Genomic DNA, 144,179 nt, shown 5'->3' with positions numbered 1-144,179 from the left:
TTTTTGTGGACTTTTGTGAACTTTTCAAACATTGAAATGATACTAAATAAATAAAATGAAGAAGACCAGCGCCAACCAGTTTGGGGGGTGAACTGGTCAAACATTGACCGACCCAGGAGAAAACTAGTTTAAGGTCTTGGTCGAGACCATGTCAACACACGGTGCCTACGGGGCACACAAGTTAGCATGTGTTTTTAGTGTGCGCATGGGATGTGTGCAAATGTGTGTGCATGGGTGTGTTTCATGCATGCTTTGAGTTTTGTACATGCATGGGTGTGTGGTTGTGTGCATGAGTGTGTATGCATGTGCACGTATGTATGTGTGTGTGCAAGTGTTAGAATGTATGCATGAGCGAAAGTGTACACGTGTGAGTGTGTACATGCATGTGCATGTATGTAAGTGTTGGAATGTATGCATGAACGAAAGCGTACTTGTGTGAGTGTGTACATGCATATGCATGTATGTGTGTGTGTGTGTGTAAGTGTTTGAATGACTTAGAATATTTTTGGGATTTTTCTCATTTTTCTGGTTTTTTTTTTTTTTTGGTATTTTTCCTGAATTTTATGAGTTTTTTATGGATTATTTGAAGCTTAAAAGAAATTATCTAAAATAAAATGAAAGAAAAACCGGCAAGAACCAGTTTGGGGAGGGCTTGGACCGGTCCAAGAGTGGGCCAATCAAGGCCACAAAATGCTACATGGCGCTTTCCGAGCGGTTGGAAGCCCTTAAAGGAAGATCTGTGACGTGGCACGATCGAGGGCGTTAACGAGAGATGCCAATCGGTTGGCCTCAAAGAGGCCACATGAGGCGTTTGAATGAAAGGACGAAGAGGTGCCATGTGGGGGTCGCCGTATGGGGGAGCAGGAGTGTCAGGATCCGTGTCGAGAACTGATATTGACCGTCCATGGTACGGTGATCGAACGGCTCTGTCAGTGTCCACGGTCACGCGTCAGAGATCACGACTTTCGGTGCGGGGCTCCAGTGCGGCTTGATCACAGCCATCGCTGCGCAGGGGAGATCTGATGGTTGAGAGGTTGGCCACCTGGATCATTGCTAGGACTGAATCGAGGTCGTCCCGCAACAATGCAGATCATACGGTTGGGAAGCGATCACACGTGAATCGCTGACGCGGCTTCATCCTGATCGCAAGAAGGACTCTCGGATGGGACGGCCGTGCAACCTGGCAATCAAACAGTCAATAATGTACCACGTGTCTGAATCCAACAGTTCTAAAAGTAGTCGTATTTAAACCTAAATTTTTTCTTTTTCCTGTTTTCCACTTTCATTCGAGATCCTTTCTCTGACATTCTCTCCCGAACACACTTTCTCTCCTGCTCCTTCTCGGTTTGTAATCCTCAAAAGTTCATTCTCTCACTCCTTCTCTTCAATCCTTTCCCAGGAATTCTCGAACGATTGAAAACCCTAGAACTCCTGAACTTCCGTTTGAAATCCCCTCTCAAAACCTAATTCCCTCTCTGCTAATCTACAAACAGGAACGCAGGGTTCCTGTTTCTCCTTCGATCTACCCTCCCACCTTTCTCGATCGCTGAATCTTTCTTCACTAAACCTCCCAATTGGAACACCCACTACTCCCTCATGACCGAAAACTTTATTTTTTTTGTAAAAACGGTGTTCGGCGAGTTAGGACTCGGGGGATTTTCTATGGCTCTGTGCAGGTGCGTGAGTGGCTGACTAATGAACACCCAAGGACATTCAAGCTAAGTATCCTTATTTTCTTAAAAAAAAAAAAAAAAAATTGGACTTTTTGATGAACACGATTGTTTGAGTGTGATCTGTGTGTGAGGTTCTTCTAGTTGTGATGGCAATCTCTGGGTCATGCTTAGGTTTTCGAGTTGGGTTGTCAGGATTCAAAGGTTAGGGAATTAGGGTTAGTTGAAAGATGGGGATGAAGACGAGTCAGCTTGACTCAGCGAGTGGGTATCAATTGACTCGTGTGAGTAGTAGTGAGTTGACTTGTGTGAGTCAACTCGGCGGGTCACGCAAGAGGGGTGAGTCCGAGTGGGGTGAGGCATGTGTGGATGGACACATGTGAGGTCTTGTGGGCTCAGTTTGGCACGGGCTTGATGGGCTTTGGAGTCATTTAAAAATGGGCTTTGGGGGGTTTGTTTTTGAAAACAGGGCCTCGAGGGAATTTTGCGAACAGGTGGCTGGTTGGATCTTTTTTTTTGAAAAGGGTACTAGGCTAGCTTTCAAAATGGGGCTAGGATATTTTAAAAGGACACTGGGCCCAGGGCTCTGACTTAAGTTGGGCTTTGATTAAACAATTTTTTCAAAAACAGGTGGGCTGGTTGTTTAAAATGAGCTGGGTTAGAACTAGGCTCAAGGCTTAAAGTGGATAAGCTGGGCTTAGGATGGGTCGGTTTTAGATTCTGAATGGGCTGGTTCTAGGTTTTGAGATTGGGCTGGTTGGTTTTTATTTCAAAGGTGAGTTGGCCCAAGACCTGGGTTAACTTTCAAAATGGGCTGGCTCGGTGGGTTGATTTTAAAAGTCCATGGTTTTAAGTTGGCAAATGGGTTGTGGGTTGAACCCGAACCCGGGTTCGGATCCGGATGAGGAGTTACATTGTCGGGTCCAAGTCTGAATCCGAATTCAGATCCGGGTTTGGTGAAATGGATTTGGGGTCTGAGGTCAAGTTCGAAAACTTGAAAGAGAGTTGGGGGTACCTTATGCTTAATGGGATATCAGGTTCGAGTGTGAACCTAAATCCTGAGAAGGATCATACCTGCACTTAAACTCACACACAATTTATGTAAATTGAACAAACCAAAAGTGAGTGTTCTATATTTTACCTTTCTTTCTCACTCCTCCAGTCTTCTTTTCCAATCCCTGTGTCTATCTGTTGCTTGTCCGGCTACTTGCTTTGAGTATGAATTGCTACTCTGTTGCTGCTTCCTTCTCTGCTTCTCGGCTCTACAATTTGACAGAGCTTCTTTATCCCCTAAGTCTACCCCAATTTCTGCAGACTCAGCTTCTGCAGACACTCCCTCCTCTAACTTTCTGATTTTATGCTCTCAATTTCTCGCAGAGTTTTCTCTCTTTTCTTAATTGCTCTCTTTTTTTCTCTCAATTTTGCAAGGTTTCTACGCTCTCTTCTTTTTTCTATTCCAGCAGTATTTTGCTATGCTCTCCCCGTGTCTGCTACAGTGCGGGGACTCCCTATTTATAGGGAGTCTGGGATGGCCTTTAGCACCAATTCCCTTTCTAGCGAGACTTAACAGAATTTCCCTCACCCCTTTTGATTCTATCAGGGAATTATTCTTTTCTAACAAACTTGTGCACATGTGATTTTGTTATGAATTTCCATTTGCTATTCTGACATGCAATTTCCTTTTTTGTCGCAAGTGAATGGGGTAGTCTAGGTGGCATTCTGGAAATGGAGGGCTTTGGGACCTTTGACCAGGTGGCGAACCAAGAATGAAGGGCGGGGCATCAGTTACCTTATTTCTGTTTTTGTAATTTTTTATTTTTGCTCTGCTATGATGTACCCTCGGGTTTTATTTCCTGCAACAATAGTTTGTACAACTTATTTTCCCAGTATAATTTTCATTTTCTTGTATCTTTGTACTTTGCACTATTATTTTTGTGTTTTCTGTATTTTGAATGTAAGTCTGCCCTTTCGCTTTTATGCCCACCTGTTGTAATATTCTAGCGTGTACATCTATAGCACGTGCCCCCCCTTAATAAAGTGACTTTTCAATTTTGACCCAAAAATTTGACTAATTTTGACTTTCCTGCTTAAGAAGCAACAAAAGTGACTTTAAAGTTGACTAATTTTGACCAAACAAAACCAATAGTTAATAGAACCTGATTTTAATATCTGATCAAAAACCCCAATTTTAAAATTATTAGACCTAAAATAAAAGACTTGACTCGAGGAGTGCAAAACTTAGTTTAAAATTTAATGCTTTGATTTACAAGACTCGATTTAAAAATCCTAGACTCAAATTAGGAAAATTGGACCTCAAAATTGGCAAAAAGTTTGGAAGACATTAATTACAAGGTCCTAAATCGAGAAGGCTCAATTTAAAATTTTTGTCACCAATTCCTAGAAATTGAAAACTCTAAGGTGGCTTAAATTTATTTCCGAACCAACATGTAGAATTTTACACTCCGGGACTTCAAACTCAATACTAGACCTACTAAATGCTGCTGATTACAGGGTTCTAACTTAAGATTTTCGCACCCGAGAAACACTATATTGAAAAAAAAGACTCAACGACTAACTGAAGTTTTAGTGAACTTATTCAATTAAAATAAAACAACTCAACCATGGGGGTTCAGGGTCTTAATTTCAAAATGAGGGGTTTTGCTCAGGATTAAAAATCAAGTTTTATTTGGATGGGTTTCTTTGGGGTGGCCTGGTTAAAATTGAGATGTCGACATGAGGTATTAGTAAATCAGTCATTGCTGGGTTAATGAATCAAAAATACTCCATTAATTCACTATTACAATATCAATGACTATCATTTTGAATTTGACCTAGATAAAGCCTATAATCGATACCTAGGGAAGGTGAATGGTGGGTTCTAGGAGGAAGAGGAAGGGGGGGAAGAGTACAATATTATCAAAGATACGTAATGACTAGTGTTCGGCCTACAGGTAGAGAGTTTAGAGTATTTTGACTATTTTCAATCAAAAATAGGCATACATCAAGGGTTTGTTTTGAATATCAAAATGAGGTTCTACAATGTATGCTATTTGCAAATGATATTTTCTTGATTGATGAAACTAGAGATAAAGTAGAATCCAAATTAGAGTTATGGAGAGAGAAATCTCCATTTCTCCTACCCATTTATCCACCTGCTTAGCCCTTCCTCTAAGCGAGGGTTGAGTAAAAATTGTGTAATGACGGCCATAAAATACATATGCTTGTGACAGGAAGGATAAGTCACAAAAAATCTGTGAATTCTAATTACTAAGATTATAAAGTGATAGAATCTAGACTCAGTTTTAAGATGAGTAGAAATAAGATACATGAAATATAATTTTAGTCATTTTAAGAAGAATATTAGAGAAAACATTAAACTTAATGTTTAAGAAATTATTATCACTAGTACATTTTGATATTTGAGCTATTATGCAAGATAGAAGGAAAATTTGAAGAAGTAATACATATTCAGTAAAATAGAGAAGTGCTTCAAGTGTGTTGTGTGATCTTAAAATACTCTTAATGAAAAGGAAAGTTCTAAAGGATGACTATAAGACTAGTTACGCTATATGAATCAAAATGCTGGCAACTAAACAACATACCCAAAAAGAAAAAGCTTCTAAAATACTAACATGTAGAAGGAATAGAGCACATTCATGGTAAGCTAGGTATATAACATGTAGAAGAAAAAATACGGGAAGGGTAGTAAGACAGTTTTTGTGCACTTGCAACACAGGCTAAATAAAGCATCAATGCTGAGTGACCTAGTTAATGTTAGTAGTACTAGTAGTGTGAGGGTGAAGGGTAGAAATTTAATAAGTAATATTAACATTTATACATAAAATTTAATCATTTTAACCCACATGAAAAAAATTGTATGTAAAAATTTTCTTAGTAAGGAGAATTAAGTTATTTGAACAGTTTGCTTGAGATTATATTACTTTTGTGACAACTGGCAATTAAAAAATTATGTTTGTTTTCTTCTATGTAGGATAAAGAATAAATAAAATGCAAGTATTAGGATAAATGTTGCGTTGTTTAGCAGAGTCAACAATGTATATTCTATCAAATATCCAAAAAAGGATTTAATATTAATTTATGTGAAAACTATGTTGATATATTTTTTAAAAATTAAGTTTAGAAACATGAAAAGAGTTTTTTTATGATTCAACAACTTTTATTTCCACTTAATTTGGATGTGGATTAGATCAAATCGAAGGGCATTAAGTCTAATAAAAAAAGGATTACATTTAGAAAAAAAAATTTAAGATATTTTGATCCAAAAATAATTTAACCTATTCATTTTTATATGTAGAATAGATTATACTACAAGTTGTATGTGTACCTGAAGATATTTGATAACTAATATTAATATGCATGACATAAATATTTAATCATTTTAACACATGAAATTGTAGTAAGTAAATATTTTTAGTATAAGAATTAAATAATTTGGACAGTAGGATCACAATAAAGAGATTGATTGGGATTAAATTATTTTTTGTCTATTTGAAATTAAATTTATTTTATTTTTTCTCTTAGTGTGGATGTAGATTAGATAAAATTTAAGAGTTACAATGTATACTCATAACATAAATATATTAATTATCTAAAACAAAATCAACATTTTACATCCTATTTAAAAATGACTTAATATTGACGCAAATGAAATTTTATTGATTTGAATTGAATAAAAGAAACCAATTGAACATAACGTTAGAAACATGAAAATAATTCATCTATGAAGTTACTTTTATTTTCTCTGGACTTAATCAACGTGGTTTAGATAAAAAAAAAATGTTACATTCAACGCACATAGCTCCCACACCATTGGGGGTCTAAGAAGCGCATGATGTACATAAACTTACCCCATACTTGAAGAAATTATTTCCGTGATTGACCTTTGGGTTTGGATGTAAAACCCTTGCCATTGAGTCAAGGCTCACCCTCTAGATGTGGATTAGATGAAACCAAAAATACTAAGTCTACTAAATAAAAGGATACTAAGTCTACTAAATAAAAGGATGCACTGTTTATTGAGAAAGAGAGAGAGAGTTGCAACTTCCTACAAAATATTGAAATATACAACGCTGCTTTCTGAGGAAAAAGGTTTCAACGTCAATTTTTATACTATTAAGATTCTAGCACAAGCCATAATCTTTAAAACTCGGTAACATGTCCCAATAATGCTCGCACACACAGAGAAAAGATTCGAATAAACTGCAGCTTCAAATGGAATGGATCAGAAGTTCAATGAGTTAAAACTTCAGGGGAAAAACACTCAAAATAGAAAATAAAGCTAAAAAATTGCATAATCATGATTTTAAATAACCATAATAACAATGTAACTCACAAACAGTAACACAACCTATGAAATGAATTTTGTTCCAGGTATATGTTTCTAAGAAATTATATGGGATATTGAACTTATTGCTAGGAAACCAAGGTAGCAGAATTAGCTTTGCCTCAACAAAGCTTAAGCTAATGATCCTGACAAGAAGAGAATAAAATCAAGAGAATATTGTGACCTTAAGAATCTAGTAACACCTTTGAGAAGAATGGGTTTACCTTTGACAAAAGAGAGCATATTGAGGATGCCATTGTCTTCATTACATCAACTGCAGAGCCAACAGCTTCCTTCATACTTTGGATGTCAGCCTATCAGGATTAAAAGAAATGTTAAATTTTTCAAGGTCCATGAAGCCTACATGTCAATTAAAATTTTAAACATAAGGACTGGGGGCACATACTATTGCTCCTCCAACAATGGGAAGGCGGAGAGTACTAGCCTCCAAAGCTTCAATTGCTCCCATCAAATAAATGGAGTTTTCTCTATCTACAAGTGCCCATTCTTCCAGATAGGTCATCTAAATTCACCAAGTGCAACAGCATTAGGTACAGCAGAGAAAACTTGATTTTCTTGACACAAAAATAAACTTGATACACTAGATCCAGCCATTCATAAAAATTTCCTTTCCAGTTTTATTGAAAACATACACCCTACACATCATGGGAAACAAAATCATAGCAAAACAAAACAAGAAGTAATCATAGCAGAACAAAACAAGAAGTACTAGGTAAAGAGGAGCTCTCCTCCAAAAAAGCTCAAATATTAAGACGCATCGCTCAACAAAAAAGTCAGCTTCTACACCAAAAGAACATGAAAACTCAACCAAGCAAAGAAATACGATCAACACAGTCCACTAGCACTTTTACGAGACAAATGCATTCAAAGGGCATTGGATTTCCTCAGTCTACTTCAAAAGGGGGCTCCTCCAAAAATTATTTAACGAAAACTTAACAGTAGGACCAGATTAAAGAGGAATCCCACTTTCATAGCATTAAAGGTTGTTTCAGTGGTTGGGATTAGTTGGGTTTCCCCTTATCAAGTAGTTGATGCACATCTCTTCTGCTGGCTTTGGTTTAGGAGAATCTTGTGATCTTATGGCCAACTTTATGGGTGATTCAGCTTGAGAGCTATACTCGGATTTTTCAAGATACACATTCTCAGGTGAAGAGCTTTTAGAAAGAATATACTTTTTAGCCACTCTTTTGAAAATTAGACACAAATGAAATTCAAGAAATCCTAGTGTCACCACGTCAAACTGGATCTCGGTTTGTTCCTCCTTTCACCTGCCCACTATTATTGATTCTAGGAAACCACCTCCAGAAGGCAAAGTTAAGCTTAATTCCGACAGATGCTCACATTGGCATTCCAGATCACTTCAGTATAGGAAGTGTTTTACAGGCTTCAGAGGAAAACTATCCTTCTTTTCTCCAAACCTATTATTGGAGAAATGCAATCAAAAACAAAATCTCTCCAATTCTTGGGTGTGGATTGTTACTGGGCCTTTTATGGATGGATAAAGAAGCAAAAAGATTCACTAGAAGGTCATCAAGGGCGTGACAACTGGCCTAATCCATTTACCAGTTTAAAAAATTAATCAAGTCTAACATGGACATAAAATCCACATCACAATACCTAGAGAGCTAAAAGTATGAAGTGTTTAAGAAGAAGAAGAAGAAGAAGAACTCAACCTCAGCAAACAAAAACAGCAAATAATATTGGTTTACTGCAGTCAATAGCGGACATAGTGGGACCGTTGTTAATGATTATGATGCAATCCTTGATTTGTGTGAAACCCTTCAAGGTGCTTGATTTACTGTACCATGGGCTGGCATCCCCTTGATGGCTTTTCAATAAAGTTTCCTTTATCAAAAAAAAGAAGTATAGTAACACAACATATAGTGCAGTTTTATATATAAATAAAGAACTACAATGAAGTATAGTACAACAACAAGAAGCCTTAAGTCTCACTAGGTGGGGTCTGCTACATGAATCCTTTTTCTACCAATTCACCCAATCAAGAGTGTTTTCCTCTATTGGATTAAAGGTTGTTAAGTCCTTCCTCACTACCTCATTCGAAGTTATTTTGGGCCTACCCCTATCCCTTTTCATGCCAGAAAATAATAACGAACTCACTCCTCTTCACAGGTACTCTACTAGGCTTGCGTTTCAAATGTCCAAACCATCTAAGCTGCCCCTCACTTATCTTGTTTTCAACCGATGCTATGCCTAAATTATTACGTATATACTCACTTCTTACTCTATCTTTTAGTGTTAAACCACTCATCCACCTTAACATTCACATCTCAGCAACTTTTATCTTTTGTACATGTTGTTTCCTAATTGCCCAACATTCTGAACCATAAAGCATAGCTGGCCTTATAGCTGTCTTATAAAACTTTCCTTTTAATTTTAAGTGTATTCTATGATTACACAACACACCTGACGCACTCTTCCATTTTACCCAACCTGTTTTAATCCTATGCACCACATCCTCTTCAATTTCCCCTTCAACTTGCATAATAGATCCTAGATATCTAAAACTATCAATGCTATTAATCTTGATTATCAAGTTTAATTTTCTCTCTATTGCTACTCCTTACATTACGGAAACTACATTTCATATATTTTGTTGGATTCCTACTTATCCTAAACCCTTAAGACTCTAATGTGGCTGTCCAAAGTTCCAGCTTAGATTCCACTACACTCCTACTATCATCAATCAATTACAATGAAGTATAGTGTAACAAATAAACTTTTTCGCTCTCTTTTCTTTTCTTTTTTTTTTTTTTACATTTTTTCTTGAAAATAAACCCCTTTTTTTGGATAAGTATGAGAGAGAATTGTATTCAGTAGACACCAAAGGGGTGCCAAACTCATGTACAAAGAGCCAACAAAACGTAAAAATTCAAATACACACACACATATATTCAATGTTTTAAAAGACAAAGGTGTAAGGCGAGACGTAAGCCTCAAGGCATAAGCCTTATGGGAATTTAATTTTTGATTTTAAATATATAAAAATAAACTATATATATCAAATTAATATGAAATTTATTAAAATAGGTTTTAAATTTTACTGTCAAAATTTTAAAACTAAAAAATAGTACAAAAAAATTCTTAAGTCTAAAATACATTAACTAGCCACATACCCGTGGCATGGGATATATAATCAAAACGCCATGCGGCACTCACACCCAGTAGAAATGAAACAAGGACACAAAAAAGTGCGGGGAACAGGTCATCTACTCATCTATAGAGTACTAGACTGGAGACTGCAGTGGGAGACCACTTAACAAGAGACATAGGCCCGAGTTCGTGTGTGTGTGTGTGTGTGTGTGTGTGTGTGTGTGTGTGTGAGAGAGAGAGAGAGAGCAGAGAGGCCAATGCCTCATACCATGCGAGGCGAGGCGACCTACAAGAGGCGTAGTGAGGCGCGATGAGGCGCAGAGGGGCGCCTAGCGCCGTGAGGCACGCCTTGAAAATTTTGAGCCTGTTAAATGAAGAAATAGCCAGAGGCCAAAGCCCTCGCCCTCATTCGACTCTAACAAACAAGAGCCCTAGCCCACTTCAACCCTTCGAAGCCCCACCACCCTTCAAGAGTTAGTCTTGCACATTTTGAACCAGTAGGAGCCTTCGCGAGCCTTCGAACTAGCAGTGTTAGTTCGTCTGCGAGCCTTCGAACCAGTAAAAGCCTTCGCGAGCTCGTCTTCAAGCCTTTGAACCAGCTGCGTGAGTTCTTCTTCAACATTTCGAACCAACACGACCCTTCGCAACTTCGTCTTCCACATTTCGAACCAACAAAAGCCTTCGCAATTTCTTCTTCTTCTTTGTAGTTTAATCTTTAATGTAAGTTTATAACTAATACATAATATTCTTTTTACTGAATTTAGTTACTATTTTTCAATTTGTTTGGAAATGCATTATATAAGTCTTAAATCTTAAATAGATTATTGCTTGTATTAGGCTATTAGCTACAAATACAAAATGAGTATGTTGATGTTTTATTAGGTTATTGCTTTGAAATCTTATTAGGTTATTGCTTTGAAATCTTTTATTGTACTCTTTCATTTTGATGTTGAACTATGTTGAATTGATGATGCTTTTGGCCTTGGCAATTTCATTAAATTTCCAATTTTGCGATTGAATGTTTTGGCATTTTAAATTCCAATATTACTAGATATTCATATGTTCATATATCAATTACCCCAAATAGGCATTTTACAGCATTTTAATAGTTGTGTGCCTCACCTTCGTGAGGCGCGAGGCGACGCGCGCCTTCGCCTCGCGCCTCTGACTACTATGAGAGAGAGAGAGAAACTGTTGAGACAAGAGACGAGAAAGGGAATCGAAGACACCAATCAGCCGGTCAGAGAGAGAGAAGATTGGGAATTGTGGTCAGCAGAAGTAATGATTTGGAAGAGTCTTGCAGGAGAAAGATCGACACAGCTTTGTCAAAGAAAGGCTTTGTCGAGGGTGTTGCTTTGTCGAGAGGGATGCTTCGTTGAAGGAGATGCTTCATCAAGGAGGCCCAGAAGGGACTGGATCTTGAATGAATGAAGGGCATTCGTGCCCTAATCTGCCTTTTCTTTATTTCTTAAAATATTCTTTATATTTTCAGCAAACAGGTTGATGGGGGGCTCAATATGCATATGCCTTAAACTCTGAGGCATGAAAGGCACAATTTTTTGGCTGAGGCGTACGCGCAGCAGTAGAAGGCGTACGCATTTGGGGAGTGATGCATTTTAAATACTTCTTGGGCATTTTTGTGCGAACACATTAAGGGGCGCCTTGATTTTAAAACACTTATATCTATAAATAAAAAATAACCAATAAAGGAGGTCTGGCATAGGATATCTACAGATCCACAAAAACTGTGTGAAAAAAGCATTTCTTTAACCAGGAGTTAAATGTGCTACAAAAAGACTATAGATGTGACTATCCAAGTCTGTGGAGCTGAACAAGCATGTAACACCTTCAAGTGCTCAAACAATAGAGCTAAAACCATGATATTTTTTTTTAATAGAAAAATAGAAATTCATTAATAGGAAAATAATTTACAATTGGGAGAATGAAACATATGAAAAAGTCTGGAACAAACCAGAAATAAACTAAGAACAACAAAGAGAGAGAAGATCAAAAATCCAGCATGTTCCTCCAATCTCTTTGTATCTCTTGAAAACTAACCCCTCTGAAAAATCCAAAAACAATGCACCACAGTAAGGCCAAATATTGAATTTTATCCCAAAGCAGCACCCAATTTAGTTTTTTTCCCAGAAAAAAAATTCGTGCATTATTATGCTCCAGCCATAATCCCCATAAAATTGCAAATATTCCACCCTCTCATAAGTCGGGGTTTCATGATTATCCAGCTCCCACACTAGGGTTGCTATAATTGAAGTGTTTATGGAACACTCTGCAGCATTTCGTCAATATAGCAAATTTTTCTGATTACTTCAGCTACCAAGAAGACAGCCCCGGGGGGGAGGGGGGGCGGTTGTAGAGGAGAGGAGAACCTAGTCCAAACCAATTATTTATCTTAAACCTCAAATTTCGCAATTCATTATGTGTGTACCTTATGGGGATCAATCCCAAATTGTTCTCTTTTCTTACACATATAGCTAAGTAAAAGAAAAAACTCATTTATTCATTAAGGTCAAAAAAGCCTTGGACTAACCTTTATTTGCTTATCACGACTTCCTTAAATAGTACAAAATTATCTACTAGAACCCCCTTCACTTTCCGAACCATGAAATAGAAAAACGGTACTCAGCCTCTGTTGGGTTTGTGGTTCATATTTTGAGTGGAACGCATGCACCGTGAAAGCATTGTGAAGCGAGGAATGAAAGAGAAGTCTGCAGGATGAAAACCGGTGATGGTGTGCGCAAAGGTTTCAGAGTTAAGGGATAACCGTCGACAGTTTCAAGCAGTATGCAGAAGTATTCTTCTCGGCTTCAAACCGTCGACTGTTTCGTTCAGCGCAAGTTACGATTTTTGAATTTGGAGATCAGTAGATTGGGGGGATTGGAGGATTTTCCTCTGGGGATTGCTACATAGATGATTTAGATAGGATCTAAGGTTCCTGTACGTTTAGGGTTCGTATATAATCAATGTTTGTAACCCTAATTGTAAGCCTGACATTATTGATAGTGAGAACCAGAGTTGCTACTCCCGTGGACGTAGGCAAATTTCCGAACCACGTAAATCTTGTGTCTTTTTTTGTTGCTTTCGTTTTTCTCATTGTTGAGTGTTTGCTTATTCCGTATTGTTCATCATTGAGTGATTGCACTGCTTGATTGTTTAATTCATGAGTTTGTGTGAAGGCTTCCGCTGTGCGCATTCGCAAACAACAGCCTCTATGAGACTGAGAAAAGTTCACACAGCACAATTCTAGCTTTAATATCCAGTAGCGTATGTCTTTTCTATCCAAAAATAGATTTCAGGGGAGAGAGATGGAGAAATAGAGAGAGAGAAAAAGAGGGAGATAGATAAAATTACTCCCCCTTTTACATTATTGCTTCTCTAAACATCTTTTCTAAAAATAAATAAATAAATAAAAACCAATAGCATAAGTATTTAAGATGTTAAAGACGGCTTGGCAAACCACATTCCTAAAAAAATAATAAAAAGTCTTAAATAAAATGAATAAAGGGTTAGTAGCAACAAGTTTCTTAATTAGCTGTATCGTGAGTATTGTATCATATCATGCACCCAAGTAATGGGTGCATGCAAGTATTTTGTCACACAAGTTCAGCTAGAAGTATCATGCAAGTCTTTTGTCAATTAAGATATGTTGTATAATGTATCAATTTCCTCAAAATAAAATGTACTGCAAATTTTTGACAACTATGATCCTGACTATAAGAAGTGCTCCTAGACTGTAAAAGAAGATACCGCATAACCCAGTAGTAACAAACTAAAATCCATCACCATTACCACCCAAGCAATGGGCAATCCATAGCACCCTGGGCACTGGCACTGGAACTGATTGTGACAAAGCATGCTGAGATGCTGGAACCAAAAAAGGTTAAGAGCATGATGGGCTTATTCTGCGCTCAAATGGAATCTCAGATCAATAGAGGTCACAGGGTGAAAAACTGAGGGAATGAAGTGTGTAGATGAATTAACTTCTATCCCCAAAAAATAGAATCTCAGACCAATAGCTTGGAACACATGATTACAAACAGCTGGGTGGGATAGATCATAATTAGAATGGACATAAACTACACATGCATGGTGTATGGCTACCTGTGCCAAAAACTATACGGAGTAGAAGAGGCATAACAAATGAAGGAACCATTCACAAGTCCAACAAAGTTTCTTATAAGTTGCACTATAATGAGCAGATATTCCTTTTATAGGAATTGAACAGCAATGTGTTCCTACAGCTTAAACACATAGCGTATAGGAGATAAACAAGTAGATTGGCCCTCAAAGGGTTGAAAACTATGCACATGCCATCCACAAATCTCTTGTTCTGTGAAAGATGAAGGAAGGAGAGAACATACTCTTTTCATTCTTTTTTTTCATCAGAAAAGAGAGATTTCATAAATACGGAACCAAGGGGATGCCCCTCATTTACAAGCAAAGAAAAGAGAAACAAAAAGAGTTCAATCATTTGTGTGATAGGGTATCCAAGAATTTCAGAATTGTGTGGAGTCCAGCATGTACTGCCCGCTAAAACTTGAAAGAGTTGTAAGCCATCTATCCTTGAGGATTGTGGGAGAAGTAGTTTTCCCGGCAAAAGCTCTAGCATTTCTCTCCACCCACACTATCCAAAAAATTGTGAGTAGGATCAAGGACAAGGCTGTTTTCCTTTCTCTATACAAACATAAACCATCCAAGCCTAGAATTTCCTTTCCCACAGTTTCAGCAACCCAGTTCATAGCGAGAAAATACTGGTTCTTATCACTGCTGTAGTCCATAAATCATTAGTAGTAAATTCTTTAAAATGATTAAGGGCTCCCAAAGCTTTACAGTGGTTAATACATATTTTATATTATGAAACCCACTAAACTACACAAGTATAACAATAAAGAGTCCTAAACACTCTGGAAATCAGTTTCCAGACCTCATACAATTCTCTATAAAGCATTGCAATATCACATAATAGCAATAATTCTTTCAACACTTGAAAATCATGCTCAACATAATGGTCCTTGAGGATGGAAGTTATGAATCTTACTTGCCCCTTGAGGATGGAAGTTAGCTTTAATTTTTGTTTCAGCAATTGTAACTCAATTCTTTTGCCTCTGACAGACTTGCGCAGATCTGAGATAGTTATTGATGCATTCCACAAGCTTTTCTGGCACGTAGAAAACAAGTCAGATTATAAAATAGTTCAGACAACATAAGGCCTTTATTCTGACTGTTCCGCAACGAAGTAACTTATGTGTGGGTACAGCAGAAATAATGCATTTTTAGACAGCATTAGTAAATGCCAGTTTTAAGGTGAATGCACACCCAACATGTCTTTAAAGACAACGTCACAAGGCACACTCAACACGTCAAGACTATGCAAAACAAAGCTTTGTTATTAGAATCTATTCACATAAAATATTATAATCATGTATTTCACATAGAAAACTATACCTGTCACATTTTAATTGCATCTTACACTAAAATTATAAACTACATTTAAAATTGTAACTACAATATGAAATATGCTACATATAATGCAGAAATGTGAATGATCAACCAGGCCAGTGTCCTTGTGGACTAGTGCTGCATGCACCTCGAACAAATTTATAGACAGGCCCATAAGCAACCCGAACAAAGAATTTGAGTGATTGACATTTGAGCACAACACTGGCTGTTATATAAAACAAAGAAGGAAACATATTCAAAATACTTGGAGATTCACTATTTATGACTTGGTGTTCTGTAAGCACTAAAAATCCTAAAAATCAGACAAAAAATATGAAAAGCACGTGAGTTGTAGGTATGTATTGATTCACTGAATTCCCTGCAACATTGAAAGTGAGATGTTTGCTTCAAAAAAAGAAGTATTTGACATTTGAAGACAATAGAGTATGCACGACTAACATTATACATCATGAAAATTGAAGCGTAATTAAAATATCTGGAGATTCACTGATTTGATGTTGTCTGAGTCTGAGCACTAAAAATTATAAAATCAGACAATGAAACTTTGGTCAAAGGGAGATCAAGGGATGAGGAGTTCAATGGTGTTGGTGATGTGATGAAAAAAACACAGGCAGTTAGGGTTTTCAAAGAGCTGACGGCTGGAAAATTTTGACCTGCCTGTGGGGCTCCTCCAGTGATCAGACAACAAAGAAATTCTAGGGTCGGTCTATTTGGTATCATTTCTGTTTTCAGTTTTCTGTTTCCATTTCTATACAGTGAAGAAAGAGGTTATGAAAACGTGTTTGTTTCCATTCATGGTTTTTTGTTTCTATCACCGGTTTTCAGTTGTTCACGAACAATTGAAAACCAGATTTTATGGTTCCATTGTTTTGGCAACCTATTGTTAGAATATTTTAGTCTAGAATGATATTTTTTGGAATAAATCATTCATTTTATCTATATTTTTTAATTAAATTTAAACTAAAATGATCAGATGAATTTAAATATAATTAAAATAAAAATGCACATAAAATTTAAAAAAATTAAAAATAATTAAATACATTTACAAAATATTTTTACTATATTTCAATTGTCATATACAATAAGATTGTTCTTTTAAAGTGAATTTTGAAATATAATAATTAAGTGAAATAATTATAAAATAATTTTTATTTTTATTATAGTATTTTTAATGTATTACTTCATACTTTAATTATCTTAATCATATTTTTTAATTGTTATTTGATTTAATGACAAAAATGAACATTTGTTTAATCAAGCTCTGAATTTGTTTTAGTTTTAGAAATATTAACCAAACAGGTTGCTGGTTTTCAATTTTTAGTTTCTATTTCTGGTTTTTTGTTTTCATTTCTAATTTTCGTTTTCATAATTTTTGACAATGATACCAAACAGCCCTTTAGGGGCTAGGGTCTTGCAGAGTTCCGTTTTTTATGGAAGTGGAGGTGTCTCAAAAATCATCAAGAAAGAGGTGCTCAGGACACAACTGGAATTTTTGAAAAGTTCAGAACTGCTCCCCCTGTTTTTTTTTTAACTGAATTCAGAAATAGAGAGAACGAGAAAGAATTAAGATATAAGAAAAGAAAAGAGGAAGAAGATGATAGAAGATAGGAGGAATTGCTAGGCAGAAACTGCTGCAAGTAAAGGAGACCGCAACAAAATTCATAAATCAGAAAGAGAGTTAAGAGAATTATGGGAGAGAATTGAGAGAAGAAGAAGTGAGGAAGAAGAGAAACAGAGAAGAAGAAAGAAGGCAGAAAGCTGTTGGGCAGTAGGGGATCAGGGACAGAACAGGAGAACAGAACAGATAAGACAAGTGAAGGGAAAATGGGAGACTGAAATGGAAGAATGGGATCATGGTTGGACACTAATACCAAATGATGCAAGGGCAGCATCAAGGATCTGCAACCATGGGAGAAAGCCTCTAAAACATGGCTTTCACACACTATTTATAAGAAAGTCTCTTCACATCAAATTACACATATACCCCCAAAACAACATGAATTACAAACAAACCCCTACATTACACAAAAATTACAAACAACCCCCAAATACACATAATCATATACTGATTAATACTAAACACATAATAAACTACTAAGTAAACCCAACAATCATCGATCTAATTCTTCTAAAAGATTCTCCAACATGGATCTTCCCAAGGCCTTGCTTTTTGTCCTGTATCAGGTCCCTTCAACCAGCCTGGAATTCCAGCTAGAGATCATAACAATCCAATGGACCATTACAGCCTGAATAGGAGAGATGATTCCTTCAAAGGCTCTTCTGTTCCTTTCTCTCCACACCACCCAGAAAATAGCAAAGGGGAATGAGGGAGAAACTCCTTCTTTCTTTATTTGATCTGAGCCCTTTTCAAGCCCAGAGTTAACCCCCCCCCCCCAACTGTAGCTGCAGTGACCCACTTCTGCTTTACAATTGAGATGTCTAAGTTTCACAATTTCTTGGTCCATAAACAATGCAGAAAGACGTGATCAACCGATTACTCCTGCTCCAGACATAAAAAGCACCAATAGACGAGGGAACCTTTTTTCTGAAGATTGTCTACAGTAAGGACTTTTCCAAGAGTAGCCTCCCACGTGAAGAAGGCAACCTATGAAGGGGCAGTCGTTTTCCAAATCAGCTTCTAAGTTAGTGCTGCTCCCAGCCAGGGAACTAAGGTATTTGTAGAAAGAGCTGACAGTGAAGTTCCCATCTTTCCCCAAAACCCATTTGGGCTCATCGGAATTGGCCTGACAATGAGACTTACAGAGACTGCTGAAAAAAATCTGCAAGAGAATCAAGTTCCCAATTGAAAGCATTTCTATTCAAAGGAATATCCCAAACAATCCCTAGACTGGTGAACACCATGTGTTGGCTAATAAGGGCATCCCTGTTGCTTGCAAGTTCGAAGATCAAACAAAAAAGAAGCTGAGTTGGGAATTGTCGCACCAAGTATCATGCCAGAAGAACACATCATCTATGTTCCCCACAAAGTAGAAGAGTACTTTCCGTCCAGGGATGTGTTACACAAGGATCTTTGCATGAGAATTGGGATTCTGGTCTACAGCAAGAACCAAGATGAGTCAATGTGACATGGAGAAATGGATCGTAGGAGCTTGACTGTTCCAAGAATTCTTGCTTCAGGAATTTAGGAGCAGATATGTGCTTTTATCAATGAGGAATTGATAAGATGGAGTGGGGAAAAATGTACAGTGCTATGTTCTTGTATTCGTGACACATGCAAAACGGCTTGTTGGGCGACCTTGGAAGGGTACAGTGTTCATGTCAGGTGGATTGTGAAAGGAACCTTGGTTGACATGGACTCGGTTATGGAGATGTTATAGGATGCATTTTGAATGTCACTATGACATTGTGGTGGGTTGGATAATTATCATGAAGGCGTTCCCAGGCTATGGAGTATGATCATTAGACCCACAGCTGGTTACTCAAACTTGAACAAGAATGCAACAAAGAGATTACCTTGGGGGAACACTAGGTGAGAAACCTTAAACCACCAACCCCCAACCCCAATGTGCTCTTAGGCACTAAGTGAGCACCTTGAGGAGCGCTCAGGGTGGGCTCTTGACATCCTCAAGGGGTGTTTTAGGCTTTCGTTTGGATTGGAATCCCCATGGACAACTAATTGGAAAATGAAGTCATGCGTCACTCTCAACCCTCATGTTGGGAGTTACACTCATGTTGGCCCTTGGATACACTATTGGGTGGTGTCATCTCATACACAATTTGACTATCAAGGGACATTGATCCTTTGTATGTCTAACTCGATTAGTGTATGACGTTACTTTTCTTAGCTCCGCCTAGTGGGTAGGAAGTGCTCTTGCATGAGGATTATCTCGTGGGGATGAGAGTTACCCCTAGTGCTTGTGGAACACGAATTCAACTCCCTTACAGTTTGAATCATGGTTTCTCAATGTCAATCTTGGTTAGGACAAGGAGTCGTGCCATGAGACTTGAACATTGGAGTGTTTCCACGGATGAAGATGAGTACGGCTGGATAGGACTTGGCATAGTCTGGTCACTGCATGGGCATGACTACATTTTAGGCAAGTTACAGCTAAGGTGATTCCTTCTGACCTTGGAAATCTGCTGTCCCATGAAACTTCACTACCTCTTCAGTTTCCATCAAGTTTTAAGTTTAACAGCGTTTATGATCCACTAAAGAACCATTCTTATACAATATTATATTCTCTGTCTCTTCTGATCTAGGCATTCTTCCTTCATTCTTATTCTTTGGTAATATCCTCGTTACGTGACACTTCACTACCTCTTTTGTTTCCACCTAGTTTTAAGTTTAAGAGTGTTTATGATCCACCAAAGAACCATTCTTATTCAATATTGTATATGATGTCTCATCTGTTCCAGGCATTCTTCCATCATTCTTATTCTTTGATAATATCCCCATTACAAGCGCAAAGCTACTGTATAACAGAAAGCGCTTGCCCAAGTCATCTCCACCAGAAAATTCAAGTGCAGTGGAATCATTCAACAATGCATTCAATTCCAGTCTTAGTCATCTGCATAATAAGGTGTTAAGTTCTTTCTCCATTGTTGATCACTTACAGTATTCCTGGTTCAGTGCTTCATATCTCTCTGCTACATTTTCAAATTTGTTCCGATTGAGATGTACGGTATGACTAATAATTACCCATAATGTTCATATACCGCATTTTGAATATCCATATGTAACCCTTATTCATTTGGTGGCCTGGACTTGTGGATTTCATGGTAGTTTCTCAATGAAATCTTATTTTCAAGAGTTAGGAAATGCGGCAGAGACAACTATGTGAGTTTCCTCAACTTCATTAAAGGTTGTGTTCCTCATATGGCAATGATTAATAAAAATTGTGCAGATAAAGGTTCAATACTATGAGGTGTGTTTGTGTTGCATGAATGCAATGGAAAGAAATGGAGAGGGCTGAGAGGAGAATTGGACCATTCTCTGCATCTCAAGTGTCAGGTAGTAGGTAAGGGAACACCAGATGATGAAAGGATGAGAGAGTACAGCACTCACGGAGTCGAGAAGTCAAGAAATGTTTGCACAAAGTACAGGAATGTTGTAAGGTGGTTAAAATTTTCTAGATATGAAGTCTTCCTCCAGAGAGAGAGTATTAGAATGAAATGGGCTTAAAGCTTCCTAGAAGGAGAAATAAATGGTGCATTTATAATGGTCTGAAGATGTTCATCCTATAGAAAAGATGCCATGTATTGTTCTAACCAGTAGAAAGTGTGTATTTTCTTGATCCACTAGCATGTGGCATTTCAGGAAGAATAGGAAAAATTTGTGTAATAGATAACCTAGAACTCGAGCACTTTAAGCCATAGTTACCAGGATTGCTGAACACCCGTCCCCCCTGGGAACTACAATCAAGACTGTGTCAGAATTCGCAGGACATTTGCATCCCGGATGTGGTATCCAAATCATTAAAAAAGTGGCAACCCAAATGTATTAACCATCTGATCAAAATTCAAATGAAAATATTCAAAAAAATGAGAAAAAAAAAAATGGGACGACCATTCTGTAAAAAAAATCATAGATAAACGACACAAGTATGAAAAGAATTCAGCATAAATTACTTTCACAAGTATCCATTTGAATTCATACTATAAATTCAAAATCCAACTGAAATCTTGCGTTTTCAGGAATTCATTGAAATAAACAACTCCAGTGAAATAGTTACACGGTAGAGGGATGGTAGACACTTACCACACCAAGTCTCAAATTGAATCATCAAAGGTGCTTTTGTGTGTACATGTGTAAGAGAGGGGGAGAGGGAGGGGAGGGAGACACAGAGAGAGAACATCTCAAAGTATTTAGAGGTCTGCTTCAAAAAAAAATGCGGAGAGCTCTGAAGCTGCTCTCACAGTGGTTCGTGATCACAGCTTTGCTTCAAAGGACAAAGAGAGAGAGAAGGATAGAGAGAACTATACATATTTTAAGTCTACACCAAAGAGTATTTTTACTTTTTATTTAACCAAAGTAAAACAAAGGACAGCCAAGTGTCTTTCAGAGATGATATTTATCTTCTAAAAATATATTTTCGTTTGTAAATTGCTAGTATGGAGTTTTAGGCAGTAGTCATGGACTTAAGTTCCAAAAATATTAATTAACAGTTTAATTAAAAACCTCAACCACCTTGTTGACTTATTAGCTCAATATCATTATTGAAAAACTTATCCATCTATGTGCATTAAAACGTAAAGATTAAGGTTCTAGGAATAGAATCGGATAAGATGGGAATGCAATAATAATTTATATGAATATAATAATTTAGGAGAAAAAGCCATTCATGCAAAAGCTTGTGTTTTATTCCCTCCAATATGGAATAGGATAGGAATAGTTGTTGCCATGGTAAAATTTGGGAATAGTCATTCCTTATTTTTTTCATATTATGGGCTCATAGAAACTTTTGCACATCATTCTCTTAATAATTACAACACATCTTCTTTGTAAGTTATCAAATCCTTATGATATAATCCTTCTATTCCTTGAAATAGACATTGCATAAACCAAACATAACTCATGGATCTAAGCCTAAAAATGTCTTTCCTAATGCCACCTTCAATGCTTATTAAAAAAGATCATGTAAATAATTTAAAATGTATCATGATCCAAAATACAGCATACACACTAAGCAACCCAAATAGGTGGTTCAAGCATGCTTAGACTCGAAACGACGCACTGACTAAGACTACCCCCCATAGTGCTGTGTATCTCTTAGGTAGTCTTATCATGTTCTCATACCCATAGCATGACCTGAAACACACCATATTTAGGTACCTCCATGCTAAGCAAAGGCTAAGGGAATACCAAGGTTCCCTAACTGAACCAATTCAAACCAATCACCCCAAGCCTCTCCAAGTCATCCCAGAATCCCAAAATTAATTAGGGATCATGCCATGTAACCCATGAATATTCCAATATTCCTATGCCTATGAGTGTCTGATCCTAGTAAGACCGCACAAACCCATTGATTTCTCTTGTAATTGGCTTTAGTGGATGTATGAATGCTTGGATTTCCTTTAATTTCAACATAACTGAACCTTCTTTGAAATCCTTGCAGCAAACTTGTTCAGAGTTTCATTGCAGCTCTAATGCACCGACACTTCAACAAAATGGGAGTGTCTGCGTCCGAAAGACACCAACACTGCTCCAAGACAGCCTCCACATGCGTTGGACACCTCTCCGACATGTCAAGCTTATTACTAGTTATGGACATGCGTCTGACACTTGCATGGCACCGCGGGTATTGGAACAAGGGAAAAAATACAAATTTTAAGCCATGTAATATTATCAAATTTTTCTGATAAAAAAAAAAAAGTAATATTACCAAATTTTGAGAGATTTTTTATATTTAAAAAACAAAAAAAAAAAAAAGATATATTATCCAAATTAAGCAAGCTTGTAACTTGCATCAATCACATTACCCAAAAAAATCTTGCATCAGTCAATGAAGAGTGTGAAAATCAAAAGGACCATATTCATCAACATCATATGCAAATTCAATGACGCTTGATATCCTATTTATTTAAAGGATCATATTTGGATTTTTAAAAAAATGCGTTATTAACATAATCATATATTAAAATATACATGTTTTTTATCTCCATGTCCTTGCCGCATCTATCTTGAATTTTTAAGATTGTTTTTAAAAAGTGTCAACATGTTAGACACATACTATGTTGGACACTAGAGACCATGCTTCATGCGGTTGTAAGGATTCTTTGAATATTCCTTTAGATGCTAATCAAACTCATTAGGAGAAAAACTTCATTCATGCAAGGAAGAGAGATTTCTCCAACTAATGGGATTTCCTAGAGGGAGGGCATTCAAGGTAGAAGGAAGAACTCCACAAAATCAAGGCATTAAAGGCCCTTTATAGTAACAAGGTGTATCAACCATTCCAATTAGGAGCTGATACGGTGATGACGTCAATTCCAAAACTTCATTTTAGGGAGAAAGTGAATTGTAGAAAGGATGTGAGATCCACAACCCCGAGTACAAGCATTAAGCTTATTTAAGTAGATCCTAGAGCCAACATGTAAGTTACTATTCAATTTCAATCAGAGATTCAAGGCTGAGAGAGGAGACTTGGGAGAGCTTCCTTAGACTTGCTTAGGGTAGCCTAAGACTTTCACTCAACTTTGGGGAGGCAATGAAGTATAGGATATATATATATACACACGATATGAGGAGATTTATACACACCGTAGCACTTGAAAATGTATGCTTGACCTCTTGTTATTCATCATGATGATGATATGAGCATGTGGGGGGACATATAAGCTTGTGAAAGTAATTCTACCACACATTGGTGACTACACAAGGCGAGATAACATTCACTAGGGAAGAGGCTTACGTGTTATAGTTAAACTATTTTGGAGAGAGGAGTGTCAATATCTCTCTATCTCCACAAATGGAAAAAGTACACTTCCTCAAATGATCCATTAAAGAATCCAACAAGACATATCTAGCTAATTCTAAGAGCCCAAGTTTATACATTGGATAAAATTTTTCTTCAAGCAATGCAATAAGGAACAGCTGGGTGGGAGAGTGACACAGAACAAAAGCATAGAGTTTAAGGTATTAATGAGTGATTAATCATGTCTTAGATCAATTTTAGGGTTTCCTGCAAATAGGAATAGAAGGAAAACAAAATTTAATAATCAAGTGATGCACATGGCCAACAGCCTTATAACGCTATTTATAGCCATCAAAACCCTAAAATAAAGCCATCTCAATAACTCATGAAATCCTAAAATTAAGCCTTCCCCATTAAGTAAAATCCCTTCCAAATATTCCTAACATATATGCTAAGCTATTAGGACTTAAATTTGGCTGTTAAAACTCCTAAATTACCTAGAAACAAGAAAATAAAATCCTTATAAATAATAGATACGAATTAAATTAATAAAAATAAAATTCAGTTTGATTTCTCTGCTTATTGCGTCCTAGACAGACCCTCACTAGAAGAAAACTATTCCTTAAGTTTATTAGTTGAAGATGCAAGCTTCCATTCCACCAAAAAATAAATTTAGAATATTTGACAAGTGTTGTCTTTCTTTTCATTTTTGTTTTCCAATGCATTCGACTCAATCCTCAACTCGTCCAGCTTCTCTAAAGTGGCTCTACATTTTTTCAAAATCAAATACATCAACTACAACGAAATAAAAATATTTAATTGTTGCATATTTCAAGAGATTGTGGAATGTGTAGACTATCGGCTCATGTCCCCATGTGATCTCAGCTAAATCTTCCATTAGTTTCTCAATAATCATCTCATCTTGAGTTCCATAATTTTCTTCAGTGACTTGCACAATAACTTCTTTAGGAGAAACATCAAGATTGTCATTTCCCATGTTTGAGTTCTGAGGCTATGGAGAAACATGGTCATGCTAAAGAACTTCAACCTCTTGGACATTTGAATCTTTCTTAGAGACTCACTCCACATCCTCTATTGCAAAGTCAGTATGGCTCCTGCCACAACTGGATTAGTGTCCTCCTCGTCTGAATCTTGTATACCACACCCCTTTGCTGCAGAGGCTGAGGGTTTGGCTCCGTCCATCCTACTTGGCGTTTCTCCATTCCCACATGTTGCACAAGGCTTCTTGGCTGTTCAATAGCACCAATTGTGTGTCCTTCTATTGTAACTTGTAGATTCAATCAGTTGCACATACTGCATGGACTTAACTCCTCTTCTTCTTCAATCAGGCATGGGGTGTTTACAGTATCAATGCCAGAGCCATTAAATCCTGTCATATATCAATTATAGAGTTTCCTGCAAACAGGGATAGAGGGAAAACTGAATTTTATTAATCAAGTGATGTAGATGGTTAGTTGCCTTACAAGGCCATTAATAGCACTCGAAACCCTGAGTGAAGCCTTCTAGATAAGCCTCCCCATTAAGTAAAAATCCCTCCAAAATATTCCTAACTTATTAACCTACCAGGGCTTAATTTTGGAAATTAAAACCCCTAAAATACCTCAAAATAAGAAAATAGAATCCTCATAAATAATGGCAATGAAAATTATAAGAAAATAAGAATCAAGGTGTGAAATTGATTTGTCCCCCCCACCCTCCTTATTTGATAGAAGATTTGTCCCCTTATTGGTTCAACGGGAGTGAAGGTCTAAGCTTCATGAAACAGCATGGGTTGGAAGTGTTCTTGCTAGCTAACTCTCTCAACATATACAACCAAGTTGCTTGATGTGGGGAAAAGGGCAGGGATTCTCTCCATTGCTGTATGGATACCATAGGATCACCACTTCACACTTGGCCTAGTGTGCTCCTTTCTTCAAAAATTCTTTTGAGAGAGGTTCAAGGAATACGCCCCCACTCCTAGGGAATAGTCTAGTAGGGGCACATGAGGGTATCTCACATGGCCATAAGGAATATCCTTGAGCTTGAGCATGGACAGAAAATCCTCACAAGGAGAACTACTCCAATTCATTGACTATGAGGAGATGTTCACATTCCATCCCTACACCAATGATGTTACAGGCTTCACGCTATGCAAGCATTCATACCCACTCTAATCGAACCATACACTTAATCTAGCCAAATACAGAAGAGCCTTAAGGGATGAGGAGGGACTTAATTGCTTGGTCCTCCCCTGGAACACTTTTGGCCATGATTGAGTCCTCCGTGAGGGTGTCGATAAGAAGTAGAGATTGAATGAGCTTTGTGCTGTGCATAACATAGCTTGCCAATTTGACCATGATCAGGGCATGCTTTAGTAGACACGGCTTTGGCCAAGGACCAACAATCCTGCAACTAATTCCTATTGATGAGAATTGTTTGTACCAAACTTGAAAAGAGTGTTTGCTTTACAGAGAGTTTGATTTACTCAGCAGATTATATTAGCTCATTCTACGGGTATGCCCATTCGTTGACTAAAATGGGTCTCCCAAAGCTTCATATGTGTAGAAATGACTTGTTCTTGGGATTTCCTCATGAGGCAAAGGCCAAGCAGACCACAGATGATAAGAAGTAATAGAACAAAGAAGTGAAAGATCTTGCTTATGATCCAAAGAAGAAGAAAACTCCTTAACCATCACAAGGGGCGCCACATAAGAAAGGCAGAGGTCATGCTATTTGGTTAAATATACAGCATATGCCTATTAATTCTTTTTACATTTGTTTCATTGCTGGTAGGATGTCCCCAAGACTAGTACATGTGAGCTAGGAGTTCCATGGTATGACCTGGATGATATATATATATATATATATATAGCATTATTGACGCTGCTAAGGCCAAGAGAGAGATGCTTACTTAGGGATCCACTTGGCGTTCTATGTCTCTTGACCTCTGTCATCAAGATCGCACAATGTCCATATTTTACCCATAAGCTCAAAGGATCTTGACAGTGGTTTCAGTATTTGAGCCATGAATGCTTGTCTTCCGGTAACGTTTAACAGGGAAATTGCTGAACTGATTATGGTAGACTAAAAGTTAAAATAACCACCATAGGCTATCAAATGTTAAATGCAGGGAACAGAGCACCTACAAGTGATGACAGCTATTCTGAAAATTAAAAAGCATTGATCTTTGAATCTTTTTTACTAGAAATGAGTTTTACTGCGACAAGGACTACACTTACTTTTGCACTTCAAACCTTTCATGCTAAAAATGAATACATGGGTTTACATGTCTTCCCAATATAAGGCCAAAGATAGTACTTTAATGACAGTAATCAGGAAGAGTGTCCATGACCTTGTAGAATTGTTAATTGGTTCTAGAATTGTGTGCTATGTGTCACACCCAGAGGTGTGGGGGGCACCACACCACCAGCAACAACAATAGAAACTTAAATCTTGAAAAAGATGACATAAACCACATACACACTCCCTTATCAATACTAAAATTGCACATGGAAATTTCTAAGCCACTCTTCGTCCCATGAGAATTTGCTCGAATCATAGTTCCAATCAGAATAGCATTATTGCTTACTAAACCTGGCATAAGCTTTAAATGCTTTTGAGCAATCATCTCAGAATTCCATTTCTTCTAGATTGCTAAATTGGTTCAATGCACACAGCTGCTACAAAAAATGGTGGATCTGGCACATGCATGCCATTCGACTCAACTGATAAACAGCTTTTAATAGTCCAATATCCAGTTGAAGCCTATAATAATGGGCAAGAACTTTCCTCATCCCCGATTCTGTGCTTGAATCCAAAGATGTAGACATATTAAATAAAGTCAGAAATGGTAAACATTGACCAAAGGCAATAGCATACCTAAAAGAGAAAACAATACAACTGCCTCTCACACAGAATAACTGATGTCATGCAGAGTCATATAAAGCACTTGAAACATTTGACAGACAAAATGTGTCACGTTGAAAATTACTGGCATTCAACATGAAAAATGAAGCCCCGTCAGAGCAAAAAGTGAAACTGCTTGCGATCAAATCATTAAGGGAAAGCCCTCACATGAATTCTGTAGTACGGGTTGCAGGAAATGCACTCAGATTAGCATTCAAGAGAGAAACGAAAAAATAATTTAAAAATGAAAACAAATCCTACCAGGCATCAACCATAACTCGGCAACCAGGATGTCTCAAAAAACATACATTAAAATAATCACGAGAAACAAAATTCAATGAGCTCAATACAATGAAATAAAAATTCAAATTCACCATACCTCCATACTCAGTTTCTGCATAAATGTTGCAGCTTCCGCTCTTGCGTTCACAAAATGCCATTGCAAGTGCCGGTTATACAAGAGCCTCAACAGGTGTGCATCTATGATACGATTGTCGCCCATCTTCCCTCTCCGAACATCAACAGGAAAACTAAAAACGGAAGGTGCACTGCCAGAATTACTACTCAAAGCACTGGAAGCTGCATTTCTGGCCCTAGACGGACTGGGAATTCCTCTAGATGGTGACAATGCCAAAGATGAGATTTTGCTTGGTGATGCAGGCCTGGCGACTCCCTGCGCAGGAGACAACATTGCTCTGGGAGATGGCAATGCGCCATCACTTGGAAACTTCTTTGACAGCAAGAACCTTGGGGGAGCTGCCATTCTTGATGCAGGGCTTGTTGACAATGGAGAACCAGGGTCCTGCAGCCGCCGCAACCGGCTGTTTGTCTCCTGCCAAAATCTTGCTGAAACAACAATGCCCCGGGGCATACTTCGCCCTTGCCCAACCCCATTACATTCTTGCACACCTGATGTGCTGCCAGAGGAAACACTGTCACTATCCGAGGCAGTGATATCAGAAGGCACAGAGTTAGTATCCGATGCAGGGTGAAACCCCTTCAACAATTCAGCATTGCCCAAATCTAGGCCCATTCTACCATCAAAAGATGCCCTTCTAGTTTCATCAATCAATGATTGCTTCAATGCCCGAACCCCCACTCCGGATCCAATCAGTTTCTTTTTATCACCCGTGCAATCTAAACTCATAGACAATGGATTTGCAGGCCGAGTCTTACCTGGCCACCGATGATCATTCGGCTTTGAGTTCTCCACCTGATCTCCACCTCCACCGTCAACCTTCCCCCTCAACGGGATGATCCTCCGCCGTTCCGGGGTGCTCTTTCTACTCAAATTTGGGGGCGGAGCTGCCTTAGTTTTGCTAATCGGAAGCGAAAATGCTTCTCCTTGAAACGACACCGACAAACTCCTCGTTGAAGTGAACAGAAGCTTCGTAGCTGCCGATATCTCACTGCCATTGCAGATTCTTGACTCTGGCAGAGGTCTGGTGGGTCTAGAAGTCGCAGGCCGCCTCCGGTCAGCCGATTGGGAGCGCTTGAGAGCTGAAGAAGCCGATGTGGATGCCGGGAATGGCGTCGATACAAAAGTCGTGTTTGTCGTTCTAGAAACCAGCGGAGATGAACATCTTCTGGAAGATGAAGAAGATGACGAAGTTGAGGTAGATGGCGAAGGGGACAAGTACCTGGAGGGCACTTCTCTGGATTTGGGTTTTCTAGGACCAACCCCGTTATCTAAAAAAGGGGTTCTTCTTGGGTTTCGAAGGGTCTCGCCATGGGAGGGGGCTTTGGGGTTTTGTGGGTTGTTTGACGCTGCTTCAGAAATGGCAGCCACCATCATCGAACTGAGAAATCTCCTCACATTTCCTCGAACAGAACAGGATTACCCACAAAGGCCGCTCTTCTCAACAGCTCAAACCTGCAGCAGATCAAGAAATCCCACTGTTTTGTCACGAACACAACTTCGTAGCAGTACACACGGCATTGTAAGGTATCCAGAAACAGAGACAAAAACGCGCATCCAAGTACCAAATACTAAATGGTTTTCCCGGAGAGAAGAAGAGGGGTTACCGGTGAGGGTCAAGAAGATAAACTTTTTCCAGCTAAAAAAATACGCCGGAGAGACATACAGGGAAGCGACTTGGTTAACGGAGATTGGGAATTTAGGTGAAAGAATAGTGGGTTTTGGGCTTCTGGGGTTTTGTGAATCTTTGGAGATACGTTAAAACGTTGATCAGATTGACAGATTTTAATTTTAAATTTTTATTTTTCACTAGTATTTATTATGCGAAGGTAATTACATTTTTTAAGATGATTTTTTTATAAATTAAATTCAGCAAAACAACTCAAGCAGTTTTTAATGTTTATTTTTCAATTACACATGTATTTCAAAATTAATCATTAAATTTATTTTCTTATAAAAGTTCAAATAAAACATATTTATATCCCAAAAGTTTGCCGTACAAATATAAATTTCATATGACTTTAAAAATTTTTAAGAATTTTCATTGAAAAGGGTTGCATTCAATACAAGTTCAATCAACATAATGAAATATTCGAATTCAGCTTAATTCAAAAATATTAAATTACATCGAAACTCAACTCAAACTTTATCAATCTCAAATTTGTAAAATCAAACTTGACACAAATTCTTGAAACACGAGTTCAATTCGATTAAGTTTAACTTAGTTATAAATTAATATAAAACACATGTCTAAATTTTATATAATATCTGTAATATTATGTATATATATAATGTATAACTTATGCGATATAAAATAAAAATAAAAATAAAAGACTCGATAAAGGCCGCAAGTGGAGTTCTACAAAGTTTGAACTTGACTCGTTAAACTACTCAAGTAACTCAAATTCAAGTAGAATCGAATTAAGTCAAGTTTGACTAAATTGCAAATAAGTTTAACTCACATTTCACCCTTAAAATTTCAAAATCAAATACCTCCCTCCTAGTTTGCGTAGACACAAACTTCTTCTTATATTTAATAAAACCCAAGTTGATCGAGGAGTATAGGATTCTCAAAAATCAAATGTAAACAAAGATTTGTAAAAAATTTAATAAAATCTCTAAAACCTCAAAGAAAATCATTATTTATTTTCTCAAAATCTCTGGAGCGATCAGTGTCTTACGTACAAAAAATTATGCATCCAAAAAATAAGAGAATCCAAAAGATATAATTTGTTTAGCTAAATATCAAATTTTTAATAATTAAATTAGTAGTAATATTAGATTGTGTACCTAAAGATTATTAATTTTTTTAAGTATGTGGACTGGACAAAATTTTGCAACAAGAAAAATAGTATTTATTGACATTATTTGTTTCATTTATTGCTACATTGTTGTGATTTACTTTTTGTAAAAGTGCACTGAATGAACTTTTCTAATATAGAAAAGTCATGACTATCTTCTTTATTCCACACGGTTCTCTTACTACTCGTTTAACTTTTAACATGCAAATATTTTTTTTAAAGCTATTAATACTACTTTTATAGTAATAATGCGTTTGTATTTTGATGAAATGATGTTTTCATTATTGAACTGCTAAGTTTAGACAATTGTATAATTGAAGAGTCGGACTTTCAATTATTTTTCATTTAAATCGAGTAATAAAAGTGATTCAATATTTTCTTAATTTAAAAGAGTTACCCCCCGGCCCGGGGAATAATTAGCCGAGAGAGTGAATAATAATAACACCCCTATATTATTTCTCTACCTATTCATCCATAAATCTCATTCACTTAGTTTAAGAAGCTTTTTCTATGAACAATGTTTTTTAGTATTGTAGCAAGTGATTAAAAATAGTAATAATAAATTTGACGCGCGCGCGCGCGCACACACACACACACATATATATATATATATATACATGTATGAACATATTTAAGATCCAAAAGAATAAATTTGATAAATTATTATAATTCATTTTCCCTACATTGATAGTTTTTTGAAAAATGGTATTTAGAAATTTTGCACTTGATGAGAATATTTTCTTAAAAATAGAGTAAAAATTCAAATAGGCATTTTTCCAGCTATATAGGAAATAAAAATAAATACAACTGCTGGTAATCTGTAATCAGTGAGTTTATTTCTATATGCTCACTAAGATGCATAAATGCATATTCAAGAACAGAGAGACTAATTGAACCTATGGAATAGAAAAACAGAGCCGCCCAATAAATAAATTTATAGTTCTTTTGTTCAGAAAGAAATTCTTACAAACATTTACAAGAATTGAATTAATACCCAGATAGGACTAAACCGATTAACCCATATATATATATACATACATATATACGAGATAGACTGCTGCTCTGCAAAACTGGCCACCAATAATTACAGAGCAACCAAAAGCATTCTAATGGGAGAGAGAGAGAGAGAGAGAGATACCTGAAGGAAGAAAGAATGTGCATTTGAAAGAAAGAGGTGGAAGGCAGAACAGTGGGTGCGAGTGAAATGGAGTCAATGGAAGAAGATGAAGGAGATTTTGGAGAGGGCAACATTTTCAGCTTCTTGTGATTTTTGCAAGCTAAGCTATGGACCACCTTTTAATTTAATTTCATGTGTTTGTATCAAATAAAAGATGCACTGTCGACTTCCATCTTTTCCGTTTCTTATATTATAAAAGATCACTTGCTTTCAACGCATTTCTTAGCTGTTTCTTAATTGGTTTACTATGATTAATGAATTGAGAACTAAAAGATTTTGCTTGTGAGCTTAAGAACAATAATGGGCTGGCATTGGAGGTGTTAACGAACAGGTGTTGGGTCAATATCATACCTGTACTGTATGTATCTCCAAATGGAATTTTCCCTATTTACTCTCCCAAAATAAGAAATTCTCCAATTTCTGAAATAAAAATTAAAAAAATTGTTCGTCGTAGAAAATTTGTAGTGATGCATGTCGACAAGCACGCTTATATGCATTGATACCGCAGAAATTGTTCAAAACCCTTGTGCAAATTCAAATACAAACAAAATTATTACACGTGCACGTTGAATTCTTGTATTTGAGCTATGCAAAGTCAAAGTTTTTACTAGTAAAGGCAAATTTATTCTCGGAAAGATAGGTTTCGTTTTTCTTTTCTTCTTTTTTTCAGTCATTGAAACCCAATTTCTGTTGAAAGTTCATCCAAATTATTCAAAACATGTGTTCAAATTTTATTACTTTCATGGTCATGTTAATGAATGGACACTTGAAATCTTCAAAGATTTATTTCTTGTGTGTCGGTCAGCTCATTAGGTTTGTTGAAGCCTTCTTCAACCATCGATTGGAGAAAAAAAATGGTTGACCAAGACTCGACTTAGTTTTTCAAATATACTAAGATAGTGTTTTAGAGCTCGAACCTTGGGTTTGGATTTTAATGAATTTTGACGATTTTCAATACAATTTTATACTGCATCTTATGTATCTAAATCTAACACGACTTCGAATATAAGATCTATCTAAACATCGACCAATGGATGCCTCGAATTCAAATTGTGATACCATGATTTGGTTAATCTCTATGATTTGTTTGATAGATAAGAATATAATGAAATGCAATTAAGTTTTTAAATTTTTTACAAATTTCTCATATAAATTTTCGTTCATCTTCATTCACATCCCATTTCATTCTAGCATACTAAAGATTATGTTACAGTATGGTAAAACATATTGTTGGTGTATTTAAATATTACTATTTTATTTATTATCTTGGAAAAAAACATGTATCTTGGAATGAGTTATGTATCTACATTTAATTAGGTCATTCATTCATGTATTTCATAAATTCATACAATTAATTATGTAAGTGTATCTTAAAATTAGGTGTCTACTTATTTAATACATACACATCTTATTTATTAAATGTATGGAGAATGAAAGGTCATTTTGTGCCTATAAATAGACCCTTAAGGCATTGACACTATACACTAATCTCTTCACATCATTCTCATCATGTCATTCTTCTTTCAAGTTTAGAGAGTTTGACAAGCAAAAAAATGTGTTTTTTGTGGAACTTTGGACTAATCCATTTGTGCAGAATTGAAGAAAGTCATACGATTCAAATCGAGCTATTGTATCTCAGGGGAGACAAATCTTGAGGAGTTCTGTTGCAACTGTTCGTAGGCTAAGGCAAAAATTATAGAGGGCTTGAATGTGATACCCCATGGATGAAAGATTTAAAAGATTAAATGTTTCTACTCATACCAACAAGGTGCACCTTTCTTTTCGGGAGCTTTCTCATAAGAATTTCATAATTAAACGTACTTAACTTGGAGCAATCTTGGGATGAGTGACTACTTGGTAAGTTTTCTCAGGAAGTGTGTGAGTGAGGACAAAACACACTGAAAAGGATACGTGTTGGTTTGTGGGGCTAGTCATTAGTTTGATAAGGTCCGCCCCCTATTGTCTGGTCCAGGTGGTGGAGGAGAGATGCAATGCTCCCTGACAGACCCAGTTTGGGGCGTTACAAATGGTATCAAAGCTAACACCCAGCCGAAAGTGTGATGAGATTCACATCGCCTGAATTTGGAATTGTGGGTTCGCAACGAGGACGTTGCGTTCTATAAGTGGGGGAGAATGTGATACCCCATGGATGAAAAACTTAAAATATTAAATGTTACTACCCATATCAATAAGGTGCACCTTTCTTTTTGGGAGTTTTCCCATAGGAACTCCATAGTTAAGCGTGCTTGGATTAGAGCAATCTTGGGATGGCTGACCACCTAGGAAGTTTTCTCAAAAAGTGTGTGAGTGAGGACAAAACACACTAAAAATGACAAGTATTGGTTTATGGGACCAGTCATTAATCTGATAAGGCCCGCCCCCCTTGTTGTCTGGGCTAGGTAGAGGAGGAGAGACGCAGTGTTCCCTGACAGACCCAAGTTAGGCCGTTACCTTGAATCTCCTTAAAGAGAGTGAGATATCTGTGTCTCAGCCTATTTGTGAATCATGTTTATATTTGTATTTTTATTTATGTTTAAGCTTTATATTAATTTTATTTTATTTTATTTTATATTGAATTTCCTAACGTACATATGATACATGTCGTAAGCCTTCATGTTAGGACCCTGTGAGCAACCAGAAAGATATGACACCAGAATTTTAACGTGGTTCGGTCAAGATTGACCTACGTCCACGAAGCACACCACAAAATTTACTATTCGCCGAAAAATTACAACTCTCTTTTCCTCTCACTCTCTTCCTCCTCTATTTCTTCTCTCTGCTCTCTGAGCTTCTTTTGTGTCTATTACATTCCTCAACTCTCTATTTATAGGGCTGATATTTAAATCACAATTAAATACATTAAATTACAAATGGAAGTTTCATCCATCAAGATAAAATCAAGATAAATGGAGAGATAAATGGACTGTGTTTCCAACTCAACTCTAGCTTCTGGCTATCTCATGGCTCCAGTTACAACAATCTCCCACTTGGAGACGGAGACGCCTCCTCAACCAGTATCATGAATAAATGATGTGCTCAAAATATGTCTTCAGGTATGAAGACCAACTGAAGTTGCACACAACTTCAGCTTTTTTGTAGTCACCACCTTAGTTAACATATCTACCGGATTTCTACTACCTTAAATTTTTTCAAGTATCAACACATCGTCCTCTATCAGAGATCTGAGGAAGTGGTAACGCGATCCAATATGCTTAATTCTGGAATGAAATGCGGAGTTCTTTGCCAGATGTATCACACTCTGACTGTTAATGTATAAAACATTCATCTCCTACTTTAATCCAAGCTTCGTTAACAAATCCTGAAGCCAAATCATCTCTTTACTGGCTGCTATCACTGCTACATATTTAGTTTTTGTAATGGATAAAACAACAATCTTCTGTATCTGTGACATCCAACTAACAACTGTTAAGCTAATAGTGAATATGTACCCGGTGGTGCTTCTGCGATGATCAATCTCACATACAAAATCAGCATCTACAAATCTTTAGATTTGCATATCACTTTTGCCGAAACATAAACACTTATTAATAGTGCCACATAGATATCTCAAAATCCACTTCACTGTTTCCTAGTGTGTCTTCCTTGGATTTGACATATACCCACTTCCTCTCACTCTCTTCCTCCTCTCTTTCTTCTCTCTGCTCTCTGACCTTTTCTTGTGTCTATTACATTCCTCAGCTCTCTATTTATAAGGTTGTTATTTAAATCACAATTAAATACATTAAATTTCAAATGGAGGTTTCATCCATCAAGATAAAATCAAGATAAATTGAGAGATAAGTGGACCGCGTTTCCAACTTAGCTCTAGCTCCTGGCTGTCTCCTGGCTCCAGCTACAATACTTCACACGATAAATCATGGACAAGGGCAAGGGTTTTGCTAACACCTCCTTCATCTCTTGCTCAAACCTTTACAATTTATTTGTTTGGATATTTCGTTGAGAATAGAAGGATGATGTGCTAATTGGCCCTCCTCTACCTAATATTTTTCAGATTCTCCTATTCTCTTATTTATTTTGAGGGTTATAAAATAAATTTTCTATAATATCACACTTCATGAAAAAAAGAAATATTCTCACAAAAGATAGAAATTTCTTTATAATGCTCAACTATGGGTATCTTCCATTTCTATAGGCATCATATTTTTAGAAACTAAATTGTTCCCACCGTTTTAATTGGTTAGATATAAATGCTCTCTAATTTTAATATTATTGCACACTACTAATGTTATTCAACTTGAGTTCAAGTTACTTGAATATCTTAACCAATTAATATCGAGTTCTCTAATACTACTTGCGAACTTAATTGAACTTTAAAACTCTTATTATTTTATTGTAATACATAAGTCATATAATATGTATTCTATGTTGAGTTGTAATGGAAACGGAGCCGCCTTTGATGTGCTATAGTGTCGGTGCTAATCCCAGCTCACCTCATTGAACCTTATTATCATCTTCCATTTCAATCCATCCCCATCATCCATATAAATGGAGATGTGTGTGCGTGAAAAATATGTGAGTGTAATTGAGTTGAAGGTGAGAGAGAGAGAGAGATGTGAGAAAGAGTGAGCTGAGTTGAGTGGAGTGCAGTTGCCTCCTCCTCCTCTTGTATTTTCTTTCATTTTTAGTGAAGGTTGGAGTGCTCCATGGACGTAAGCCAGTTTAAGCCGAACCACGATAAATCTTAGTGTTCATTTTCCTTATTTATTTCTTATTTATGGTGTGATTGTTGTTACTAGATCCCTAACATTTCACGCATGTATTTAATATTATATACATCGGGCATTTTTAAACAAGTATTTAGTACCAATTTGTAATCAAATAGAATTTAATCAAATTGTGTCAGATTCAAGTTTAATCATTTTGAGATTAATCAATCTTAAATTTTTTGTTTTGTTATTTTCTTGTGCCTTTGATCTGGCTTAGCCTAAGCTGGCATGGGCTTGAATCAGCCAATTCAAATCCACGTGCACAAATTAAGAACCCCCAACCTTAAATTTACCTTTTTATTACCCCAAATGTTAAAAACTTTTTAACCAAGTTTACCTTTAGACCATAAAGCAAACACACCCTATAGAGGCATGCAACAAGGTCCAATATATCATTATTGCATTTCCATTTAACTCCAACCCTTCAAATTTTTGTGACACGTGTAAAAATCTTAACAAACATAATTGAATTTGGGATTATTAATGTAAAATTGTGTGAAGTAAAATTTTGAAATCAACAAATAATTTATAGTATGAAACTAGTGTGTTCAAACACAACGATAAATTAAAGTCAGCAAGTATCATGTAAAGTTACAAATACTAATTCGTGAAAAACATATGCTTACGCCTTGCGACAAAGGCATAAGATTTGTTATGTTTTAATAAAGTTTAGAAGTAAGGATGCTCTGTTCTGCAATTCTCAAAATATTTTATCCTAACTCGATATTATTTGACACGCCACGATGGAATAAATGTAGAATGATGTGATGAAAAGTTACAATCAAATATATAAAATTATAAAATTAATAAAATATCAAATAAAAGAAAAAAAAAATTATAAATCAATCACCACATATACATTAGTTTAATTTGCTTCTTACAACTAATGATGGGCTCTAATTTATTAAACTTTGGACCTCAAAGGAATGAAAGGTTAATAGTAATATAATATAAGATATGAATGTATATGTATATGCAATGATGAATGCTTGGTTAAGCTATAGCTATAGATTAGTGAATAGAAGGGGATATGAGACTTGATTTACAATCCACACAGGGTATGATGGCTGCCTATAAAAAGTAACACCCCCACTTTGTTTGTTAAAAGAGTCTTGTTAGTGTTAGCCCACTTTCAAAGTGATTACAATCTTATGAGAGTGATTTTTTTTCTTTTTAAAAGTGTGTGTGTGGAGTTGGGGACCCATTATGTTTATTATTATTATTATTATTATTATTATTATTATTGGTGTTTTGGGTCTTTTTTTATCGGATAATAATTAAACGGAAGATCAAAATGCAAAGAGCCTTTGTCGAGATTTGAAAGTGATAATTATTCCAAAATCCTTTTGAGTTTCAACAATTGCACTTCATGTTTGGGAGATTCTAATTCAATTTTGGATTTGAATTTAAATACAATGTAATGTAAAATTATACTAAAAATTTTATATTTGTAAATTGAAATTGATATGCATAAACGCAACTTTAAAACGAATTTTAGTTTGGATGAAATTTTAGAATAAGAATTTTAACTTGCCAAAGCATGGAACTTGAAGGATTAAACTTTACGATTTTAATGTTAAGCAGGGGAGCCCTTTTTCTATTTTTAAAATATTTAGAATTAACATGAAGTTATTTAAAATCTTACTTAGTGAGGCTCTAGAACTTTGGATGTTGATCGCAACAACAACAACTAAGTTTTCAACTCGCATTCAGTGAAGTCGTGTATCAATTACTTTCCATAATTTGCAACGTGTGAAGTTATAAACCAACAAGTCTTTTGAGAGAATCGATTTTTTTAGTAAGTTTCATGGGAGGTCTCTAATATTTTTGAAATTTCTGTGTCATTTTTGAAATTTAAGGGGAGAATTATATCTTTTTGACAAATCTCAGGAGAAGTCTGTATCCTTTGCCCAATCATTAATTAATGAGAGAAAAATATAAAATGATTTATGGAAAGAAAAGGAATTTTATGTTGTATGAAGAATGTATACAGCCCAAGGAGGTTGGTGTCATATACCATTCCACTTATTCATTAAATTTGGTTTGTTTATGGCTTTGTCTTGTCATAACACCTCTCTCTCTCTCTCTCTCTCTCTCTCTCTCTCTTCATATTTAAGCAACAATTTTATCACATGTGGAGAAAAGTCAGTGGTTAAAAGTATGTTAGGCAATGTGTTATGAGATGACAGTCCTGCTTCCACCCAGCCAAACCACCAATCTCTTCCAGCCTAGCATTCACTTTTGGAGTTAAAAAATTCATGTAAATGCCAAGAAGGCAAAGAAAACTAGGGAGATTTTTCTCTTAGATTTAATATGATATGATATTAAAAAATATATATACTCCCTCAATTTCTCTCAAATAACCAAATAAAATTTCAAAAATTGACTACTTTTCCTTTTTGCTTTTGACTCTCTTGGAATATCATAAAAAATGGTTAGAAAATCTTTTCCAATGTTGGAGTTTGTGCTTTCAAGGAGAGGGATGATTCTTAATTTTTGAATATTTGAAAAACATATATTTCTAATGATTGAGTTTGCGGTTTGAGAGGGCGATCACAAATTTTATCATTATTTTTTTAAATATTTGAATAATACCCATATGCCATTTCATGTCTATTGATGACAAAATTGTCAAATTTTAAAATTTTAAACCGTTAGTTGAAAGTAAATTAATGTTGTTTTGGGTATGAATGCGCCAAAATCAAATGTTAAGGTAGGTTTTATAAGATTTTTTAATTTCATGAGTCGCTTCTCTCTTTTTGTTGAACCTAGAGAAAAATTGGTGTCTTTTATCATATTTAATTTTTTTTTTTTTTTTGTAAATTAAACTGAACGAGATGGACGAAATTGAACAAGCGCACAGTGAGAGCGCACGGTGATGTGTTCATTAGTCCAAGATGCCCATGTTGGCCATGCTTCTTAACATTTGAATCTAACGATCCCAACATGAAAACCCTAAATTTTAACTAGTAGAATAGCCATTAAAGAGACAAGCTTTTTAGGATTCATATAGACGACCCCACTTAATGAGACTAAGACTTGTTTGTTGTTATTTTGAAATGTCAGAAAATCAATAAAATTTTTGAGACTTCAAGGATGGAATTACTAATTGTATACTTTTCTAAAAACAAATTATTTGAAAGTAGTTTTAAATTACTTATTATAACAATATTTTCCCAAAGGCATTTCTAAAAAAATATATGTTTTTCTAAAAAACAAAAGTTTGGGAGAAAAATAAAATATTTATTTAAATATAAATCAAACACTACTTATTGCAATAAATAATTAATTTAAATACTTTTCATTATAAATATTTAATTTTAAAACCTTCCAAATGAGGAGCTTAAATGTTTACTTTTCATTCTTAGTTTATTGACCAATTAGGTAAATGCTAACTTTCAATTTATCAAAACCCCAACCACAAGAGATAGGATATAGAGGATCTGTTTAATTGTAAAACATAAAGTCATTTCTTATTTCTCATTTTTAAATAATACAAATATTAACAGTTTTTGGATCTCTAAAAAATATATAAAAACAAAATTAATAATAAAGAAAACATCCGTCAAGTTTTTAACAAGATTTATAAAATAAAAACAAATATTAAAAATGAGTAAATGCACAAATAAAATCAAAACCCAAGTAAAATATTTCATTTTTCTTTAAAAAATTATAATGGTTTGAAAAAAGGTTCAAATCGGTTTTAGTTCACAGAAACACCAAATCAAAACCTTGGGTTTGGTTCAGTTTCTACAGGTTCGATTCGGGTAACTGAATGCCCTAGCCTAGGATGCCTTATGAAGAGGAACAGTAACAACCAGAAATGACAACAATTCAGATAAATGATTGCATTTAAGATAGATGATGCCACAAAATGCTCAGTTTCAACAATCAGTGATGAACACTAACCAAAATGAGGTAAAAAAAAAAAAGGTACAGAAGGAAAAGGTCCACAGCCCCCATCACGAAGGGAAGGGGAAGCCAAGAGCAACATCATAAACTTACTGCAGAAGAACTAACATCATCAATGCCTCATACTGTGGGAAATTTGTCTTGCGGAACATATAATAGATCTTTTAGCGGTACTGCAAAGACAGAAGTTTCAACCGTGAACATTCTTAACATTTAGTCAGCAAAGACTTAAAACCTCCAACCTTAAAATCAATAAACTGCTAAGGAAAGCATTTAGTTCACATTTTGTTGGCAGGATAGGATAGTCATATTACTATGAATAAGATGGACTAAAATGAGATACTTGAAAATGGAGATAATAGTTCTTCATCTATTCATTATTATTTCATCCAACATGAGGATATGCAATGAATCGACATGATAAAATTTAAAAATAATTAGTCATTGTCTATTGTTTGCTGCCTAATCATAAAAAGTCAGCTTGAGTTGAGGATTTTATTTGAAAAAATAAAAAGAAAGAAAAATAAAAAATAAATTCATTTTTCATTGTATATTCTTCCTATATCAAATATTGTTAAAATTAAAATTGTTAGAATATAGTAAAATTCATTTTTAGCTCATTGATTTGGTATCATTTTTTTATTTTCTCACTTTCCTTGACAACTAATTATAAAATAATAGATTCCTTTGTGTTTTCCTTTCCTTTCTTTTTAATTTCCAAATGGGGACAAAAAGTTATTAATTGTCTTTTCTTTTATGATAATAACATATTTTTTATACAAAGTAAAATTTTCTATTATCACTATGCTATTCCTAAGAATAGACACTCCATGAACCAAATATAACCTTAGTTTAAGTGATTTAAGTGAAACTATCTCACAGACAAAATTCAGGCCAGGGAAATGAGCAATAGACCAAGGAAACAGGGAAAATATAAGATGTTTTCAGAGAAAGATTCAAAGTCGGACCTTAATGAACCCAATTTCCTTGGCATTGCTACGGAAGCACTGTCTGCAACACATAAGTCCATACTTTCTGATCAACCCATGAGGGTTCCCACATACGCGGCTGTCAAAATAACAAACATACAAAATCAACACAACAGTTGTATTGACAATATCCATTAATGCTGCCTTTTAAAGGATAAAAAAGAATAATACTTTTTGCATTTTCTCTTCTTGTTTTACATCATGAAAAACATAAAATTGCGTTTTCTTTGCTCTTCTTTTTGCATCAGAAATAACACTATTTAATTTCCAAATACTCCTACTTGAGACATGTGCTTGTTAATCTATCCTACTCAAAAATCAGATGGTCTGACATAATCTTATGGAACACCTGAATACCCATTAATGTTTCTCTATATTCAAATAGGGTCAAAGTTCTCAGTCAGCTCATTCAACAGCACAATGATGCAGCCACATTTACCATCTCAGCTATCTTTTTCCACAAAATCCGTAAGGTATACATTTGACAAATAATTAAACTGATATTCCCAAGGACCTTACCCCAGAAATATCACCAAAAAGAAGCTCTAAGGTCATGGCATTGCAATTGAACAACCAACATAAAGCAGTGGTGAAGTAGCACTTGAAGAGGGATAAAATTAAAAGAAAAAGTATTGGACAACTTTAAAAATAACACCAAATCACCTTGGTCAACAGTTTCCCAAGATTCTATATAAGGGTAAGCACAGCCAACAGCCCGTAGGCATTATTGCCAAGGCATTTTCATATTCCCTCAAAATTATTACTAATAGGAATATAAATTAACACAATCAAAAGTGCACATTAATGCATAAATCAATATTATAATACAAGTCCATTAAAATTTTTTTTATGGAATACACATTAATAAACCAATATGAAATCAACAGATAAAGAGAATCATTTTTTTTGAGTGAAGATTTAATTTTATTTTCAAAAATATATTACTATTTACGTAAATTCCATAGCAAGTCCCCAAAAATTTCATAATTGAATACTTGATATTTTAATTTTGACAATTAGCTCCTCCAAGTTTAACATTCAGGCTTTATGAGACCTCTATGCAGGGACTTGAGGGAGTCGCATAAGGGACTAGGCAACTACATCCCTGCAAAGGGATGTCGTAAAACATGAATGTGAAACTTTTCATTGTCAAAATCAAAACTTTGAGTGAAGCACAGTTGCAAAAACTTCAAAGGTTTATTATGCAATTTACACTTCTTATTTCAATCACTAGAATATATAAAAGTTTAGGTGTTATGTAGCCTCATTGATAGCAGAGCACCATCATTGATTTAGGTACTTGACATCACACAAACACAGAGCCAAACACAATTTATTTTTTGTAATAGCATCACTCAGTCCATTGATGTTTTAATTGAGGCAACAGTAAACAGGGCAGCCACATTTCTCAAGAAGCTAAAAAATGAATTTTACTATGTTCCCTTCTTCAAAGTCAAGGAGACATCTGAAACAACATTTTTTTATCCCACTTGAAGTTAGTCAAAAATCAGCACTGATAGTTTTGACCCCTAAAAGCCTAAAGATTAGATACCAAAGATAAACAAAATTAAGGGAGGCAATTAGATAGATGCAAATGTGAAAGCTATGTACACCCAAAATTCAAAGAGATTAGCTTTTGAGCAGCTAAGTTGTTTAGGTTTTGCTATTTTTACTAAAATCTAATAAAGAAATATAAGGCAACGAATACGAAGTCCTATCTGTGTGACCCATGGAATGATTACGCTCCAATCCTTCTAATAATTAATAAAAATGTTAGTTTGCAAGAAAAAATTTGATTAAATGATCATCATGACCATTTAGCCTAAATATTTGGTTGTTTAAAAACTTCAGGATAAAGTATGAAAAAAAATGGTTGAAACTCATCCAACCTTTTCAATCTTCATTCTCAATTGCACCTAAAGCTGTTGGTGACAAGTAGTAGGGCCAGTTATGGTCCAAGTGGAAGGCAAAAGGCACTCATCACTCAAAAGCCAGGGGCTTTGCTGACAATAACCCATGTTATTAATAAGGTCCTGCTGAACTCTGGGAGAGAAAAGCAGGCTTACTATACTGCAGATAACAGATTACTCCTTGTCCATTGGAGAGATGCCGCACAACATCCTTTGAGGTAAGGACGGAAGAATCCATCAAGTGTCTTAATAATTTTTTACTTCTGTACAGGATGAGGAAGATGATGCTTGAAATGCCAGTAATTTAGGAAAGGGGGGCAAGAAAGAAAGGTAGATCTGTACTCATTGAGTACTGAACTTTCTAGTAAGCAATTTCACATATGGACAATTAAAAAGGGGGATAGTACCATTGGCACTCCAGATTTAGAATTTAGTTTCTTGAATTCCATTTTTCTATGAAATTCATCAATGCACCAAATGAAGGGTGGGTAGTACTATTGACAGTCCATTTTTAACTTCTCACACCATATTCATATCATAAATATCCTGTACTCAACGAAGTGGAGTGCGATAGGCTAAAAAGTAGTGCTAAACTAATAGAAGCAGAACTAAACTAAAACTTGTTGATCCACTGCATAAAAAATTAAAAAATTACCAGCTTTTAACACACTACAAAACAACTGCTTCGTCATGTCAATAAGATTGGGACTTTTGAGTACCTATCCCACCATCTGGAGTATTCAATTACTTTACGTGCTTTTCAAAGAAAAGTTCGTATTGAATACTTATCAGACAATACCCATGATCATACTTCAAACTACAGAATCTACCAGCATCTCGGTTTTATATTGCATGCTAATATCATCATTCGCAACACATAAAACAGAAAAACAGGCAATCCGAAGAATCAAAAAACACCGGCGAGGTAGTTTTAAACAGTAGAATCAAAATCATCGAGGACAGGAAAAAACTAATTATCGCGTAAGTACGAGAAGAGCGTCAACTTTAATACCAGGCACGAGATCCAGGACCATAGTTCTTCGGATGCGAGCTCCACACGTTCGAGTGCCCCATCTGATTTTCTTCTCAACGAGACAAGTAACTGCAGATTCCGACGATTGATTGATGAACCTAGTCGCCGGCGATTTCAGCAGCCGTAGACTCGCTGAGGATTCTAAACTCAAGGGGATTTGGCAGATGCAAGGTTAGTATTTATACCAAGCTTAAAACCCTAGAGTAAGGGTGCAAACGCATTCGCACCCTAAATGGTGGCGTCCTTTATGCCTGCTGCTAAGACGCTGTCGTTTTAATGGTTTTCTCCACCCCACGCCCCTCTCTTAGGATTTGATTCAACTTATTTAAAAGTAGGATTATTTTCATTTTTTTTTCCTTTTTAAGTCCATTATAAATTCTGGCAATAGTCAAAAGAGCCAATGCTTTTTTCCTTTTTTCTCGTTTCAATCATTTAGAAGTATGCGAACAGGGTAAAATCTGAATACGGACACGACTTCTATTCATCATTTAGACGTTTTGTCAACCTGACTCCTAGGACACATCTCCTTATCTTCTTCTCTCCTTGAACATTGTAATGTCACATTATTATCGCAATTTTATACCAACTTTAATCTTCACTTACATATAAATTAATAAAATAAAATGAATTTATTGTGTTCGCTTTCAATATTTCCTCATTAAATGTATTCTTATGTCATTTTCTTCTCGGCCTATTTCCTCATCCATATATTATTTTTTTTATCTTTTCTCCTTTTGTAAAGTACAAGTTCTCTTATTAAAGTTACTAGTCTAGACTGTAAATAACTTGTATATTATTCTGCACATCATTTTTTCAAAAAACAAACAGTTGTACTCCTATTACTCAACTATGCAGTACTAATGGATGGCTTCAGTGCTTTAAATGCTTAAATAGTTTATGTCTAATAATATGATGTTGATGTGAATTAAGTAATGTGAGACTATTTAAATGAGAATTTTTTATATGTTGAGAACTTAACATGGAAGTATTGAAAATGTGAATCAACACATATATAGTAGAGAAAATGAGGTTGAAAAATTAGGATGTTGGTTCAATTTGTTTGTTGAAATGCAAGTACTATTTTTACCATATCCAATGACCCAACTTATTTAAAAACTTAACCAAATGAAGGTAAATGCCCTAGTCTACCAACCCAACCTTCACTCAAGAGCTTGGCCCAAAAATGGCAAGGGTCCAGGGGCCATTCCTCTGTTCAAACCACTAAACCAAGTCCAACCCTTAATAAGCCTCCCTCAACTCAAAGCTACAAGAAGGCCTATATTTCAAGGGCTATTAGAAACCCCAACAACATCTTTTATGATATCACCGATTACTGTGAAGTGGATAATCTCTTTGCAACATACTCAATAAACCTAACTAGTCCCCTAGTTACCCTAAAGAATCTCTTTGTATAACTAGGTGGTTCCTCTTTAAGGTAGGTAAGTTTCCTTGCATCTAACATTCTTATCTAACTTGCTTTCAAAAGGTTCATTAGGGTATCCAAGTGTGTTTTTTCCCTATGGTTTAATATGACAATCATTCATCAACACAAATTGTTAGATTTATATGCCAATAGGTTGGTGCTTATCAAAGGGTTGGCAAGCTTCACAACTTCAATGCTAAATCATGTCACTATCACAAAGAAATCCAAATGTTTTTTTTTTGGAGGGGGTGAATCCATGAACATTAATGATTCACAAACAAGGGGTGGCAATGCCCTCCAACCAACCCTCTCCTAAGCTTGATCATGATAGACCAGTTCATGACATTTTAAAAGAGATTGAAAGAATGCTCAGAGACCTATTGTAATAATAGGAATTTGTCATTTGAGTACCATGGACAACTTTCTTCCTCTCACGAGATAGGAAAATAAATTGGGAGGATCAACCATAAACACAATGCAACAATACATATGAAGACTTGGTTAGAGCTAGTATAGTGGTTAATCACTCCAAGTAGGTTATAAATTAAATGAGGAAAATGCATGGAAGAAACCAAGACACGTCATCAATAAGGTAAGGACTTTGATGTTCACCACAAAATCCATAGTAGAACCTCACCTAATATGTTCAAGAAGCCTTTTGTGGAGGCTTATTGTAAGAACCCGAACCGTGATAGGTGGGTTTAATTTAATAAGAGAAGGGTAAAATTGAAATTTGAGCAGGCTTCATCGATGAAGCCAGATTTCGTCGACGAAGTCTTTGTTATGCTCGTCAACGAGGAGAAGCCGAGAGATTTCGGGAAACTGGGGATCTCAGGCTCGTCGACGAGGTCACCATTCGTCGACGAGGGCAGTCGGGTCAAAGGTGCTATAAAAGATATTTTTGGGTTTCTTAGTTGCTAAGTTAGCAACTTTTCTCTCCCTTTCTCTCTAGAACTTGAAGGACACTCTCTTTAGATTTTTTCACTATTCGTCCTTGGAATCGCTAATTTGAAGTTACCATGAGGATTGTGGAAGGATTCTCTACAAAACCTATGGATCGGAATCCCATTTCGGAGATTTCGGGTTTCAGTTTAAAATCGAGGTAAGACTCGATTTTCTTTTCTGATCCGGTAGTTTGGTAGAGGACAGAGTTGTAAGCATGTTTTTGTACTGTGTTTTGTAGGTTTTGAGAACTCGGTTCGCTGTTTAGGAGCTGAAGAGTTCGGGATTGGTTTTTAGGGGAAATATAAAGGAAATTGTGTTTATATCGATTATTTTTGAAATCAGACTCGGTAGAATTATGGTTTACGGTTCTGTGTGTGTTTTGGCTACTCATTTGGGGGGATTTAACAGGGAAAACTATGGATTTTTCATGATTACAGTTTTGGAAAAAGGGGGGCGACGGGCTGTATCCCTGGTTTTGTTGGAAACCGAACGTATATGTTGATTTATACTGTGTTACAGGGATGGTCGTGCGTTGACTTGTTTTAAATTGTATGTGTTTGGAAAACCATGATTTTAGATTACCAAATAGGTGGTTTGTTTGGTTACATGGGCATGCATGTGTGTGTGATTGGTTGAAATGCTAGTAGGAACGTGGTTCCGAATTTATTCCAAGTACTGAGAGTGTCCGGCTCTATATCCAAGGGCTTATGAAATTGTTGGCCATAGATTGGCAGAGTGTCCGACTCTATATTTGAGGGCGTGAGCCTATTCTGGTAAATCAGGCCGAAAGGTGTGGATCCACCAGTTTAGCGTCGGTACAATGCCATGGGAGTCGGGGACTAACCATGTGCCGGTGGCGCCATGTTATGCGGGTTGGTTACGGGCCAACACCATATGTCGCGGGCCGGCTTTGGGCCGATTGGTGTGACGATACCAGGATTGCTGATCATGTGTGCATGTGCGTGTATGCACTATTGTGAAATTAGTACTGAAACTGCATAACTGCGTGTATGTTGCATCATGATAATACTCAAATGGTACACACCGATATAACCTGTATTCTTCCTCACTGAGAGGTGTCTCACCCTTATTGTACATACATTTTTACAGGTCCTTCGAGTAATTAGAACTAGCGTCCTTGTGTTGGGAGCGCAGTGGTCGGTGTACTGCGAGTAGCGCTTGAGTAAGTGCTAGGACTTGTATTTTGTGGGTTGCCGTTTTGAGATATGTTGGGCACCCGTTTGTACAGTATTTGATGGAACCTTGATTCTGTCCTTGTATAGACTCTGGTATGGTACGGTATGTATATAGAATGACCTTATTCCACTGCGTATATTCTATTGTGTTTGGATGCGTATAAGGGTGCTTGGTAACCCCACGGGGTCGGACCCTCATTCATTATGCTGTATCGTTGTTATTTGTATAATATAGGGACAGGTTAGGTAACTAATTCACCCTTGGGTCCCACTTCCGGGTTCGGGGCGTGACACTTATAATGAAAGCGTCGATTTGGTTAATTGATTAGATATGTTCGAAGTCTCAATATTGTCACAAAAACTATAATATAATCATGTTTTATACGTTAATGGCATATATAAACAAAATAGAAAGGTTGTGATATCATAATCTTTGAATCAAGTTACTAAACACATTTAAGGAACTAAGTTGACTCTTTATCAACGACTTCAAGAGTAGTGGGCAATTATCAAATGTATGAATAATTTTGATAAGCTTTACTTGGGATGAGGAAAAGACATTAAAATAATTTATGCATCATTTTACCAACACGACATTGGATGTGAGAAATTAGGACTATAAGATAGCACTAGTAGCCCCTTGATCAACATTGTTTTGTAGTATAGGAAGCTCTAGTAGTCTTCGAGTAACTGAAATCATGAAGATGAGGGATCTCGTAGCCAAATCACAAATATACATCAATTCGAACGAGATGATTAACGACCAAAAGGAGACCAATAAACCAAAAAAGAAATCTATAAGAAACCTAAGGCAAGTACCAATACACACACTGTAATAACTCAGAAGATTTACACAGGGCCTCGTCGATGAGAAAATACTGAGATGGGGTTTTAGAATGTCTGAAATTCGTCGATGAGGAGAGATGGTTCATCAATGAGCTTTGTTTAGGACTCGTCAACGAGGTGACGTGTCTCGTCGATGAGGTGACGTGTCTCGTCGACGAATCTGGCTCTATAAATAGTGAAAACTCAGATTTTTGACAGAATTTCAGCACAAATCACCTCTCTCTCTCTCTCTCTCTCTCTAAAACGCACCCCTCTCCTTCTCTCTTCAATCCCAGCCCCGTCTCTCACCGAATCGACGATCTGAAGCTACTACGATGCTCTTGGCGAAGTTCTCTGCATGTCTGCCGGAGCGGATCGTCTGTGGAAGTGGTTTGAAGCTCATCCCAAATTCAAGGTAAGGTGTTTTATTCAGAATATGTTTTCCTTGTAGTTATAGGAAATGTTGTATGTAGGAAAATACTGATATTTTGTTCTGGGGAATGTCGTTTTCAAGATATTGAGTGGAGAACCTTACGGGTATAGGGCTAGAGTATTGTAGGGGCTTTTCAGAGATAAGGTAAGGGAAATATGCTATGCTAGGAGTTTTACAATACTAGTAGAGATTTTATATGTACCCGTTTATTATCCAACTTTTACAGAATAAGAGTTTTCAACGTTTGTGTGGCCTGAGTAGATATTTATTTGATATATAACTTATATAGCTTTTTACAGTATATCATACTATACAGTATCTACAGATAAAGATTGATGTATATCACAGTATATTTCAGAACAGTTTATTATAGATGTTTCCAAATTAGTATACATATACAGAAGTTTATTCAAAATCAGTACTTTACAGTTTTTATATAGACCAGTTTATATAGTATTTATAGTATGCCATGTTTTTCCTAAATTCCATAACACCCACAGTATATAGACAGTTTATACAGATAGATGATATAGACAGATTATATAGTATAACATCAAGATGCTATAGTTATTCAGATATTACAGTATTTATAGTACATAATTATAGTGTTATGGTTATTTTGGAAACATGATGAAAACAACGAAGTTAATATATATATATATATATGTATGTATTTATATAGTATCAGATCCCTATGGAAATATTACAGACAAATACAGTTTACAGAGCACGGTACCGTTGCTAATACAGATAGAGTGCAACCACATATCTCAGATAGTGTGTGGCTACCATCAACTATGCTCAGAGAGTATGTAGCTCCCCAGTTCGCTTGGTTGAGGGGGCCAGTTTGACGAGGTAGTAGCCAGTCCTGAGCTTAGGAGTGGATGCAGTTTGGTCGGGCTGAGGTAGTGTAGAGTATAGTGACTTTCCTAAAGGGCCGACCAGGTTAAGTCTCGCCTACGAGCCGCACAATCTTGTCATGAGGGGTCAAATCATAACATACAGAGTTTCAAGGATAAAACACAGTTATGTATATGTATACAATTTTACGGTATTTGATAAATATAGTATGATATTAGCAGTATGAAAAGTAGAAAAACTCACATAATACAGCTGTGTTTTAAACTGCGAAAAATGTAAGATATGCTTTACAAAATTATTATTTTGTTACAACTTAGATGTTATTTAAAGTATATATGTAACTTAGTCGCCACGCACTAGTAATAGTTTATTTTCACTTACTGAGCGTCGACTCACCCTATTATTCTAATATTTTTCAGGTGAGCCAGTTAGGCGAGTAGATCAGGCTCGCGAATCGAGATTTCTTGATTACCCTGGTTGTAAGGTGAGTTTGTGACCGAGTTTTGTATTTTTTTGGGGGGGTAGATGATACTGGAGGGAAATGTTTTATGGCTATAGTTTGTATGTACTAAATTCTAGTGTTGTATAGGATATATGGATGTATGACTTATGTTTCTGCTGCACAGGTATGATTATATATATATATAAATGAAAAAAATGATATGAATTTTGAGGACGTTACATTTTGGTATCAGAGCCTAGGTTGCTAGTTTCTGCAGACTCTAAATTGTAGCGGGAAAACAATACCAGAATATAGGAAAAAGGATTTAAGGTTTGTTCTGTGGTCTAGATACAGGATTTTCGTAGTGGTTTCTTTGTTTTTCCTGAGGTGATGATTTCAGGAAAGTCATGGTAAACTATCGACGAGTCATGTGTTTAGATTTCAGGATTTGATTTAGGTGAGGAATAAATAGGATTGATAATAGGGAATTTGGAGTTCTAGTTGAGTATAATAAGTTAGGTTTGTATGGGAAATAGGAATCTAAAACGGTATTCTGTATATTGCAGGATGGATGCAAGAGGTAGTAGCGCTCACGCTAGTGGGGATGATGGTGCTGAGCCTTCTGACGTAGGAGGTGCAAACTTAGATGTTGTGCTACGTAGTGTGGCTCAGCAAGTTATAGCTAAGATAGCACGGAGCTCTAGAGAGCAGGGAGGTCCATCTCCTGCTCAGGGATGTACCATAGATAAATTTATGAAGATGAACCCGCTAGTGTTCTCTAGAGTAGCTGACCCTACAGTTGCTGAGAACTGGGTGCAGGAGGTTGAGAAGAATTTGACAGTACTTCACTGCACCAACGAGTAGAGAACCTTATATGCTACATATAGGCTAGCGGGGGAGGCCGAGAGATGGTGGTCAGCCACCAGATTATTGGAGGAGCAGAGGTCAATTCCAGTGCTGATGACCTGGGCGCGATTCAGGGACGTGTTCTTTGATGGATACTATTTTGCCTCAGTCAGAGAGGCTCGAGTATAGGAGTTCCTGAGTCTGTCCCAGGGATTATTGAATGTCCAGTAGTACGCGGCAAGATTTATTGAGTTGTCGCGGTTCTGCCCCTATATTGTCCCAAATGAAGTAAAGAAGGCTAAAATGTTCGAGAGAAATCTGAGGCGAGATATTTATAGGCAGGTGGCAGTACTAAGGATCCAGGATTTCTCAGAGTTGGTTATCAGGGTTATTATAGCAAAGGAATGTTTGCTAAGGGAGACGAAAATACAGAGTCAGAAGAAGAGGACTGCACCCTCAAGTTTTCAGGCGGGTCCCAACTGAGGCCCTTGGAGAGGAGGTAGATTTGGTGAAGGTCAGAGACAGATGGTGGAGCAGGATGGATTTCAGGATGGTCAACCTCCCACCATTTGTACCAAATGTGGACGGAGACATCCTGGTGAGTGCCGATGGTGGGAGAATGTTTGCTATTGTTGCGGGAGACCCGGTCATATGGCTCGATCCTGTCAGATGCCACCAAGTTATGTGTCGGATCCTAGACCATTTCAAGGTGGATGTCAGATGCTGTGGAGGTCAGCAGAGGAATATTGTGCTGACGAGGGTCTATGCGTTGACGCTGGGAGGTGCCGAGACTGCTGATGATGTGGTCACAGGTACCATTATTGCTTTATCATATAAAGTTATTGTTTTATTTGATACAGGTGTCATTCACTCCTTTATATCGACGGGATATGTAAGAATGACTGGTGCAGAGACACAGCCATTAAATGTAGAACTATCTGTGAGTATGCCGATGGGATCTATAGTAAGATGTAGGAGGGTGCTTCGGAATTTTCGAGTAAGTATTCAGGAGAGGGTGTTGTTAGCCTATCTTGTGGTCCTTGATATACATGGGTTTGATGTGATATTGGGTATGGATTGGCTAGCAACTCACCATGCCAGTATAGATTGCCACCAGAAGGATGTGATTTTCAGACCCCCGGGTGCGTAGGAATATAGATTCGTGGGTTCATGCGTTCGTGCCTCACCACAGCTGGTATCGGCTATTTAGGTGAGGAGACTGCTACAGGGTGGTTGCCAGGGGTATGTCGCACACATAAAAGAGTTGCCAAAAGAAGAATTAAAACAAGCTGACATACTAGTAGTGAAAGAATTTCCCGACGTCTTTCCGGAGGAATTGCTTGGTTTACTACCAGATCGGGAGATCGAGTTTACTGTAGATCTTTGTCGGGGTTAGCACCGGTATCTAAAGCATCGTACCGTATGGCTCCAATCAAGTTGAAAGAATTGAAAGATCTGTTACAAGAATTGCTGGATAAAGGTGTCATTAGGCCCAATGTGTCGCCTTGGGGTGCGCCAGTTCTGTTCGTGAAAGAGAAAGATGGGACCATGAGGTTGTGTATCAATTATAGGGAAATAAACAAATTGACAGTCAAGAATAAATATCCTCTCCCTCAGGTCGATGATTTATTTGATCAGTTGTAGGGGACCCGGGTTTACTCTAAAATTGACCTGCGGTCGGGTTACCATCAGGTGAAAGTTAAAGCAGAAGATATTTCGAATACCGCATTTCAAACCAGATATGGGCATTACGAGTTCTTAGTGATGCCATTTGGGTTAACTAATGCACTTGCCGTATTTATGGACTTAATGAATCGGGTGTTCCATAAATATTTGGACCAGTTTGTGGTTGTATTTATCGATGATATACTGGTCTACTCGAGAAGTTTTGACGAGCACGAGCATCATTTGAGGCTGGTGTTGCAGATGTTGTGAGAAAGGAAATTGTATGCAAAGTTAAAAGAAATGTGAATTCTAATTTAGGCAAGTTACTTTTCTCAGCCATAAGGTATCTGAGGCAGGTATATCTGCTGATCCGAGTAAAATAGAAGCAGTGGTGAGTTGGGAAAGGCCAGGTAATGTTCAGGAAGTCAGGAGTTTTTTGGGGTCAGCATTCTATTACTGGTGCTTCGTAGATGGTTTCTCCAGGTTGTCGGGTCCATTAACATGACTTACGAGGAAGAATGTGAAATTTGATTAGACCGATGATTGTGAGCAGAGTTTTTAGGAGTTAAAGCGGCGGTTAGTTTTAGCTCCGATATTAGCTATCCCATAAAAGGAGGACGAATTTGTAATATACTGTAATGCCTCTTTGAAGGGACTTGGATGCGTGTTAATGCAGCACGACAGGGTCATTGCTTATGCATCTAGACAGCTTAAAGAATATGAGAAGAATTACCCTGTGCATGATTTGGAGTTAGCTGCAGTAGTCTACACTTTAAAGATTTGGAGGCATTATTTATATGGTGGGAAGTGCGAGATTTTCATGGATCACAAGAGATTGAAGTATTTCTTTACTCAGAAGGAACTAAATATGAGGTAAAGAAGGTGACTTGAACTCTTTAAAGATTACGACTGCACTATTAGTTACCACCTAGGGAAAGTGAATGTGGTAGCTAATGCTCTGAGCAGGAAATCAGTATGACCCGTACTGGCAGCTATGGAAATTTAGCACTCAATTTTGATAGATTTGGAGTGGCTCAGTATAGAGTTAATAGAGGAGAGTCCTCAAGCAGTCATTGCCAGTCTAGTAGTTCAACCTACACTATATGAAAGGATTAAAACAACTCAGGGTGATGACAAGGAATTAGCAGAAGCAATGCAAGAGTATGGGATGATCAGGGTGAGGAGTTCAACATATCAGATGACGGAGCCCTATGTTTCCATACTAGGCTATGTGTTCCTGGAGACACCGAGATCCGGAGAACTATATTGGAGGAGGCTCACAGATCCCTATAAACGATTCATCCTGACAGCACTAAAATGTACAGGGATTTGCGAAAGTATTTCGAGTGGAGTGGAATGAAGAGGGAGATAACTAAATTTGTGCAGCACTGCTTGATGTGCCAATAGGTTAAGGCTGCGCACTAGAGACCGGTAGGGCAGTTACAACCGTTATTCATTCTAGAGTGGAAATGGGACCACGTTTCGATGGATTTCGTTACGGGGTTACCATCAGTGCGATAGGGACTGAATGCAATTTGGGTGGTTGTTGATCGTCTAACGAAGACCGCTCATTTCATCCTTATTAAAGTCTGTTATTCCATGGACAGATTGACAGAAATATACGTTCAAGAGATAGTTCGCGTCCATGGAGTACCAATATCCATAGTCTCGGATCAGGATCCTCGGTTCACTTCACGATTTTGGAAGAGTTTTCAGGAGGCTATGGGTACACAGTTAGCATTCAACACTGCTTTCCACCCCCAGACAGATGGACAGATCGAGAGGAAGATCCAGACAGTAGAGGATATGCTTCGTGCTTGTGTGCTTGATTTTAGGGGGAGTTGGACCCAGTTTATGCAATTAGTCGAATTTGCTTACAATAACAGCTATCAGGCTAGCATCACCATGACACCTTACGAGGCATTGTATGGTTGGAGATGTCGTTCTCCTTTCTTTTGGGATGAGGTAGGTGAGAGGCGAGTGTTGGGTCCAAAGATTGTACAGCAGACGTGTGATAAAGTCCGACTAATTAAAGAAAGAATCAGCACCGCACAGAGTCGACAAAAAAGCTACGCAGACACTCACCGCCAAAAGTTAGAGTTTGATGTGGGAGATCGAGTATTTTTGAAAATAGCTCCTTTGAAAGGAGTTATGAGGTTTGTGAAGAAGGGTAAGTTGAGCTCTAGGTATATTGGCCCTTTTGAGATACTAAAGAGAGTAGGGTCAGTTGCCTATAAGTTTGCTTTGCCGCCAACTCTGGCTAGAATTCATGACGTGTTTCATGTTGTTATGTTAAGGAAATACGTCTTAGACACGTCCCACATTATCAGCTATGCAAAAATAGAGCTAAAAAAAATCATGAGCTTATGAAAAGGTGCCAGTACAAATTTTAGACAGAAAAAACTCAAACACTGCGCACTAAAGAAATTCAATTAGTAAAATTTCTATGGAAAAATCATACTACAGAAGAAGGTTAATGGGAACTCGAGGATGAAATCAGATGGAAATACCCGCAATTGTTCCAAGGGGTTTAAAGGTAACAGGTAAAGTATAAGTAGATAGAGAAAGTTTCTTTTGTAGGTACATGTAACGATTTAGTTAGTAGGTAGTCTTTTAATTTTATATATGTAATCTCCCATAACATAGTATGTAACCACGATATTCCTCCGCCATAAGTGAGGGCGAATAATAAAATAAGTAGACCATTTGCCTTTATGGGATGATAGATGGTAACACAAATAGTAAATTTTGAGGACGAAATTTTATTAGGTGGGGAGAATGCAATAACCCAGAAGATTTACACAGGGCCTCGTCGACGAACATAGGGAGTTCGTTGACGAGAGCATAAGGGGGCCTAGTCGATGAAGCCACGCCTCATCGACGAGAAAATACCGAGAAGGGGTTTTAGAATGTATGAAATTCATCGATGAGGAGAGATGGTTCATCGACGAACTTTGTTTAGGACTCGTCGATGAGGTGACGTGTCTCGTCGATGAATCCAACTCTATAAATAGTGAAAACTCAGATTTTTGACAGAATTTCAGCACAAATCACCTCTCTCTCTCTCTCTAAAACGCACCCCTCTCCTTCTCTTTTCTATCCTGGCCCCGTCTCTCGTCGGATCGACGATTTGAAGCTACCAAGACGTTCCTAGTGAAGTTCTCTATAGGTCTGCCGGAGTGGATCATCGGTGGAAGTGGTTTGAAATTCATCCCAAATTCAAGGTAAAGTATTTTATTCAGAATATGTTTTCCTTGTAGTTATAGGAAATGTTGTATGCAGGAAAATACTGATGTTTTGTTCTAGGGAATGTCGTTTTCAAGATGTTGAGTGGAGAACTCTGCGGGTATAGGGCCAGAGTATTGTAGGGGCTTTTCAGAGATAAGGTGAGGGAAATATGCTATGCTAGGAGTTTTACAATACTAGCAAAGATTTTATATATACCAGTTTATTATCCAGTTTTTATAGAATAAGAATTTTCAACGTTTGTGTGGCTTGAGTAGATATTTATTTGATATAGAACTTATATAGCTTTTTATAGCATACATTATTTACAGATAAAGATTGATGTATATCACAGTATATTTCAGAACAATTTATTATAGATGTTTATCCAGATCAGTATACATACACAGAAGTTTATTCAGAATCAGTACGTTACAGTTTTTATATAGATCAGTTTATACAGTATTTACAGTGTGCCATACTTTTCCTAAATGCCATAACAGCCAGAATATACAGACAGATTATATAGATAGATGATATAGACAAATTATATAGACATATTATGCAGTATAGCATCAAGATGCTACAGTTATTTAGATATTATAGTATTTACGGTACAAAATTATAATGTTATGGTTATTTTGGAAACATGATGAAAACAACGAAGATAATATATATATATATATATATATTTATATAGTATCAGATCCCTGTGGAAGTATTATATACATATAGAGTTTACAGAGGATAGTACCGTTGTTAATATAGATAGAGTGCAACCATATATCTCAGATAGTGTGTGGGTACCGTCAACTGTGCTCGGAGAGTATGCAGCTCCCCAGTTCGCTGGGTTGAGGGGGCTAGTTTGACGAGGCAACAGCCAGTCCCGAGCTTAGGAGTGGATGCCTTTTGACCGGGCTAAGGTAGTGTAGAGTATAGTGACTTTTCTAGAGGACCGACTAGGTTAAGTCTCGCCTACGGGCCACACAACCTTGTTATAAGGGGTCAAATCATGACATACATAGTTCCAAGGATAAAGCACAGTTATGTATATGTATACAGTTTTATGGTATTTGATAAATATAGTATGATATTAGCAGTATGAAAAGTAGAAAAACTTACATAATATAGTTGTGTTTTAAACTGCAAAAAATGTAAGATATGCTTTATAGATTTATCATTTTATTACAGCTTAGATGTTATTTAAAGTATATATGTAACTTAGTCACCACACACTAGTGATAACATATTTCCACTTATTAAGCATTGACTCACCTTATTATTCTAACATTTTTTAGGTGAGCTAGTTAGGCGAGCATATCAGGCTCGCGGTTAGAGATTTCTTGATTACCCTGGTTGTAGGGTGAGTTTGTGACATAGTTTTGTATTTTTTTTGGGGGTAGATGATACTGGAGGGAAATGTTTTATGACTATAGTCTGTATGTACTGAATTCTGGTATTATATAGGATATATGGATGTATGACTTATGTTTTCGCTGCATAGGTATGATTTTATATATATATATATATATAAATGAAAAAAATGATGTGAATTTTGAGGACATTACACACACACACACATGTGATCTCGTAGCCAAATCACAAATATACATCAACTCGAAGGAGATGATTAATGCCCAAAGGGAGAGTAATAAACCAAAAGAAAGCTATAAGACACCTAAAGGAAATATCAATATATATATGTTAGGTGAGATATAGGGTAGAATCATCACTATAGACTCCCTTTAGTCATCCACTTTAGAAGTAGATTTTGATGCCCCCTTTAGCATCATTATTGATCTCTCTCCTCTTTGTCACCACTAAAAGTGCTCCTCCTATACTACTATAGTATGTCCCATAATCATCAACCACTATTACGTACACCTCTACTTTAATTACCATTGACCTAATCCCCATTTACTGTAATGACCTGCTATTCATTCGCCAGTTCTTTTTTTTTATATATATATATATACTATAAAATTTATAATGCTCTGATACCAAACTGGATTAAACTCAATCATCAACCTAAGCAGTGAGAAGCAGAATTCAAATAAACACAACCATATATAAATATATACAATACCAGAGTGCTAAAATGTTCCCCAAAATATACATATATGTATGTTTCCCAAAATACCCTCAACTGGCTAGGGCTATACATAAAAACTTCCAAAAATACTCACTCGACTGATAGGGCGGTACTGAAGTCCCTCTATCTGCGAGCCTGATCTGCTCGCCTACCTGGATCACCTGAAAAATGTTAAAATAATGGGATGAGCCAACACTCAGTAAGACGCAATATGCTATTGCTAGTGTGTGGCAAATGAGTTACGATACTGAGAAGATCTGTTTCTATATAATCACGTATAATTGAATCTGTAAATATAGTACAAATAATATAACCATCACCTTCCCATGTTGCTTAATATATCTGTATTTTAGGTTTCTATACATAATACTTTTATCATAGATATGCATACATTCCCTGTTTCTGTGAAACTATACATACATAATAATTGCTGAAAAACTTCCCTAGATGGCTGCATGTCATGATTTAACCCCTCATGACAGGGTTGTGCAGCCCGAAGGTGGAATCTACCCTAGCTGGCCGACAAGGATAAACCACTATACTCCGTCTGTAATGACCTGCTATTTAACTTAGGGTTTTTATTTTATTTTATTTTATTTTATAGATACTGCAAAATTTATAATGCTCTAATACCTACTAGATCAAACCAATCCATTAACCTAAGCAGCAAGAAGCGGAATTCATATAAACACAACCAAGAAAATATACAATATCAGAGTGCTAAAAGGTTCCTCAAAATATTCATATATGACTGCTTCCCAAAAATACCCTAAACTGGGCTAGGGCTATACATAAATACTCTAAAAAAATACTCACTCTACTGGCAGGGCAGTAATGAAGCCCCTCTATCTACGAGCCTGATCTGCTCTCCTATCTTGATCACCTGAAAAATGTTAAAGTAATGGGATGAGCCAACGCTTAGTAAGACGAAATATGTTATTGCTAGTGTGTGGATAATGAGTTACAATACTATGAAAATCTATTACTATATAATCATGTATCACTAAATCTGTAAATACAATACCAGTAATATAAACCATTACATTTTTCCTGTTGCTTAACATATCTGTACTTTAGGTTTCTACTCAAAATACTTCTAATATATATATATTTTCTATCTTTGTAAATCTATATATACATAATAATAACTAAAAACTTCCCTGTGGATAACTGTATGTTATGATTTAACCCCTCATGATAGGGTTGTGCGGCCTGTAGGCGGGATCTATCCTGGCTGGTCGACCAAGATAAACCACTATACTCCATTAGTTTGATCAGCCCTCCTCAACCCATATCTGATGGGGAGCCTGTCCACTCATGAGCTCTATACAATCGACTTATATACCACGTATTATCTGAATAGGTGGTTGCACTATATACTGTATGTAGCTACGGTATCGTACTTTGTAAACTGTAATGGTCCAACAGGGTCTGATACTATATAATACATTTCTGTATATAACTATCCGTTTTACCATGATTTTTTAATAACTATATTAACCATGACGTTGTGATAAACTATATCTGTATCAACTATATTTCTAAAATGAACTGTAAAATTGTATGTCATGGTACTGTAAACTGTATAATCATGGTATTCTGTAATTGCTATAAAACATATCCACTGTCCGTATATTCTGTAAAACATATCTCTGAAAAATACTGTAAAGCATGTTTCTGTACTATATCCATGTTCTCAAGCCACATAGTAATTTAAAACATATTATTCATAATTGATAAACTGTATAAAGTTCTGCTGTGAATATTAATCTGGTAAAAATATACATTTCATACTGAAAATCATTTTTAAACTGCCTAACATAACATATTTCCCTTACCTGTTTTCTGCTAAAAATCCCCTACTATGATGGGTCCTACACCCACAGGGTTCTCCACTCAACACCCTATAAATCAAATATTCAAGAATGAAACATCATTATTTCTACGTCTATTGCATTTCCTATAACTGCTGGAAAACCAAATTTTAACAAAAGACCTTACCCTGAATCTAGGATGAAATTCAACTTCGTCCCTCTGACGATTCGCTCCAGTAAACTTGGAGAGAACTTCCCCAAGAGTGTTGTGGTGGCCTTAGATCGCCGATCCAGTGACTAACGGGGCTGAAATCGAAGAGAGAGAAGGGAGAGACCGTAGGAGAGAGAAAATATGAGAATTTCGTTGAAAATTATGCATTTAACCTGGATTTAAGCTATTTATACTGTGGGATTTGTCGACGAGCCACGTCACCTCCTCGACGAGTCCTATAGAAAGTTCGTTGACGAACCTACACCTTCGTTGACAAATTTCAGACTTCCCAAAAATCCTCTCTTGGTATCTTCTCATCGACGAGATCCTAAAGAACCCTCGTCGACAAAACCCCTGTGTTCATCGACGAGGCTTGGAAAATTTCTTGGGATTATCACATTCAAAATGCAATGTCGTCGACGAATGCTTTGCGTTTTTCGATGAAGTCCGCTGCCTCCTTCTGTTCTTATTTCCATCTTCCTCTTTGTTATTTAAATATCATTATTCTTCAGGTCGTTACATTCTCCCCTCCTTATAAAATTTCATCCTCGAAATTTACTATTCATATAACTCATCATCTCATAAAGGCAAAACGGTCTACTTATTTTATTACCTGCCCTCACTTATGGCAAAAGAATACTGTGGTTACATGGGTAGTTTTGGGAGATTTCAAGTATAAAATAAAATTCTCCCAAAACCAAAATACTACCTATCCTATACTCTACATTATAATTACATTGTTTAAATAAAGTAAAATTATCACTACTTTAATTGCACATCACTGCTATTACCCACTAAACAAGTGGGGGTATTTCTGTCTAATTTCATCTTCAAGCTACCACGAGGTTTCTTCTACCACGTGATTCCTCCGTAGGACTTTTACTAGTGGTATTATCTTATTGCATAATTCCTGTTCTTTTCTATCTAAGATCTGTATTAGAACTTCCTCATATGCTAAATCGCCACTAAGTTCTAATTCTGCATAGCTAATGATATGGGAAAGATCTGAGACATATTTCCTTAACCTAGAGACATGAAACACGTCGTGAATCCTGAATAGAGATAGCGGCAAAGCCAGCCGATAGGCAACTGACCCAATCTTCTCGAGTATCTTAAATGGGCCAATGAACCTAGGGCTCATCTTACCTTTCTTCCCAAATCTCATGATCCCCTTCAATGGTGCAATTTTCAGAAATACATGATCACCCATTTCAAATTCCAATTCCCGGCGGCAAGTATCCGCCCAACTTTTCTACCGACTCTGTGCTGCACTGATCCTATCTCAAATGAGTCGAACATTATTGTATGCCTGCTGTACTATTTCTGGCCCCATAACTCGTCTCTCACCCAGCTCACTCCAGTATAAAGGGGAACAACACTTCCCACCACAAAATGCCTCATAAGGAGCCATGACAATGCTAGTCTGGTAGCTGTTGTTGTAGGCAAATTCCACCAATGGCATATACTGAGTTTAGCTACCCCCAAAATCCAATACACACGCTCGTAACATATTCTTAAGTATCAGAATAGTTCTCTCTGTCTGATTGTCTGTTTGAGGATGGAAAGTGATGTTGAATGCTAGCTGAGTCCCCAATGCCTCCTGTAAACTCCTCAAGAACCGTGATGTAAAACGTGGATCACGGTCCGAGACTATGGATACTGGCACTCCATGGGATCGAACAATCTCCTGTATGTAAATATCTGCTAACCTTTTCATAGTGTAACTAACCTTAATGGGCAAAAAGTGCACTGTCTTCGTCAACTTATCAACAATTACCTAGATGACATTCTGACCATACGGCGCCAGTGGTAGCCCAATAACAAAATCCATGGATACGTGGTCCCACTTCCACTCAGGAATGAGGAGTGGCTGCAATTGACCAGCCAGCCTCTGGTGCTTAGCCTTAACCTGCTGGCACATCAAATACTGCTGCACAAACTCTGCTATTTCCCTCTTCATGCCACTTCACCAGAAATACTCCCGCAGATCCCTATACATTTTCGTACTGTCAGGATGAACAGTGTATAGATATTTGTGTGCCTCTTCTAGAATCGTCCTCCTGATACTGTCATCTGTAGGCACACACAATCTGGTGCGAAATCTCAGAGCCCCATTGTTAGAAATGCTGAATTCTTCCCCCTGACCATCCTGTATTCTGGCTATCACTTATGCCAATTTCGGAGCATCCCTCTGAGTAGCTTTAATTCTCTCATAAAGTGTAGGCTATACAACCAAACTGACAATAAATGTTTGAGGATCAACCTCCACTAATTCTACGTCGAGTCTTTCCAAGTCCATCAGAATTAGACGCTGAACAACTAGGGCTAACTGTGCTGTATTTCCTGATTTACTGCTCAAAGCATCAGCCACCACATTTGCTTTACCTGGTTGATAATTGATGATACAGTTGTAATCCTTGATGAGTTCTAACCATCTCCTTTGGCGCATATTCAACTCTTTCTATGTAAAGAAGTGCTTTAGGCTCTTGTGATCCAAAAATATTTCACATCTCTCACCATATAAGTAATGTCTCTAGATCTTTAGTGCATGTACAACCGCAGTTAATTCCAGAAAGTGAGTAGGGTAGTTCTTTTCATACTCTTTCAATTTCCTGGAGGCATACGCCACCACCCTACCATGCTGCATCAGTACACAACCAACCCCTTTCAAAGACGTGTCACTGTAAATCACATACCCATCCCCTCCTGATGGAATTGTCAGTACTGGTGCAGTGATGAGCCGTTGCTTTAGTTCTTGGAAACTTTGCTCACATTCTTCATCCCACACAAATTTGGCATTTTTTGTGGTCAATCGCTTGAGTGGTCCTAACAAAGCCAAAAATTCCTCCATAAATCGACAGTAATAACCTGCTAGTCCCAAGAAACTTCTAACTTCGTGCACGTTTTTGGCTTGGCCCAATTCACTACCGCATTGATCTTGCTGGGATCCACTGATATACCGTCTCCTGAGATCACGTGGCCTAAAAATGCAACATTCTCAAGGCAAAACTCACACTTGTTAAACTTGGCATAGAGCTTCTCTTCCCTGAGAGTCTGCAGTATCTGTCTCAAATGCATCTCACGATCCTCAAAACTCCTTGAATAGATCAGTATATCATCAATAAAAACCACCACAAACTGGTCCAGATACTGATGAAAGACTCTATTCATCAAATCCATAAACACAGCTGGGGCATTTGTCAAACCAAACGGCATAACGAGGAATTCATAGTGCCCATACCTGGTCCTGAAGGCTGTCTTTGCAACGTCCTCTACCTTTACTCTCACCTGATGATAACCTGATCTGAGGTCGATCTTGGAATACACTCGCGTACCCTGGAGCTGATCAAACAGATCGTCTATACGGGGTAGAGGATATTTATTCTTAACAGTAACCTTGTTGATTTCTCTGTAATCAATACACATCCTCATAGTTCCGTCTTTCTTCTTTACGAACAACACTGGAGCTCCCCATAGCGATACACTGGGTCGTATAAATCCCCTATTCAGCAAGTCTTACAACTGATTCTTTAATTCTCCCAACTCATCTGGAGCCATACGATAAAGAACCTTAGAAATCGGTGCTATCCCTGAAGGTAAATCTATGGGAAAATCCACCTCGCGTTCGGGAGGCAACCCTGGTAGCTGCTCTGGAAAAACATCTAGAAATTCTCGTTCGACTGGGGTACTGTCAAGCTTTACTTTATTCTCTGACACTTCCTTTACAAAAGCCACAAACCCCTGACTTCCATCTAGGAGCAATCTACTCGCCTGCATTGCTGATACTAGATGCGATGGAGCACGTACACGAGAGCCAACATGTGACGTCTTGCTTAATTTCCACATTTTTTTTCAAAATATAATAAAATCAATATCACCAATCTTAACAAATCATAATCCACCTGGACCCATGGGTGCCAGGGATACATCAGAAATACATCACATAATGCCTATGCAGCAAGAAACATAAATCACAAACACTTCATTATACCATACATCACAATACCAGAGTTGTTACAATCACTGTATATATATGTACACAATACACAACCAAAAAGATATCTAGGGCCATCCCACAAAATACCTCTGACCCTATCAAAACACTTATCCTTCTAGAAGGGCAGACCAACCATACTAGATCAGCGAGGCTTTACCCGCTCTCCTATCTGGGGCTCTTGAAAAGTTTATAAAATTTTGGGGTGAGACACCTCTCAGTAAGGGAAATAAACTAATACCAGTGTGTGACAACATGAGTATTCCATGTTATTCATATACCATACAGAACATATTCAGTAACTATTTTGCCAAATCTGGGAAAACATATATATCATCAGAACATGGCAAAACATACTGTATTTTCATAAACAAATTTCATCTCATATAATAATAATAATAAAAAAATATTCCTGGTAGGTTAGCTGACTGTTGCCATGTATTACCCCCATATGATTGGGTTGTGTGGCCCGAAGGCGGGACCTAACAATGGTTGACCGACTACTGCCAAGTCAAAAGTATAGTCTGTAAGTCTGATGGGTCTGCTTGACCTAGTCCATATACTAGGGGTGCTCACACACTTCTTAAAAACCACATTGACCATCCAATCTCACACCACTCCGTATAGCAACGTTAACACAAATATCATGATCATGAAGACCATGGACACATAGCAATGGTACCGTGCAAGTGCTAGCCTAGACCAAGCCAACCATGTTCTAATATCATATAATATATACTGAAACTGTGATACATGGATATCTCATATCATTAATTATCAAATCAATCATATCATTTTGCATATATACGTATATCATGAAAATCATCGGTCCGTACGTTGGTATTACACATTTTATCATAACTCGGCCCGTACGCTGACAAATCATAACACAGCCTGTATGCTGGCAAATCACATCAGTAGCTCGGCCCGTACGTCGGCAAATCATATCATAGCACAGCCCGTACGCTGGCAAATCACAACCATAGCACGGCCCGTACGTCTGCAAAATATATCCATAACTCAGCCTGTACGCTGGAAAATCATACACATAGCACGGCCCGTATGCCAGCAAAACATATAAAAATCTCGGCTCGTACGTCAGTTTTCCATTATAAAAATCCATATCATAATCACATTTTTAGAAAATAATATTTCACAACAATTTCTACTCATGCCATACTAAGCAGGCTTTTCATATATTCAACATACCATCATTTTCGCAGTGTTTTCTCAAATATAAATCATATATATGAACATATTTACTTTCCTGAAATCAAATGCTATATATACATACATTTTCTTAAAGAACTAGCTTAGTTTATCCCCTTACCTGATTCCTGAAAAGCCCCTAATAAAATCTGTCTCGTCCCCACAGGGTTCCCTACTCAACACCCTGAAAACAACATTCCCTAAAACTAAAGTTCAGTATTTCTACGCATACAACACTTTCTATAACTGTCGAATAACCAAATACTGAGTAGAAAACCTTACCTTGGATTTGGGATGGTTTCCACCTCAGTCCCACCGACGATCCGCTCCGGTAGACTTGCAGATAACTTTTCTAGGAGCGTCGTGGTGGCTTCAGATCATCAATCTAGTGAAAATTCGGTCTGCAATCGAAGAGAGAAGGGGGAAGGACCGAAGGATGACAGAGAAAGGGTTTCTGCACAAGATTTCCATCAAAAATCTAAGTTTTTCACTATTTATAGGGTTGGATTCGTCGACGAGCCACGACATCTCGTCGACAAGTCCTTCAATAATTTCATCGACAAAACCCACTCCTCGTCGACGGAATTCAAACTACCCAGAACCTCTCTCGGCATTTCCTCGTTGACGAGACACGTCACCTCGTCGATGAGGCCTACCGCCTCCTTCTCTTCTTGTTTCCATTTTACACCCTCTTAATCATTATTTAAATACCATTATTCTTCAGGTCGTTACACAACAAACCTGAATTCTTGCTCACTAGGGGGTCTGAAAATTACTTCCTTCTGAGAACAATCAATACTGGCGTGATTAGTTGCCAACCAATCCATACCCAATATTACATCAAACCCACACATCTCAAACACAATCAAGTCTGCTGGTAGCACTCTCCTCTGAATTTCTATTGGATAGCCTCTGAGTACCCTTTTACACCTCAACACTGACCCTGACGGAGTAGCTACTGATAGAAATGAGTAGCACCTAAATCAAAAAAAATAAAAACAGAATGTGATAAAACAGTAAAAGTACCTGTCACCACATCCGCGACAGCCTCAGCATCACTCGGCGTCAACACATAAACCCTCGCCAGGACCACATTCTTCTGCTGTCTTCCACGAGACACCTGATATCCTCCCCGATAAGGCCTAGGAGCTGGGACCTGGTCTAGCAGTTCTAGGCATGCACGTGCCATGTGACCGGGTCTCCCACATAGATAGCATATATCTCTCCCTACCCAGCACTCCCCCAAATGACGTCACCCGCACGTCTGACATACCGGGATGATCAACGCACCCTGATTCCCCCGAGGTCCCGCCATCTGCCTCTGATCTCCCATATCGTGACCTCCTCTCCATGGACCCCTACTAGAGCCAGCCTGAAAGCCCTGAGGCGCATGCTTCTTCCTCTGACTCTGAGCCGCTATACCCCTTTGTATACCACTCTCAATGATCGCAGCTCTGTCTACAACCTCCATAAATATCTGAGCTCTAAGGCCAATCACCTGCTCAAATAAGTTATGCCTCAGTAATTCTTCAAACTTCCTTGGCTTTTTCTCTTCATCAGGTGCTAGATGTGGAGCAAAGCGTGACAACTCAATAAATCGAGCCGCATACTGGGATACCGACATCTGCCCTTGTACCAAATGCATAAACTTTACTGCCTTCGCACTTCAAATGAAAGTAGGGAAATATCGCTCGAAGAACAACTTCTTGAATCAGTCTCACATCAGTGGTACTAGAACCGACCTCCGCTCCTCTATCAGTCACGTTGATATACACCAGCGCTTTGCCTCCCTCGTCAGCTTATATGCTATAAATACTACCTTCTGCTCATCCGAACAAGGAAGCATTGCCAACGTCTCTTTGATGTCCTAGACCCAATTCTCAGCTACAATCGGGTCATCTCCTCCAGCAAAGGATGGGGGCTTCATCCGCGTAAACTGCTTGATCGAACAACCATGCTGCCCAGAGCTCCTGGCCATCTTAGCCATCACCTGCTGGGTGATGCTGCGCAGTACTGCGTTGGTATCTCCACCCATACTAGAAGGTCCAGGCCTGTCTCCTCCAGCATTCATACCATTGCTTCTCGGTTTCATCCTAAAAACAAGAAACACATTTAAGAACCTTATCTTCTACACAGAACTATCTTATACCAATTCAAAATTAACTACCTTTCCTGACCTTAACTCAATATCTAGTTCTGTTACCTAGACACACGACCCGATAATAGTTTACTATGGTTTTCCTGAAATCGTCACCCTAGGAAAAGCACAAAAACCACCACGGAAAGTCTTGTACCCAGACCATAGAACAAACCTTAAATCCTTTTCTATACTCTGGTATTGCTTCTGCTGCACTCTAAAGTCTACAAAACCTAGCAACCTAGGCCTAGGTTCTGATACCAAATTGTAACGACCTGCTATTTAACTTAGGTCTTTTTTTTTTTTTTTAGATACTGCAAAATTTATAATGCTCTAATACCTACTAGATCAAACCAATCCATCAACCTAAGCAGCAAGAAGCATAATTCATAAAAACACAACCAAGAAAATATACAATACCAAAGTGCTAAAAGGTTCCTCAAAATATTCATATATGACTACTTCCCAAAAATACCCTCAACTAGGCTAGGGCTATACATAAATACTCTAAAAAATACTCACTCTAATGGCAGGGCAGTACTGAAGCCCCTCTACCTGCAAACCTGATCTGCTCTGCTCGTCTATCTGGATCACCTGAAAAATGTTAAAGTAATGGGATGAGCCAACGCTCAGTAAAACGAAATATGCTATTGCTAGTGTGTGGCAAATGAGTTATAATACTATGAAAATCTATTACTATATAATCATGTATCACTGAATCTGTAAATACAATACCAGTAATATAAACCATCACCTTTTCCCTGTTGCTTAACATATTTGTACTTTAGGTTTCTACTCAAAATACTTCTTATATATATATATATATATATATATATATATATATATATATTTTCTATATCTATAAATCTGTATATACATAATAATAACTGAAAACTTCCCTGTGGATAACTGTATGTTATGATTTAACCTCTCATGACAGGGTTGTGCTGCCCGTAGCCGGGATCTATCTTGGCTGGTCGACCAAGATAAACCACTATACTCCATCAGTCTGATCAGCCCTCCTCAACCCATATCTAATGGGGAGCCTGTCCACTCATAGGCTCTATACAATCGACTTATATACCACGTATTATCTGAATAGGTGGTTGCATTATATACCGTATGTAGCTACGGTACCGTGCTTTGTAAACTGTAATGGTTCAACAGGGTCTGATACTATATAATAAATTTTTGTATATAACTATTTGTTTTACCATGATTTTGTAATAATTGTATTAACCATGACGCTGTGATAAACTCTATCTGTATCAATTGTATTTTTGAAATGAACTATAAAATTGTATGTCATGGTACCGTAAACTGTATAATCATGGTATTCTGTAATTGCTATAAAACATATCCACTATCCGTATATTCTATAAAACATATCTCTGAAAAATACTGTAAAACATGTTTCTATACCATATCCGTATTCTCAAGCCACACAGTAATTTAAAACATATTATTCATAATTGATAAACTGTATAAAGTTCTACTGTGAATATTAATCTGGTAAAAATATACATTTCATACTGAAAATCATTTTAAAACTGCCTAGCATAGTATATTTCCCTTTCCTATTTTTTGCTAAAAATCCCTAACTATGACGGGTCCTACACCCACAGGATTCTCCACTCAACACCCTGAAAATCAAATATCCCAGAACGAAACATCATTATTTCTACGTCTACTGCATTTCCTACAACTGTTGGAAAGTTAAATTTCAACAAAAGGCCTTACCTTGAATTTGGGATGAAATCCAATTTTGTCCCTCCGATGATCCGCTCCAGCAGACTTGGAGAGAACTTCCTCAGGAGCGTCGTGGTGGCCTCAGATCATCAATCTAGAGACTAACGGGGCCAAAATCAAAGAGAGAGAAGGGAGAGGCTGTAAGAGAGAGAAAATGAGAGAATTTCATTGAAAATTATGCATTTAACTTGGATTTAGGCTATTTATACTGTGGGATTCGTCGACGAGCCATGTCACCTCGTTGACGAGTCCTGTAGAAAGTTTGTCGATGAACCTGCACCCTCGTTGATGAGTTTCAGAATTCCCAAATATCCTCTCTCAGTATCTTCTCGTCGACGAGATCCTAAAAAACCCTCATTGACGAAACCCCTGTGTTCGTTGACGAGACTTGGAAAATTTCTTGGGATTATCACATTCAAAATGCAACATCGTCGACGAACGCTCGGCTGCCTCCTTCTATTCCTGTTTCCATTTCTCTCCCTCTTTATTATTTAAATACCATTATTCTTCAGGTCGTTACATCTTCAATCCGATCAGCCCTCCTCAACCCATATCTGATGGAGAGTCTGTTCGCTTGTGGGCTCTATACGATCGACTTATATACCATGTATTATCTGAATAGGTGGTTGCACTCTATATTGTATATAGCTACAGTACCGTACTCTGTAAACTGTAATGGTCCATTAGGGTCTGATACTATATAATATATCTCTATATACAACTATCTATTTTACCCTGATTTTGTAATAACTGTATTAACCATGATGCTATGATAAACTGTATCTGTATCAACTGTATTTTTGAATTGAACTGTAAAACTGTATGTCATGGTACTGTAAACTGTATCTGTATCAACTGTATAATCATGGTATTCTGTAATTACTATAAAACATATCCACTATCTATATGTTCTGTAAAACATAACTCTAGAAAATACTGTAAAACATGTTTTTGTACTATAACTATATTCTCAAGCCACACATTAATTTGAAGCATATTAAACATACTTGATAAACTGTGTAAATTTCTGCTGTGAATTATAATCTGATAATAACGTATAGTTTATACTGAAAACATACTAGAATTGTCTAGCATAGCATATTTCCCTTACCTGATTCTTACTAAAATCCCCCTACTATGACGGGTCCTACACCCGCAGGGTTCTCCACTCAACATCCTGAAAACCATATATATCTCAGAACAAAATTTTTCTATTTTTACGTCTACAACATTTTCTACTATTGTTGGAAAGTCAAATTTCAAAGGGTCTTACCCTGAATCTGGGATGAAATCCAATTTCGTCCCACCGACGATTCGCTTCGTCAAACTTGAAGAGAACTTCCCCAAGAGCATCGTGGTGGCCTCAGATCGTCGATCCAGCAACTAACGGGGCTGGAATCGAAGAGAGAAGAGGGAGAGACCGTAGGAGAGAGAAAATGAGAGAATTTTGGTGAAAAATTATGCATTTAACTTGGATTTAGGCTATTTATATTGTGGGATTCGTCGACGAGTCACGTCACCTCATCGACGAGTCTTGTAGAAAGTTCGTTGATGAACCTGCACCCTCGTCGATGAATTTCAGATTTCCCAAAAATCCTTTCTCGGTATCTTCTCATCGATGAGACCCTGAAGAACCTTCGTCGATGAATCCTTTGTGTTCGTTGATGAGACTTAGAAAATTTTCTTGGAATTATTACATTCAAAGTGCAATGTCGTCGACAAATGCTTCGCATTCGTCGATAAAGTCGGCTGCCTCCTTCTGTTACTGTTTCCATTTTCTTCCCTCTTACTATTTAAATACCATTATTCTTCGTGTTGTTACATTTACCCTATTGCCAACCCACAAATACCACAAGCCAAATTCATGTAAATACGTTTGCAATCATTAAACAACCCATCTCTAACCTATATCTCGTTGAAAAAACATTTTTTTGCGATAAGAAATAGAAAAAAATGGTTGGAAGATTTATCAATCTTTGATTGTTTGATGATCTTGAAACTCCTATAAAACACTTTCACCAAATCACACACATTAAGGAAGCTTTGGAGGGGGTTTTAATTTGGTTGATAGTAATAATGACATCTAATTTTTTATTTTTAGTTTTTATTCCAATTGATGTTCATAAAATATTCATACTAGGATACGACATGCACATTGCATGTGGTACAACACAATGATGTATTGATCATGATTATAATTTTAATATTCTTCTATTTTTAAACGTTAGATAATGACTGAAACTTGATTAATCTAACAGTGGCCAAGCTAAAATTGTTGTACTTGTATCTTATATAATAAGAAATTTTGTGATTCTCTATCCTTCTAAAGAAAATGGAAGCCCGATGTACAAAGCTCCTGCGTATGCAGGGTTCGGGGAAGGGGTGTACCACAATAAGTCTATAGTACACAACTCTATCCTTCTAAAGAAAATGTCTTCATATTTAAGTGCACATGATTAAAAGTTTTTCTTTCATGCAAATTCTACTTTGTATATAGTAATAAATTAACATACCATATTGGTTTACTCTGGAATGAAAAGTTCATGGGAAGGCACTTCTCCCTAACTTTTTTGTTTTTTTTACCATTTGTCTAATTTGTTTTAATTTTAAATTTTAAGAGAGTATAAAGGAGAAAGGTGTTAATTTGATAATGTTCCCTCTATCCTTCAAGATTCATGGAAATTATTGCCTCATTTGGTTAGAAACAAAACATCACATTTTCCAACCATGCAATAACCTAAGTAGAAACTTTTTTTTTTATTTCACAAACAGGTATAAAGTAGAAACCGTTGTCCTATAAATTCCATTTGTATTGTTGCGGGATAAAAATGGTTGGGACTTGCGACGTTACTCTCTGACTTTTGATAACCTGAAAATGGGGAAAACAGAATAGGCTTGGAGGACCTGAGGTGTACTCCGGGGGATCACTCTGATGCCTAAATAAGGGAACGTTTCAAAGAGGTTGAATGCAACAATAAAGTAAGTTAAGAATGACTTACCTTGGCCTCTCGCCCAAGTCCCTATTTATAGTGGCAGAAGTTGACCTGAGGGTGTATGACCATTTATTGGTGAGTTATGGCGCGGACGTGAATCACTCTGGCCATTATGGGGGTGACCACAATTGTTTATGGCGCGGGCGTGGATTGCTCTGGTTTATATGAAGTTGACCCCTTCAAGGCAGCTGTCCTTGAGCATGTTGAAAATTCCACTTGTGAGCTTGTCCCACATTGGAAAATTAGAGTAGATGATGGGTACTTATAAACATACTTGGACCCAAGACCCAATAGGCTTAAGTTTTTGGGTCAAGTTGGTGTTCACTCATGTGTATCAAACCCACCCGTGGACTCCTCCAGTCCTAACAAGTGGTATCAGAGCCGACGGTTCATAACTCTGGGTGAGCGATATCGTAAAAGTCGAGACGGGAAGCTAATTCTCTTGATGTGCTAATAGTTGGAGGACCAAGTGTGTGGCTGAGGCCAATATGAATCATCTAGGCTGGGGATGGATTTGAATGGGGTCAAGACGTGGGAGGTAGGAGTGGTTCGGAAGCACGTAAGGTGCCAGTGGTAAGGCCCACTTGAGCAATTGTTGGGGAATTGAACTTACTCCCATAAGGGAGATGGTCTCCGTTCAAGGGGGAGTAGTTGGAACTCACAAGTGAGGGGGAGATTGTTGAGAATTCTACTTGTGAGTTTGTCTCACATTGGAAAATTAGAGTGGATGATGGGTGCTTATATACATGATTGGGCCCAAGACCTAATAGGCTTAAACTTTTGGATCAAGTTGGTGTTCATCAATGTGTATCAAGCCCACCCATGGACTCCTCCGGTCATAACAGAGCAATGGTAGCCTTGATTGTGGATGTGCTTTAATGTTGCAAATTGAATGTTTGACCCTGATATATTTAGGGTATATCATGTATAATTGTAGATCCTTTTTATGGAAAAATAGTGGATGACTAGATGCAATGCATTCTATACCCATTATTCTATATTGTGTGACCTACTTGTTGTAGACTTTTAAAGTTCATTGTAGTAGGTTGTTTTCATATGGAATGGAGTATTAGCCTATGAGTCTGCATTGGTTTAATTGTCAAATTTGTGTGTTGATATATATATATATATATATATATATATATATATATATATATATATTTTAATATAGTACGCTTAAAACCTATATACAAGAGCAACTATATTTTAACACACAAAATTACTCTATGCTTTCGACAAAGAAAAAATAAAAATAAAAATAAAAATAAAAACAGCCTATTAATGTTAGAAAAAAAAACTTTGCATGCACTAATGCTTTTCTAACATTTCATTCAACCAAATAATAAGAATTCAACAATACATCTTATAATATTCTAGCACTCTTGTGTTCAAATATGTAAGGAAAAGGGAAATGCATAAATCTTGACATCACAAAAATGTGCCAAGAAAAAAATGAATCAAATCATCAAAATTTTTAAACCAAAACCTAAGAAATTTAAAAAGGAAAACACTAGTAAAAAAAAGTTTACATCAAAACTCGCATGTTCAGGAATGGAAGGGGGCATGCATTTAGGTAATTTTTCTAAGTATTAGGTTTTATTTGTCAGCATATTTGGGTCGCCCAAGCTTATTACTAAATCTATAATTGTTATTGTTATTGATAAACTACTTAATAGAGTTGAATTAGTGCGATTGATGAAGCTACACTATTGGCGTGGGGTACTTCATTACTGATCCAGATCATATAAATTCAAGATCTGTTGTTGCCATAGCTCTTTTGTGGTTCAATTGGGAGATGATTGTAGGGCCATGCTAGAGTGCAAATAAGAAAGTAATATTTATCCAGAGTCATCTCATAGGAGAGAAGAATAATATTTTTAAAATAGGAAACTCTTGATTCTTTAGATGGATTTGACTAAAAAAAAAAATCATAGTGATTGATAGATTGATGATTCAAGGAAAAAAAAAAGGCATATGCTATTAAGAAGAGAGCACTCTATTTTATATTAAATGTTGAGGTTAAATTACTAATGAATCAATAATTTTTTCGTTCAATTACTCATAACAAGAAATAAGATACACAATAGAAATTTTATTATTCCATAGATTAAGATACATCTAAGAAATTGCAGATGGTTATGTTTTTATCTTAACTCTTTATACTTAGTTGATCTCTTATAGAGACACATAATGATGAACACATGAGAGTAACTCAAGCTAAACATGCATTGTAAATTTGAAGATATCAATTTATAGGTATAAGGTATAAACAGGATCACTAAAATTAGGGAATAAGACAAAACTATGTGAACCGTTTAACTTCTAAGATTGAATGTGAAAATCAATGTGGGGAGTTGAAAGGGTGAGTGTTTAATTTAGATTAAATGTGAGAATCAATGTGGGAAGTTGAAGGGGTGGATGTCTAACTTTTGCTTTCAGGATATATATATATATATATATATATATATATATATATATATATATATATATATATATATATATATAATTACAAACTTTATGAATGCATTACAAAGGATAGAATTGGAACTTTAATTTTTGTAGAAAAAGTCTTCAGTAATTTTTATTATAAAAAATTATAACAAAATGAAACAACTTGTTAGATTTGCTCCATTAATTTTTTTTTTTGTTTTTCTTTTCTAATTTAGGACTAATGGTCTAATATTTCAAAACCTTCATACAAGCACATCATAACTATGATCATTACGGTATAAAATGCAGGAAAAATTCATAAAAATAATAAGTTTTTTGATTTAGGACTATGTGTGTTCAGAATATTTTGAGATTTTGGGTGTCCAAAATACTCTCCGACACACAAGTCAAAAAGCATAAGTCCACTATTATTTCTTAGGACAAGCTTATCACTCAATTTTATTTATTTATTTAAGCAAAAGACATTACCCTTTCCAAAGGATTGGCGAAAAGATAAGAACCTTCATAAGATTTCGAAATTTTCATTGACCTACCTTGAGGTTTCAAAAATGACACAAATCTCTCATAAAGGCTTGTTAAAACGATAAAACCCCCTTAACAAACTTATTTTTTTATAAAATATAAGAAAATGTTTCTATCTTTTTTTTAAAAAATTTTCATAAAATTTTTTTAAGATTTTCAAAACTTTAAGTCAATGTCTTTTTATCAAGGAGAGAATAAGTGTCTTTTGTTCATTTATTTTTATCCGTCCACGGCTAAACGACGCCGTCTAGAATGGTTCGTCTTATAATGGTTCAGTTTCCCATTGAGGGTAGCGATCAATCGAACTATCGAAGGGTGGAAGCAGGCAGCAGTGCATCAATGGCGAAGGAAGCTTCTTCCTCGTCTACTGGACCGGTAATGGCATTCGCCAGTAATAATATGAATTTTCCCTACTTTTTTTTTATCACCAGTATTGTATTTGTGATGTCTTTGTATGAGGGTTCCGAAACATCGTGTCTCAGGACCATCAATTTGTATCAGAAGAAGAAGAGTTCGTGTATGGGGCGGAGTCGGGTTGGGTCGAGGCTCGAACGCAGTGCGACCACCTGGGTTCCCTATTCTCCGATCTCTCTCATATCCCCACTCCCGCAACTCCTTGCAACAGGTACCCCTCCCATCCCCGTCCCCCCTAAACCGCTCTGTGTGTTTGTGTAGAAAAACCCAATGAGGTACTGGTTTTTTTTTTTTTTTTTTTTTTTTGAGACGAATTACAGAATTTGGAGTGAAGTTCACTCATTTTGGGAATTGGGTTTGGCGAGAATGCAAAGAATCGCAGTAATTTTGGGTCCTTTGCTTAGGACCAAGGATGAGTAAATGTAATGCTTACCCATAGTATTGTTAGAGACCAATTTCCTTTTACAGTGTAATTAGCTTCTGTGGTAGAGATTATACACAGAGAAGGCCTTTAATTTGTGTCAAATTTCACATAGTCACTGGAATGAAACTGCCTAGACCAATGATCTGTTGCTTTAGCTCGTTTTTGAAATTTAATGTCTTCATTAATTTGTGTATTTCTTTCTAAATCCTAACTGTTAGAATTTTGGATGGACATTTCTTGCTTGCTTGAACACGTCTTGAAATTTTAAATATTTCACAAATAAGAAATTCTATAATCAAAGATTAATTAAGAAATAAACATATTTGGGCAAAGTTAGGCATAACACCTATAGAAAATAAGGAGGGGCATCTGCACCTATGAGCAGTGGAAGGGATTATGATAGACTTAAGAAACTTGGAATGTGATAAGCGAACATAGATTTAATAACCCTTAATTGTTGGAGGAAATTGCCCATGGCCGTGTAAATTGGTAGAAAAGGATTCATGTTTCTGGCCCTACCTAGTGAACTTAAAGGCTTGGTTAGTTGTTGTTGTTGTTATTGTAAGGATTAATGAACAAAATTTCCTCTGGTTCTAACTTGATTGAATTGATTGGTGCAATGGCTTAAGTGTGCAGATTGGAATCTTGTATGCAATATTTTGAAGGTTAGGAATCTACTTAGCTCACCCTCCCATAGCCCCTCATGGCTAGAAATGACTTTCCTTTTCAAATAAGTAGTCAAATGGCCTGAATGTCTCTGATTGTTTTGTTAGAATTATTGATGTTCCAACAATCTATTAAAGGGCAGCTTGTGAAGCTCCCACGCATGCGGGGTTTAGGGAAGGAGGCGGACTATGATAGATTTATAGCATGCAGCCTCACCTTGCACTTTTGCAAGAAACTGCTTCCACGTCTCGAACCTGTGACCTCCAAGTCACACGGTGACAACTTTACCGTTGTGCCTAGGCTCTCCTTCGTTCCTTGGTGTTCCATAATTTAAATTAGGCTTGCTGTACCTCATTTGTCTGTGAATTTTTGAAACTATGCTCTCATTTGGTCTTGAGGGTTTGAAACTCAGGATTTAGGGCAACATATACAGCTGAAAAATTGCAATAAATTTCAAAATTAGTTGTATTCTAAATCAAGTTCAACCCACATCCTGCTATGAGTTATGACTAAATAGTAATTAGTAGTTCTTTATCTAATAGCTGTCTTTACACCCTGGCTACATATTCCCTTTCTTTGCCGGGCAGGCTCTATTAAGCACTTCATTCCATGTCTCAATGTGAATAAATGAGCATAGCTGAGGTTTCTCACTCAACTACTTCTATAGATAATAAAGTGTTCTCAAAAGCTTGCTTGCTGTTGCCCATTTAATTATGAGACAAAATGCCTCATTTGCAAATATGACTAGGATGATGCGCATTGTACACTTGCACTTAAAAGGATTCTTTAAAGGCTTGTTCTAACATAGAAGAAAAACAAACAGGGCACCCTGGTAGAAAAAGAAGCTTATTGAACTAGAAAGGAGAAACATACACAATGAAGGAGAACAAGAATTCCTCACTCATGAAAATAAAGAAAAACAAAAAGAAATCAATTTAATAAAGCTGCCAATCTCAGTTTGCATTCTGAAAACAGCATCCCATAAAACATCCTGCTTATAAATAATACCATAGAGAAGCCAAATGCCTTACCCTATACTAAACAAGCCCCACTAAAAATCTCTTTTGAGAAAAGTTCTAGCATTCCTTCCCATCCAAAATCCTCATAACATAGCACAAAGAGCACCTTCCACAACCTCTTTTGATCCTTATGTAAAAGACACAATGAAAAGCTCCTTCATGACTTTGGACAAATCCACACTTCACAAAAAAAAATTCAAAAAGAGAATTTCACAAATCACAAATAAAAGAGAATAGGGCAAAAGACCGTGACCTCCCATTAGGTTTGACAAAAAGACACTGACCTCTCCTGAGGTTACAAAAATTCAAAGGACCTTCCCTGATATTACAAAAATGACACAAACCTCCCCAAAAATTTGCCAAAAAAGACACAAATCTCCTCGTTTAAGACTTTTCTTTTTGCAAAATACAAGACGAGGTTTGTGTCTTTTTTGACAAACCCTAGGGGAGGTTCTTGGAATTCTTGAAACATCAAGGGATGTCTTTTGAATTTTTGTAACCTCAGTGTCCTTTTGCCAAATCTCATGGGAGGTAAGTGTCTTTTGCCCAAACAAATGAGACCCATCCTCATAACTATTCCCACACATGAGACACATACTAGAAGACAAGGTTTTAGAAGGCATCCTACTCTGCTGCATATTATCGATGTTAGCCACTAGCCAAATAACACCTTTATCTTAGAGAGGAAAATTTACATAAACCTCAATCAGGTGAGAAAAGAAAGGTTTGCACAAATAACCCCGAGAAGGATCCAAAGACAAAACTCTACCATCACTTGTGGAGATATGGCAACCCAAGTACAATGAGCAAAGAGGACAGCTCCTCAATCTTTCTATCATTTAAATCCCTTCTAAAATGAAAGTCCAAGAAAAGGAATCTTTCTCAAGAATAAGAAGAGGGGATATCACCTCATTGCGATGAGAAGAAGATTATACAAAATCTGGCCCTGTAATTTGTATGACAGTCGTATAACATTGTTAAACCAGATGATTTCAATAGTTACCATTTGGTATCTTAGCAATTTTATAAAAAAAAATTAAAATGAAAACCATTGATGGCCTTTTTTATACTCTTCAAAGCATGATATAACTAGCAATTTAAATTTGCTAACTGAACCTATAATTTGCATCTTTTAGGTGTGACAACCCTGCTGAGAACTGGTTATGTTTATGCTGCAAAGATGTCTTCTGCAGTCGTTTTGTGAACAAGCATATGCTTGAGCACTATCAGCAGCAAAACCATTGTCTTGCACTTAGCTATAGGTATGTATTTGTACCCAATCTCAACCTATTTCTTCCTTTCTTTGGGTACAGCATTAAGTATTTTCTTCTGTTATGGCATTTATTTTACTTTTTGTATACAGTGATTTGTCAATTTGGTGTTTCTCCTGTGATGCTTATTTAGACGCCCAAGTGCTTCTACAACTGCGGCCTGTTTATGAAACTGCTTACATACTGAAATTTGGTGAGTCCCCGCCATTCCGAAGTGTTGAATATCTTGGAGAGGAAGATAAACAAGCTGATACTTCATCTTCACGCAGTTAAGCTTTCCGCTTTTTGTTGCCTTTTCCCCTATTGGGCTGTCAGGGTTCTGTGGTTTAGGAAAAAGATAGTGTTCTTTCCTGGAAAAGTGTTTTACCTTTCCCATGAAATTGAGTGGATAGTCAATACAAATGTGAGAAATGTACCAAAACAGATAAATTTATATTAGTTTTCATTGTTCATTTTTGTTCTTGATCTTGCTTCAGTTGAATTAGTTTTTCATTGTTATGCAATTAGGAATTTGTGGATGATTGTATGTTTGAGTGTGTTTTGCATTCCACTTAAATGGGAAGCTTGCATGGTTGGTTGGATAAATTTAATAAAGGATGGGACAGGCCTTTAGTTTCCCCCCTCCCCCTATTGTTTTTGCAAACTGAGTTTAGGATGAACTTTGCTCATCTTGAATGGCTACTTGACAGGATTTTTACTATTTCAACTTGCTCTCATGGCTTGTTTTACCACACCTCCTCTGCAATGTGTCACGGTTCAATTATTTTTACACCGTTGTGAAAGGGTCGTGCAGCGCTAGCTGAAGCACTTTGTTTAACTAGTCAACTTATCGTTTACCAACATTCATCCACAAAACACTTTCATTAGCATTCAATCAAATGACAGCGGAAATAGTAAGCATTCATGAAAGCAGTGACAAGCAAGCAGTAAATATTAAATCTACGTAATTCATTAACACCACCTTCGTTGACATCGTGTGTTTAGCGAGGGAGGCAAGTAGAGTAAACATGTTGACAATAGCTAGTAAGTTTTGCATTGACCGATGAACACTACCCTCCCCTAAAGAGGTTCTTATGTAATTATCATCTTGACACTAAAAAATATCAAAGTGACCGAGGAGTCATACTGTCATATTTGGAATACAAATAAACTACTAGCAGAAAATAACTCTACACTAGTATTTACATGATGGAAACTCATCCCAAGTACACGAGACAAGCGGTCATAGGCAAGCATAATGCCTTGAACAAGTTTAACTCATGACATTCTCCCCCAATTATGCAGTTGACATCCTCATAGACTTTGGCGGTAGGTACACTTCAAGTTTGTCCACGAACGGTTGAATATCTTCTACAGAAATTTAGCTGATTTTGTCATCAAGACATTTCCACTTTATTAGGAACTTTTGTCGCTTCTTCCTTGAGGATATGAATTCACTGTCTGCAAGGATCTCTTCAACTTCACATTTGTCAGGTTGCACTGTCTTAAACTCTACTCTATTGGACTGACTTCTGCTCAAGTCATTAGTGTCGGCATTGAACGGCTTGAGGCAGTTGACATGAAACTGCGGTCTTCTTCCCTAATCTGCCCACTTCTTCATCTGCTTAGAAGCTTTCTTCAAATAGGCTCGGGCAAACTCTGCATTCTGTCTCCATTTTCTGGTGAAGATGTACGCCCTGTGACTCTTTTGTTTATATGGCTCGCCCACTGTGTGAGGTAACAGTGGCTGCTGGCCTATAACAAGCTCAAAAGAGCTCTTGTTGGTTGTTGAGCTCCTTTGGGCATTGTCACAGAACGGAGTCACATCAAGTAGTTGCACGCCATTCTCCTGGTTGTACGTCATTCTCTTGGTTGTCGCTGACAAAATGGCGCAAGTACTCTTCTAGTAGCTTTCTGAATCTCTTCATCTGTCCGTCTTTCTGTTGGTGATAACTCGAAGAGATGTCAAGATGTGACCTGAATATCCTGAAAAATTCTGTCAAGAAGTTGTCAGTAAACATTAAGTCTCGGTCATAAACAATAACTTGGGGAAAACCCCAATATCTCACAATAGTCACAAGGAACAATTGTGTCGTCTCCTCTGCCGAACAATACTTTGGTGTGACCATGAAAGTACCATACTTCTTTCGCTCCCCTTTGTCTTATTGGCAAGTGAGATAAGTTCTAGTATAATCAACCACATAATCCCGCGGGTGCGGCCAACGATACCTCCCCAGTAGTCTTGTCATTAGAGTCATTCTCCGTGAATATCCCTCAACGAACTTCCTACGATATCTAGTAAGACTAAGAAAGGAACACAACTCCTTCACTGTCGTGGGGATCTTCCATTCTTGAATCATCCTTACCTTCTCCATACCCCTTCGGATACGACCTTGTTCAACCATATGACCAAGGAATTTATTGCTCCGCTGAGCAAAAGAGCACTTCTCTTTCTTCACATCCAGACTGTTTCCCCTCAACCTTCCGTAGATGCTCTTCATGTTTACTCTGAAACAACACCGATGCTCCCAACGGTGCTTTGGAAGCGCGAACACATCCCGCTTCCACTTCATCAAGTTGTTTCCCCAACTATACTATCTCTGGAGGCGCCATCTGACATGACCCTCTAACAGGTGGTTTCACTCCTAATAACAACTCGATCTTATGCTCCACAGTCCGTCGTGAAGGTAAATTATGAGGCAGCTTATCCAACAACATCTCCCTATACTCATCTAACACCGCTTGGATGGTCGTAGGCTCCAACTCTTGGCCTACTTCTTTGTCTACCACTACCATGGCTAGACGTGTCTACTCACCCTGAAAGGGACTTCCTGTCATCTGCTTTCGTTGCAACGACTTGCACCATGCACAAGTGATCTCCCATCAGACACAGGAAACCAGTTGAAGGCATCAGCACTACCCTCGCCCCCCTTAGGAGCTCGATTCCTAGAATGACTGGAAAGTTATCCAATAGCACAACTGTGAAATTCGCATGACCTTCCCACTGTTCAAGCTTCACAATCACTTGCTTGGCTACTCCCAAAGTAGGCTGGTCTATAGAGTTAACTGTTTTCATGCGTCTTGTATCCTTCTCTAAGGATAAGTTGAGTTTCCATGCTTCCAACTGCGAAACAAAATTGTGAGTAGCTCCCGTATCCACCATAGCGCGGGTACTCTTCTCATTGATCCTTAAGTCCAAAAACATTAACCCTTTTGCTCGTGTAACTTTTGGTGCTTTTGCCTACTTTTCCAATGCACTCACTAGCCGCATTGAACCCACCCTCGGGGCATCATCCTTTACCTCCTCGCTTTCCACTACTTGTTCTGAAGTGGAAGCTTGTAAGGCATTGAATAATCCCTTGTGTTGACACTCACTCACTCTATGAGGTCCTCCACACAAGTAGCATGAAATTTTACTTTTTCCCTTTCCATTGGGTGTGTTGAATCCTTGAGACGACGAAACTTCCTTTGAGATTGATGATTTAGAGTTGGCTCCCCCATTCTTGGGTTTGCCTTTCTTGAAAGACTTTCCATTGTTTCCCTTTCTGCCAAACCGTTTTGACAAAGCGGTATCATCACCAGCGTAGTCAGTCAAGCGTTCTACAACAGTTTGTGCAGTTGACAAGTCTTGAACCCTTTGCCTATGAAGTTCAATTCTTACCCACAGTTTCATCCCCTCAAGAAAATAAAACAACTTGTCCTTCTCCGAAATATCCCGAATATCCAACATCAAAGTAGAAAATTGTTTCACATATTCCCTGATTGATCTCGTATGCTTGAGATCTCTTAACTTTCTCCTTGCATTATACTCAACATTTTTAGGAAAGAATTGAGCCTTGAGCTCTCTCTTCAAGTCTGCCCAACTATTGATTACGCAACTTCCATTTTCAACTTCTTGGTACTTGGTACGCCACCACAGTTTGACATCACCAACCAAGTACATGGTTGCAGTATCCACCTTTGCCTATTCTGAGGCCATCCTCACAGCGCAAAAGTACTGCTCCACATCAAATAAGAAGTTTTCTAACTCCTTGGCATCATGGGCACCCCTATACATCCTGAATTCTAGTACCTTGGTCTTACTAACTCCCGGAGTGTTGGAGTTCCCCATAGCAAGAACCATCAAATACACCTTTGCATCCAGATCAACCATCCATGATTGCAAAGTTTCAACTGTATGACGAAAGTCCTCTGACATATCACCTATCAAACCTATTTGATATTTTTGTGATCCCATCACTTCATCAACAAGTTCTCTCATCTGGGCCACCTTCGTGGCCACAATGTTGGTTGTTGCCTCAATCCGTGCTTCCAGCACGCTGATCCTTTCAGCATTGTTTAATGTCATGGTCACTTACCAAAGCTTTCCAAATCCCACAACGAAGGTAACTGAATTCTCGTAACAACTGAGCCTTGGCTCTGATATCAAGTGTCACGGTCCGACTATTTTCACACTGTTATAAAAGGATCGTGCGACGCTAGCTAAATCACTCTTGTTTAACTAACCAGCCTATCGTTTACCAACATTCATCCACCAAATACTTTCATTAGCATTCAATCAAATGACAGTGGAAACAATAAACATTCATGAAAGTAATGGCAAGCAAGCAGTAAACATTGAATCTACGCAATTCATTAACAACATCTTCGTTGACATCATGTGTTTAGCGTGGGAGGCAAGTAGGCTAAACACGTTAACAATCGCTAGTGAGTTTTATAATGACTGATGAACACTCACCCTCCCCTGAAGAGGTTTTTATGTAATTATCATCCTGACACTTAAAAACATCAAAGTGACCGAGGAGTCATACTGCCATATTTGGCATACAAATAAACTACTAATAGAAAATAACTCTACACTAGTATTTACATGATGGAAACCCCTTTCAAGTACACGAGACAAGCGGTCACAGGCAAACATAATGCCCTAAACAAGCTTAACTCGTGACAATGCTGTGCAGTATTTGGTTATACAACTTTTTTGGTTGGTAATCTTCTTGAATAGCTGTTGGACAACATTTTTGCTATTTCAACCTATTTATATGGCCACTTTTTACCCCATTGCTCTTCACCATGTTGCCCAACATTTGCTACTTTGGTTGCTAATTTTCAATGCCTGGTGGGAGCATGCGGCAGGTTTGGGCTGTTATGCTTTTTTTGGTTGCCAATGGTGAAACCTGCCCTAGTAAGCATGATGAATGAGGCTTCAATTCATAAACATCCATGGTTAAGTCATGTAAACAATTCCTTCTCATTTTGTTTGCCATGTGAGACAACAGACTCACGATTATCAAAACTTGACAAAGAAGGAAAAAAAGAATTAGAAGGGGCATTGTTCAATTTAGATTGCCTTTCTTCTCCCCTTTGTTCTCTAATACAAACCAATACATATGTTAATCAATTGGTACAATAAAGGGTCAGGCCTGTATTTTTTTTCCCATGAATGAAGAAAACAACAAGACCTGTCAATTGCTCCTGCTTTCATTGATATTCCTTCTCTTCTCTTTTTACTTTGCAAGTGGTCTTTAATTTCCTAACTTCATATTATTAACTCCACACACAACAGTTAAATTTACCACCATGGTCCCAACAATTGAGTATTGCATCTCCAGAAAATGCCAAATGAATAATGCTACTTCAACGTGCTTCTTGGTCAAAATTTGTAGTACCTTGAAGATCACAAGCTCGCTGCTCACATTCAAGCTTTCCCCATCTTGCATCTACTCGCTCGCAAGGAAATACCAGCTTACCAAGGCTGTCAAAACAAATGTCAGTTAATAAGACGAAGGATGTTTCATGAGGTTGCTAAGGAACTTCCAAAAAATAAAATTAATATTGGGGCCAAGGCTCAAAGCAGGATCTTGAGATCTAAATTGACCAGGCTACATAGTAAACCAGACTCTCACATTAGTTTTGTTAACCTATAATTAGGTCATGCTGAAACCCAGAACAAATTGGACTTGTGCAAACATTTGTGATCCCAAAATGATCCATTAATCAACCCTAGGGTCTCCTTGTTCAGTCTTTACACATTAAAATGTGCGGATAAAATATCAGTTAATTTCCCTGAACCAAACCAGTATGGTTCACCAAAGAAGGTGGGTTAAACCAATTCAGTGGATCTACATCCTTCAGGAGCTGTCAAGTTGGAAAACCTACCACGCAGTTCTGAATACTTTGGATACATTCCTTAAATTTTATTAGGCAGAAATGTAGGATGTTCACATTCCATCATGAATCAAGTTATTGTTTTCAGAACTAATAATTTGTTCATAACAGTATGATGCTGGTACACTGTACACCTAATCTGAGGGGTGCAAATTTTACCTTCTGTTAACAACGTTGTGCACATGACACAGCCACTGGGAGAACTCAGGTTGAGAACCAACCTGTACAGGATTTTCCCTGTCAAAAAACCATATTTAAAAAAAGTTCAACAGTTATGAAAAAAAATAATTATGAGATATGGCTTAAAAAATAATCCCTTTTGTTTTCCACATCACTTGCTTTTAAACCTTCCAACTGCAAAAACATTACTTGGAGAATGGGCAGAAAAAAAATCAGAAGAAAGCTTGAAATGCCCTGCCTTTTTTTTTCATTTTCAAAGGCTCCTTCTACATGCTGTTTTATAAAATGGGCAACTTAACTCTACATGGTTCAATCTGTTAGCCAGACTTTCAAAATCATGCAAATACAATGAGAGCAAAATTGACATTCAAGAAAATAAAAAAACGTTCCTCCATATTCTGCTTACAATTTCATGTGAGTCCAATATGAATTTCATATATTGTCAAATTAATATATTTTTATGAAATACAATCATTTAAAATTTAAAGCACCAACAACAGAAGCAACTTCATTGTTGTTCTGTAATTACTCCAATAAGGATGAATTATGCCCTCCATGCTGGGAACCTAACAATGATGATCGGCTTTACTTCAAGGGGCCATCAAAACTGCTTAAGCCATTTATCTACTATTATATGAAATATCACCTAGCTGATATGCAGGATCAGACAATTCAAAAGACAAGTTGCATTTCAAAGTCAAGAATTCAAATGCAAGAAGATAGTGCTGCCAAAATATTGCCCCAACATTAGAGATGTTTGCCAAAGAAAAGAAGAGAACCGTTAAGAGCATGAATACAGGCTCAAGGCTCATACACATTGGGTCAAATCTGGTGGAAAATACATAATAAAAAAAATAGCATGGTTAAACAGAAAAAAAAATACATTGTTGTACCTTAGGATTTCTTTAAAATGGTCTGCGCAATCCTTGCAAGGGTACATTCGAGATAATATTGCCATCTGTATGGCATAATTCTGTTAGCCTTAATACTAAATAAGAGGCCTACACCTAGAATTGACTAAAGGGGAAAAGCCCAAAGTTGCATATACATCCAAAACAAAAATGATGGATATGGTCACTATGCATTAAAAAGATGATAATGGAACTTCTGTAACACCAGATGACATCTCTAATGGAGTTTGAAAATACTTGGGAAATAATAAAGGCAATGCAATTGACTAGTTTATTCAACAAATAAGTATAAAAACTAAGAAAATGGGCCAGTGAATGGTGAAAAAACACTTTATTTACTTAAAAATAGAAGTAAAGGATATATTCAAAATTGCAATTATTATCACAGGACTAAACTATTGAGTCTAAAATGAAATTTAAGAAAGAGTATTTGAACAATAGACCAGAAACATGAGCAGCAAGAAATCCATTAGGCCTTATCCAAAGGACATCAAGATTAGAAACTATATGCCTATAAAATTATAGGAAAAAGACGAGGGATTTGCAAATAGTTTTTATTGACTTCTAGATGGTTGTGATTAGGTGTCTGGCATATTGTGCATTGGTGCACTGGTTTGGTTTGAAAACCCTAAGGGAGTTCGTCGGGGATTTCATTGGGGGAGGGGGAGGGGGAGGGGTGACAGAGTTTGAGAATGGATAATTAGGCTGCCCCCAACCATTGTAAGTGGCCATCTCATACCCAAAAAATTGTCAACGTGCCTAAAGAAGTTTCATGGTGGGTACTAGAAAGAAAGCAAGTACATTTCAGGTTTAAAAGTCATTAAGATTACGTATGATAGGACCATGGAATGGGAAAATTAGAGAATTTTCACGCGCAAAGTTTTATATCAAGGGTTGACCTCAACTCGACTTTTTACTTTATTTATTATTTGGGTAAATTGGAGGCCCAAACTTGGGAAGTGGCCCATCCATCCCATACCCCTTCCCACTCCACGTAAGATTTGAACCTGAGACCTCAAATATCCAAGCTTTAACCAAGGGATGTCTCTTAATATACTTTTTGCTTTAATTATAAATGAACTTATGAGAACACTGAAAATGAGATTTCAGTAACTAACACAGGAATTTGTCCCAAGTGGAAAAATATGTTCAGACATTTGGTTCATTGGAAAGAAAGATCATTTTAGTGGAGCTAATTTTTGAAAATTGCAAATTTTCCCTATGAACCGTTGAAATTCAATAATAAACTCAAAATCTCATTGCCTTAAAAGTGAGGCATAGTATTATTTTCATCATCATCATCTGTTGGGAATGGCAGGAGGCGAGGGGCATTAGTAAAATATTACTACAAAACCTATTGTATGTTGGAGGAGTCTTCAAACCCGGGCAGCAACTACCCCACAGGCCCATGGGTCTGCCAGTGCCTATGGTACACATAAGCTGTGGATAATCTTGCCTTGATAGATGAGATTAGGGGAAGAATAGAAATGCATATTGGAACTATGGAAAGAGGCTTTACAATATGAAGGTTCCAAGATAAGTGGAAGAAAGACAATACATGCTGTGCAATTTTAATACTTTCCAAGGGGGAGGGGAGTAGAAGAAAAAATGTTAAATTTAATGATCAAGAAAGTTCTTTAAAATAGTAAATTTCCTATCTATCAATTAAGTAAAAGGGCGAACTTAAGAAGATTTTGTGCATGGTACTAAAGTAATTTGGTAAAAATGGGGAAAAAAATGCATCTGAATTGTGATTGCCAAATACCTCTAAAGTTTAAAGAAAAATTTTGTAGGGCGGCTATAAAATCAGCTTTACTAAATGACTAGGCAAGTGAGAATATACAATAGTAAGGTTAAAATAAGGATCTTAATTCAGATTAATGATAAATTAGTAACTCTAAAAACAAGAAAATATCTGTAACAAGCTAAGAGCAGAACTAACAAAAGAGAATTCAGGGAAAGGGTGTTTAAGATGGTTTGGACATTTGCAACGCACAACAGTGAGAGTGCTTTTACCAAGGTTAAATGCAGGAAAAGAGGGATGGTAGGCATAGAAAAATAGGATTGAGATGGTAAGAAAAGATTTAATGACCCTCAAACTTTCAGAGGATGTTGTCATCAAGGTGGGAAAGGACTCGTAGAACCAACCTGCATAGTGGGACTTAAGGCTTTTGTCTTATTGCTGCTAATAGTAAGGCCAGTACATAGCTCCTACCATAGAAATCCTGCACTTTTATTATGCATTGGCCATAATGTGTGACATGGACCTGTTAAATCTGATGACCCTTAACCAATATAAATCCATCAGCTTAAGAAACACAGCACACAGATGCACGCGTACACAAAAAATATGGAAGAGCCTTTCTAAGGAAAAAAGAAAGAAAAAAAGGTACAAATACGCACAAAGATGAGCACATATGAGGGCATATACAAGACACCTAACACAGCCCAGCCCAACACAACATTAGTTTGTCTCAAATTTCAATTACCGTAAATAAAAATGATAACCTTTAGAGAGAGAGAAGCCAAGTTAGGCCCACATAGCACGCCATGACAGAAGCAAGAAAAAAGTAACCACGAGAATTGGTGTATGCACCAATATGTTTTCCCAAAACAAAAAGGATTATTGAAGTGATGTATAAGGAATTGATTGCAAAAAATTCGAAAAAGGTAGAAGAAGAACTAAATTCAATAAAAGTTGGGCATTAATTTGTCTTAAACTGCCAGCATTTTGGTTGCTTCACCAGAATGGAGATAACAATATGAAATAAATGCAAAGCTTCATTTTGGATTGCATGCTGTAAATGTATATTACGAAAACTATGAAATTCATTTCCAATTACATTTTAAACATGATTTTTTAGACCAAAGGAAAACATTCTTTTTTGTCCTCAGAAAATGATAGCATTAGCTCAACTTTTATGGGTGCCAGACCGTAATTTCTCTAAAATAAGACATGAATACATGCATAATGCTTTGCAGAGGCAAAATATGCTTGAATCAAATAGACACGGACAAGCAATAGACTAAAGAAGGCTGAAATTCTGGCCGTATGAAATGAGACGGTTTTGTAGAGGGCAAGCCTTGACCCAATGGTAAGGGTGTTACACCAACAACTAAAGCTCACCAGTAGTCACAGAAGTAAACTCTACAAAAATGTGGAGGTATGGCTGTGCTTTCCAAACCCCTGATATGGTGTAAGACCTTTTCGCATTGGGAGTTGCATTTTTTCAATAAGATGAAAAATGCTTTGTTTTTCATCTTCCCTTAAAAATGATACACAACAGAAAAAACAAAATGAAGGTTGACAGCGTTGACTACTACCATTAGCGTTAGTTACCTTGGGATGTTGGGGTATTGGGCTAGGCTTTGGGCTTTGGTTTAGCAGCATCAATGCCAATGATGCCTTTGTGTAACTAATTGAATTTAAAGCGCCAACTTTGATCCCTTACTCATCTCATCTATTTGGTTAGATTTTGTTTAAAAATCATTGCTGATCGTCAAATGCATTGAGGTTAAAGCAACTCCATATTTTTTCATGGAGTAGCAAAATAAGGGGATCATAGTTCAAGGAATGATTGACTTGGCTTTCAACATCAAATGGAATTACATCTGAGGTAACTCTTCTAAGTATGATGAATAAATTGAGTAAGGAAATATCATACCAGGTCCTTTACATCCTTCTTCTGTTGCCTAGTTGGATTGTCTGGATACTGAAAAGATAAAAAAATTTACAAAGGATTCAATTATTTTAAATGATCAAATGTAATTAATATAAAAGAAATATTATATTTTAGTATAATTTACATGGAAAATAGGAACTAGATGTGATGTTGTGAAAACTTCCTATATATACTTATATACAGAGTCAATCTAGAGATCTAGAACATCAAAATATCTTCAAAAAAACATTCGATGAGGAACACACATAACATACATACTAGATCAGATAGGTAGTTTCTAAAGCATTGAATTCAATTCTATAATGATGGTTAAATGTGGAGAATGAAAATTCTATGACTTTTCTTCCTCCCCAGTTGGGCAAGGTTGGGGCTGGGGTGGAGGCCACATAGTTGTTAGGACAGACTTCTAAATATATTTGGCAATAAAATTTTAAGGCCTATTTAGTTTTGGAAAACAATTTTCATTTTTCATTTTAGCTTTCTAAAAAACCAAAAAAAAGTGAAGTTTATATTTTTTACAACATCTGTATGAAATAAATTAACAAAAATAAACAATTTTGGTACTATATTTGCTTGTGAAAATAGTTTTACCTTTTATTTCTAATTTTTCAAATAATTACAAAAATGCCAACTTGTTTTCCATTTTTCCAAATTTATATAGCAAAGTTAGAAAATATCTTTCATTATTTTTCTAGATTTCGAACTCTTACTTTGCATATGGGAGCATGGAATTTGGATCTTGGATTTTAATTTGTGTGGATTATGTATAAAGTTTCTTCTAAATTAAAACAAATCCAAATTCAAGCTCCCAAATTCATGTTATATAAAATTTGGAAAATTGGAAAACAAGTTGTCTTTTTTGTGATAAGTTTTAAATCTAAAAATAAAAAAATAAAAAATTGTTTCACACATTTAAACAAATTCTTTATTTTCTACCTTTTTAATACAAATTTTAAAAAATTAAAAAATAAGCTGAATTTTTTATAATTCTTAGAAAAACTAAAAAATTAGAAAACAAAAAATGTTTTCCACAACTAAATCAATCCTTAGTATTCTCATTCAAAGGAAAAATATTACAATGGTTACTAGACACATTGCTTTCACCTTTTAAGTCATTTAGAGCCTGTTTAGTCATTCATTTGTTAAAAATGGAAAATAGTATCCATTTTAAAATAACTGGAAAACACATTCAAAACATGGTTTTTTCTAGTTGATTAAAATCAGAATGCTCAAGTGTGTTCAAAATTCTTGTTTTCATCTCCATTCAGAGAGAGAGAGAGAGAGAGAGGGAGGTCGTGTGAGAACAGAAGAGGGGGATGGGTTGTTGCAAATTTTATAACAAGGTTGCGTGTGAGATTCCATCTCCATCACTATTAATTGGAATCCCATGTGTTCCAAGGGTTTTGCATCTTTCTTTATAAAAGAAAACATCATAAGATATTCCAAAGGTGTTCCAACATCCAATATAAACTTGAAAAACTAGAGAACACAAAATTAAACAAAAAAAAAAAGGCAACTTGGTGCACAAAGCTCCTGCATATGCAAGGTCCAGGGAAGGGACGAACCACAATGGATCTATTATACACATCCTTACCTTACATTTTTGCAAGAGGTTGTTTCCTTGCCTCAAACCGTGACCTCTAGGTCACATGGCGACAACCTTATCGTTGCGCCTAAGCTCCCTGGAGAACACAGAATTCTAGTTTTATATTTGGAAAAAATAACACATTTGAATACAATCTCACTTTTTTCCTTGCAAATTTTTCTTTCTAGAAAACATATCCATTTTAGTACAACTAAACACACCCCCTTTTTGATAGAATTGAAAACAAGAAGAATATTGCAGGAAAACAAGGAAATAAAACTAAATCTTGGAGAGAAAACTCAAATCTCCAATTTGTATTTTGTTTATTGTATATTATCATGTACAACATAAACCTTATATCTATACACGCAGAGAGTTAACTAACTAAACAATTAACTACAAAATTAACAAGAAACAAACACTGAAAAATAGAAAAAAAAAAACTTAATAGAAGGAAACTATCGACGGTTTGAAGGCAAAAAGCAATCCCAACAAACCCAGAAGGAAACCATCGACAGTTACAGGGCAAACCATTGACGGTTTGTAGGCAGAGAGCAAATATCAAAATGTACTGAAACTGAAACCAGTATAATTTTAATACTCCCCCTCAAGATGGAGTGTAGAGATTTATAACACCCATCTCGGAAAGAATATTAGAGAAAATATTGGAACCAAGGGGCTTTGTCAAAATATCGGCTAATTGACCAGCAGAAGAAACATGTAATGCTTTCATAATGCCAACCAACAATTTTTCACGAACAATATGACAATCAATGTCAATATGTTTTGTACGTTCATGAAACACTAGGTTGGCGGCTATATGCAAGGCAGCCTCATTGTCACAAAAAAGCACGACTGGTTTATAAAGAGTGACAAGTAAATCATTCAACAAATGTTGCAGCCAAGTAACTTCACATGTAGTCGATGTCATGGCACGATATTCTGCCTCTGCTGTAGATCTAGACACTGTATTTTGCTTCTTGGATTTCCATGAAATGAAGGATTGTCCAAGAAGCACACAAAAACCAGTAATAGATTTTCTAGTGTCTCGGCATGCAGCTCAATCTGCATCACAAAATGCTTTCAACTGTAAATCATTATCTGATGGAAAAAACAACCCTTGACTAGGATTACTTTTAATGTATCTCAAAACACAATGAGCAGCAGCCAAATGAGCTTCAGTGGGGTTTTCAACATACTGACTTAATATTTGAACAAAAAACGACAAGTCGGGCCTCGTAATGATCAAGTAGAGAAGTCTACCTACTAATCAATTGTAACAAAGCGGATCTGAGAGAGGCTTTCCTTTTGTTTTAGATAATCTTAAGTTCTGGTCCATAGGAAATGAAGCTAGTTTACATGCCAAATACCCCAAATCAGATAATATCTCAAGGGCATACTTCCTTTGTGAAATCGCAATGCCTTTTGTGGAACAAGCAATCTCAAGACCAAGAAAATATTTCAAAGGTCCGAGATCTTTGAGCTTGAACTGAGAATGGAGGTACCTCTTTGAATCAGCAACAACATCATCGTTATTACTAGTGATGATAATATCATCTACATATACTAACCATGCAATGAACGAATTACTTTTCTGTCGAGTGAACAACGTGTGATCAACTGAAGATTGAACAAAACCATGAGCTAACAAAGCAGATGAAAACTTAGAGAACCATTGTCTTGATGCTTGCTTAAGACCATACAAAGATTTATGCAATCTACACACAAGCTAAGTGTTAGTAGATTTAGTTAAAGCAAACGGTAGAAACTCCCCCTGAGCAGATGATCCCTTCAAATTGTAATGAAAACCAGGAGGTAAAGACATGTATACCTCCTCTTCCAAGTCTCCAAGTTAAAATGCATTATTTACATCCATTTAATGCAAAGACCAATTCTTGGAAGTAGCAATGGCTAGCAAGACTCGTACCGTGACTAACTTGGCAACTGGTGAAAACGTTTCCAAATAATCCAATCCTTCTTGTTGTGTATATCCCTTAGCAACTAATCGTGCCTTGTATCTTTCCACAGAACCATCAAAATTATATTTAATCTTGTAAACCCATTTACATCCAACAGCTTGTTTGTTATGAGGTAAATGAGTTATAGTCCAAGTTTTATTATCTTCCAAAGCTTGAATTTCATCAGCCACGACATTACACCAATGAGTGTGTTGAATGACTTGTCGAAAATATGTAGGTTCTTTTTGCAAAGAAATAGAAAGTGTGAATGCTTTATGAGGGCAAGAAAGATTAGAATATGACAAAAAATTAGAAATTGGATATTTTGTACTTGAGAGAAGATCATTACTCATGAAATCTGATGGTGAAGTGGCATCTACAATATTAGCTAAGTTACAATGATAATTTGCAAGATATGATGGAGCTTTGTGTATTCTAGTGGATTTTCTAATATGATTTTGCAATGTATTAGAATCAAGATTGTGCTAGGAAGAAGTTGAAGTATTTGCTGAATCATCAATAGGATTGGAAATAATATCAACAAAATCTGAAGAAATGTTTTGAGCAGCTTGTATATCAATAGGAATGAGATCATCTGTTTGAGGACCTGGTATGACTACTGATGGAGTGGAAATATCATAACCAATTTTGAATGGAAATACATATTCTCGAAAAATTACATCTCTAGATAAGAAAATGACATTGGTTTCTAAATCATAAAGTTTGTATCCCTTGGTGCCATATGGATATCCAAGAAAGACACAAGGACGAGCTCTAGTTGCAAATTTAGAACGATTATGAGATAGAGTAGATGCAAAACAAAGACAACCAAATACTCTAAGATGAGTATAAATTGGTGATTTTGAGAATAATACTTCGCATGGTGTTTTATTGGATAGAAGAGGAGAAGGTGTTCTATTTATTAGATAAGCTGTTGTGAGAACACATTCACTCCAGAAAACAAGGGGTAAATTTGCATGAAATCTAAGAGATCTTGCTACATTTCATAGGATGTTGATGCTTACACTCAGCTGCACCATTTTGTTGAGGTGTGGCAACACATGTTTGCTGATGCAAGAATCCCTTAGAAGAATACCATTCAAACATATTAAAATCAGCACCTCTATCAGTCCTTAAAGTCTTGATATGAATATCAAATTGTGTCTATATGAACTTAAAAAATGACAGAACTAGAGAGCAAGTATCAAATTTATTTTTCATTAGATATACCCAAGCACAATGTGAATTATCATCTACAATTGTAAGAAAATATCTAAAACCAGTAATTGACTCAATGGAGAAAGGACCCCGTATATCACAATGTATCAAATTGGTATCAGAGCCAAGTTCCTGCGACCATGGGAGAGGGAACTCACATGAACTAGATTTCGGAATCCATTGCCGGCCACAATAAATCACAAGAAGAGCATAAAATTTTTTTGTAGGGTATGCAAATCACTCAAGCAGATCAGCTTCGGCCGTCCAGCGATCGCTCATTCTCTTATCTGATGGCAGAGGCAGAGACATTAGCATTCTAGGCGGAGATCATCCTCCGCGAACTTATTAGTAACTCCTCCGATGCTCTGAACAAGATTCCGATGAAGGGTGAGGCGGTCAACGAGGGGGCGGTTGATGAGATGGACGATGACGATCAATGCGAGATCGTGGAGCTCAACGCTATGGAGTGGCTTGTCGAGCACATCCACTTCTACGAGATCTGCGAAAAGGGGTTTCATCGAGATGTCAATTTGAGAAAGCGCATACGAGATCACGGAAATCAGCTCACAACCCCAAAAGCGCTCGCCAAGCCATCGAGCTACGCTGAGACCAAAAAGACGAGGTTCTCGCGCCAATTCCAGGGCTGCAATCACATAAAATCTCACTATCTTGTGTTTGGTTTGATTTCCTTGATGAAGTCATCGATAGGTGTCTCGAAAGCGAGTTCTATGGGGGCTTTCGAAATGTCTTCGTTCAAGGGTCCTCCTATAATGGAGTTTTTGCAAGGGTCAAAGCCGCTTCCTGCTAGCGGGGTTTCGGTAGCCGAGAAAGTGGATAAAAGGGGAACAATGTGTTATGAGGATGAAGATGATGAGAAATATGTGGAGATTTCTAAGCAGTTTCGTGTACATGGGGATTTGTCAATCGCACCAGAATGGCAGATCGTGGTTGTGAACCAGCTTCCAGTTCGGACTTTTCATGATCCTGAGAGCAAGAAGTGGTGCTTTGATGGGGACATGGATGCCTTGGTGTTGCAACTGAAGGATGGGTTTTCGCCGGAGGTTGAGGTCTTGTATGTGGGAAGTTTGAAGGTGGAGATCGAACTGGTGGAGCAGGAAGAGGTTACCCAATTATTGCTGAAGAAGTTTGGGTGCGTGCCTACTTTTTTGTCCAATGAAATTTATGACAAGTTCTACCATGGATTTTGTAAGCATTACCTTTGGCCTATGTTTCATTATATATTGCCTGTTTCTCCGATCAATGATGCCCAGTTCAACCCGTCTCAGTGGCGTGCCTATGTAAGGGCAAACCAGATTTTTGCCAATAAGGTCTTGGAGGTGCTAAACAACCCTGATGAGGATTTCGTCTTGATACATGATTATCACCTCATGGCTATGTCGTCTTATCTGCGGAAAAAATTTCACCAGGTGAAGATTGGGTTTTTCTTGCACAGCCCTTTTCCTTCCTCAGAAATATATCGAACACTTCCCGTGCGGGAAGAGATTCTTCAAAGCTTATTGAATTCCAATCTTATTGGTTTCCATACATTTGATTATGCTAGGCACTTCCTGTCATGTTGTAGTAGGATGTTGGGTTTGGATTATGAAACAAAAGGGGGTTACCTTGGGATTGAGTATTATGGTCGAACAGTGAGCAGTAAAATCCTCCCAATTGGAATTCATATGGATCAGCTTGAATCGGCTATGTCTCTTCCAGAGACTGTTGATAAGGTCGAAGAGTTGAAGGAACAATTTAAGGGGAGAATTGTAATGCTAGGTGTGGATGACATGGCTATGTTTACAGGCATAAGTCTGAAGTTCCTTGCGATGAGGCAGCTATTAGCTCAGAATCTTGGACTGGAAGAGAGAGTGGCTTGTGTTCAGATTGCAAAAGCAGCAAGCAGCCGGGGTAAGGATGTTCAGGAAGTTGAGAATGAAATCCATCTCATTGCGAAAGAAATCAATAAAAGCTCTAGAAAGCCATGGGATGAGCCAATTGTTTTCGTCAACCAGTTTGTTCCAACACAAGAAAAGGTTGCATACTATGCCATCTCTGAGTGTCGTGTGGTGAATGATGTAAGGAATGGGATGAACTTGGTGCCTTACATTTGCCGACAGGGCAGCCCTGCTTTGGACATTGTTTTGGGAACTGATGGGTCTGCATCTTTGAAAAAGAGTGTTATCATTGTTTCAGAATTTGTTGGAAGCTCGCCGTCGCTCGGTGGTGCAATCCGGGCAAACCCCTGGAACATTGATTGTGTATCAGAGGCTATGAGTTTGGCCATCACAAAGGAAGTCACAGAGAAACAATGGTGACATGAGAAGCACTATAAGTATGTTAGCTCTCGGGACATTGCTTATTGGTCTTGTAGTATTGGCCAGGACCTTGCGAGAGCCTGTAGGGAGCATTACTTGAATGGGTGTTGGGGTATTGGGTTTGGTTTGTGTTTCAGGGTTGTTACCATGGGTCCTAACTCCAGGAAGCTCTCCGTTGATCACATTGTTAGTGCCTATGGGAATACAAATAGTCGGTTGATACTTTTGGACTATGATGGGACTATGATGTCAGAATCTTTAGTGGACAAAACTCCCAACAATGAAGCTATTACTGTGTCGAATGCTTTGTGCAGTGATCCCAAGAACGTTGTTTTTGTTAGCAGTGGTAGAGGGAAGGATTCTGTAAACAAATGGTTTTCTACATATGAAAAACTGGGAATTTTAAGAGAGCATGGTTACTTTAACAAGTGGACTAGGGATTCTCCATGGGAATCTTGCCCATTAATGATGGAATTTGATCGGAAAAAGATGGCAGAACCTGTGATGGAGCTTTTCACTGAAACAACTGATGGCTCTTCTATAGAACAGAAGGAAAGCGCGCTTGTATGGCACTATCAAGAAGCTGACCCTGATTTTGGATCATGCCAGGTAAAGGAGCTTCTAGATCATCTTGAAAGTGATCTTACTAATGAGCCTGTAGTTGTTAAAACAGGTCAACACATAGTTGGAGTGAAGCCACAGGGTGTTAGCAAAGGCTTGGTTGTGGAAAACCTTATATCAACCATGTGAAGTAGGGGAAAGGCCCTAGGAAAACATCTTTTTGTGAAACCTAATTCTCTGATCCAAAGCTACTGTTGGTTTGTGCATGTGAGAGGGGAGGGAGAAGACAGATGGCATTGTTCAGAGAAGCACCGCCAAGAAATCCTGCAGTAGGAGAAGGAAGATGCGACGTGGGAGTGGTATCATACGTTGAAGGAGAAGTTACTCACCTTGTGGGCAAGGTGCTCTAAAGGGGAGGGTATTGCTATGGCCGAAACTTGAATAAGGGTAGAGGAAGACCAGAGGGAGGGAGCTGGGAGAATGCTGGAGACAGCTGGCGAGCACTGGAGGGGATTAGGTGCACGTGCGAGTTTGGGCTGAATTACTGTGTGGGGGTTGGGCTGAGTCCTTGTGAGCTGAGATGTGGAAGTCGGGCCAAGGCACTGTGGGCCAAAACCCATTTTATCAAAGTCTTCTTTCATTACAAACTGTCTTTTGCTTTACTTAAAGAAAAAGCCCATATGGGTATTCTAGAAGCAGGTTGTTGGAAGTTGTTAAGGGTATATAGTTGCTAGTGGGAATGAGGGGGTCAGCAAGAAAATTGGGGAATCTATTTGTTTCTTTGTTTCTCTGGAGAGTGGCTCTCTTGAACTAGCAAACTTGTAGCTTCATTTCCATTTTTATTGCATTCAATAAATCTCCATTCAATCATTCATTCCATTCATTCCATTTTCCTATTGAAATTCATCCAATCATACAGCTCACACTAGCAGATTCATTACATCTTGGTTCTTGAATTCTAACGATATCCACGAGGATACCCATGTAATTTGTAGCATTTGTCAACCGTATGCCCATTAAAACCACAATGAGTACAAACTGGCCTGGGATGTTGCTTTTGATGATTCTTAACCATTGTTGTAGGAACATTCTTGCTAAATAAAGCAGCAGTCTCAGTCATCAAAGATGATCCCACCACCTTTCTTTGCTTTTCTTCTTGTAAAGTGAGAGACAAAACTCTATCAATGGATGGCATTGGATCCATGAGTAGAATTTGTCCTCAAATGTACGTAAAAGAATCACTTAGACCCAACTGAAATCGAACATATTCCTTTTGATGTTGCTAAATTACTGTTTTCAAAGCTCCACAAGAACATCCCGGATTACAAGAACAGCTGGGAATGGGTTTCATAGTAAAAAATTCATCCCATACAGCTTTCAGCTTTGTGTAATAAGAACTAACAGAAGATTGATCTTGAACTAATGAAGCAAGATCTTTCTTGAGTTGAAATAAGCTACGACCATTACCTTGTGTGAATCTGATTTTCAAATTCTTCCAAACTTCTTCAGCAATTGAAGAGCTGATAACACTGGCAGCAATCTCTCGTGTGAGAGAATTCAAAATCCACGAAAGCCCCACATTGTTGCAACGAAACCACAGAATATACAATGGATCAGCCTGAACTTCAGGCTGAGAAAATGTTCCATCCACAAAACCTGTTTTGTTCTTGGCTTTGAGAGCTGTCAACATTGATCTACTCCATGTATAATAATTCTCACCATTCAAAGGCTGAGAAACCAAGATTGAACTAGGGCTTTATCCATGATGGAGGAAATATGGATTGGAAAATTCTTCAATCAAGAACCAAGCACCTTGCTCTGATACCATGATAGAATTGAAACAAGAAGAATATTGCAGGAAAACAAGGAAATAAAATTGAATCTTGGAGAGAAAACTCAAATCTCCAATTTGTATTTTATTTCTTGTATATTATCATGTACAACATAAACCTCATATATATACACGCAGAGAGTTAACTAACTAAACAATTAACTGCTAAATTAACAAGAAACAAACGCTGAAAAAAAGAAAAAACAAACTTAACAGAAGGAAACCAACGACGGTTACAGGGCAAACCGTCGACGGTTTGTAGGCAAAAAGCAAATATCAAAATGTCTTGAAACCTGAAACTAGTATAATTTTAATACTTTTTTCTTGCATCATGATGGTCCAAAGTTTATTGCATGACAACTCAGAAGCAAAAATTGAGAATATTCAACAATTCTTCAATACTCTAAAAATTAAGAATATTCCAATAAATTGATTGATAATGTCTCAATATCTTACCGATAAACCAATATTAAAAATACCATTTACAATCACCATGTAAACTCCATATGTTCTAATGAAACACAATATTTATATCTACTCTTACAATCTTACTAATTCTGTATCACATTTGATCTTCTTCTGCTTCCAAGACCTTTGCCTTCCAGTAAGTCAAAATATAAAGTAGATAACTAGTCTTTCTTTAAAACAATTTCCTCTTTTGAAAGGAGAAGTATTACATACAAGTGTATGTAGACAAACATACCTTGCAAGTGAATAATATTGAGGAAATACGATTGCATAATTTTATTTTACAATTGTACTAGACAACAAATAAATAATAAAAAATATTTTTAACCTGTAAGCTGAACAATAATCTTCAAAACAATTCAAATTTAAAATAGAAGTATACTGATAAAAAATAAAAATAAAATTTTGTTAAAAGCTCAATCCTAACTTCCATAAATAATCTCCCAGAACATTTTTCTTCAACTTAGATCTTCATTTTTTTTTCACTTCAAATATGTATCAAAATCCACTAAACAAAAACTCAAGAGTTGAACTAACGACGAACTGAAGTGAGACCCAACCTATCCATCCAAAGTATACCTTTCAGAGAACGGGGTAAAAGATGTTATTATTCGTAGATGACATTGTTTCCCATTTCTCCTTCTTTAGCAAGAAAATCAGCCGCACTATTGCCTTCCCTATATTGATCTATCACCATAAAGGTCACTCCTTCTACCAATTATTGTGTGTTAATGTCCCTTATTACAGAATGTTATTGAGAGTACCATCGTCATTATGTACATGAGATATATTATAGAGTGAGAGGCCTAACATTTTGTTGAGGTTCTTAGTAACGACCAACCATTCTCTTCTCTTTTCTTTCTCTAACATGGCATCAAAGCAATGGTCAGGATTTCGCATGTCCAAACCATAAACAACATCATGGCCCATTTGGTTATCATTGCCATCCTTGGAATCATTGCCACGAAAACAACTCGTCATTGCCTTCTATATCAGCGATAGCTCCACAACTCCTCTCAATAAACCAACATCACAGGAGTACTTAGAGGCCACTAATATCGCAACATTGAAAGTTTTGACTTCGGCGCTGCTGGCTCTTGCACACTCACACATTGGTCGTTGTCTAGCAGCCCGCCAAGCACCAGTGCATGAGGCCTTTTCCAGCCACATTTTACATTCCATCTTGTTCATTCTGCTCGTTTGGACCTGCAGATATATACATATATATATATACATATATATATATATATATAAATTCAGACAGCTAATGGGTAGCCTTGTTCTTGTACAAGTTTAGATCTTCAATGTCCATGTTCACTCATATTAGGTTTCTGTGCACTCATGTACTGTACTGGTATGAGCTATTCGTCTTTGCTAGCTTGGTAATTGTTGGTTGCAGGTCATTGTTGTAGTCTAAAACACATGTATTGCTGCCCACTATGTTTTGGTTATGAAATTGATGAACCCAAAGGATCTTGTTCCATATGTTGACACAAATAACAAATGAAAAGCTAAACGGTAACAACTACTTGCAGTGGTATAAGGCAGTTAAGATGTATTTGGCAAGCCTATGTAAGTTCAAACACCTTCTCCAGTCAGATCCTTATGATGATAAGGAGGAAGTATGGGTCCAGGAATTGATTGTTTCCTTGTTATGGAACCCTAGGGTATCTCAGATTGCTAGAATGTGTATGCACCTTGATACCGCTAAGAAGATATGTGATTGTGTTGAACTACTATATTATAGTAGTTTGACTCATATGTATGACCTATTGTTGGAGTATTTTATGTTACATGAGGCCAAAAATATCACTATATACTTTGTTGAGATGAAGTGCATTCATGGAGAGTTGGATATTCAGCAATGGTGCAATCTATAACTGCAAATGTGATCCAAGCAATTGTGATGGTAAGGTGGATGTGATAAAGGTGTACCACGGAAGCCATCATTGTAGACATGGAGGTCACCCAGTTGACCAGTGCTAGGATCTTCCACAGATTCTTCACGGCAGACTCCCCTAGGGTTGCTAATGTTGACACCACTGACTCTACTACTATTCTTTAGACAGTTGGAGAACCACAGACTTTGACAGTACTAGAGGAAAAAAATTCTAAGTTTTTGTGGCATTTGGCGACTCAGAAGGCATCTTTTCTTGTTGCATCTCTTGCTTAGATTGGTAACCCTACAACTTGCTAGCCATCCAGTGCCTGTTTTTCTAGACCTATGGTCATAGATTCTGCTGTCACTTACCATATGAAAGGTAAAGCGAACCTCTTTCATACACACCAGTATTCTAATGAATTGTTCTATGTTATCCTTGCCAATGGGCCCACAACCGCAATTAGGGGAACAGGGACAACCCTACCTCTCTCTCTATGTTTTGTTCTATATATTCCTAAATCTCTCTTATATTGTATCTTTCTTAGCAAGATTACAAAATCATTGAATTGTTCAATCACCTTATTTCGCAAGCCTATTGTTATTTAGGATTTGAAGAAAAGGAAGACGATTCGCGGACATGATGCTAGAGGACTCTACTCTTTGGAGTCACTATAACCTTCCACTGCATACATCGCTACAACCACATTGCTTCAGATTCATTGCCTATCACTCATCCCTTCTTGGACAAATTAAAGCAGTTGGTTCTTGAATCTTGGTTTGAGTCCCCTGTCTACTTTAGAGCATGTCATGCCTGTTGGGAATTAGGAAAGCATCATCGTGTTCTCTATATATTGTTACCTTTGTTCATGACTATTCAAGGATGATTTGATTTTATCTAATTAAAGAATGTTGTTAGTTAAATACTGTCTTCTAAGCACTTTGTTCTAAAATCAAAACTTACTTTAGTTTATCCGTTTGAATTCTTGGTAGTGACAATGTTAAAGAAGACTTCACACCAAATTGACTACCTACCACGGCTACCTTACTCATGATTCACCAGTCATCCTTGTGCTCACACTCCATAACAAAATGGAGTTGCCAAAAGGAAAACCAGACATATTCTTGAAGTCATTGGTGTTGTGTTATATTATACGAATGTAATCAAATTTTTTTGGAGTGGTGTTGCCCTTACTCTTTGCTCTCTTATTCAATAGAATGCCATCCTCTATCCTTGGCGGAATATTTTATGCTTTTTTTCCCTACTGCCCTGCTGTTCTCATTACCTACCCATGTATTTGGCAGTTTGTCCTTTGTCCTTCAATCAACTTTGGGTATTGATAAGTTGGATCCACATGCTTTTATTTTTACTTTTATTAAAAAAAAAAGGGGGGGTGGAGGGGGTTATATTTCATACTCAAAAAGGGCATTGATGCGACAGTCCTACCTTGCATTATTTCTTTATCTCTGTCAGCATTACTTTCTTTTATTCTATCCCCTACTACTCTAGACTCTTTTGAGCCCCTCACATCTTGACAATTCCTTTAAAGTATCTAATGTTCTTGATTTCGGCTTATTGTCTGTGTTTGGTCATCCATTTGAACCTTCATTCCCATTGATTCCTTCCACTCATCAAGATTGTCCTACTTTGCAAGTGTATGCATGATAGCTGTTAGATTACCACTGTACCTAAAAGCTTAATTTGTTAGGTTATGGGTCAACAATGTACATCAAAATTTAACACACCCCCACACGGGCAGCCCAACAGCACGCGGAGAGATAAACACATGATAGATAACACCCAATACAAGAAATACAATAATTTTTTAAACAACACATAATAAATGCGGGTGACAAGACTAGAACTCAGGAGCTTCTGGTAACTTTAACAATAGCAACTCAAGGTAAGAGAGACTCTTTCAACACTCTAACGTCACGCCTTTGGTTCCCTTGTCTACTAATCCTATTCCTCATGATATTGACCTTCATATTGTTATTCGAAAAGGTAACGCACCGAAACACAACATACTATCTCTAACTTTGTAGTTATTATTTTATCACCCTCCTAGTATTGTTTTATTACTTCTTTGTTCTCTCTCTCTCTCTCTCTCTCACTTCCCAAGTCTGCATTTGAAGCCTATCCCACTTTGGGTGGAGAGCTACCATGGGTGAAGGGTGCATGCCTTAAAAGCAAATGATACTTGGGGAGCTTGTGCGGCTTCTTGCTAATAGGTCCATCATTGGTTGTCGTCAAGTGAGTATTGTGAAAGTCAATCCTGATGATTGTGTTGCTCACTTGAGACATGATTTATAGCTAAAGCGCAAAGAGTATAATTAGGTGTATAGTTTGGACTATTCATACATATTCTCTCATGTACCCAAGCTTAAGTAAGCGTGCCTCTTAATCTCTTTAGCAATTACATGTCATTAGCCCCATCACTAGGATGTGAGAAATGTTCTCTTACATGGAGATCTTTAGATGGAAGTCTAAGTATCAACTGGTTGATTTGTTTACTTAGTCCTTTGGGGTGCTCGAGTGAAATACATTTGTAACAAGCTAGGAAGATCTTATATATATACTCTAGCTTGAGGGAAGCCTTATCATTGCAATGTTTTGAGTACTTATTGCCTTATGTTGGTGAGGATCTGATTGTCATTATGGTATATATAATATATACATTGAGGGGGAGTATTACTAGTTACCGTGTTGTTATGTTACTTGTTACCATATGTTAGTGAGGGTACGATCATCATTATGTACAAGAGGTATATTATAGAGTGGAAGACGGATCTCACGTTGCAACAAACCCCTTCTCTTTCTTTTCTTTTTTTTCTTTCTCTAACAACTCTTACATCAACTAATTAGTTATTTCTTATAATTTTTAATGGAAATCATTAAATTGCTGTTAATACTTAATTTTTGAGTTTATATAACCTCTTATGTAGTGTTTGGGAGCATAAATTCAAGGCTTGGATTTGGATTTGGAAGAAACTCAATACAATTAGTTCAAATTCACACAAATCCAAATCAAATGCCTGAAGTCCATGCTCCCGAATGCGGGATTAGTGTTTTCATTATTATTATGAAATAGAACTTTTGTGGTTTGCTTTAACAAGTAAACATCACAGATAAATTAAATTAAATGTTTAGAAATTCATAGTCTTTCCATCATAATATTCAAATTTTGCAACCAAGAAGCCACATGAGACAGCCCTTCCCTACATAAGATTTTGAAGAGATGGGTGCAATGTTATGCAAGAAAATGTTAGACTATTACATGATAAGCATGTCTAGCTAGCAGTATTTTAAAAAGTCAAGGTTATTGTTGGTCTAGTGTATTGCATTGAGGTGTGTAGTTAATTTGAAAAATGTCAAGGCCATTTTTATCTAACAGTGTTTTACACAAACAAAAGCACTTATGTACTTATAGATAAGCATAAATATAAAAATGTACATAAATATGCATGTTTGCATTTGTTTTCATACATATGCATGATTTTTGTGGACAAGGAAACAACAAAGTAACAACCAATTTTCCAAAGCATGTAAACGAAAAGACCTGAGCTGCAAGAGTGTGAAGAAAAGTCCAAGTAGCCCTTCCAAGCTCTTCTTTTGTCACGGGATTAGAAATTTTTCCCTGAAGAAAAAATATGAAAAATTAATAAAGTATGTTGTCTCCCCCAAAACTAAGGTATTACGAATTGCCAAATTGATATAGATCTCCAAAAAGTGGTCGTGAAAATGTAAATTGAGAGAGGGATCTCTATTTTACCACTAAAAGAAGTAGGGGTTAGGATATCACACATTCACTTTCTGTTCACATGGTAAGCTTCAAATATTACTAGCCAACTGCAAAACCCCTCTAGTTAGTGCTATTAACTTGACGTTTTTTTTTTTTTTGTACTGGAAATTAAACCTAGAAAAAGGTTCTTAAAGACCTACTATCACCATTACAATCTTACACTATGTAGACATTTCAATATACAATTTTACCCCAATTTTGAATCTATGACAAAACTGGAGTTACACTAATCTATTGAATTGCTAATTTTCTCAGGCATAAACTTTTGTAGAAAATTGTATCAATGCAAGCCCATGCCTGTGGGATTGACCATGGGATATGTTACAAGATCTTGATCAATCTTGATCAATCTTGATGTTAGGATATTAAAGGTTAGTTGGTTAATGAAGGCCTGACCGTTTGCCACATGTTCGTGACACATGATCTCCCTTGCTCCCTCACCATGATCATGTGTCATCAATTAACTGAGCCTGAAAGCAACTTTTTTCTCATTGGACACACCTTGACATGAATCAATCATCTTCTTATTTGAGAATGCTTAAATGACAATCACACGTCTCTCTCATAAACTTTCGAATCCCCCCAACAATTAAAATCCCTTTGCCTATCACCCAATGCTTGAGCATCGTAAGGATTGTCTAGTTTCCCTCTCTTCATCTTTTCTATATTGCCCATTTCTTATATGCAACAATGTCTCTTTCCCTCTTAACACTTTTTTATTTTCCCAAAAATTCTTATTTATGGAATACAGTACCTTGTTTCTTGGAAGTCTAGTTTACCAAATATTTCGTCCAATATCTTGGAAATCTTTTGTTTGGGATTGTGTCCATGGTTTTAAACTTGGGCTCGATTGGCTGAATTGACCCAGTGCCTTGGCTAGTTCGGGTACACGATGAGACTAAGGTTTGAGCTAAACACTAGGGTCAACTCAGCCAATTTGGTGCAACTCGGCCTACATTAGCCAAACCTGGTGGGTTTGTCATAATATAGCATGAAGGATACAAGATTTGGACCTTACATGTTCGGTTCAATAAGTGATGTTTACCGAGAGGACAACCATTGGTTTTAGTTATGAGATCATTATATTTGAATACTTCTTGATATGGTATTATTTTAATTTTTAAGAAAAAACAACAGTTAGTATACACTTTAAATCTAATATATAGTTTTTTAATCTTATTTTTATATGAACATGTGTATATATGTCGTATGTTATGATGACATCACAAATTCAACCACCAATTAACACATCGATCCAACATGTCCAACCAACTCAATAAGTTCACCAAGCTTGTCACCTATACAAGTTATGGAAACATGATTGTGCCCTCTTGCAACTAACAACCTCATTACGTAGGAACTTCTTTGGGTTACAAAAGGATCTTCCATGTAGGTGGCTAAATGAGATGCTTCAATTTTATGGTTTTACCCCAAGCTTAAATTTATACTAATATTGGACTTCCACTTAAGTAATTATAATTCAATTATTGATTATCTCTGCTTACACTTTTGTAGGAGGTTGGATGCACCCTCCTTGTATTCGGGATTGGTCATAGAATATGGATTATTCCCAATCTTGGTAAGTTCTAAAGACTTTTAGTTTGCTAAGCTCAAATTAAAATTCATTAAGGGAGGCTCAACCCCTTTAAACCTTAGAAAGTTCAAGCATTGCCCCATGTCATTCGTGCATGTGTTTTTCCTTCCATCATCACCATAGCTATGCGTCATCGTCTAATTGGACCAACCAGCACCTCCTTTTTCATTGGTGACACCTTAACATGGCATCATCTTATTAAAGGATGACAACAAATACATTCTATCTGTATAAACACCTCCCTCCTCATTTGGTGTCTTTTGGCAAACTAGATAGCTAACCATCCCTCCCCCTCCCTCCTAAACTTCAATTCCCTCCAACAATCAAAACCTCTTCCCCTACCACCTGACACTTGAGCTTCTTAAGAATCATCCCGTTGTGCCCTTTTGATCCTCTCTACTTCTCCTGTTGGTTGTACACCATCTCTCCCCTCCCAATTCAAGAAGGCCCTCTAAATTTTATTACTAACAAAAGCCACGGCCCCCTAAAAAGTGCAGATGCTCATTTCATCTACAAGGATGCTAACTATCAAGGAATTGACTAGTATGGTTTTACACCTTTTCATCATCCCATTTTCTACGAAAAAACAAAGCATATCCAATAACACCAATACCTTTCATTTCCAATATTCAACATTTTGTTGATAAATTGAGCCTTGGAAGAAATATCTAAGCCTCGAATATATGCCTTTCTTCAAAACTTACAAACTCATCAAAAATCAGCCTAAGATGGATGAGGAAACTATTTATACACTTAACATAGTGTCATGAGCCAAGCTTGTTCAGGGCATTATGCTTGTTTGTGACCACTCGTCTTATGCACATGGGATGGATAACCATCACATAAATACTAGTGTAGTTTTTATTCTTTGAGTAGGATAATGCCTCGGTGAAAATAGTGAGTACGGACTCCTTGGTCACATTGATGTCTCCTAGTAATAGAATGAGAATAGCATACATAACTTTTTAGGGGAAAGTGAGTGTTCATCAATTATTGTATAACTCACTAGCTTTGGTAAACGTGCTTAGACTACTTGCTTCCCTCACTAAGTACATGTTGCCTACAAAGGTATGATTAATGAATTGCGTGGCTTTTCAGTTTACCGCGTGAACTTTGTTTATATTTATGTTTTCTTATTACTTCCATTTACTTTCTATTTGATGGCTATGAATTTGTTCAAGTGGTGAAACAACGGTTTACTTTTGGCTAACTAGTTAAGCTGGTGTGCTACAACAAGTGACACACGAAGTGTTCAGCTCGTGATAGTTGGTATCAAAGCTTAGTTAATTGCTTTGTGATTCGGTTGCTTTCAAATTGTGGGATTAAGAGAAGCATCAATAGGAGAACCATGCTGTATACCAATAACAAGAGAATTGATGCACTAAAGGCACAATCAGGTGACCACAGAGATGGCCCAACTTTTGAAACATGTTGATTTATTGGGATCCCAAAAACAACAAGAAGTTTTTATTGAGAGTTGTCAGAACACTTTCATGGTATGGTGGACATGCTACAACACGACAATGATGAGCTTATTGCTAAGATTGTGTTATTTGGAATTCCAATTTTAAAGGGGTAGAATGTGGGAAAACAAGGGTGCCAAAATCCAAAGCATATGGAGGTGCAAGGCACCTAATGCTAAGGAGTTGGAGAACTTCTTATTTGACAAGAATCAACAATTCCGTGCGGGTAGGATTGACTCGAAGGAGGTGAAAGTATCCATAGCAACAATGTGCTTGAGTGGAGATGCTAAATTGTGGTGGTATACCAAGTACAATGAGATTGCCGGTGCATAATTGATACTTCGATAGACTTGAAAAGAGAGATCGAGGCCCAATTCTTTCCTTAGAATGTTGAGTACAATGTTCGGCGCAAATTGTGAGATCTCAACCACATCGGTACAATAAAAGAGTGTGAATTTGCTTTGGTGTTGCATCCAAGAAATGCTTGAAACCATGGGCAAGAACAACACCTCATTGACAAAGAGTTCAAGAATTAGCATAATAGACAGGTCGTCGCACAATGCTTATCTGATTATGGAGAGAGTTTTCCCATACCTAGGGAAAGTAGCTTGTCAAGTGGAAACATCGGAAAGTCTTGCAAGAAGGATAAACCCAAAAGTGGGGAGCCAAGACCAAGGCATCAACTTTAAAGGAAGTATCCTTGTCTTGATTTTTCAATATATCGAATGGCAAAGGTAAGATCGCATGTTTCTTATATCAAGGTCCTTATAGAGTTGCTAATTGCCCTCTCAAGCCATCGCTCCATGCCTAGCAAGCTTCCATGAGAAGGGAACATAGACAAAAGAATGAAGAGGAAACCTTGAGAATGGATGCAATGCGATTACTCAACGCATTGGAGAGGCAGATGAAAGAGTTGAAAGTTATCCAAGATAAAGGATAAATGATTGTGGATCTGCAAATCAATGAGAAGAGCACTTGTGCTATAATGGATATTGTAGAAACCATAACTGTCTTAGAGGAGGAAGCAAAGACTCAACTTGAAGTTGGATAAGAACTTGGGATGCATAAAGGCAACTAACTCTGCAACTCAGCTTTGTTTGGGAGTAGCCAAGCAAGTACGCAAATTCCACAGCCCTTCCAATGGATGATTCTAAGTGATACTTAAAATGGAATTCATAAGGAGGATTAAAGTGGTAACAATGGTATTCGCTAATTCCTTTGTCTATGGGAGATTAACCTTGCATGATGCAAGTTGTGGTGAAGGGAATAGGTTAATGAGAAGTTCCTCTCTGCCATGCAACTCAAGAAGGGATTGAAAGGGTTGAACCAATCTATCTAGCCTCGTTGGTAGTGGATGAAATGTAGGACAAGAGCTAGGGCCTAATGCCATCCAGAATGTGTTGGAGTGACTAGATAAGCTACCACACCCTACCACACGACTTGCCTCCATGACGTGGTATAAAAGATCATGAGATTAAGCTGCTACAAGGGTGAAGCCCCCAAATGGCACATCTAGAGTTAGAAAAATTGAGGAAATAGCTTGATGAGTTATTGGAAGTGGATTATATACATCCTTCCAAAGTGTCACGAGCTAAGCTTGTTCAGGACATTATGCTTGCCTGTGACCGCTTGTCTCGTGTGTTTAGGATTGGTTTCCATCATGTAAATACTAGTGTAGGGTTATTTTCTAGTATTTATTTCATTGTATGCCAAATAAGGTAGTATGACTCCTCGATCACTTTGATGTTTCCTAGTGCCAAAGTGAGAATGGCATAGAAAGCTCTTTAGGGGGAGGGTGAGTGTTCATCAGTCATTGTAAAACTCACTAGCTTTTGTCAACGTGTTTAGCCTACTTGCCTCCCTCGCTAAGCACACAATATCAACGGAGGTGTTGTTAATGAATTACGTTTGCTTCAATGTTTACTGCTTGCTTGCCACGACTTTCATGAATTGATTACTATTTCCGTTGCTATTTGAATGAATAATGAAAGTGTTTCGTGGATGAATGTTGGTAAACGATAGGCTGATTAGTTAAGCAAGAGTGCTTTAGCTAGTGTCGCACGGCCCCTCACAAAGGTGTGAAAATAGTTGGCCCGTGACATTTGGTATCAGAGCCCAAGGCTCAGTTGCTACAAGAATTCAGTTGCCTTCATTGTGGGATTTGGAAAGCTTTGGTAAGTGACCATGGCACCAAACAATACTGAGAGGATCAACGCACTGGAAGTGCAGGTTGAAGAAACAACCAACAATATGGCCAACGAGATGACCCAACTGAGGGGACTTGTTGATGAAGTGATGGGATCACACCAGCATCAAGCAAGTTTGACAAGTGAAATGTCAGAGGACTTTCACCACATTGTGGAAACTTTGCAAGCCCGGATGGTTGATCTGGATGCAAAGGTGAATCTTATGGTTCTTGCTATAGGGAACTCCAACACTATGGGAATTAACAAGACCAAGGTACCAGAACCCAAGACGTATGGGGGTGCCTGTGATGCCAAGGAGTTAGAGAACTTCTTGTTTGATATGGAACAATATTTTCACGCTGTGAGGATGGCCTCAGAACAGGCAAAAGTGGATACTGCAACTATGTACTTGGTTGGTGACGCCAAACTGTGGTGGCGTGCTAAGTACAATGACATTGAAAATGAAAGTTGTGTAATTGATAGTTCGGCAGACTTGAAGAGAGAGCTCAAGGCCCAATTGTTTCCTGAGAATTTTAAGTATAATGCAAGGAAAAAACTGAGAGACCTCAAGCATATTGGGTCAATCAGGGAATATGTGAAACAATTTTCTACTTTGATGTTCGATATCAAGGATATGTCGGAGAAGGACAAGTTATTCTATTTTCTAGAGGGGATGAAACTGTGGGCAAGAATTGAACTTCATAGACAAAGAGTTCAAGACTTGTCTACTGCACAAGCTGCTGTAGAACGCTTGACTAACTAAGCTAGGGAGAATACCGCTTCGTCCAAAGGGTCTGGCAAAGAGGGAAACAATGGAAAGTCTTTCAAGAAAAGCAAACCCAAGAGTGGGGGAGCTGACTATAAAGCATCAACCTCAACGGAAGCTTCGTCATCTCGAGGGTTCAACACACCTAAGGGAAAGGGTAAACTTGAGTGTTACTTGTGTCGAGGTCCTCATAGAGTTTTTTGAGTGCCCTTTGCAGAATAGGCAGTGGAAGACGATGGGGAAGAAGATGATACCCTGAGGATGGGTGCAATGCGGCAGGTGAGTGCATTGGAAAAGCAGGCTACAGCCCCAAATGTTACACGAGCCAGAGGGCTAATGTTTGTGGACTTGAGAATCAATGGGAAGAGTACCCGCGCTATGGTGGATACCGGGGCTACCCATAACTTTGTTTCGCAACCGGAAGCTTGGAAACTCAACTTAGCCTTAGAGAAGGATATAGGACGCATGAAATCAGTTAATTCTGTAGCCCAGCCTACTCTAGGAGTAGCCAAGCAAGTTACTGTGAAGCTTGGGCAGTGGGAAGGTCATGTGAATTTCATAGCGGTGCCATTGGATGACTTTCCAGTCATTTTGGGAATGGAGTTCCTAAGGGGGACGAAGGTAGTGCTGATACCTTCGGCTAGTTCCCTATGTCTGATGGGAGATCACCCGTGCATGGTGCAAGTTGTTGCAACAAAAGGAGATGATGGGAAGTTCCTTTCAGCCATGCAACTCAAGAAGGGTTTGAGAAAGGGAGAGCATAAATATCTAGCCACAGTGGCGGTAGATTAAGAAGTAGGCCAAGAGCTGGTGCCTGCGACCATCCAAGCGGTGTTGGATGAGTACAATGAGGTGATGCCGGATAAGTTGTCGCACAAATTACCTCCACTACGGGGTGTGGAGCATGAGATCGAGTTGTTTCCAGGAGTGAAACCACCTGCTAAAGGGCTATATGGAGCCTCTAGAGCTAGCATAATTGAGGAAGCAACTTGATGAGTTATTGGAAGCGGGATATGTTCGCCCTTCCAAAGCACCGTTCGGAGCATCAGTGCTGTTTCAGAAGAAACATGACGGGAGCCTGCAGATGTATGCAGACTACCGCGCGCTCAACAAGGTGACAGTGCGCAACAAGTATCCTATTCCGTTGATTGCTAATTTGTTGGGTCAGTTGAGTCATGCCAAGTACTTCACTAAACTTGACTTGAGGTCAGGCTACTATTAGGTGAGGATTGCTGATGGGGATGAGCCGAAGACTATTTGTGTGACACGATATGGGGCATATGAATTCTTGGTGATGCCATTCGGGTTGACGAATGCGCCTGCAACATTTTGTACCTTGATGAACCAGATTTTTCATGAGTACCTTGACAAGTTTGTCGTGGTGTACCTGGATGATATTGTTGTCTACAGTTCCACTCTAGAGGAACATAAAGAGTATCTACAGAAGGTTTTCAACAGGCTGAAGGGGAACAATCTGTATGTGAAGAAAGACAAGTGCTCTTTCGCTCAACGGAGCATCAAATTCCTTGGTTTTGTGATTGAACAAGGTCATATCAAGATGGATATGGAGAAGGTAAGGGCAATTCAAGAATGGAAGATCCCAACGACAGTGAGGGAGTTGCGTTCCTTTCTTGACCTTGCCAACTACTACAGGAAGTTCGTAGAGGGGTATTCACGGAGAACAACTCCTATGATAGAACTATTGAAGAAGGGTCATGGGTGGAACTGAATAGAGAAGTGTCAAGGAGCCTTTGATGACTTGAAGGATGCCATGATGAGAGATCCAGTACTTGCTCTTCTGGATGTCATGAAACCCTTTGAGGTACAAACAGATGCATCAGACTTCGCCCTTGGAGGAGTCTTGTTACAGGAGGGACATCCTATTGCATACGAAAACCATAAGCTTAGTGAAGGAGAGCGGAAGTACACAGCTCAAAAGAAGGAGATGCTAGCGGTGATACATTGTCTCCGCGTGTGGAGGCATTACTTACTTGGGTCAAGGTTTGTAGTGAAAACAGATAACTCAAGTGTTAGCCATTTCTTCACGCAGCCAAAGTTGACACCCAAGCAGGGCTGATGGCAAGAATTCTTGGCAGAATTTGATTTTTCATTGAGCACAAGGTGGGCCGATTGAACCAAGTCGCAGATGCACTGAGTTGGAAGGCCGAGCTCGCGGCCTTACAAATGGTAGCACCTTTGACTGTGAGTGTTGTTACCACAACGATGTAGGAGCACATCAAGGAGAACTTAGCCAAAGATCCAGTTGCGCATAACTTAATAAAGCTTACCGAAGAAGGGAAGGCACGACAGTTCTGGATGGAAGATGAACTACTGATGACCCATGGTAACCGGCTCTTTGTGCCACGAGCTGGTGATCTGAGGAAGACATTGTTGAAGGAATGTCATGATACCATGTGGGCTGGACATCCAGGATGACAGCGCACTTTGGCCTTACTGAAGCAGGGGTACTATTGGCCGCACATGCGTGACGATGTGGTTGATTATACCCGAACTTGTCTCACTTGCCAACAAGACAAGGTGAAGCGGAGGAAAATTGCAAGGCTGTTAGAACCCCTACCAGTACTGTCCAAACTGTGGGAAAGTGTCTCATTGGACTTCATCACCAACCTGCCCAGAGTGAGAGATGCAAGATCCATACTTGTTATAATAGACAGGTTTTCGAAATATGGTACATTCATAGCCGCACCAAAGTACTATTCGGCAGAGGAGACGACACAGTTGTTTTTCAAGAATATTGTGAAATATTGGGTGTTCCCCAAGATATTGTTAGTGGCCGAGACTCAAGATTCACCGGCAACTTTTGGACAGAACTTTTTAGAATCCTCGGTTCACAACTTGAAATCTCCTTGAGTTATCACCTACAGACAGATGGACAGACGGATAGATTTAATGGGCTACTAGAAGAGTACTTGTGCCACTTCGTCAACGTCAACCAGAAGAATTGGGTGCAACTACTTGATGTGGCTTAGTTTTGTTTTTACGCCCAAAAGAGCTCAACAACCAACAAAAGCCCTTTTGAGCTTGTTACAAGCTAGCAGCCGCTGTTACCTCACAGTGGATGAGTCGTACAGAGGAAAGAGTCCCAGGGCGTACATCTTCACCAGAGAATGGAGACAGAATGCTGAGATTGCCCAAGCCTACCTAGAGAAAGCTTCTAAGCGGATGAAGAAGGGGGCAGATCAAGGGAGACAACCGCATCACTTCAATGTAGGTGACTTGGTGCTTGTTAAGCTCAATCCTGAACAGGTTAGGTCACTACGAGGACAAGATAGGAGACTACTTCGCAATAATAAAGGTCCAGTCCCCATCTTGGCCAAAGTCGGGAAGGTCTCTTACAGAATTGACCCTCCAACTTGGATGAAAGTGCATCATGTGTTTCACGTCAGCTACCTCAAGCCATACAACGCCAAGACTGACGATCCGAGCAAAAGTAAGTCAACCATAGCAAAAGTGAGTACAATTCAACCTAACAGACGTGAAGTTGAAGATATCCTTGCGGACAGAGAGTTCATATCCTCAAGGAAAAAGCAGCAAGAGTTCTTAGTGAAGTGGAAAGGCCTTGGTGATGAAGAAATCAATTGGGTTTCTGGGGAAGATATGCAACCGTTCGTGGACAAAGTTGAAGTGTACCTAGCGTCAAAGTCTACAAGGACGTTGACCGCATAAGTGAGGGAGAATGTCACGAGCTAAACTTGTTCAGGGCATTATGCTTGCCTGTGACCGCTTGTCTCGTGTGTTTGGGATGGGTTTCCATCATGTAAATACTACTGTAGGGTTATTTTCCAATATTTATTTCATTGTATGCCAAATAAGGCAGTATGATTTCTCGGTCACTTTGATGTTTCCTAGTGCCAGAGTGAGAATGACATACAAAACTCTTTAGGGGGAGGGTGAGTGTTCATTAGTCATTGTAAAACTCACTAGCTTTTGTCAACATGTTTAGTCTACTTGCCTCCCTCGCTAAGCACACAATGTCAATGGAGGTGGTGTTAATGAATTACATTTGCCTCAATGTTTACTGCTTGCTTGCCATGGCTTTCATGAATTGATTACTATTTCCGCTACTATTTGAATGAATGCTAATGAAAGCGTTTCGTGGATGAATGTTGGTAAACGATAGGTTGGCTAGTTAAGCAAGAGTGCTTTAGCTAGCACCCGCATGGCCCTTCACAAAGGTGTGAAAATAGTTGACCCGTAACACAAAGTACCGTTTGGAGCACTAGTGTTGTCTTAAAGGAAACACAATGGGAGCATGTGGAGGTGTGTGGACTACCACACAATCAATAGAGTGGTTGTTCCAACAAGTATCCCTTCCCACTCATTGTTGATTTGTTTGATTCGCTATATGTCAAGTACTTCACCAACTTGACTTGCAACCAGGATAAAATCAAGTGAGAATAGCAAAAAGATGATGAGCCAAAGACTACTTACTGACACAATAAAGGGCATATGAATTCTTGGTGATGTCCTTCAAATTGACAAACGTGGTACTTACTTTTTGCACACTCATGAATCATGATTACCTCAACAAGTTTGTTGTGGTGTACCTTGACAACATTGTTTTTTTCAATTCGAGTCTAGAAGAACATGAAAAGCATCCATGAAATATGTTTAACAAGCTAAAGGAGAGCATCCTTTATGTGAAGAAATATAAGTGCTCTTTCACTCAAAAGAGTATCAAATTCGTTAGTCATGTGGTTGAACAAGGTTGTATTTAGAAGGATATGGAGAAGGTGAGAGGATTTCAATATTGGAAGATCCAACGATAGTCAAGGAGTTGGATTCCTTTTGTGGACTCACCTCTTATTACTACAAGTTTGATGAGGGTACTCATCACTCGAGGGGGATTGTCTCGTCAACCAAATTATTGAATAAAGGTCATGGGTGCAACTACACGAAGGAGCACCAGAGAGCCTTTGACAACTTGAAGGAAGCCATGATGCAAGATTCACAAACATCATGTACAAATAGAGGCATCATGTACAAATAGAGGCATCAGGCCATGTCCTTGGTGGAGTGTTGTCATAAGAGAGTTGTAAACTTAGTAAAGCTGAGTGAAAGTACACAACTCAAGAAAAGGAGATGTTAGCAATGATTCAATGTCTATGAGCATAGCGGAATTACCTACTTGGGTCTAAGTTCGTAGTGGATAAATCAGCGCCACTTCTTTATATAGCCAAAATTATTCCAAGAATTCCTAGCTAAGTTTGATTTCTCCTTCAATAACAAGGTGGGGATTTTGAACCAAGTTGTAAATACACTGCGCAAGAAGGCTATACTTGCGGCCTTACAACTAGTTCACAACTAGTAACATACTTCACGATTGTTACCATGACTCGTTAAGGGAAACCTCATCAAAGATCTAATTGCCCAAAACCTTATAAAGTTAGTGAAAGAGGGCAAAGCGTACCATTTTTTGTTCAAAGATGGTTTATTGTCAACACCTAGCTTTTTGTGCCTCGAGCTTGCGATCTGAGGAAATGCTTTTGAGAAATTGTCAAGGCACCATGTTGCAAGCAACTCAAGATGGCATATGACTCAGGAATTGTGGAAGAAAAGGTAATATTGGTCACACATGCATGATGAGGTGGTTGGATATACCTAGCCCTAACTCACTTGTCAACAAAATAAGGTCAAGCGGAAGAAGACTGCTAGACCGTTGAAGTCTCTCCAAGTACCAACGAGACCTTGGGAGAGTATCTCACCTATTGAGGACACAGGGTCTATACTTGTGGTTACAGACATGTTTTGGAATACGTTACTTTGGGACCAACATCAAACTGCTAATCAATAGAGAAGATAGCGCACTTGTTTTTTAAACATTTTGTGAAGTATTAGGGTGTTCCCCAAGACATTGTTAATTACAGAGGTAGAACTTTTTAAAATCCTTGGTTCAAAGTTTTGCAATCCCTTTGAACTACCATCCATAGATAGATGACATATGGAGAGATTTAATGGGCTAACAGAGGAGTACTTGCTCCATTTTGTCATTAATGCCCAAAAAAGCTCAACAACCAAGAGTTCTTTTTCACTAGCCAAGGTGACTGGAGGAAAGAGTTTAAGAGTGTCAGTGATGTAGGATGAGAAGCAACTATTTGGATGGATCATTTCAACCCAATTAGGAGGTCTATGTCAAAGAATAGGATGAATGGCTTATTGTGTCTGAAATCCAAATGTGCTTTAGCGTCACGATTCCACTTCGGATGTCTACTAGGGAGATCTTGGACTTATAAGGAGGGTTTGAGCTCCAACTAAGTGAGACACCTTTTATAGGACAAACCCGTGAGGCTAGTGGACCAAAGCAGACAATACCTCACCGGTGTTGGGCCCAAGACCGTTACATTTGGTATCAGAGCCACCCTAGGGGTACCATCATGTGAGTGGATCCTACAAAGAGGTGTAAACCACTTTGACAAGGACGTCAGAGACCGGACAGGAGAGCCTATCACAGTCTCACATCAAATGTGTACTAAGGAGATCACGCTGACGAGAACGTCATAAATGAAACGAGAGAGCCTGTCATGGACTCACATCAGATGTGTACTAAGGAAATCACGCTAACGAGGATGTTAGAGATTGGAGGGAGAGTCTGTCACAGTCCATATCAGATGTGTACTAGGGAGATCTTGGGCTTAATAGGAGGATTTGGGCTCCAACTAAGTCAGGCGCCTTTTATAGGACAAACCCGTGAGGCCAATGGGCCAAAGCAAACAATGCCTCACCGGAGTTGGACCCAAGACAGTTACACTTAGTAAGTTGTTTATGTGTGTGTAGTTTGCTTGTATTAGGATTTTTATGATGGAGGCTTGTTTGTAGTCATTATGTATTCTAGGAGTATGCTTGTAATACAATGTAGTTTTAGGGGTATGTGTCTAATTAATTGTATTTAGAGGCTTTCTGATAAATAGTGTGTGAAAGCCATGATGTAGGCAGTTGTTGATGAATTTGAATTGGAATTGAACGTGAGTTTCCCCTTGGTATCTCCTCTCCCCTCCCATTTCCTTCCTCTCTTCTACTTCTTCTAAATTCTCCCATGGCTGCAGAACCTTGATGCTGCCCCTGCATCATTTGGTATTAGAGCCAAACCACGATCTTCATCGTTCCATTTCAGTCCACCCATTCTCCCCACTCTTCCCCTCTTCTCTTCTTCTTCCTTCTCTTCTTCTTTTTTCTTCTCTGTTTTTGATCTCTTGTCCTGTCCATAACCCCCTGCTGCCCAGCAGCAGTCTGCCCTCTTCTTCTTGTTTGTTTCTCCTCTCCTTCTCTTATTTTTCTTCTCTTAATTCTCTCCCATAATTCTCTCAACTCTCTGATTTCTGAATTCTATTGCTGTCTCCTCTACTTGCAGCAGTCTCCGTCCAGCAATTCCTCCAATCTTCCATCTTCTTCTTCTTTTCTTCTTCTTCTTCATATTCCAATCTCTCCATTAATCTCTCCTTCTCTGTTACTCTCTCATCTCAACATTTCTTTTCTGAAATTTCAGTTTAAAAAAAAAAAAACTGAAAAGCAGTTCTGCAGTTCATAAATTTTCATAAAAAACCAGGGTCCCATTTTTTGAAACCCTAATTTCCAGCCTAGATTCTACAACACCACCCACATCACCAAAAAAAGAACCTCCTGAAATGCTCCCCCTCCAATTTTCGTTGCCATCCAACCACCGGAAGACACCTCACGCACCAACCAAAACTTCTCCAGCCGTCAGCACTTCAAAAACCCTGATCTCCTGTGCTTTTTTCATCACCCCGCCACCACCAATAAACTCCTCATCCCCTGATCTCCCCTCGACCAAAACTTCATCGTCCGAGGTGCATCACCGGCAGCACATGCGCCAGCGACTGGCAACTGGGAAACTTCCACATTTTCTGCAATTTCCAGTCTTGCAAAAAATTCCTACAGCCACAAGACTTGGATTTTCTCCATGATATTTTGACCTACAAGGAGATAATTTGTTGTAGACACAACATATTGCAAGAAAGCACAATAATTTTGGCACAAAACCCTCAAATTGTCGCTGCCAGCCTAAAAAATCAGTTTTTTTTTTTTTTTGCTACATTTGTGAGTTTGCTAGTGAATTTGTTTCATTTCTGGGTGATACGCAAGATTAAAGGTGAGTTGAAGATTGTTCTTAAATAATTGAAAGTGAAGTTTGTGATTTGCTTCATATAATTGCATCATGGTGACTAATGTTGAATTATCTGCAAAAGTGGAGTTGGTAGGGTACAAAATATGGAAAATGCTTTGGAGACTATTGCTAGTGCTTTGAATAGGATAACCATGGTCTTAAATTTCCACGAAACTGTCGAAATTTCTGATTTCCATCACCCTCGAAATCGAAATTGCAGTCGATTTCCGTCTTGCATAATTTCCATCGAAATCTCAACGAATCATCCGAAATTTATCGAAACCTCAAAATTTTAGCGAAATTTGTCGAAATTTATTAAAACCTCGAGAGTGAAGTGAAAATTTTCTTTTAATTTATTTTATTGAAACAAAAGGTTATCACAAGTGCTTTTGAAATTATATGAAAAAAATAAACTTATAGTAACATTTTATTTAACCATTCATGTCTAAATTATCAATATTTATATAATAAATAATATTTAAATGATTTATGAATTTCATTTGCATTAATTGAATATGTTTAATGTACATTATCTTACAAACATCATTGATACACGTACTATTTTACAACTTTTCCACCTCATACAAAACATAGATGTATTTAATTTGTAATATATTAGTCTTAAAACTTATATTTTTATGTTTGTTAACCATTTCTAAAGTTTTACAAAGAATTCCATGCTTTACTACTATTTTCCGTTATTTTTTCAAATCGAAATCGAAATTGACATCGAATTCGAAATTTCCGTCGAAATTTCCGCACTTTTGCAGCTTCAAAATTTGAGTCGAAATCGAAATTTAAGACCTTGAGGATAACAACCGAAGTTGCAGCCTTAGGAAAAAGGCTCATGGAATTTTCTACCAAACAAGATGGTGGAATAGCTGCTGTCCCTCATGCTTTTGAGTTGTGTGAAGGCCGAAATAATCATTTAAGTAAGGGAAACAAACTAGAAGTCTCAAATTTTAATGGTGATGGTTTTGATGAATTTGATGATTGGGTGTATTCTTTGGAGTACTATTTCCAATGGCATGGCATGAATGAGGTTAGATAGTTGTACTTTTCTGAATCAAAAGAAAGGAACTACTTGAATTTGGTGGATTAAACAAAAGGAAATCTTTAGAAGAAGGTGATTTGGTGAGATTACGATCTGTGATGAGATGAAGAGAGCCATATTAGAGCAATTTGTGCCTCCCAATTATTTGCAACATGTTCATCTCCAGCTCTTTGATTTGAATCAAGAAGAAAAGACAGCGATGGAGTACACTAGTAAATTCTATCATTTGGCTACTCGTGCTGATATAGAATGGAAAGAGGACATTATGATAGCTTTGTACAAGAAAGGGTTGAAGCCAGCTATTGCCTGCAAACTTGCTGCATGTCGTTTCATTACAGTTGGGTAAGCAGCACAGGTTGCCACTCAGATTGAGGAGTGCATGCAATGTAATCCTACTAGAGCTACATCAGCCCTACAGTTTGAAAAGAGTACTAGTGGAGTTGTACGAGAGAAGATAGTTGAGCAATTGAGTAAAGGTGTTCAGACTAATACCTCTTGGAAGACTCCTAAGTCCTAAGCATTCCGAAACAATTTCTAAGAGCCAACCATCACTCAAATGCTATAAATGGTTTTGGAGATCGAGTTGAACAATGTCCTAACCAATTCATGGTTGTTGCAGAAAAAGAAAAAGAAGATGATGATGATACTCAAGTTGTCAAAGCTGAAGCAAAAATTCCAAGTGACTTAGATGATGATGGCAATTTGAGAACCTATTTAGTGCTTCGGTATATGCTCTCTTCCCACAAGCTTAAAGAGATAGAGGATTGGAAGCGGACCAAAATATTTCAAACTCAAGTGATATGCCAAAAACAGCTTTGTGCTCTGGTTATTGATCCTGGTAGTTGCACAAATTTGGTTTCTGAAGAAGCAGTGAAGAAATTAAATTTGGAAGTTGAGCTTCATCCCAAACCATCAAAATTGTTTGGGTGAATAATACCAACTTGAAGGTCCATGATTGCTGCATACTTACCTTTAAGATTGGTTCCATCATGGAGACAGTGCAATGTAATATCCTTCCACGCAAAATTTGTCACATACTTTTAGGCCGACCATGGTTATTTGATAAGAAGGTGAAGCATGATGAACATGAGAATTCTTATTCCCTCTCCATTGACAACAAGAAGTATAAGTTGGTGTCATCACGAATCCTTCCACTCACCAAGTTGAAGCGTACTGCTGGTTCCTTTCTTACGAAATGAGATGACTAAATTCATGGTGATGGACTCCTTGGTACTTTCCCCAACTCCTTGGTACTTTCCTTCCTCTCTTCTATTTCTTCTAAATTCTCCCATGGCTGCAAAACCTTGACGTCACCACTGCATCAATTGGTCTTCAACAAAGAATGGAGATAGAACATGGAGACCTCCCAAGCCTACTTGGAGAAAACTTTTAAGTAGATGAAGAAGTAAGTGAGCAGATCAATGGAGAAGAACATTGCACTTTAATGTGGATGACTTGGTGCTTATTAAGCTCCATCCATAATAGATCAATTCAGTGTGGGGTCGAGGATTAAGATAGGAGAATATTTTACAAGTATAAAAGCAGTCCCCATCTTAGCCAAAGTCGAGAAGGCCTTTTACAAGATTGATCCTTTGGCTTGGATGAAGATGCACCTTGTTTTCATGTAAATTGCCTCAAGCCAATAGCGGATCCAAGAATTACAATTGCAAAGTCGAAGTATATAAATAAACATTTATTGATAATGTTTTACTATGTTTGTAGGTATTATATCTTTCATTGACTTGAAGTTGGATTATCTACTAGACAGACACCTAAGAATTTATTGAAAAAAAAAAAAATCATTAATCAGAATCAGGAGCAAATACATCTCATCAAAAAACAAAATAGAAATAAACTCACAAATTAGAAAGCAAAATCTCTAATATTAATCTTTAGGTCTTTTTTTAAAAAAAAAACTAATAATATTTTAAAATGTTTCATTCTTAATTAATAGACTAATAGTATTTAATATGTAAATAAAATATATATAAAAAATTAAAGTACTTTTATCACCATTTTGGCATAATGACAATTATAAGTCATTTCCTCAATTACCCTATGTTTGGGAGCATGGATTCAAGATTTGTATTAGTATTTGGATTTTTGTGGATTTAGCAAAATGTAATACAAAATATATTGTATTCAATTTATTCCAAATCCATGCACGAATTCAAGTTCAAGCCCCAAATCCAAATTCCCAAACACTACCTTAAGGTTCTAAGGCTAAGGATATAATTTCACAATTTCACACGATTATATGGAGAAAAAAAAAGACTAAATAATCAATCTACCAAAAATGCACAATATAATAATATTGTATTGCACAAATTCACAACAAATAGAACCACATCATTTCTATTACAATTAAACATGCATATTATTTAATATAACAATATACTAACATTGAGCAATATAAAAGTATAAATAAAAACCCAATAACCCATAAGCCATAACTCTCACCAATTACTAGCATGCTGCAAGCATAAAGCCATTACATTGTTAGGGGGCGGGGGGTGCAGGGGTATGGATACCTATGCCCCCTCCAGCACCCTTACATCCTCTACGACCTCAAGCCATTCATCACCGACACTGAAGTAGTCAACTAGAGCACAATTGAAGATCTTGGGACTTATAAGATGTAGAATAGATCGTTGCAAACAGTTTACATCATCAAGGTAGAAGCATCATGCGTTCTTAGTGAAGTAGAAGTGCTTTGGAGACGAAGAAATCAGATAAATGTTAGCAAAAGACATGGAATTGTTCATGAACAGAAAGTTGAAGAATACTTAAGCCAAAGTTAAGAAAGTCAACCACAAAAGTTGGGGAGAATGTCACAAACCAAGCTTGTCTTGGTCATTTTGCATGCCTATGACCGATTGTCTTATGCACATTGGATGGGAAACCATTTTATAAAATACCAGTGTATGCTTTATTCTTTTGAGTACGATAATGCATTAGCAAGACAACTCCTCAATCACATAGATGTTACCTAGTGACAAAGTAAGAATAGCATAGAAAGCTCTAGGGGAGGGTGAATGCTCGCCAATTATTGTACAACTTACTAGCTTTTGTCAACGTGTTTACCTTACTTGCTCATTCATTAAACTCACATTATCTATAGAGCTATGATTAATGAATTGTGTTGCTTTACAGTTTACTGTGTGACTCTTGTTTATACTCATATTCATATTTGCTTACAGCTTCCACTTATTTTTTATTCAATGGTTGTAAATTTGTTAGTAAAATTGCAATTTACTTTCGGGTGACTAGTTAATCTAATGTGCTACAACTAGTGCTGCAAAGCCCTTCGCAAGGTCTGAAGTGTTCAGCCCATGACACATATAATGACATAAATGTCCTCAGATAACCACGTAACATTTTTCTGTTAATAATAATCTATTAATCCATCCCACTCATAGCACAGTGTAATGGTCTTGGGCTCAACACCAGGATTACTATCATATAAATGGATCCTACACAGAGTTATAAGTCACTTTGATGAGGGCGTCAGAGATCATTTGGGAGATCATGTCACGATCTCATATCGAATGTGTACTAGGGAGACCTTGAACTTGTAAGGATGGTTTGAGTTACAACTATGTGAGGCACCTTTTGTAAGACAAGCCCGTGATGTCAATGGGTCAAACCGGACAATACTCCCTGGAGTTGGGCCCAAGACTGATACACGGATCATGGATTAATATTCAAAACTAAGATTCACCAAATACGGAAAATATTAAACAAAAACAGACACGCGTGAAGGTTAAACACTAAATTGCCAGGAACCACAACCCTCGGCATATGGAAATCATATTGCAGAGCCCACTCAGGACTTCTATCGAGCAGGTGATGAGCTTCAGCCCCATTGAAGTACAAACATGAACACCCAAACTTGAAAAATTCAGGGCAAGACAACTGATCAAACATAGTGAAGGAGAAGGAGAAGAACCTACCTTGTTGAATGTAACTTTGGGTTGGAGATGGACAGAATCACTATCTCGCAAGTTTATTTTGGAATTTGAAGAGCCAGAGAAGAAAGGCTTCTCGTTTGAACCCGATATTGGGTCGCGCGGAACGCCAAAGAAATGAGAGAGATGGGTTTGAACACCCTTCGAGAAATATTCAAGTTTCTGAAAGAGCACCTGCAACGGGTTATTTTCAGACATGGGGAGGGAGGGTGGAAGGGATGACGAGACACAGACACAGAAGAGTACGGGAAGTTCCCTTCGATTTTAAATTTTTTGAAGGGGGCACTTTTGGAAAGTTTTTTACGAAAATATTAAAAAAAATAAAACATAAAACATAAATATTGGGGACACTTTTGGAAAGTTTTTTACGAAAATATTAAAAAAAAATAAAACATAAAACATAAATATAGAGGAAAGGAGGAAAAATTGCACAAAAATCGGTTTGTTATGAAAAATATAAATGTCACCTCATCTTCTACCTTTTCGTTTTTCACTCTAATAAATGTTTAACTATTCTTATTGCCCTTATAAGGGTACTCTCCCTCTCTCATTTGTAATACACATATATGCATGTTTGTACACATATATGCATGCTTGTACACACATTTGCATGCTTGAAGTAGACATATAGTAAGAAAAAGAGAGATATTTTGTACAGACCCAGTTCCAATATTTTGTGTAAAGCCGGTTCAAAATCATCTTGTAATTACACCCGAAGTAATAAAATTTTTTATCTCATCCACCTGTGGAATAGGTATATTCGAACCATATAAAATTTCTGTCTCATTTCTATTTATTTTCCTGCATCTTTTACAACACGTTATCAGTACAAGACTCTAACTATCTGAGATGTTTCTTAAATCCTATTTAATTTATTTCTTGTAACTTTTACTCTACAAGATTATAATATTCTCTATAAGAAAATATGTATTTAAAGTTTTGATATACCCCAAATATATCATCTACCCTAAAGAGAAGACATGTGTCCAACATTAATGGAGGAAATCACCTATCAAATCAATAGCTCTACCATAGCCATTGACGTTGGCCATATATTAACCGAAGTGATCCACACCTGCGTTATAATGATCAGAGTGATCTACGCCAAGTGCTATAAATGACAGATCTACCAAGATCAAACCTGACTAGTATAAAACGGGTACTACGGAGAGGCTAAGGTATCTCATCCTAACCTAATTTCATTGTTGTTTACAACCTCTCTAAAGCACTCCCTTACTTAGGTGTAACAACCTGCTATTTATTGAACATTCTTTTTTAAATATAATAAATGTCATGTCTATAATACTAAAAATAACATCCCAGGCCCAAAGAGCACTGAGGAAATTCTGTCTGTTATATATATCTAAGTAGCGGTACACAAAACTAAGAACTGCTATGTACAATACAATACCAGAAAACTATAGAACTTTGAAATATAATTACAATACAAAATACCCAATGACGTCACTATATTCTGGAAACTATCCCAAAACATTGTTATCTCAAAAAATATCTACCCTTCCCACAAGGGCAGCTCAAGTCAACCTCTACCCACGAGCCTGATCTGCTCGCCTAACTAGATCTCCTGAAAAATGATAAGTCACTAGGATGAGACAACGCTCAGTAAGTGGAAATATGTTATTACTAGTGCGTGGCGGCTGAGTTAAATAGTTAAAATACTGAAATAATACTGTAATTTGAGAAAACTGATAAACAGTATAGAATATATCTATCTATCATGTAATCTTTAAAATATAACTATATATCTGAGTTTGCTATTTGAAGGTACTGCTAGTATAATAATATAAATTATTGCTGTGTGATATATCTGTACATAGGAACTTCTACTATACCCTGGGATCTGTATATTATGATATATCCCCTCATGATAGGGTTGTGCGGCCCGTAGGTTGGATTTACTCTGGTTGGCCTACCCTGCAAGTCAATCTATATATGTACATTCGCCAATCTGTAATGACTAATGAAGATCCTAGTCCACTACAATCTCTCCGGGTTGTATCAAACCTCTGTCATCGTCTAACCAGCTACCTCAACCCAACGTGCTGGGGAGACCGCAATCTCTCATAGCATGGTTAGACGGAATCCACATGCTATCTGAGTCATGTGGTTGCACGTGTCTGAAACCAGTAACAGTACCATGCTCTGCTGTAATTATATATATCTGTAATTTCCACAGGGATCTAATATCATGTAATACTGTATACATATATAATTATATACTCATCTTGCTACTTTTAACATGATTTCAAAAACAACTATAACACTATAATTCTGAACTGTATTATTTGAGATATCTGACTGAAATATATAAAATATTATCTGTCTGTAATATTTGTGTTCTCTGTCTATATTATCTATAATATTTGTATAAAATCTTTGTATATAATATCTGTATATAATATTTGTATGTTTTTTATATAATATTTGTCTGCTCTGTATATAATATATGTATATTCTGTATATCTGCTGTAGCATCTTGATGTTATCACTGTATAATCTGTCTGGACAAATTGTCTGAGTGTTATGGTCTAGAAATCATGTTTTTCTCTGAAAATACTGTAAGTCTCATTCATTTCTAATATTTTGAAATATCTGAATATCTGTATATCTGTAACACTGTAAAATCTATATATAGGGTATTGTAATAAACTCATGCCACACATTTGAATAAACGTAGTCTCATGCTCAATTTCTATAATTCTGCTATAAAAATAATATTCATAATTCTCTGGAAAATAATCTGATATACATGCTTGTAAATACTCATTCATAATAATCTGTATACACATTAAAAATTGTTAGCATAATATATTTTCCTTATCTTAACTCTGAAAAGCCCCTACTAAATTCTGGTCCTATACCCGCAGGGTTCCCAGCTTAACATCCTGAAAATAATATTCCCCAGAACAAAATATCAGTATTTTCTTACCTACAACATTTCTTATAACTACAAGGAAGGCATAATCTGAATAAAATACCTTATCTTGGATTTGGAATGAATTTCAAATCAACTTTCCCCACGATCTGCTCCGGTAGACTTGTAGAGAACTTCGCCAAGAGCGTCGTGGTGGCCTCAGATCTTCAATCCGGCAAGAAATGGGGCCAGGATCGAAAAGAAAAGGGGAGGGGGTCGTAGGAGAGAGAGAGAAGGGTTTTGTGCTAAAGATTTTGGTTAAAATTCGAGTTTCAGCTATTTATAGGGCGAGATTCGTTGACGAGACACGTCACCTCGTCAACGAGTCCCGTAGAAAGTTTGTCGATGAACCTGCACCCTTGTCGATGAGTTTCAGTCTATTTTAAACCCTCTCTCGGTATCTTCTCGATGACGAGATGGGTCTTCATCGACAAGATCCGCCCTCGTCGACGAAACCCCTATGTTCGTCGACGAGTCCTGTAGAAATTTCTTGGGTTATTACATTAGGCATCGGAGAGATCCCTCGGAGTACACCTCGGGTCCTCCAAGCCACGTTTGTTTTTGTCCTTTTCAGGTGATCGGGATCAGAAAGCTCGTCAGAGGTCTGATTGACATTTTTTTGCAGTAATAGGTTTAAAGAATATCAATCTCCAGAAGAGATTGTAAAATAGTCCTCTTGAAAAGGCTATATATTTAAATTTATCGTTTATATATTTAATCTCCTGAAAAGATAAACCTCCTCTCCTGAAAAGATAAACCTCCCGAAGAGGTTATGTATCTAATCTTCAAAATAGATGATAAATATTTACCTCTTGAAGAGTGTATATTTTTAACCTCCTGAAAAAATGTTAAATTCAACCTCTTGAAGAGGTGAAACGTTTATCCTCCATATGAGATAGTATATTTAACCTCTGGAAGATGTGATAAATTATTACCCAATTTAATATTATAAATTGGAATCATACTCCTGAAGAGTACAAATTGAGAAAAATAATATAATGTTCATGAAGAAACATATTTAAGTACTCCGGCAGGGTGGAAATAATATTATATTATTATCTCACTTTTATTTCAATTTTTACATTTGTTTTCTAAATTGTCTTATTATTGTTAATTTATTCAGACGTCAAACCTAAGCAATGTTTAATCTGTTCCCCTTTACATCAAAGACAACAATTATTTATCATGGATTTTTGATGTTAATATCCATCTAAATGCAATGAACTTGGGAAATACTATTTTAGATAAGAATATTGCATCCATGGAGGATCACGTAAAAGCTATGATCTTCCTCCGTCATCATTTAGATGAAAAATTAAAGAATGAATATTTCACTATTAAATACCCACTTATCCTATGGAAAAATGTAAATGATAGATTTGATCACAAAAAAAAAACCGTGATTTACCAAAAACTCGATATGAATGGTTGCACCTGAAGTTGTAAGACTTTAAAATAGTTAGTGAATATAACTTAGCTTTACATAAGATTAGTTCGAAACTAAAATTATGAGGTGAAAATATTACTAATGAAAACATGCTAGAAAAAACTTTTACTACTTTCCATCCTACTAATGTGCTCCTACAGCAGCAATATAGGGAGAGAAAATTTACAAAATTTTATAAACTTATATCATGTATTCTTGACACTGAGCAAAATAATGAGTTTTTGATGAAAAATCACTATACTTGTCTAACTGGTTTGACCCCATTCCCTGAAGTGAATATGAACACGTCTCGTGGTTGAGGACGAGGCTGCATGTATGGGTCGTAGTTGAAATAATCATTAGCATCGACGTGAAGTTACAATCCCCCAGAAGAGGGGTGACCTCCAAAAGAGGGATAGCCCTTGGAAGAGGGATCGCCTCTAGAAGCGGGATAATGATCAAAATCAATAACCCAAGCATCATGAAAATGAATGCTACAAATGCGGAGGAAAAGGTCATTGGTCACGTGCCTATCGTATGCCCAAACATTTGATAGATTTATACCAAGCTTCAATAAGAGAAAAAGAAAATAGTAGAGAAATAGAAACAATTTTGCTGATAATATTGTTCCAATAGACCTTGATGTTGGACTATCCAACTCTGTTTATCTTGATGTTGCTGATTTCCTTATAAATCAAGATGAAAATAATATATAATATTTTAAGATATAAAGTAAGCAATATTGTATTTTGATTTTAATAAATTATCGTATTTATTTATGCTATGATCAATTATAATAAGGGGTTTTAAAATATGTGTTGTAGTGTGAATTGTCTTAAAGCTTTTATTGATTCTAAGATGTCTTTGGAAGAAGTTTGTTTAACTGGAAGTGCTACAACACCCACAATTATTCGAGATAGGAAATATTTCCATTATTTGAATATATTTTCAACAAATGTTAATACAATATTTAGTTCTACAAATTTGATTAAAGGCTCTGGAAGAGCTAATATAAAGTTACCCAATAGTACTTTATTACAAATTGATGAAACTTTATATTCCAGCAGATCTAGAAGAAATCTATTAAGCTTTAAAGATTTAAGACTCAATGAATATCAAATTAAAACTACAAATGAAGGCAGTAAAGAATTCCTTTATATTACTTCTATTACTTTTGGGAAGAAACAAATTTTAGAAAAACTCTCAACTTTATCTTCTAGATTGTATTATACAAAGATTAAAGCAGTTGAATCATACAATGTCTTGCATCAGAAGTGCAATGACCCAAAGTTATTTACACTTTGGTATGATCGTCTTGGATATTCTAGAGATGTTATGATGCGAAGAATTATTGAGAATTCACATGGTCATCCACTAAAGAATCAAAAGATTCTTTTATCAATTAATTTCATGTGTACAACTTACTCTCAAGGGAAATTAATTGTCAAATCATCTGTTTCAAAAGTAAGTCTTAAATCTCCTAGTTTCTTACAAAGAGTTCATAGTGATATATACAGACCAATACATCCACTATCTTGACCATTTAGATATTTCATGGTCTTAATTGATGCATCTACTAGATGGTCACATGTTTCTCTACTTTCTACTCATAATATTGCATTTGTCAGACTTCATTCTCAACTGATTAAATTATGAGCTCATTTTTATGATTATATAATTAAATCAATTCGTTTGGATAATGCTAGTGAAGTTATATCTCAAACTTTTGATAACTATTGCATGTCACTTGAAATAGATGTTGAACATCTCGTTGCTCATACCTATACACAAAATGGTTTAGCTGAATCTTTTATTAAAAGACTTCAACTCATTGCTAGACCTATGATTATGATAACCAAATTGCCTTTATCAGTTTAGGGACATGTTATTCTTCATGCTGCATGTTTAGTTCACATAAGGTCAACTGCTTTTAATAGACTTTCACCTATGCAATTAGTTTTTAGACAGCAACCTGATATTTCTTATTCAAGAACTTTTGGTTGTGTAGTATATGTTCATATTGCCCCTCCTCGAAGAACTAAAATGGGTCATTAACGTAAACTTGGTATCTATGTTGGTTTTGATTCCTCTTCTATTATTAGATATTTTGAACATTTAACCTGTGATTTGTTACATTTTGATGAAACAGTATTCCCTACATTAGAGGGAGCAAAATTAGTGTTAGAAGCACAACATGAAATCACATGGAATGCCATGAGTTTATCTCATTTAGATTCTCGCACAAATCAAAGTGAACTTAAAGTTCAAAAGATTATACATTTGCAAGGGATTTCAAATCAGTTACCAAATTCTTTTGCAAATACCAAGGTCATATTAAAATCTTATATACATGTTGCAAATATTCCACCACATATTGATGTCCCTGAAGGACAACAACCAGCTAATAAATCTAAACTACAAGTTAAGCGTAGAAGGCCTGTTGGTGCAAAAGATAAAACTCCTAGAAGGAGAAAATTGAAATCTGTAAACACTCAAGAAGAGGTTACAGAGGTGGATAATCCATTCGACATTCACAAATCCATTTCGCCTTAAAATGAAATCCCTATTATAGAACCTCCTGAAGAGGAACCTTTTGAAAGGAAAACTCCTAAAGAGACATCCCTTGAAAAGGGGCACATACGTGGAAATAATAATGAGATCACAATTCATTACACAGGGGAAATGTGGGATAAAAATAAAGTTATTGTTAATAACACATTTTCATATGCAGTAGCTACTGACATTACTAGAAGTATGGAGGATCTTGAACATAAATTTGTTAATGAATGTCGATATAGAAGTGATTGACCAAAAAGGAAAGAGGCTATTTCATCATAATTAAACTCTCTATAAAAAACAGAAGTTTTTGGACCTGTAGTCCAGACACCAAAAGATGTCTAATCCGTTGGATACAAATGGGTATTTGGGCGCAAATGAAATGAAAATAATGAAATTACTCAATATAAAGTAAGACTTGTGGCACAAGGTTTCTCGCAGAAACCTAGAATTAATTATGAGGAGACTTATTCTCCCGTAAAGGATGGAATCACTTTCAGATTCTTAATTGGGCTAGTAGTCGCTGAACGACTAAGCATGCGTCTTATGGACGTAGTAACAACATACCTATATGGATTGTTGGATAGTGAAATTTATATGAAATTCTCTGAAGGATTTAAATTACCTGAACCAAAACCCAAAAATTTATATTCAATTAAACTCCAACATTCTTTATATGAATTAGAGTAATTTGGACGCATGTGGTACAATTGATTAAGTGAGTACCTTGTGAAAGAAGAATTCATAAATGATCCAATTTATCCATGCGCTTTTATTAAAATATCAGAATCTGGATTTGCTATAATTGCTATTTATATTGATGATTTGAATTTAGTTAAGACTCTTGAAGAGCTCACTAAAGCTACAAATTATTTAATGGCAGAATTTAGGATGAAAGATTTAGGAAATAAAAAATATTATCTTGGCCTACAGATTGAACATGTAAATGGCAGAATTCTTGTTCATCAATCTCAATATACCGTAACGATATTAAGGCAATTCAATATGGACAAAGTTCATCATTTGGGATCTCCAATGATGGTGAGATCACTTGATGTTAAGAAGGATCCATTTCGATTTCATGATGAGGGGGAAGAAATACTTGGTCATGAAGTACCATATTTAAGTGCTATCGGCTCTTTGATGTATCTGGCTAATTGTACAAACTCGACATTGTATTTGCTATAGATCTACTAGCATGATATAGCTCTGCTCCTATTCGGTGACACTGGAATAGAATTAAGCACATTCTACGCTATTTGAGAGGTACATCTGATTTGGGTCTATTCTACTCATTTAATTCCAAATCTCAACTAGTAGGATATGCAGATTCTGGATATCTATATGATCCTCACAATGCTAAATCTCAAACTGGATATATATTTCTTTACGAAAAAATTGTTATATCTTGGAAATCAGTAAAACAAACGATTACAACAACATCCTCCAATCATTCTTGAAATACTTACTATCCATGAAGCTAGTAGAGAATGCATGTGACTCAGATCAATGATTTCTCATATCCAAGAAAATTGTAGTCTTCAATCAATCAAGGATATTCCAACAATTTTATATGAAGACAATGCTGCATGTATAGCTCAACTAAGAGGAGAATACATAAAGGGTAAAATAACAAAACATATCTCTCCAAAATTCTTATATACACATGAACTCCAGAAGAATGGTGATGTAGATGTTTAGTAGATTCGATCAAGTGATAATCTAGCAAATTTGTTTACCAAAACTTTGCCAACTACAACATTCAAAAAATTGGTTCATCTCATTGGAATGAGACATCTTAAAAATCTTAGCAGAATAAGTTAATATATAGGTGACATCCAAGGGGGAGTGTTATGAAAAATATGAATGTCGCCCATCTTCCACCCTTTCGTTTTTCACCCCAATAAATGCCTAGCTATCCTTATTGCCCTATATAAAGGCACTGTCCCCTTCTCATTTGGAGCACACATATTTGTATGCTCGTATACACATTTGCATGCTTGAAGTAAGTAGGCATATAGAAAGAAAATGAGAGATAAAGAAAAGAGAGATATCTTGTACAAAGTCAGTTTCGATATTTTGTATAAGGTCGGTTCTAAATCATCTTATAATTTCACCCAAGATAGTGAAGTTTTTTATCCCATTCATCCGTGCATTAGGTATATATGAACCATGAAAAATTTTTGTCTCGTATTTATTTATTTTTCTATTTGTTTTCTTGCATCTTTTATAACATTTTGTGTCACGCCCCGAACTCGCAGATGGGCCCCAGGTGTGATTTTTGTATCCTAACCTGTCTCTGTATCATTTAAAACATACATGATACTACACTGAATGAGAGTCCGACCCCGTGGGGGTACACGTACACCCTATACCCATTCACATACATATCCATACACATCAAATAAGCAACGGAAATATTCTTTCTAATACATACATCGTACCATACAACATACCATACCAGAGTCTATACATGACTAGGATCTATGCTCCAAAATATAGTACATACCCTGGTTGTCTACAAAACCCAACAATGACCACCCGGTTAAAAAAATTAGTACTTACTCAATTACTCTACGTAGCTAACCGACACCCACGCTCTCGAACGCTAGGATGCTAGTTTTGATTACTCGAAGGACCTAAAAAACATTTGTATATTTAGGGTGAGACACCTCTTAGTAAGGAAGAAAGTAGGTTATATTAGTGTGTGGCATACAAGTGTTATTTCGACGTAAAACATAACACAATGCAGTTCCGGTATTTTCACAATCCAGTTCCAGTACATACGATATCAACATACTATCAGTGTCATCGCACTCAAGCACTTGATATCCTGCAATAACTGAAGCCTCACAGCAATATCATGCTAATACGGTGTCTACTCACACCCATCGGTGACCATCTGGAACAAATAGACGATATTTCACACCCTCGGATATAGAGCCAGACATTCTCGCCCATGGTATTTAGTCGAGACATGGCGTTTGCCCACGATAATTAGCTACGACGTGGCAAAATTTTACAAAACCTAGAACAATTTTGGAACTCATATTCCTATACCTATCAGCATACGATAATTAGCCGCCCCAAGGTGCTTTACAAAACTTGGAACATTTTACATACAACACTTCATTCCACACTTATTTGAGTATACAACAATCATATCATTTTCAATTCGAAAAGTACAGTTTAATACAAATACAGGTACGGTCATCTCATTACTATCATTTTATACAACATATGATTTTCCAACCGAAATAGAGATGATACCCGAAACCCCAAATTTTTCCAAAAATTGTAACCCGAAAATCCTGCATTTTCACTCGATAGATTTTCCCAAATAAGTAACCAAAACATACATATAATCGAAAACTACATGTTTAACGATTCTAATTTCAAAAATAACTGATATAAATAGAATCCCCTTACCTTTTTCTCAAATACCAAAATACGAACTCTCCAGCTCCAACACTACGAACCGAGTTCCCAAAACCTAAACATCCAAGAACCATACTTCACTATAATTCTTACTACTACATATATTCCGAAACAAAACTGAAATCGGACCCTTACCTCGTTTTTGGGTCAAAACCCAAAAATCCTCCAAACAAATTTTCGATCCGTTAAAAACGTAGAGCTTCTCCTCCTAATCCACGCGGTAACGTCGGATTGTTGATTCCCGCAACTGATGGCCTGAAATCCTAGAGAGAGAGAGAGGATTCGAGTTTTAAAAAGAAAGAGAGAGAGAGAGAGAGAGAGAGAGAGAGAGAGAGAGAGAGAGAGAGAGAGAGAGAGAGAGAGAGAGTTTTTGAGGTTTCTTAGCAATGAAATAACAAAATATCAAATTTATAGACCCTTGACCCAATCCAATTCGTCGATGAGAGAGTGCCTTCGGCGACGAATTATATACACATTTCATCAATGAACTGGTTCCTTCGGCGACGAACCCTGTTCCGATATTTTACAACTCATTCGGTATCTCTTCGTCGATGAGACTCTAAATTTTGGCAATGAAGAGTATGAGGGCCTTCGTCGACGAAGCCTGCTAATTTTACCTTTTTACCCTTTTCTCATTTATTCAATCAACGTATCTTGGGTCGGGTTCTTACAACCTACCCTCCTTACAAAAATTTCGTCCTCGACATTTATAATCTCTCATTTACCAACTCAACTACATACCCAAACGCATACCCAACTCTAGGAAGAGCCAGCGGCCACCCATTTAGCAGCCCCGTCCCAAATACATACATACCCTCACTTATGGCGGAGGAATACCATGGTTACATACATACCATCTCGGGAACTCACAATATTACAAAACTCTCCCAGAGACTAACCACGCCTCATTACTACAATAGCATAATATTACATACATACATACCCATACCAATCCTGTTATCAAAACTACTACTCAGAACAACTGTGGATGTTTCTGGCGTATTTCCATCTCTAACTCCCAAGAAGCTTCCTCAACAGTGTGATTCCGCCACAGTACCTTCACTAATGGTATCTCCTTGGTATGCAACTTTTGAACTTTATGGTCTAGAATCTGAACGGGTATCTCCTCATATGCCAAAGCATCCCCAATGTCTAAGGATTCGTAGCTGATCACATGCGATGGATCTGACATACACCTCCTTAACATGGATATGTGGAACACAACATGGATCCTCGAGAGCGTTGGGGGTAGTCTAATCCTGTAGGCCACCGGACCCACTCGTTCCAGTAGCTTGAATGGTCTGATATACCTCGGGCTCAGCTTGCCCTTCCTTCCAAATCTCATCACCTCTTTCATCGGAGCAATTTTCAGAAATATCTTACCCCCAACCTCGAATTCCAACTCACAACAACAAACATCCATGTAACTCTTCTGCCAACTCTGAGATGATTTAATCCTATCCCTAATTAATATAACCTTCTCAGAAACATGTTGTACAAGTTCAGGACCCAATATCTGCCGTTCACTGACCTCATCCCAGTACAGAGGATACCGACACCTCTAACCATACAATACCTCGAATGGTGCCATTCCGATACTAGCCTAGAAGTTATTGTTATAGGCAAACTCCATTAATGGTATAAACTGAATCCAACTACCATCGAAGTCTAATACACAAGCCCGTAACATATCCTCCAAGATCTGTATCGTCTTCTCTGACTATCCATCGATCTCGAGAACACATCAACCTTCGCGTCACGAGTGGAAGCCGCGAAGTATCTCTCAAAAAATACCTCCTTGAAGCTGCTCCAAGTCATATCAGATGGACCAGCTCTATACTTCTCAAGAAGACTTATAGTCGTCCACCATATTTTCGCTTCTCTTGCTAGCTGAAAGGTAGAATAGAGAACCTTATACTGGTCAGTGTAGTGCCAAACTTCTAATATCTTCTCGGTCTTTTGAACCTAGTTCTCCACTACTATCGGATTGGGTCCTCCCGTAAACGTCGGAGGGTGCATGGGGGTGAACCTCGCTATGGTACAACCCGTGGCAGTAGGAGAGTGCTCACGTCTCCTAACATTACACCCGATCTCCCGCATAACTTGCCTCGTCAAACCCCGAGGCACAGAAGGAGACTCTTCACTCGCAGTCCCCTCGGAGCCACTATCCAAGTTTTTATCCTTGGGTTCCATTTTGAAAATAGGATAGGAATCAGTTAGAATTCCTATATCATACACAGTTAACACAATCATTGAAAGCTAATCATGTTAACTACAACTCTCACGGGTCCAGGTATGTCTTACCACACCAACACGAAACCATCAATGGTTTGCCGTGATTTTACTGAAATCGTCATTCCAGGAAAAACACAAAACACAGCCAATGAGTCTCTGTTTAGCAACAAGACAACCCTCAACCTACTCTACCCATTTCCTACATCCTATACTCTGGTATGTACACATAGCTACGCCTAACCAAGTCTACAAGACCTAACAACCTGACTAGCTCTAATACCAAGCTGTTACGTCCTGAACCCGCAGATAGGCCCCAAGTGTGATTTTAGTATCCTAACCTATCTCTGTATCATTTAAAACATACATGATACGACACTGAATGAGCGTCTGACCCCGTGGAGTACACATGCACCCTATACCCATTCACATACATATCCGTACACATCAAATATGCAACGAAAATATTCTTTTTAATACATACATCGTACCATACAACATACCATACCAGAGTCTATACATGACTAGGGTCTACGCTCCAAAATACAGTACATACCCCAGTTGTCTACAAAACCCAACAATGACCACCCGGTTACAAAAATTAGTACTTACTCAAGTACTCTATGTAGTTAACCGACAGCCACGCTCCCAAACGTTAGGATGCTAGTTTAGGCTACTTGAAGGACCTGAAAAATATTTGTATATTCGGGGTGAGACACCTCTTAGTAAGGAAGAAATTAGTTTATATCAGCGTGTGACATATAAGTGTTATTTCAAGGTAAAACATAACACAATACAGTTCTTGTATTTTCACGATCCAGTTCCAGTACATACGATATCAAACATACGGTCAGTGTCGTCACACTCAAGCACTCGATATCCTGCAATAACTGAAGCCTCACAGTGATATCATGCTAGTACGGTGTCCACTCACACCCATCGGTGACCAGCCGGAACAAACAGGTGATATTTTACACCCTCGGATATAGAGCCGGACACTCTCGCTCACGGTATTTAGCTGAGACATGGTGTTTGCCCACGGTAATTAGTCGAGATGTGGCAAAATTTCATAAAACCTAGAACAATTTTGGAACTCATGTTCCTATACCCATCAGCATAAGGTAATTAGCCGCCCCTAACTGTTTTACAAAACCTGAAACATTTTACATACAACAGGTCATTCCATACTTATTTGAGTATACAACAATCATATCGTTTTCAATTCAAGAAGTACAGTTTAATACAAATACAGGTACGATCATCTCATTACTACCATTTTATACAACATATGATTTTCCAACCGAAATAGAGATGATACCTGAAATCCCAAATTTTCCCAAAAATTGTAACCCGAAAATCCTGCATTTTCACCAGATAAATTTTCCCAAATAAGTAACCAAAACATACATACAATCGTAAACTACATGTTTATCGATTTTGATTTCAAAAATAACTAATATAAACAAAATCCCCTTACCTTTTCCCCGAATACCAAAATACGAACTCTACGGCTCCAAAACTACGAACTGAGCTCCCAAAACCTAAACATCCAAGAACCATAATTCACTATAATTCTTACTACTACATATATTCCGAAACGAAACTGAAATCAGACCCTTACCTTGTTTTTGGGTCAAAACCCGAAAATCCTCTAAACGAATTTTCGATTCGTTAAAAACATAAAGCTTCCCCTCCTGATCCACGTGGTAACGTCAAATCGTTGATTCCGGCAACTAATGACCTGAAATCCTAAAGAGAGAGAGAGAGAGAGAGAGAGAGAGAGGATTCGAGTTCTAGAGAGAGAGAGAGAGGTTTTGAGGTTTCATAGCAATGAAGCAACAAAATATCCTATTTATAGACCCTTGACCCGGTCTAATTCGTCGACGAAACGGCATCTTCGTCGACAAATCATATACACATTTCATCAACAAACTGGTTCCTTTGGCGACGAACCCTGTTTCGATATTTTACAACTCGTTCGGTATCTATTCATCGATGAGGCTCTAAATTTTAGTGATGAAGAGTATGAGGACCTTCGTCGACGAGAGCAATGCCTTCGTCGAGGAAGCCTGCTAATTTTACTTTTTTACCCTTTTCTCATTTATTCAACCTACATATCTTGGGTCCGGTTCTTACATTTTGGGTTTTTTAAAAAATAATAAAATTAATGGGGATAGGACAATTGCTTGTCAGGATTTAAAAATAAAAAATAAAAAAAAATAAGGGGGATGACACTTGTAGGCTGACGTGCACAACCCCTAAGGCTTGTTAGTGTGGATTGAGAGGAGTGAGGAGAGAAACAGTCAAGATATATATATTAAAAAAAAAAAAGGAGGGTGGGACAGATGTTGACAACATAAGGGGGGAAGAGAAGTGTGTCAGTGCAAGGAGAGAACTAGTGAAGCTCCATCAAAAAAAAAAAAAAAAAAAAAAAATGGATTCAGGATTTTTAAAAAAACAAAAAACAAAGTTGCATGCATGCTTTTGAAAATTTTGTACTTGCATGCTCGGTCCCCTATATATTTGTTCATCATCCCCCCACTATCACTTATCATTTCTCTTCTTTCATTTCATTCTTCTTCCTTTATCCTCCAACCTCCTCTACCACCTTTCAGTGTTACATGAAGTTTTTGAAGATTTATTCTTAGAACTATTGTCTTACAAGGGTCAATAACGACAATGTTAGCCACTTCACGGTTTAACTAATTTTCAATTTTTATTTTTATTTTGTACATTAATTTCATTTCATATTCATATATTGATGGAAATTTCCTTACGTTGCAGATAAACTCTATTTTTGAGAAGTCATAATGGCGTCAAATTCATCAGCTAACAAAGTTATGGTCTTATTATACATTAACGGTGAGATTATTCATGGGTTAACCAGTATTGAGTACAACACAGGGTCAATGAAGGTCATTCGAGTTCGAAGGAGGATGAAGTTAGAGAGTTTGAAATGAAAAATATATGAAGGATTAGATATTGATCCAAATGAGTATATGTTACAACTGACATCGAGATATCCCCAATGAGGGGGTGGTGGAATTTTTTGTACATTGATGTCCCAATAAGAAATGATGCATATGTCCTAATTGCGTTGGACCCATTGAGTTCTTGTTCGTACGTATATGTAGTTGAGATTTTGTTAAAACACAGTCCTCGGAGCAGCAGTATGGGCGGAGCTCCAATTGTGCAAGGGAAAGCATTTTTCCATTCTCAACCATATAACAAATATGATACTAGTGAGACAAGCAGACTATTTGATCACCTTTCATAGGTTACTGCGGCATTAGATTTGAATGATGTCCTCGGTACATCATTTCAGCCAAAATTCTTGTCAATAGAGCTTCGACATGAGGAGGCTACTTTGCAAGGATTCAATGTAGGAAGTAGTCATTATTATGAACCACAACCATCAACAAAGTATAGGCACGACCAAAGTTCAATTGGAGTTGTGTTCATACCAGACTTCCAAACGGTTCCATCTATTGTCATGAATGAGAGGGGAACATACACGGTCCAACCAATGCAACCTGATATGGACTGTGACCGTGAATTATAGGAAGAAGGGGATTTATAATAGGATTTTTAAGAGCCAGATGCAGGAGTAGGTGAAGTTGGTGGATAGAATGATTATGGGGTTCAGAATGAAGAATTTGTGATGCCTCCTCAGAACACACATGTCGATCATAGGAGGGTATGCGACATACCACCGTTAGCATACATAGTTGAAGTCCCACATGGTTGTGGTCTCCTCTGTATTTGCGGTTGTTGCCATCATTCTTGCGACTGTTGAAGTTGCTATCTCCGACGTCTATCTGCCCCTTCTACACCCTCGTTAACTTCCAATGTTGGTGGGATGTTTTGCTGCAATCTAAAATCCTTCGACCCACCATCAACAACAAGATTGAATGAGATCGGTAATGAGCTTGGGAATTGGTGATATTGTTGTTGTTTTCGATACATTAGGGGTGGGTCACTCTATATGGACTGCGGTGCCTCTGGCTGGTATGGTGTACTGTTGAACACCTCGTACTGATGCTGATACCCCCCATATGGCATATGGGAAGAAGAAGCCCCTGCGTTCTAGGCGGAGGTTTGTGCCAATGTGAACTACTGCGTCGATGCTCCCTAATCACCTTGAGTCCACTGGGATGGTTAGGTGGGTGCCCCCCTCAACTCGAACACAACCCCCCCACGGCTCCGGCGAGGTCCATCATGACGTCTCCTATGTGACACTTGCTTATTAGCAGCAACATCATCATCCGATTCAGCACCCTCTACGTCAACATGGGGATACCTTTGAATTGACCAACGAGCTTCATCAGCCACAGGCTATATACACACCTCTATAATCGGTCTAGCCGAACATATCAGGACATACTCAGATAAGTGGATGTTCCCCATCATGTGTTCTTACAACAATTTTTTTTTAAAGTATTAATAAGTTATTGATAAATCACCTATTTGTTTCTTACAAGCATTGAGTAATTTATTCACTCACCAATGTCATGTGCAAACTGGTAGTTCTACTTACGCAGCGAATCGTGATGGACCGATACCACTAATTATATCCATCTTCCACTCGTATAGGTGTACGCTTAGGGAGTGGAATCTCCCTAAGTATATGGGCAGTATGGTCCAGTTTTCATTGCCACCTCTGAAGGGTGCACTCATACTTAGTGCGCTAGTTGGTTTGATGACTCCCACGTTGGTTATATTCATGCATATTTGAATAATGACCTTCGGGGTCGTACCCTATCTAACCTGGATGAAGGATCTGATGCCTTAGCCTAAATTGACTCACTACACGGTATGACAAGTTCCACTCCATAATCTGAAAACAAATCATGGGAGTGCGAACAAGCCAACCTTGTACTCCTATGAGGCACATATGCGATAAATTAGCGTACACATCCACTGTGTATAGCATCCATATATATTGCTAACAAAGAATTTATATAATAAAATTACAATGAATAATAAATGTTACACAACCATATTTAATGATTCAAATGAAAAAAATGTCATATTACATGGTCCTCACGCATTATATCAATGTCATATCGATATGACCGCAGAGTGTGCTCACACACACACGCACTCTCTCTTTCTCTTTCTCTCTTTTTCCTTTACGGTTCCTCCCTCTTCTCTCTTCGATTCTGGCTCCATTAGTCGCCTGATCGACGATCTAAGGCCACCACGACGCTCCTGGGAAAGTTCTCTCAAAGTTTGCCGGAGTGAATTGTTGGTGGGACTGAGTGAATTTCATCCCAAATTCAAGGTAAGATCTTTTATGCAATATTTGGTTTTCCAGCAGTTGTAGGAAATGTAGTAGTCGAAGAAATAGGAATATTTTGTTCTGGTAAATGTTATTTTCAGGGTGTTGAGTGGGGAACTCCGCAGGTGTAGGACTTGTCACAGTAGGGGATCTTAGCAGGAATCAGGTAAGGAAAATATGCTATGCTAGGAAACCTTATTATGATTTCAGTATAAATTATATGTTTTCATTAAATTATTATTCATACCATATATACAGTTTTCAAAACCTGATAATATTGATATTTAGTTATGTGGCATTAGTAATAGATCAACACAGGGTTTATATAATTTTTAGAATACCATGATTTACAGTATACGTACAAAAACATGTATTTTACAGTATTTTCAAATACCATGACATGCAAACCTCAGAGCCATAACATGCAGTTAATATAGTTAATCAGATATTTCAGTTATTCAGTTATGCAGATATCTCAGATATTCAGTTATTACAGTTTATTTAGATCAGTTTATATAATGTTATGGTTATTTCAATTGTTACAAAATCATGGTAAAAGCAGTATTTTAAAAATATAAGTTATTTATATATAATATCAGACCCTGATGGATCATATTTAGCCAATAGAGCACGGTACCATAGCTATATTCAGTTCAGAGTGCAACCACTATTCAGATAGTATGAGGTATTTAGAAGTCAATCGTGACTATGTTGTGGACAGGATCCCCATCAGATATGGGTTGAGGGGGCTGATATGACTGTCGGAGTTCAGTTGACTTACCCTAATTGGCCAGTCAGGTTAGGTCTTGCCTTCGGGCCACACAACCCTGTCATGAGAGGTTAAATCATGACTTTCAGTTATCCATCTAGGGAATCTTTTCAGTTATTATATTTATGTA

General features: G+C 37.4%; 4 protein-coding genes and 1 pseudogene across 11 annotated transcripts in view; 2 read left to right on the top strand and 3 right to left on the bottom strand.

Moving 5' to 3' along the window:
- LOC131155339 (QWRF motif-containing protein 2) overlaps positions 1–30,064 on the bottom strand; it is a 32,451-nt gene extending 2,387 nt beyond the window's left edge. For 2 of the 5 annotated variants that reach the window (XR_009136783.1, XR_009136784.1), the window contains exons 1-4: positions 28,285–30,042; positions 15,203–15,322; positions 7,421–7,537; positions 7,239–7,328 (exon numbers count right to left, since the gene is read on the bottom strand). Coding sequence is in view for 3 of the 5 variants with exons in the window: in XM_058108394.1 (XP_057964377.1) it covers positions 7,239–7,328; positions 7,421–7,537; positions 15,203–15,322; positions 28,285–29,700 (1,743 nt within the window). In the remaining 2 variants the exon portion in view is untranslated. Of the gene's footprint in view, positions 1–7,238; positions 7,329–7,420; positions 7,538–15,202; positions 15,323–28,284 lie in introns of all 5 variants that reach the window. The other 3 variants (XM_058108394.1, XM_058108395.1, XM_058108396.1) reach the window with 3 other exon arrangements.
- A 10,788-nt stretch (positions 30,065–40,852) lies between these two features.
- On the bottom strand, positions 40,853–45,172 carry LOC131155338 (small ribosomal subunit protein uS14z/uS14y/uS14x-like). Its single transcript, XM_058108393.1, has 3 exons — positions 44,852–45,172; positions 41,909–42,008; positions 40,853–41,113 (listed from the first exon to the last, which is right to left on the bottom strand). The coding sequence occupies exons 1-3, from the start codon at positions 44,911–44,913 to the stop codon at positions 41,105–41,107; spliced, it is 171 nt and encodes a 56-aa protein (XP_057964376.1). The 5' UTR covers positions 44,914–45,172; the 3' UTR covers positions 40,853–41,104.
- Positions 45,173–58,883: 13,711 nt separating this feature from the next.
- On the bottom strand, positions 58,884–125,666 carry LOC131155336 (FAD-linked sulfhydryl oxidase ERV1). Of its 4 annotated transcripts, XM_058108387.1 has the most exons (9): positions 125,398–125,666; positions 105,996–106,073; positions 90,603–90,650; positions 86,920–86,984; positions 86,006–86,083; positions 85,348–85,433; positions 68,713–68,784; positions 59,642–59,708; positions 58,903–58,986 (listed from the first exon to the last, which is right to left on the bottom strand). In XM_058108387.1, exons 1-7 carry the CDS (start codon positions 125,608–125,610, stop codon positions 68,714–68,716), a joined length of 639 nt encoding a protein of 212 aa, XP_057964370.1. In that variant the 5' UTR covers positions 125,611–125,666; the 3' UTR covers positions 58,903–58,986; positions 59,642–59,708; position 68,713. The 4 variants fall into 4 exon arrangements, with proteins under 4 accessions (XP_057964372.1, XP_057964371.1, XP_057964370.1 ...); XM_058108389.1 differs by lacking the exon at positions 105,996–106,073 and having other exon boundaries at positions 58,884–58,986; positions 125,398–125,642; XM_058108388.1 differs by lacking the exon at positions 90,603–90,650 and having other exon boundaries at positions 58,895–58,986; positions 125,398–125,640.
- On the top strand, positions 76,136–80,151 carry LOC131155337 (uncharacterized). The gene is made up of 4 exons (XM_058108392.1): positions 76,136–76,280; positions 76,388–76,530; positions 79,565–79,690; positions 79,792–80,151. Exons 1-4 carry the CDS (start codon positions 76,158–76,160, stop codon positions 79,970–79,972), a joined length of 573 nt encoding a protein of 190 aa, XP_057964375.1. The 5' UTR covers positions 76,136–76,157; the 3' UTR covers positions 79,973–80,151.
- On the top strand, positions 95,762–98,446 carry LOC131156666 (probable alpha,alpha-trehalose-phosphate synthase [UDP-forming] 11; annotated as a pseudogene).
- Positions 125,667–144,179: the final 18,513 nt, after the last annotated feature.

Source organism: Malania oleifera, chromosome 5, assembly GCF_029873635.1.
Source record: "Malania oleifera isolate guangnan ecotype guangnan chromosome 5, ASM2987363v1, whole genome shotgun sequence".
Classification (NCBI taxonomy): domain Eukaryota; kingdom Viridiplantae; phylum Streptophyta; class Magnoliopsida; order Santalales; family Ximeniaceae; genus Malania; species Malania oleifera.
Note: the sequence above shows the minus strand (reverse complement) of the source record. Positions and strands in the feature narration are given on the sequence as shown.

What these genes read in the sequence shown, in the direction of transcription:
- LOC131155338 (XM_058108393.1), bottom strand. Translation starts at nt 44,913, where the DNA reads ATGGGGCACTCGAACGTGTGGAGCTCGCATCCGAAGAACTATGGTCCT. An exon ending in GGTCCTGGATCTCGTGCCTG is followed by an intron (nt 42,009 to 44,851) that starts GTATTAAAGTTG and finishes TTATTTTGACAG; the next exon opens with CCGCGTATGTGGGAACCCTC.
- LOC131155337 (XM_058108392.1), top strand. Translation starts at nt 76,158, where the DNA reads ATGGTTCGTCTTATAATGGTTCAGTTTCCCATTGAGGGTAGCGATCAA. An exon ending in CCCGCAACTCCTTGCAACAG is followed by an intron (nt 76,531 to 79,564) that starts GTACCCCTCCCA and finishes TGCATCTTTTAG; the next exon opens with GTGTGACAACCCTGCTGAGA. An exon ending in TGTCTTGCACTTAGCTATAG is followed by an intron (nt 79,691 to 79,791) that starts GTATGTATTTGT and finishes TTTTGTATACAG; the next exon opens with TGATTTGTCAATTTGGTGTT.
- LOC131155336 (XM_058108387.1), bottom strand. Translation starts at nt 125,610, where the DNA reads ATGTCTGAAAATAACCCGTTGCAGGTGCTCTTTCAGAAACTTGAATAT. An exon ending in CATTTTAAAGAAATCCTAAG is followed by an intron (nt 86,084 to 86,919) that starts GTACAACAATGT and finishes GTTTTTTGACAG; the next exon opens with GGAAAATCCTGTACAGGTTG. An exon ending in GCGAGCTTGTGATCTTCAAG is followed by an intron (nt 68,785 to 85,347) that starts GTACTACAAATT and finishes AACATTTTTCAG; the next exon opens with GTGATCCAGATAGACGAGCA.